Raw genomic sequence first — 121,896 nt, 5'->3', positions numbered from 1 at the left:
TAGAGCTGTAAAGGCACAAGAAATTTTCTAAGTTGCCCAACACGGCAAAGTGAGGGTGGCAGGGGGAGAACCTCGTTTGAATCTAGAGGACAATCAACTATGATGATGTCTCTTGACAACTTCAAGTGTAGGGCCTACTCAATCCCCTCCTAATATCACTCACAATGCCCACCAGTGTGCCAACTAGTGTGGGGACTGTATCTCCCAAAACTTGATTTAAAATGAAATGAATACAGTGTACCCTTCCCTGATGTTTCTCAGCTTTGAATAATAAAAAGCAGGCCCAATGGAATAGCACTGTGGGTTTGGTCATCGAAAAGTCCCATTTTGGAAATAAGGAAAGGTGACACAAAAGCCAAAGTCAGGTAAATGCTGCAGAACTAATGACAATTAACTTCAGAATCATAAAACCAGTGGGATGAATGTTACCAATCAAAAAGCAAAAAGGGTTGATGGGGCAGGCAGCCTGATGCTGAGTAGAGAAAGTACTCTCTACACACATTTAAAAAACTGAACAATGAGACAAAAAGGACTCCACTGAACTCTTCATCAGAATACGGAATGTGCTTCCCACCTTTCTCCTCCTCAAAAGAATAAAATTAAACTAGTATTTTGGCCTTCCCTGAATATAAATGAAATGCGCATGAAGATTAAGAGACGTGGCTTCTGGAGGAGAGGAGCACCATCATCTCCACTGGGCTGGGTTCTCGGTGGGCTCCCTAATGTGATAGAGGGGCCCTGCTTATGGCCTACATGGTAGGGCACAAACCCGGAAGACCTGACATCCCCTCGTTATGTTTTCTAATACTTTATACTGTCCTGAAATGAATTCACAGATAATGCGAATTGCATAGCAGAAGTAAAACAGTGTAATAACATAAAAAATAAATAAAAGTAACTTGAATAGGCATTAAAATAGATATTCAGGATCGACGCAGACGACAAAAACACTTCCCAAAAATTTCTAAAATGCCCCTAAATTACTGGTCTAGGATAAAACAGGGGGTATTTAAATGCACTTTCAGCAGAGGAATGAGAAGGACTTTGTAGACTGACAGCGAAGGCTCAGTGCAGTTTGAGAAAACAGCAGAGCTTAAATTGAACTTTGAATGAACGGCAGAGACAGGGAAATTTCCCAAAGAGGCATGTTTCCATTTAAATCACAGAAGTAGAAATGTAAAAATGTACCACAGAACTGATACTCAAGAGATCAACTAAGCCATAATGAGCAATATCCAACAAAAATCAGTAAGAAACTATTTCCTGTTTCCACCCCCTCCTAAAAAAAAAATCTCCAAGTTCTGTACATGGAAATATTACCAAAAATATTTTTTCATAAAATACATGTAACTAAAACTTTCTAATACAATTTCCAAAACCCTCAATCCCTTTCCCCACCTCACTCCCAAAGTTTACCAAATTCATGTAGGATGTAAGCTTTCAGTGCAGAAAACGTGAGGAAGGTGATACATACATGTCAAATGGAAGTAAGGAAAATAAGAGACCAACCTATCTTAAGGGGCTTTCATTTCAGTATCTCTTAATTATCAAAAAGTCATTGTGAATACACATTATTTTGTTTCACTATCTCCTCTGTTCTCTCTTTTCTCTCTTCTTACGTGAATATTAGGAGACAGGAAACAGAAATCATTTACATTCCTCCATCCCCTATCCCATCTCATGAGAAAGATAAACAGCTCCTCTTGCAAAGTACAAAGTAAAGACTATCCAACAACTAGTTCAGTAGACTTTTATTGCTCTTTCAACTTCAATAACATCTCCAAAAAATAGTTTTCTTCTAACAATTATAAAACAAATTTAAAAGGCAGGATCATTCACATTATAGACTTGGTAGAGACTTGTACTTCATATAAATGAAAAATATCAGTTCTACATTTTAAATGTTTAATTTACTTTGGATTTTATTACAAAAGAAAATATTATCATTGTAATTATAAAAGTCATAAAAATTAGAATTGTACTGTGAAATTATACCAAGCTATCAAATATTATATAAATGAACGATAAAATTCAATTTCTATTTATTTAAACATAGTAAACATTGGAAGATAACCCCCTATACAGAAAAAAAGAAAACAACTTTTATTATTAAAGCAACAAAAGCCACAACACACATACACACACACACACACAAAAATTAATCAATGCACAAAAATCTGATTTATAAAACAACTGGGGTTTAACAATTACTCTAAGTCAACTGTATAAGTCAATATGTACTGATTAAATTAAACTTCAAAAATGATCTTTAAATGATTCCATTTCCAAGTATATGTTTTCCTATTATTGATACTTATATTACCTTTTGAAAAGTTAAAAGAAACTTTACATTAAATTGCCAAATTTTTAATTCTCAACTATTTTAAATTTTGAATGTCCTTAAAGTCTTTAAGTTCACTTCCTAAAAAATAAATAATTGTTGGACTAATCCAAAAGACATTTCACATATTTGTACTGCACACAATAACAATGGTGTGATCTACATAAATAAATTCAACACATTAAATTAAACATTTTTGAATTACAATGTTATATCAATGGCAGATCTGAAATCTGAGCACTTTAAACAGGATTCACAAGTAGAACTCTTGAGTACATTTACAGAACTGATGTACATGATAGAACCCTTAAAAAAAAACAGCAAGCTCTGGTGTCATACCTCAGTTTCAGAAATCCCTTTTTTTTTTTTTTTTTACAGAATTTTGAGCCTGTCTTTGCAAAATGAAAAAGTTAGAAAGCTATTATATACATACATAAATTTTAAGTATGTGAAAGAAAAAGAAATGTTTTTGGATGAAAAAACCAAAGTTAATGTTAAGTGGTAAAGAAATCTCTTTATAAATACATGCATTAGGACATTAAAAAAAATTGTCCTACATGTGTTACAGAAGACTTGGCAAATGTGAACACTGATATGCCACAGCTCTTTTAAACACCTTAAGAGATTTATGATTTGATACATCATTTACACACACACCCCCATTAGAAAGACTGTGTGCTTCGTGTTGGCATATCTAATATTATTAGAGAATGTACAGAATCATCCCTTTATCATAAGGAAGCTAGTTCATTGTTTTCTCAAAAGCTATTTTAGAGTGAAATAGCATTAAAAAAAAGTAAATTTCAGATGGTCAACACCAGGATTCATTATAGTCTTTGTAAACAGACGTCTATAAATAAATAAAACAGGGTGGAGAGAAGGACATCCTGAGGTGGCTCTGGGGCCAGCGTATTCAGTAGCACTAAGCGCCATCCTGGAAACCAAGGCATCTAAGAAAGTGCAGGGCTGTTTATATGAATTTATTTTGTAAATGGAATATGTACAGGTTTAATTATTTTGCACCTTGAGGTAAATCAGTACACAGCAATTACTACTGCTCATTTCCACCCACGAGTATTTAAGGCAACATTTAAGAATCAATATATGTAGTAAATTACATTTTTTACTGTCTTGCAACGAATGCTCTCCATGATTATTTTTCAAAAATAGTGGAATAATATCACAACCATATAAAACAAGCAGTTAATTACTTAAACATGAGTTACCTTTGCTCTTCAATGGAGTAGTCATATGAAATCATTTTGTAAGTCAAGTAGTCAAAAGAAAACAGAAACCATTAAACAAATTAGAAACATACTACAAACATTTTGAGTGCAAACTATTTTGCAAGTCATGGTTTTTCTGGCACTGGACAATCACTATACATAATTAAATAAAATCACAGAAACACTATGATCCCAGGTAGTTTTCGGTTTAAATTTTAAAATCACTTTCTATAAAATAAGCAAATTTGTTAACCCTGTGATGTCCAGACATAAGGAAAACAAAGTGAGGAAATCCTCCTGTTCAGGTACATCAGGGGAGTTTACAAAATATAGCAGCAAAGGCTGGGGTCTTTGGAAATGATTATGCTGCTATGAATAAAAAGGAATCGCTTCAATGGAAGCTCAAAAACAATTACAAGCACCGTGGGTAATAAATACTCTATTATCAATTGCCAATAGAGTCTCATTTTTAGGCAGTACCAAATGATACCAGCTATATTTCCTCCTTAAAAGTGGCTACATTTGCAACCTCCCGTCTGAGACATAAGTTAAATCTGTTACTTAAACTAGAATCTGATAATATGGTCTCAGATGGGGAAACTACATTAATTATTAAGTATTTTAGAATGGATTAAAAACATTCAGAATTGCTACAATATCAGCTTTTGGCATTTCTCATGCTCCTCTGTAAGATCATTCTTCATACTTTTGTACTTTAATTACAAATGATTAGAGGGAGCATTTTAATTTTATTAATATTTTATGCTAATATTCATGTCACTATTTTCAATATTTCTGCAGCTTCTCAATACTCATTTCTTTTTTAGTAAACTAGCCTCTTGCCAAATTAGTTTCACAACCCCATTCATCCAGTCCTACAGGCTTAACAAGAACAACATTTATTTATTTAATGTGGAGCTAAGAGTATATAAAAGATGACTAAAAAGATTTGCTGGATAGAAGTTAAAGACAGCTCAGAAAAGCAAACACTAAATAACAAATACACAAAACAGAATGCCATCAATCTGAGCTATACATAAAATGTCTAAATTCCTTTTAAAATACAAATATGGCAGTGCTTTATTATAAAGATGTAAAATCTGTCAACTGTTTCAGATAATAAACTGTAAATGCAAATGAGCACCAACTATTTACATTAACAATTTACTCTATATTTGTTACCTTTTCAAATGTTTGTAAAATATTTAAGCATCATATCAATTAAAATAAATAAAATATTTTAAAATCAAATCACAGATAACAATCTATTAAATATTATCTATACAACAGAAAGAACATAAACAGAAAATGAAAGGTAATTCTTACTAGAATAAAGTAATACTGATCATAAACCCATTTAAGAGATTTCTGACTCCTGATTATTTAATCGTACTACTTATAATAGAAAAACAATCAAAACCTTGAACCTGATACAAACTAAACCATATTTTAAGTAAAAGACAGCTAAGGCAGAGAACAGAGTTTGCATTCTGGGCTCTAATAAAGTGTAGAATTCAGAAAAGTACTTCTACAAAGGCAACAAAATTTAACTATTTTAACTGGCATTGTATAGCTTCTAAAATTCATAAAATTATGACTGGTATGAGGGTTAAATGATAAGTCATCTGCAATTTTACTTATCTATCTGAATGGAAACCAAAATGTGGAGGTTTTAAGATTTAAAATAAATTTTTAATACAAATAACAAAACTTAGTTCCCAACTAGAAAGTTCCCACTATTCTAGCTCTAAAACTAAAATACTCCTATAGCTTGTGAAACATGATGGACAGCTACATAAATGAAACACACACACAAAGAGAAGCCATAACATGTTACTATTTGTCCCACAGCATGGGCATCAAGACTCCCTGTTCTTCCCAAAAAGCACTAACAGAAGTGAAGTAATACGTGAAAAACTTCAGTAACTCAAGTTAAAATTATAAATACATGGACAAAGTATGTATCACTTAAGGTTGTTATGAATTGTCACTGATAAGCAGATTTAAAGCACATTGAATCCATTTCCACCTATCTTTCTACTGCAGAAAAAATTTTTTCAACAAAATAAATAATTTGAATAGTAAGAACCATGTACCTCACTCTTAAAAGATCATTCCATTACATACAGTCTCCATGGTGCTCCTAACAAACTTCAGACACTACTTTAAAAAACCCAGTGGTCACGCATAAATAGCATGACATACAATGTTGTTACAGTGGCATGAAAGACACACATTATATATCTATGTATGTGTGTGTGTGTGGATATATATAATTCTTCTTGGTTCAATTCTATAATGAAGTTTCAGCATCCATATATTTCTTTGTTGGTTCATCTTCAATATCTATTTTCACACTCACTGGTTTTTCAGGGCTATTTAAAACAAAGAATGAGAATAAATTATTTTTGAAATGAACAGATACTACATTCTAAACATGGCCAACAGTAAGTATTCATAATAAGCCCGTCAGATGACTATTAATAATATAAATATGTCTTACTATTATTATTTTACTGCTTTGCTATCAGTAAATTTAATTGGAAAGGCAAATATTAAAATTCTTAGTTTTTTAGTGGATATTTTTCCCACTGAAATTCATGTTCTTATTACAACTGAAGACAATTTCCTTCAGATAGGTCAGTATATGATTATGTTTGATTTATTAGTTTTACTTTATATATGAATAGTTATAGCCCTGGACTCTTATTTCACTGGCAAATCCATTAAAAATTAATCTTTATTAATATAGGTAAGCATCAAACTTCCAAAATACGTAACAAATTTATAAACTTTCTCTCCCCAAATTTGGTCCACAAATATAAGGACAAAATACATACTATATTTTCAAAAGTTAATAGCAAATACAATAATTCCACGTATATAGATTTAATTAACTGACTTAACTGTTTTAAAAATTTTTCAAAAGTATAAAAACACTACGCTTTGCTGCCTTCTGCAAACAAAACTGAAGCAAGGTTCCCCCAAACATTTTTCTGTTAAACAACATAACCCAAACGTTCTCTTTCTTCCCATTTGATTTTGAATTAACGGACAACCTAAATGAGACGCAGAAGTATAAAAATACTGTAGTATTATTTTAAGATATATATCATAGCTATACCAACAATCTGGACCAGGAGGGCTAATAAGGTATAAAAAATTAAGAGTGAGAGTATTTAGTGAAATTCTGGCTACACGAAATAACCCAAAATGACAAAGACTTTAACTTCAAAACTTTTAGATCAAAGATAGAAGTGAATAAAGGAAACAGCTTAGAAATTAGAACTCAAGAAATGATAATATTTAAAAAATGATAGAGATTAAGTAGGAGCAAGTTTCTAAAAGGAGGCCAGGGAAAGAATGGAGGAAAACCTAATCAATTATTATCGAAAGATGGAGGCCAGAAAGACAGTAAGTAAGTAAACAGAGACAGCTATGTGACTGCTTGCCTGGAAGTTTTCACCTGATGCCCAAGCAGAGTATGTTGACGCTCAACAGTTTCAGGAACAAAGTATACACAAAACAAACATTTGTTAAAAATAAATGACTGAATACCCAACAAGATTATACCTCATTTCTTTGGAGACCTAAGGGATTAAAGTGCTAAAGACTATCACACTGGAATCCCTGAGGGTCAGGCCTTGACATAAAAAAAAAGAAAGGGTGACATTAAAAAAAAAAAAAAAAAAAAAAGGAAAGGGTTATATAACAAGAAATAGAAGAAAGGCATTATGAAATAGTTAGGTGATATATGGGACATTAAAAAACTGAGTGACCTTTATATGCATGGATTAAATTTCTTCCAAATACCTTCAAGAAAACGTTTACCTCAACTAAAGAAATCATAAGCTAAAACAAAACAAAACAGAAATCATGTTTCTTCTTGGACCCTCAGAGAACATGACTGAAGTAAGGTGTTCAGTTATAGAATTTACTTAATCTCCAGTAATTATATTTCTTTATATGGTTTCTGATCTTTTATATATGTTTTCCATACCACCATAGGTATATTCATCTTTATTTAAAAATAGCTCAAATTTTTTGAAATAGAAAACAATAAATTAAAAAGAAAGAAAACAATCAGCATCTCTATCTGATTCCAGTATCCAGAAAAATAATAGATAAGCAGATGAAAGAAAAAAGGAAGAAAAAGAAGATTGGTTTTAAGTAAGGAGAATATAAATTATATAAATTAAGTTAAATTTAGTGGTTTTATTGAACAGCTATCCATAAGCAAATTGAAAATTAGCTACCTCATGTTAGATCTGGTTACTTTGGCATTCTCAGTGTTCATGGAGAGTGCCTTCCACTGTGCAGTTTTGGCCATTTCATCTGATATGTTAACAACTGAGGGATCAACACTGAAGAACAAATATACTTTTTGGTTAGTATTCAGTACTTGCAAAAGCATTAATAATGTCATTTTTATTACCTATATAATATTTGCTTTCATCAACCTAAAACTGAGAAAACTCTTTGCCATGCACCTAAACCAAGGTCGAGCAAGACACCAGAATATTAGAGTTCTGTTTTAAGCTCTCATGAGGAAAAGCATCTTTCTTTATAATCACAACAAGGAGTAAGATTAATTAAATTGGTAACGATGCCCAAAGATGATCACCCAGATTGTAAGTATACTATTGAAATAACATAAAATAATATATTAACACGCTTTATAAAAATAATACTGCCAAGTCAAATAGAAAACTTTTGTAACTGGTACAAACTTCAATCTCATTAAGTAACTATCCAAAATAGAGAAGAAAAATTAAGATTATGGTTTAAAAAAAAAATACTTGTTTTTTAAAGCTCTTAAAAACATGAGGAAGAATTATGTGAAAGGTGACCCTTTAAAATTGAAAACAGAGCCCTGAAATATTTCAGCAGTTAATACAAAAACAGGCTTTTAAGTACTGATTTTGCTGGCATTCACATTTTTAGTATAAAGTTTTACATCAAATTAATCAAAAGAACAAAATACTATCTCATTATAAGGAACAAATGTCTATATATCTCTATGAAATACTGCAAAAATTACTTGAAGGCCCAAAATCTAGTAACAATGATATATACATAAATCATCATGGACTCAAGGTTGTCAGTCATGAGTAATGTGAAAGTACTACAAAGTTAATACAAACATATTTGCAAGCTCTTTTTCTTCAGGGAAAAAAAAAACACACTTCATGCAAAAAAGCAACAAATACAAATGTCAAGTTAGATGTTAACCTAACAATGTGATGGCAGCTAAGTACCAAATAGCAGCCATCTAGAAAGTGCTAGCTTTGTTGCATTCTTTAAATCCGAGTATCATTTAAAATTTAAGACCGAAAAGTGTGACACGATCATTGTAGAGTCTCTAGGAATGGCTGCTTCATTAGGTCAGTTTTTTAGAAGCGCATCGAACTTGCATGCCCAGAGTCACAATGGCACAGCCATACAACTTGAAATTCTGCCCAGTCTAGGTAATTGTTTTTTCTTGCCAACTTCAAATAACTCAAGAGAAAAATTCCTGAAGCACTTTTTAGCTTATAATGTCCTTGTTTAAGTAAGAACTTTCTCATTAGTAGACAATAAGATCTTTTTAAATAAAGTGTACATTTTGTTTTTCCCCAAAACTGAATGGGAAAAAGTTTGTGTTCAATAAATTATTTTCATTTTATTGGGCCTTACAGTTTCTAAATGCTGTCATATATTATCTCATTGATTTTCATGGCAAGTAATCCAAGGCTAATGAATGTTTAAAATTCTGGCAGATAAACAGGCAGCCAATTCCTAGCATTCTTGATGTTCAAATTTTAAGCAAAGCAGCATTATTCATGGTGCATGTCATCACTTAAAAAATAAAAGTAACTATACAGACAGCCTTTTTTTTTTTGTTAAGTATCAGACATTATAAGTAAAAACTCTACTTAGATTCATCAAGTATAATCACACTAAGAAAGTGCTAATGCAGGACCAATAGAAATTAAGTGATAAATAATCTCCACAAATTTGTGAGTGTCACTAATACCCACCATGGCAGTTCCCTAAATTCTTTTTAGAAGTACAGCGCAACCAACAAAGCTCCTATACTAATTCATTTAACAAACCTTTACAGAATCTAGCAAAGCAATGTAGTTGGATATAGTAAGATATCTATGTGATATTTAAAGCACACAAAGATTTGAGGGAAAATGATGAAAAGTGACATGGAATAATACCAATTTTAAAAATTAATAGTAAAAAACATAAAGGAAAATTACTTAATAAACTCATTTATCAAAACTCATCGACATGTACTAATCCAAATGTGACTTTTGTAAAAGCCATGAAGATTTGTTAAAAATAGAGAAAGGCTGAAACAAATTAATTAAATACCAACAAACACTTTTCATTAACTGGTCAGGAAAGAAACATATATACTCTTTAAAACTGATTTTTCTGCTATAATTAGCTAATCAGAAATGGAATAAATGTATAAAAATAGGAATCAAAAGTGTGCTTAAATAACGTAGGTTTTTAATCTGTTAAAATACAAAATATTTACATTTCCCAACCTCTAACTTTAGTTCTTAAATTTAAAAATAAACCACTGAAATCATACATGACAAGCACTATTAGAAACAATTATTTTTCCACAATATGAGCCTCCACTGACAGTGGTCAAATCACACCCTTGGAAACTTGGAGAGTTCCCAAGCCTTTGAACATAGTTGCATATTGGAAGGTTATTAGAAAATGGATAACAAATGTTTACTGCCTAGCCCCAGCTGTTCTACAGACAGAATGGGAATATTCAGAGACTTGTATATTGACCTTAAATTTCACTGAAACCAAAAGAGTGATGAAAGACAAGCAAATCTTGTCTGCTTCGCACAGAAATTTAAAGCTCTGGTTCAAGTCCAGCTTCCTCTTCATTCTTGCCTGTGACCTCGGAGGGGAGGGTGCAGACCTACCCGAAGCTCTCCTTTATCTGATATGCCAGAGGCAACTTTTGTTGCCTTTTAAAAAACACATATTACTATTTTAAAGAAGCATCGCATAGCTTTTTTATGGGGTCAACATGTATATAAAACACATTTTACAGGATAAAGTTATAACTCACCTATATTTTAGGGCCTTAACCGGAATTTGCAAGAGACTTCCCCCTTCAAATGGAAGGTGCACAGTTTCCTCATCAGCTCGAAGCATTCGTTCAGCCTCCTTCAGAGGACACACACACAGAGATTACTTTTCCCAAAATATTTCAAATCAACTTCTGTGTCACAAGTCAACATATAAAGACTACAGTTTTATTTTATTTTGTCAAAAGATGTTTACTTCAAAGTCGTTTTGTCACTATGTATGACAGATTACCAAATTGCTGTTAAAATTAAAGTATACCCTAAAATATAATTCTGTATTTAAGGTTGAATTAGATTGTACACTATGATGGAGAATTATTCTGTATTACTTACATTTTCATACTGCTTAAGGTCTTCTGAGCAGTGATTAAATACACACATGTTATGTAACTTTCAAAAAATATTTTTGTTTCAGGAGTATGGATGGGGAAAGTTGGTAAAATGAGTAAAACCCATGTCTGGGACAAGTTACCTGCTAAATTTTCTCTGCCTCAGTTTCCTTACTTGTAAATTGGGAATAAAAAAGTACTTAGATTTTATAATCATAAGGTTCTTAGGAGGTATTAAAGGAGTTGTTTCCCATAAAGTGACTGTTAATAGTGCCCGCTTCTTGGTATAAAATATTAAACAAGTGATTGGTGTAAGTTAAAATTCTTGTGTTTTTACCTCTTTCTCTTTTTTCTTTTTGTCATCTTCTTTCTTTTTCTTACTTTCTGGCATGAGATCATCAAGCCAACTAAGTTCTCTCTTTGTGAAACACAGATCCATGAGTTTACGTACAAAGACTAATGCAAGAACCTTAAAAAGTGGGGGAGAGAACACTGAGTAACATCTAAAAACATATAAATTATATCACCTAAGGACAGAAAAGTATCTATTAACCATAAATTACAAATACTTCATATAACTTATTTTAATATGATTTCATGCACCATCTTATTTCCAAGGAACTAAGTCGCCTATATGTTTCTGAACTCTCTGCTCAAAGAAAAGACACTTTTAACCTGTTCTTATATAAATCGCTTGCACCCTGCCTAAACTTATAAAGCAGTTTAAGCGCGGTGTCTTAACAGTAAGAAAAGATTAATTTTATTATGATTTTGCATTATATACATTAATTAAGTACAGACAGTAACAAAAAAAATCTTTAGAGCAATGCATTAGAGAATCCATTTTCCAGCATTAGGTTCCAATCATATTTGTGAGAAAGATATGTTTTTACTCAATCTGCTTTTCTTTAACTGTTAGTAAGATTAAGGATGTTTTCAAATGTTCATTGGCAATTTAGATTTCCTTTTTTGTTCTATTTCCTATCCTTTGCCTGTTTTGCCATTTGGTTTTTATGACTTGTTCATGAACTCATAAGAGTTCTGTGTAGTTTGGATAAAAACACATTATCTGCCTTACATCTCACAAATATTTTCTCCTAGGTTCCCAATCTGATTTTACCATGGACATTTAAATATTTAATTATTATGTGGTCAAATATCTCACTTTCTTTTATAGTTCGGTTTCCCTATCTTCTTTGAAAAGTTACCCTCAGAACTTCTGGTCAAGATGGAGGCGTCTGTAAACACGGCTTGCCTCCTCACATAATCACACCAAAAATTACAACTAAATAACAGAACAACTATCACCAAGAACTGTCAGAAAATCAAGCTGTATGAAAGTCACACAGCCAAGCAATTAAAGAAGTTGCATTCTTTCAGACAGGTCGTAGGGGCCAAGATGCAGAACGAGTGGTCCCACACACGTGTGGTGGATAAAAATTGGGAGGGCCATCTCAGGAGCAGAGAACCCACAGCACGCCAGGCCCCCCAGCCCAGGGGTCCAGTGCCAGGAACATAAGTCCCCTTAACGTCTGGCTGTAAACACCAGTGGCAGTTGGGGTGGTGGAAGAAACTGCGGGATTCTCAGGCGTCTCCTCTTAAAGGGTCTGCAATGGACTTAGGATTTAAGACTCACCCCCTCTGGGCTCCAGCACCAGGGCAGCAGCTTAGAGGGCACCAGGGGCATACGGGGAGAAAGAGGTGTCTGGCATCAGGGTAAATGCTGGGGGACAGCTCCCGCCCGGACAAAACTCCATAGGCCAGACGGTGGCCACTGCCCCTTTTCTAAGCCCTCCCTGACCCAGAGCCACAGAGCGGAGACATCGTATCTGAGACGCTAGCAACCTGGTTCACATTCACAGGGGTTGCCCTGTCCTGGCAATTACCTAAGGCTCCGCCCCATCCAACATACCAGTGTATTTTTCTACATTGGGCCACGCCAAGACACGGAGTCAAAGCAGCTCTACACGGAGGCAAAGCAGCTCTACCTAATATATAGAAGCAAACACAGCGAGGCTGCCAAATGAGATGACAAACAAATATGGCTCAAATGAAAGAACAGAACAAAATTCCAGAAAAAGAACTAAACAAAATGGAGGTAACCAACCTATCAGATGCAGAGTTCAAAACACTGGTTATTAGAGTGCTCAAGGAACTCATTGGGTACTTCAACATCATACAAAAGACCCAAGCAGAAATGAAGGTTACAGTAAGGAAAATAAAAATATACAGGGAATCAGTAGTGGAGTGGATGAAGAGGAGAATCAAATCAATGATTTGGAATACAGAAAAGGAAAACAATTCAATCAGAACAGCAGTAAGAAAAAAACAAATAAAAAAATAAAAAACCAAGAATAGGGTAAGGAACCTCTGGGACAACTTGAAACGTCCCAACATTTGAATCACAGGGGTGCCAAAAGAAGAGAAAGAGGAAGAAATTGAAAACTTATTTGAAAAAATAATGAAAGAAACCTTCCCTAACTTGGTGGAAGAAATAGACATGCAAATTCAGGAAACACGGAGAGTCCCAAACAAGTTGGACTCAAAGAGGACCACACCAAGACATGTCATAATTAAAATGCCAAAAGCTTAAAGATACAGGGAGAATCTTAAAAGCAGTTAGAGAAAGAGCAGAGTTACCTACATCGGAATTTCTGTAAGACTGTCAGCTGATTTCTCAAAAGAAACTTTGTAGACTAGAATGGACTGGCAAGAAGTATTCAAAGTGATGAAAAGCAAGGACCTACAACCTAAATTACTCTATCTAGCAAAGCTATCATTTAGAATGGAAGAGCAGATAAAGTGCTTCCCAGACAAAGTAAAGCTGAAGGAGTTCATTATCACCAATCCATTATCATACGAAAGGTTAAAGAGACTTAAGAAAAAGATTAACACCATAAACATTAAAATGGCAATAAATTCACAACTATCAAAAATTGAATCTAATAAGCAAATCGAGCAAACAAGCAAAACTGAAACAATCATAGAAATGGAGATCATTTGGATGGTTACCAATTAGGAGGTGGAAGGGAGAGAATGGGGGAAAAGGTGAAGGGATTAAGAAGTACAAATTTGGTAGGCACAGAACAGGCAGGGGGATATTAAAAACAGTATAGGAAATGGAGTAGCCAAAGAACTTACATGCATGACCCACAAACATGAACTAAGGGGGAGTGAACTAAGGGGGAGAGAATGGAGGCCACTGGATGGAGGAGGGTAAAGGGGGAAATACTGGGACAACTTTAATAGCATAATCAGTAATATATAGTTTTAAAAATCTACCCTCAATTACTGGATTATAACAAATGGTCTTCAAAAATTTCTACTAAAATTAACGTTCCTGAATTCATTTATGATTTCTTTCTGAATATAGTATCATATAGAGAAAGCAACCTTACTTAGCTCCCAGTGTATAGTCAACTCTTCTAATACCATAAATACTAAATTTCCCCACATAAATGAATCGCCACCTTTAATGAAATTATCTGTTTATGGCATGGTATTCAAGTGATAAATTCTCATATATTATGATAAACTTCTGAACTCATTAAGTATTCAGTTCAGAAATCGATTAGTCTATTTCTATGTCAATTCCATAGTATTTTAAGCGACACTGACTTCACAGCAATTTTAAAATATTTAGTTATCAAAATAGTATGCTGTCAACACAGAAACAGTCAAGTCCCTCAGCCCCAGAGTCAGCCAGCAATTCTTAATTATAATTATTTTGTTATTCTCTGGTATTTATTATAACTTTATTTTTAAATTAATATACAATCTACATACAGTAAAATAGAAGAACAGCATGTATACAGTCTGATGCTTTTGACAAATGTATATACTCTTGTAACCCACACCCAAACAAGATACAGCACATTTCTACCACCCATGTTGTTGTTTTTCTGGCATTTATTTTTCTCTATAAGCTTTGAAATTATTTAATTAACACTAACACCAAACCCCGCGCCAACACATACAAAACACACATGCAGATAAAACTCGAGTAGGTTTCATATTTGCAAGTGACATTTTTATAATACTAAGTCTGCAAAACAAAAAACATGGTATATCTTTGTATTAGCTCATATCTTAATTTTTTATCCTTCAACACTGTTACGGATTGAACTGTGTCCCACACACAAGATATATTTAAATCCTAACCCCTAGTCAGTCAGAATACTGCTCTATTTGGAGATAGGATTCCTCTGGTGTAAAATATGTCTGATGTCCTCATAAAATGGTCATGTGAAGACACAGTGACACACAGGGAGAACACCACGTGATGACGAACATAGACAGAAGTATGTGGTTGCTAGCTAAGGAATGCCAGAGTTTGTCAACAAACCACCACAAGCCAGGACCAGACAAAGAAGGACTCCCCCTAAGCATTTCAGAAGTAGCATGTCCACACCTTGATTTCTGACTTCTTGCCTCCAGAGCTGTGAGACAATGAATTTCTGTTGCTTTAAGCCAATGAGTCTGTGGCACTTCGTTACAGCAGAACTAAGAAACTAATACAAATTATTATGAAGTTTTTTCCTATAACTAGGTCTTTCCTTTTAAATTTCATCTTAAGTATTTTGTAGTTTTTGGTCACTATCGCAAATACAATTTTTTCAATTTTTTCCAATTCCCTTTTAAGCATTATTACTAAGATAGAGCTTATATATTAATTATGTGTTCCAATATCTACCCACCCTAAAAAAATTTTTAATAATTCTATAGGGGCTTTCAGTCTTTTATGTTTGAGTCATTTTGGATTAACATATACATAATCACATTGTTGAGAAATAATGCTACCTCCTTTTACAAGAAATATATTACCCTATATCACAGAAACTTCAATATAAAAAAAGCAACAGTAATAGTGGGTTATCTTGTATTAAAACACATTTATAGTATCTATACATAGATATTTATGAATATAAATAAATGGGTTTTTTCTTCTTCTTAAAGACATAAAACAGAGATATGGACAACAGTACGGTGATTACCAAAAGAAAAGGGGGTTTGGGGGAGGGAGAGGAAAATGGGGGGACAAACGGTGGTAAAGAGAGACTTGACTTGGGGTGGTGAGTATATGACATAATATGCCGATGATGTGTCACAGAGTCGTACACTTGAAACCTGTTTTTATTAACCAATGTCACCCCAATAAATTAAATTAAAACCTCATTTACAAATTTTATTTGCAATGACTGAACTTTATTTTTAAAAATCTTTTTATCTTTAATTATGTTGATAATTCTTGATGACGAGGCACCATTGTCTCTCTATTTAATGATACATAGAAACACTGTATATTCATTTCTATGTATATATTTTATTGTAAATTTTTTGCATTTATACTAGTGAGAAGGCAACATAGTTCTTCTATGCGTTACTAGGTTTTGCTATTAAAATTTTGCTAGTGTTTTGTTAGGAAAAAAATGAAGTTTCCATCTTTTCCTTTGGTCTAGAATAATTCAAGATGTACTGGAATTAACTGCCCTTTAAATTCAGCAGTCAATCAATCTGGGCCTGGTCTTCCAAGGGCAGATCTTTAACCTTTTCTCAAGTACTTTTTATGAAACTGAGTTACAGATCCAGATGTCTTATACTTCTCTTTGGGTCAATTCTGGAAATATAAGTATAGTATAGAAACTGATCCCTTTCCTCTGGATCAGGGACAGGCACACCACAGCCCGGGGTTAAATCAGGCCCACCGCCCATTTGACCTGTGTGCTGAGAACATCAGATCACTTGGAACTGATCTGATGATGAGGAGCACTAACCTGGAACCCCAATTAAGTGAAATATTATCCCAAAGTGGGGTGGAGAAACACTGTGCAATTATTTTTTTAATCTCATCAATAAGAAAATGGAAATTTCTTGTTATATAAGTGCCAAATAATATCCTTGTGGCCTACAAACACTAAAATACTTATTATCTAACATTTTACAGAAGAGTCTGCTGATCTCCACTTTAGATGATCAAATTTATTGCTATAGATTTTCATGTAATATTTCTTAAAATCCTTCCAATCTGTTCCACAGCTGTGGTTCTGTATCTTTTCTCTTTCTTATTCTTGTATATTGCACTCTCTCACTTTCTTCTTTACTTGGGCTTGGGAGGAGTTGACCCATTATTGATCTTTACAAATATTAAAACTTGGTTTCATTTTTAAATAATCTTGCATAATAAAGGCAATGAAGGGACTACGTTTTGCTATGAGTATATCATTAGCAGTATCCCAAAGAACTGTTTAGAAGTGCTCCATTTCAATACCTCGCAATGGTTTTATATTCAAGTTTTCCACCACGAGAGTATTTCAACATTTAATTTCTAAGTACTTCAGACTGCTTTAGTGGCTTTTCATTATTAATTTGTAATTTATTTTTGACAAGGAAATATTACCCTGAATAATCTTTACAGCTTTCTTATTTTAGTATTTTTATGGTTCCATACAAAACCAATTTTACATGGTATTTACAAAAGGATGAATATTCCCTATTTGCAAAATATTCTGCAATAACTTAATGAATAATATTAACTGACTTAATAATATCATTTATAATCTTCAGTATTTTTTATACTTCTAGATCTGTTAACTTCTGAAAAGGATGTATTATTCTATTAAAAGAACCAAGTTGTTCTGGTTATTTTGCTTTTTACACTTGGCTATCGTATTTATTCTATAAATATCCCAAACTCTAAAGTTGTTTAAGAATACAAAATGGTGCTCTATAGCTCAAAGATTAAAAAACAAAAAAACTAAAATGTAGAAAAGCAGCAAATTTATTTTTGAAAACAGTTTAATAGCTAGAAAGGACTAATTCATGTTTCAAAACACCAAAGGTGCTTAAAATGGGCTATTCCTTTTCTCAAAGTCTATTATAAATATTAATAATTACTATTAAAAAATACAAAAATGTTGTTAGTGACAAAGTCTGGAAAAAAACTTACCATCATGGGAAAAACTACTGCAGCAGCTGAGGCTTTTATTACCCATAGAAGAACCAGACAAGTAAGTTGAATGACAGTGAAAATATGGACCTTCCAGAGAGGCACATAACGGAGGTATATCAAATCGGGCTGATGCTTAGCAGGCATTCCAAATAATTTTATACGGTCAAAAAACTATGCAGAATGAAAAACAAAAGAAGAAAATATTTTCAACAAAAATATCATTTCTGCTACCTAGGAAAAGAAATTACATTCAACTTAGGGTTGTGTGATTGAAACTTTAACTTCCTTGATTTGTTCTAATAGTACAAGAGAATGTTTCAGTACAGAACATCTGGACCCAAGGAGGAAAAAAAAAAAAAGGCAATCATGTGAACTAATACAATTAATTAATCAGAAATGCTTCAATTTAGGGGATTAAAATACTTAGATAAATTTGACTTCTATATTCAAATGCTTGAGTTGTTTAATCTGTTAACTTGTTTTTAATATGTACAAAGAGTAACAATCTTAAAAGGTTCTTTCCAGCTAACAGTACCAATTCCATGAAAATAACCTCAGGTAACAACTACCAATTTTCACCCACTGAAAAGGAAACTGAGCAAATTCCTTGGTCTTTTTGAACTTTCATTTTCTCATTTATAAATTGGGAATGAGATCAACCCTACCTACCTCAGAAAATTATCATAAAAAAAGTGAACTAATTAGATCATTTCTTGACCAGTGGTGTCGAAAATATCAAGATGCTGCCTTTGAGAGGTCTTGTCAGACAAGAGCTGGCATCTTTAGACAACATGCTTTTCATTACAGGAGGGGGTCACATGGTACTAACCAGTGCTTTATGAGCTAAATATATCACCTAAGATTGGACATATACAAATCTTAAAAAATTTCATTAGGTTGTTTCCCAGGAAGTACTTGAAATTAGATAAAACACAGTCAAGAAATTACTGGGTTCCAGCAATGGCTCCATTGCTTACTTAGTTAAGAACCCTCAGTGAGTCTCTCAGTTTCTGCTTCCTGATTTGCAAAATTAGTATTTCTTCCTTTCCTGCTTCCCAATGTTGTTTTGAGGATCACAGAAAAAAATTTCTGTAGTAGCTTTATAAACTGGATTGCACCATGCAAATGTCAGATACTACCACTTTTATGGAAAAACCAATGTCTACCTTTTCTTTTTAAGCACTGAAATTGGTATTTGGCATGTCAGAAACAGCACTTATATCTCATTCCAGGACTTTTGATCTTCCCTCATACTATACTAGTCTTTAATGACAGCGGGCCTTTCAGTGACTTTAATTAAAACTAGGTGGGACCATGTCTGTTCATGGTTTCATTCGCAGGGGGAAAATGTGCTGCCAATAATCACACAGAAAATGGGGATTTGAAGTCACCAGTTAACCTGCCCTCAAATATTAGAGTTGAGACAAAATTACCACCATCATAAAAATAATATTTGCAAATTAGAAGATGTTTAAGTTTTTCTACAACATCATTAAACAGTTAAGATTTACCTGGATTCCTTTTAATGAAGAAACTCCCATATAAAGGAAAACACCATAGAGAACAGGCATTGGAATAAACTGTAAGTAAAATGACCACAGTCAGAACCCACGCTACTAAAACAATTTCACAGTAATAAATACACAAAAACATGGTCAATGAACACCTATTGGGACAAAATTAAATGACCTTTCAGTAATGAGATCTCTTTTCTATAAATAAGAGAAAGGCTAGTAAATAATAACTTGAAAAGTGTTTATCTTCTAAATATATGTTCCTTCCTTCAAGGCGAGGAGTCGGGGGCGGGGGGGGCATGTTCGGTGGTTAAGAGATTGAGCACAACAATGGCAGCACTCGTTTTAAAAACTGTTAGCCTCCTCTTTAGCCTTCACTTCTCAGTGCTTTCGTCTGCTATATTAGAATGCAATGAAAATTAAAGGGTTTCAAATACATAAAATACTATATCAATCACTCAAACAGCATTAGCCATTATTATTTACTATCATTGACCTACCGTGACTTTTACACAGTACCATTTATTGAATATAATAATTGAATTCCACTCCCAAAAGAACATTCTCATAACTTTGGCAATGGGGAGGACCCCAAACTGCCCACCGAGTCCATTCCTAGGCATCCTACAAGAAAGCTCAACAGACTCCATCCATTTACTCAAAAACCACAACTGGCACTCTCACCCAAGGGAGACAGCTACAGAGGAATCTCTATTCAACAATCTACTATGTCCTCCCTAAACAAATAACCAAGGAAGAAAAAAGAATGTTAACTCTAATCAATATACTTAGGAAATTTCAAGAAAATATTTTTATCCATAAAGTAACTTTAGAATGCTAAGAAAAGTGAATAAGCAAAATGAAAAAAGCCCCCAAGAAATATAAGATACTTATACATACACTGTACATATATAGCTATGTGCGAGATAGGTACTCACCATATTAGAAATTAAAAGAAAATTTTAAAGTTATTTTTAATTTGTTTTGCAATACAAAACCCATTACAAATTGACATTTTTATGGAAAACTTTAATTTCCAAAAAAATGAGTGATATTAAAATGCAAGAAAAGTAGCATTTGTTTTGTATTTCTGTAAATCTCTTTAGCGGGTAGCTCAACAGAGACAACCAAATTCTCCTACTGTATGTACATTCTGTCTGTTGCAGTGGGTTTTTTTGGCTGAAGTATATGAAGAAAATCCAGCCTCACAGAGTTGTCTGACTAGAAAAGGAAGGATCTGGCAGATCCCTGACTGGGTGTCAGGAACTCCCAAAGGTCCTTGGACTAGACTTTGAAAATCCCTGTTTTTGGTAAAGATATCCAGTCTAAAGATAATAAAGTACAAAATAAAATTATGAAAGTAAATATAATTGTTGTAACCGCCAACATTAACTTAAAAGACAAAAAAAGTAAAAAGAGTTTACCTCTGAAAAGTTGCTTTCAGAAAGCGAGGAAAAATAGGAAGACTAGCTTTTCATTTTAGAGCTTTCTTGATAGTCTCCTTGACTTTTCCTGCCTATATGCAGTCAATATATAAAAACATTTAAAACTTTAAAAACTTAAAGGGCACCCTTATTCCGTGGGGGACAGCGTCCTCCTAAGGCTGCACATTTTTCCTCCTATTCCAAGCACTTCTCCCGATCCGCTCACCACGGTGCAGTAACTGCCCATTCACCTATGCTTCACCGAGACCTCCAAGTTCTTAAAAGGAGACAGTAATGCATCCTATTTATTATTGTTTCTCCAGAGCCCAATAGAATACTAAGAACTCAACAAATATTTGGTGAATTAATTAGCTGCTAAAAAGTCTATGAAAGAGGCCAAAAAATTTTAGTATTTAACTATGATTTGTTTAGGTACTTCATAACATACATACACACACATACATATACTCTAAGCTTGTACCCTAATTTATAAATGGTATACAACTCTTTGCTTAGTAATTTTGTTAACAACAAAAACAATAAAGCACCAAGGGAAAAAATGCAGTTGAGCTCTTCCAGGATAAACAGAAAGTTTCAGATTAGATACTTGGCTGTGTTTGCTATGGTTATTGTTTTTTTTTTAATCACGAAATTCTTTAGGATGTGTATAGCAAAAAGCAAATGAGGATAAAAGATGTTAAAGTGTAATTTACTATGTCCTTCATTTATGACATTAGCTGTTTATGTTTTTCTACTGAGTGTTACTATTAGCAATATTATTTTTAAATTTTGGTCAAATAACTCGATTTCATCCACTTTTCAATATTTCTTTTTGTAATTATGCTTATAAAATCTGAATATATTCTTTTTTAGATCATAACTAAGTCATGGATTAATTCCTCCCAAAACTCTATAGTCCTTAATCGTATCCCTTTTAAAATTTTTTAAGTAGATACATCTAATATTGTACTTAAATGCCTACTATACCAAACACCATACCAAAATGATATCTTCCAAGTAAAGTCTAGGAAATAAAGCTAATTTTTGATATCCTAATGTTTCATTTTCATTCAACCAACTATAAATTTTATTGCAATAAAGGGATTTTACCTTTAGTACTGAAGTCATAAACACAGACAGGCCCATTAGAATAAAAATCATTAGCCCTGTGACCCGCTGTTCACGAATTCCCAAAAACTTGGGTTGTTCCCCTGGAGCTGAACATTCAGATTCAAGTTTTAAGCTGTTGACATGACTTATTGATAACACTGTCGCAGCCACAAACCATGGAAGTCCCATGACAGAGCAAACTCCCAACATAACACCAACCACAAACAAGTCAAGATGGTAGCCGGCTCCTTTCTGAAAAATAAAATGAATGTGAATATTGATTAGGTCTAAAGTGCTCTTTTTGGTTAAAATTCTAACTAGCTATAAAGAGAGAAGAAATTCATTTTCATCTTACATCTCTTTATTAAGTTTCAGTCATTATGAAAACACTCCAAACTCTTGAAGAAATTAAAGATACCTGAGATAAAATTTTAAAGTTACCTTCAATTTGTGCTCCTTTCTGTTTATGATTACCGCTGTAATTTGTTGATCCATAAAGATGAGAATGGTACAGAGGAGGGCCGGAACAGCAGCTATTAGTAAGGTCCACCAGGGATTTTCTCCCAATGGGCTTATGATCCAGCCCCTATTTGGATCAGTAGGCTGTTAAAAACAAAAAAACTTCAGTTTCTTTCATCTACTGCACAAAATGCCCACAGCACAGTCTGGATCTACTCCAGCAAATGCCAAGGGAGCAGAAAGAACCAGATTAAATGTCGGTATGTGTGGGGCATCGTTTGCAAAAATAGCCACAAGGATTTTTCTCAAATCTAGGTGCAGGTGTCATGTCCATGGGATCTAGCTACTCTTTCCATCTCGAGGTGGAGTTTATTTCCTCCTCTTGAGTCTGAGGATGTTATGGTTTGCTTTAACCAACAGCATAAGGCCAACATGGCCCTGTGTGATTTCCGAGTCTTGATCCGAAAGGACCTTCGTGGCTTCTTTCCTAACCTTCTTGGAGCCCTGAGATTAAGCTGTTGGGTGCGCCTGGGTAAGCTGTCCTGAGGATGAGACATGATGTAGTGAGAGAGAGACAGGAGGCAACCACCCCAGCTGTTTCAGTCATGTGAAGTCACAGGCATGTGAATGAGGTCACACGGCCCCCCATCAAGGCGACAGATTACTGTGGCCATATAAAATACCACAAACAAGAGACCGGAGCCCTACCCACCTAAGCATAGTCCCAATATCACAGATTTATGAACAAATAAAGGGTTGTTGTTTAAAGGCATTATGTTGTGGGAGGTTTACTATGCAGGGATAGATAAGTGAAGCTGAGTGTCATTTTAGACATGTTCCAACTTAGTTCATACAATGTAAAATCAATGGATCTACTAGATCAACTCCCAAACTAACCTGCTTTAGAGATCCTGCAGACTAGTGATCTTGGCACTGTCAGTACTAAGAACTGGCCTCAGGACAATATTTTTCCAAAGCACTGACTGACAAAAGTCTGGTATTTTATCAGATGCTAATACATTTCAATTTGTTTTACATCAAAAATATTTTAAAGATTGGGAGAGAGTTTAATATTCTTGGAGACTTTGGACATACTGAAATCTAAACATGTTTTCATTACCTACACTTCATATTTAAGCCTGTTTTTTTCTTCATGAAAACATTTGTCAATACAAAAGGGAAATTTAATATCTAATAATTCAGGTACTCCAATTTTTCCCTGATGATTATATGTTAACATGCTTTATATTCAGTACTGCACGTATATATACAAATATTTTATCTATACAATGCATACATTCTTAGGTGTTCCTTATTTTGTTCCCCCAAGTGTATTTTATGACCCTGGAAATCAGTCTGCTATTGAAAGCTGGATCAATAAATGAATAACAAGGCTATATTTAAAAACCAGAAATAGAATATGGGGCCATGACCACAGGGAGTTACATCAATATTTTGAACCAATATTGATTTATCGTTTCATATATTTGTGAGATTTGGTAAAAATAGAATGACTTTCATAGAGTCACCTTTTCATGCCTAAAATCTTTAGTAGCTCAAAATCTATGCTTTTAACAAAGATCTCTAAACACTTTTTATTATACACTCTTAGCAGAAAAAATGTTAAAAATTTCTTATACACAAAAAGGAGCACATATACCCCATGGCTCTACACTCATTTACTTGTTATGTTAATTAACAGTTATATAGTAAAAATTGTAACATTTAATTTTTCTTATTTTTAGATAAAAATATAAATAGACTTTCTCAATAATTCTGGTGGACTATTTTGCACCCATGCACTCTACTTTGGAGACCACTGCCTTTTTTTTTTCTTCTTTTTTTTTTTTTGTGGAGACCACTGCTTTTAAAAATGTTATTTTTATCCCAGTTAAAGATAAAACTGACTTAAAATTATCTTCATTATTTTCCTTAATTCTGATCACTTTAAATCTTCTGTTTCTAAAAGAAGTTATCTAATCTGCTAACTAAATATAAGCAGTGACACAGATACTTGAGTCTAAGAAGAAATTCTAGAAATTATTTAAAAGCTACCACCTCTATCTTAGAAGGGAAAATAATTACTGGATGCTATATTATGCATTTGGTATTTTGTACACAAAAGAAGTATAATTTGCTAATGAAAACAAAGGGTTCATGGATGATTAGGTTAAGTATCCTTTTTCTTATGGGAAAACATTTGAATCTCTCCTAGCTCTGCTGGAATATGTTACATGGAGCTTTCCAATTATTGTCAGATTCACTATCCTAGAAATGTATCTAGGATGTCCTTGCTACCCGTAAATTCAAGTTTGAGTTACTTCTTCATAAAGGAATAAAGAATGCTTCTCTGCCTGGAAAGTACATCATGAACTCCAGCTATGAGAGCAGGGTCAAATTTTTTAAACTTCTCCCAGCCCTTCATGGATGTTTTCATTCATTGTCCAGGTGGACTAGCTTTGATACCTCCTTATTTCCTAAATATATTCACTTGTAGCTCTGCATCTTGTCATTTTTTTTAGTATGTGTGGGAAATAACTTTTCCTTTCAAAGCATCAGCTTTTCAGAGAGGCTGCATATTTTAAAAATAACTACCTAGGAAGCTGATCTTAAAGTAGTTTGGTATGCCCTAGTAATAAATACCCAAGTGTTTTAATCCTTACCTCAAATTTTTCAGGAACATGAAGTTTAGGAGATGGAACTCCTACAAGGTAGTCAATTGCAACCATTATTACTATTGTGAGAAATACTGCAAAGTCACTGATTGTCGATCGCACCTATGTTAAAGGGATTATGTTAATACAAACAAAAAAATATTATGTATTCTTTCTAATTCATATCTTTCAGATCAAAATATGCCACTAGAAAGAGCAAATCAAGTTTTTAATTAGTGACAATGTGTCGGTGAAATACATTTATATCTAATATTTTTTCCAAAAGGTAGGAAGCACATTTCATAAGTAACCTACCATCTTTCAAGGCACCATTATTTTTTCCTACTATTAGCTCTGACATGTAATATACATTTTTCACTATGAGTCATTTCTTTGTAGCTATTTGACATAAAGTATTAACCTCAAACAATGTATTACTGTTTTGAAATAAACTACGGGGATGAAAACAAAAAATGTGGCTTTACAGGACTCCAAAAAGTACACCCCAATTACCTTAGTAGGAAAATAGCGCTTGGTCTTAAATTGCTTGAGGAATGAAGACAGAAAAAATGTTGTGAAAAACAAGATAACACACCAAAAGAGCACATCTGGAATATAAGGCCCATGATGACCACAAGCTGATCCTACAAATACACCATGAAAGGTTTTACATTCCTGGAGAAAAGGAGAGAGAAAAAAAGATTGATGGGGATTCTCAAATATCAATGAAATACTAATGGAATTTCACTGACTGTAAGATGCTACTGACTATAACACACACTATTATTTCATGTATCATTTAGAAAAAAAAATACTCCCAACTCAACTTAAACACACCATCAACTGTAACAACACATCCTGAGTTTTGAGATGTTATGGTTTGAAAAAATATGTGCATCTTAAATCACTGAACTGAAATATAGTACTTTGCCAAGCTACATCATAATCTCCTTTCTCTCAACTCTATTTCCTTTAGTGAAGGCTTATAGTGAGAATTAATTCCTACAAGTTTTGTCTGCATTCTTGCTGGTTCACAATTTTACTATCTTTACTTCTCAGCAAGTTCCTTATAACAAAAGGAACACAGAGAAAATTACTACCATACCTTTTCCTGATGCTAAATAAGAAATAGCTATAGTACTAAATTCAAATCAGCAATAAATACTACCATTGGCTTTTCTAACCTACCATAATTAAGACAGTGGGATTAAAGCATTGGACTATAAGCTGTAAATTAGATTGTTAAAATATTTCCATTAATAAAAATCAATAATATAATCAATAACATAGTATAATATAATTATAGAAATCTATTGGCTTGATTTTCCCTTTGGAGGTAAAAATAACTGAAAGGCAACCAGAGATTAACAAAGACACATGCTGCTAAGCGTTCTTCCCCTCACTTATAATCTGATCAGACTCATTTTACAAAACAACGCAGGTTTATCAAAAAAAAAAAAAAAAGTCAAAGTTCTATTATACTCAATTTTTATGTGCTGAGATTAGTTGACCTACAAATTTACAATATGGATCATGAAAATAAAAGCTACAACTACAAAGAAACCTAACATAGGCATTTTGGGTGTCAAGAAAACACACTGAAAAGATCTATAAAATATCGAGACATCCTATTCATCATAAAATGAGTGTTTTAAACAAATCACTTTGAGCACCTCCATTAACTCTGCCTCTTTCATACCAAAAATGGCTTTTTAACATGAAATGCAAAGTATTAATGTCAGCTGATTACTGACAGATAATGCTCTAAGCATCACTGTCCAACAGCCTCTTTTGTGATGAGAGAATTGTTACATATCCACACCATCCAGTACAGCAACCAGTAGTAACATGAGGTGATTAAGCACTTGATATGTGGCTAGCTAAAGCAACTGAGAAAACGAACTTTTAATTAGTTTTATCTAACTTAAATTTAAATAGACACATGTGGCTAATGACTGCTACAATGAATAATAACAGAGTTAAATTATCGATGGAATAAAATTTCAGATGATATCCTCTCAATTACATAGTTAAGAACTGTCACCTTTAGTGAGAAAAAAATAACCTAAAATTGCTTATGTGATATTAAAAGCACCAGAGAAGCTCAGGGGATCTTGGTGTTAATTGATACTACCACTATCACTTTACATCTTTATTCCTAAAGCCCAACCTGGGGCATGTCCAAAACAAATGTTCTAGGGCTAGGGCAACATTTCCCAACAGAATACAAGAATATGTAATAGTGTTCAGGAGACAGTAGGTGCTCATTCTGTGATCTGTCCTCCTTTCTCTTCCCTTAGTGCTTAGGTCAGGCTAGTTGCTACAAGTTAAACAAGCTTCAGCCTGACATTCAGGACATTAGCTGAGTATTCATGTCTTCTAAATAAGCTGTTCACAGAGCAGGTGAACCGATAAACAGAAGGCAGGACAAAGAGATATAGACTGTTGTAAATGTCAACTCCAGTATGTGCAACCAAAGACCTAGTATATACTTCCTCTGAATTCATGTAAGTGGAATAATAGGAAAAAAAGGATATTCACATCCTTTTAAAAATTATATCGTGGAACTCAAATATATTCCCTCTTTTTCTCCTATACCAGCTTGATTCTTTTCAGTCTACAATTTTTAGTGCATGATTCATAAAAATGTGGTTAACTCCTCCTTGGTCAACATAACACTATATTGTGAAAACATACTATATACATCAGTCAAGAAGAAAATGTAGATCTCCTCAGAATAAGCTAAAGCACTAGGTTAATATTTACAAAATCCTTTATTTAATAATATACTCACAGAAACAGTGAGATTCCTCCAGGGAATATCATGTGCTGTTACATTCTTTTCTTCCCATATGTTTAGAGTTTCATTGCTAGGGTTAGGAGGTTCAATACACACACATCTGAGAAATCAGAATAAGGTACAATTTTTAGGATCCTGTACTTTATATTTACATTTTATAAAACTGATCACACAAAGTGGAAGCTTTTAACTTCTTAACTTTTTCTATGTTGCAAAGCATGAAGACTAGGAAAGCAAAAGCACATCAGAAACAATGGAATGGAATAAAGTTTGGCTTATATAATAAATGAAACATAACTAATACAAATAATAGTAAGGTGTTTATTTAATGAAACTATTTAGATATATCCCTTGAAAGGAGAGGCTACTAAATCTTACCTACTTAATAACCACAGGAGCTGCTGCTGCCTTCCCAGCCACACATAAAACACGCACAGCTTCCCAACAGAAGTTATACACCCGCTCCCCCCCGTAGTTCCTTGTACTCTGGCAAGCCCTACATACTCCTTCTTTACTGATCTTAAGATTCATACTTAAAGAAATAACACCACAGTTTTTCATCAGGACAAGAGTAGGAAACTCATTAGGGGGAAAAGAATTTTAGTGCATATCCAGAACTAACTCAACCACTTGCTAGAAAAGCTAGAAACATACACATAAGCAAAAAAACCTCTAAATGTGGATTTAAAAATGGAAAACAAACAGGAATATTCCCAGTTACATTATAACTTGTTTAAGAAGAGGCAAGAGGCTGGACTTTGGATTCAATCCAGGTTCTATTATTTATAATTACTCAGCCAGAAGGAAGCATCTCTCTGGCTGGCACTAATATAAAAACTATGCTCCATAAAGGTCAAAGGAGCAGCAAAAAAAAAAAAAAAAATTAAATAGTGTTAAGAGCAAAGAAGATAGCACAAAACCGATTTCGCATCAAAGTGCCACTAATATTTTCAAACGGGTCAGTGCCTTAAAGGAGTTTCCATAGCCCTCCTCACCCTGTCCATCAAAGTTAGGAGTGCGCAGCGCAGGCAAGGGAAGGAGGGAAGAGGGCAAATAGAGAGAGAATGAGAAGAATACAGGGATTTGGACCTTTGGTGGGTAGGAGGAGGGAAGCAGTGCTCTCGTTTTTGTTGTTAACCACATTTTTCTGTGTAAGTCAGTCAAATGCAAAATCACAATTACATAATAAAAGTGATTGAATTTGTTTTTCCACTGGATTTATGTCCATTGAGTGCTTCGGTAAAACCTCATCCATAAGAAACAAGTCAACTTTCACATGGCTAGGTGGGTAATTTTAGCTAGCTATATAGAGCATCACATTGCAAAAGAAAAAAAGAAAGAAAGAAAAATCCATTCTTGGCCTCAGACATCTCTGCAAATATACATTTTAATAATAGAAAAGAAACACTTACGAGTAGCTGGTCAGTTCATTTAAATTGTTGTGCATATTAAATGCATATATTTCTCCTAAATGAAAGAGCTTCTCCAAAGCCTCGTAAATGAATATGATACAAATGAGAGCTGCAAAAGCCTCCTCTGTAAATCGAGTAATATAACACACAAGGCTGCTTGCATCTGTTGCAACCAAAACAATGCACAAGAAAGAAGTCCACAGACCAATACTGGTTCTTAAAGATAAATACGAAAGCTGATAATCTCTGTTTAGAAAGAAAAACATGAACACGATCAACATATACACATGGAACAGTATTTATACTTAAAATTTCCATAACAAGCAATAAGAACAGTGTAACATAAGATTCCTAGAGAGTAAATTAGAGAATAACAAAATAATGACTAAAGGAAGGTCTATGTGTTTTTCAGCCTCAAATGAAGAGTAGCTTCTTATTAATATACTTAATGATTATATTTTACTTACATAACAGGCTTACAGTGAAAATATACCAGGAAATAAGTATTTCAAAAACCACAGACCTCACTTCAGAAATCAGTTAGGAGGAGTAAATGACAGATAAGCAGTCTACTGAACAAGTGAATGCGACTCCCTCAGAAGACCCAGACGCTCTAGTGTCAGTACGGTAATCACACCACTGCCACACCTCACTGCCGCCACCACCACCTTCTCCTCTATCACCAGTATCTCCACAGAGAGTGACTTCATTTTTTAATTTCAAGTGAGAAGTTACTACCACAGCGTCTAAAACACTTCAACTCCTTGCATTCCCAATTAGTCTATGCAGCGTGCCAGGTCAGAATCAGAATCCGCTTGTTCAGTGGAAAGAGAATCAGAGTAAGAGGCGTTAGAGGCATCAAATACTGAATGGCATCAAGTTGTTTCAGGCTAAAACATTCTGTGGCATCTAAGTGACAAAAGGGGCAGTGCTGGCCCTGCTGAATCCCGAGTGCACTGGCCGCAGTGCCCCGCACCGGTGCCCGCACCGGCCGCCACCTGCGGGTGGGAAGCGACACCCCTCCCTGACTGCGTCAATCCCCCCGCTTAACAGGGCCAACTGATAAGGTCAGCTTGAGCCCTCAAGATCCACCATCCTAGACTTCTTTTATAAAGCCAACATACCATCTAATAAACAATTCAGACTAACCCTTTCTTACTGAGTTGAAATTTGCTAACACAACGAATTTTTATTGCCGCTCAAGTGATTTGCTTATCAGCACTCACTGATTTTATGTTATTCTCAAGGTGATTGGGAGAGAGATGATGATGGGGTCAGAGTCGGGCCAACCACACAGTGACACAAAAATATTAAAAATATATATACTGATCAGCTCTTTTTCAGCTATTAATAATATATAATGTACTTTTACCTAAAGTTAAAAAACAATATATAATTATACACATATATAAACACATGTGACAAGGAGATACTATTACGTACCTGCAAAATTTAAATAAAATTTTTTCAAACACTAAAACTGGACCTGTACTCCCCAATATTGTTAGAGGTTGCCCAGCAAACAACGAATAAGCAATCCCAGTTAATGATGCTCCAAAAAGAGACTCTATTGCACTCTGTTTAAGGAAAAAAGAAATGAATAAAAGCAATACATCATAAACACATCTCTAACCTATGATGAAACATGTAATAAACATCTGGAAAATAAAAAAGACTAATCATTAGTTAAAAATATAAAGCAAACAAAACTTTGAGTCACAAGTTTAAATTTTAAATACAGAAAATTAAAAATACATTTTAAATACACAAGTAAAATTGTTTTGTTTTTGCACATTAAAAGTGAACTTTTGCAATTAACCTTAATTCAAAACTCACTACCATGAAAGGCAAGAAGGGAGGAATAAGTGGAGGACAGACTAGAGGCTTCAATTCGATCTACAAACATTTTAAGCCTGTGCTGAGTACAAAGAGTCATATGTATTTTAAATATTGTTGTACCTCTGAAATAGTTCATTTAAAATATAGAAAACATATTGAAAACTCGATATCCTGCTAGAAAAAAGACTCCTTCAAACAGATATGAAATTAACATGCAATCCTATTGTTCTCAAGTTGATTTCTAAAGAATAATTTTCCATACACTTTAAAGAAATTAACCTGATAGACTTAACCAATAGATATGAAAAATAAAATGCTTAACATAAATAAAATAGATGGAAAAAATCTCTTTATAAAACTGACGGCAATCATAAATGAGGAAGTATCTTACTATTATTGAAGTGGTAACAGAAGATAAAATGAGACAATGAGAAGACTCAGAGATGTTAAATCAAAGCTAGTAGCCAACATTTTACCACTACCAACATTACATGCTATCTTTAGGTTATTAGAGAGTAAGGGTAGGTTAAGCTAGGCCACTAGACAAGAGGAGGGATCAGAAAGAAGAGTTTACCATTCACAGAGATCAAGGTCGATTGGAGTGCACTATCAAGAAAGGAAAAGCCCATCAGCGGTAAGTAAAAGCAAAGAGAAGCAGCTTGTGAGAGACAACCCCCCAGGAACTGGGAGGCAGCACGGCATCTGGCCAAGAGCAGGCCTTGAGAGCCAGATCTGAAGTGGAAGACTGGTTCCCACTACGTGGGAATCCACGGGCCCACCTAAACCTTTGGCCCACCTTCTCTCCTTTTTTTTAATGTGGGTGATGATAGCCAGGAGAACTTAACGGAGCAGTGTTTGTGAAACAAGCCTGGCACCTGGCATATGTCACGCGCTCGAAAAACGGTAGCGATCCTCATCATCAGCAATAAACAGCATCTTCCAAAATCAAATGGCAAAATAATAGTATGCAGTGCAGGTACTATTTAACTATTCGTGGAAAAACAGGATCAAACTGCCGTACAAAATGACTTTTGGCAAAATGAAAAAGTGTCTGTGTTAACAGTGTATTTGTTAACTGTATGAGGTAAGTTTTTTTGCCCACAGACGCTGTTTGTCCTGGAAGACATTGCTTAGCCATTATGAAATTCTTAGTTACAATAGAATATGCGTATTTCTGCATGAAATGGTATCTAGAAATAGAAAGCAAAAAAATGAAAAGCAAAGAGATGGCAAATAAAGAAATGCTAGCAGGGCAGACAGGCACAAAACTATGGTTCCCTCCCCAACGTGGTACAGAAAAAGCGTGAAGAGCCCCACGAAGACCTTCCTTTCACCACTCTTGACCCCTACCTACTGCCACATTAACTGGGTCCTTTACACAGACCTATTTTATTTTCTTATTTTTAAACTGTTTCTATATTCATTCCCAAACTGAAATCAGGTCTTTCCCTAAAGAAATCACAGGCCCACCACCTGCCACCCGGAACCCATGTTCAGAAGTTCCCGTTTTACCCATCAAAAGCCCCGCCCTTCTCTTCCCTGTGCACCTCTCCACTGCGTGGCACTGATGACTCTCTGCTAGTCTTTCCTCCTCAAAAATAATCTGCTTTGGTGTTTGCAAAATTACATCACTTTCTGTTTCTCCTTTTAGAGCTCTGATAGGGCCTGTGTCCGATCTGCTGGCCATTATCTTCTTCATTCTCATTCCATAAATGTGAGTAACTTCCCACTTTTTTCCTCACCTTCTCTCCCCATAAATTACCTCCCTGGTTCACCTCCTCTGTTCTTAGCTTCAAGGCCCACTTGCCTGTGAACCATTCCCGACCTACTCTTTTCTTCCTTACCACTAAAACCTCTGGAGCTCCACCTCCTAATGTCTCCATTTATACTTGAAATTCTAAGAAAGCATCTGGAAACAAACACATTTCCAGATCATTTTTCTCCAAAACACTCTTGAGTTCTCCATGTCTATTACTTCAACTCCGACGGCCCTACCTTTACCTCGCTCACGTGCGGCACAGCACTCCGTGACACAGTAACTACGTGATACTGTCTTTGTTTTCTTTAGGTTAGGATCCTAGGGGGCAGAAGACACAGGCTCATGTGACACTGGTCTGTGTTCCTCCAGGACCTAAACACTATCACATGCACACGGTCCTGAACAGCAGGATGAGATGAGCAGGCAGTGAGAGACAGTGAGAGGCCCAGAGCGAAGCGGCAGTCCCCTGGTGGCCACAGACAAGACACACTGCCACAGGGGCCGGCAGGGCCAGCACAGGCATCGTGACAGCGCGGGAAGCAGCTTACAAAACGAAAACGAAAACAAGAACAAATACAAAAACAAAACACCTGTAATTCAGTGGTTATAGAATAGGGTAAAAGAATCTAAATAAACTGAGTTGAAAGGATATTTCAATTGTCAGGTTTGTCTCATGTTCCGCTCATGAAATACTTTAAATAATTATCACTACTTAGCTTAGGCTATTTTTTAACCTTTATTTGTTTTTTTTTAAAAATTGATTTTTCTCCCAAGAGTAAATGTAATTGAGTAAAATACACTTAAGAATTACAGAGCATCTCATTTAAATGTCATTAAAATGTATATAAACAGAAAAGAGTCTTCGAGATATTACAAAGAACTATTCAGTTATGCCTCCCATAGCCCCTAATACAGTATTACCAAGAACAAAAAAATATTAAAACTTTCATTTTAGTCAAGAACAAAGAACATAAAAACTTTCAATTCAGTCATATTAAATAATGGACGCAGTTTTCAGTTATACTTTCCAATAAAAAGCTTTGACTACTTTCACACAACTTCAGTAACAGCAAAATTCATTTAACACCATTTTAAAAATCCATCATTTGTCCTCAACTATGTTCTCTTCTTCCAAATAGTCTAGTCAGGCCTCCCCGCCAGGGTTGATGAGTTAATGTTACTCACGCGGCTCTAACTAACCCTACGATGCCTTACAGGGTGTGAAGCAGCCCCAGCGACACATTCCCCCACCCACGGCCCACCCAGAATCAGTTCAAGTGGTCTCCCCCCACCAGCCCCTTCCCCACAAAGACAACACAAGCCTTTTACTCAATTTATGAAACCATTCATCCAGCAAACCAAGGTAAACTCTTTTTTCTTTTTCTTCTTCTTCTTCTTTTTGTGTGTGTTTTTTTTTAAACATCAACTGTGCATCTTCTCCTGTTCATATGGCTTCCCCATGTGTTCCACAGCAATTACCTTTGGGGGAAGTCTGCTTTTGGACAGGTTAATCATGCTGTGGGTAGACTCTTCAAATAAAAGTATGAGTAGTGAGACAAATGCACACAGACACTTGCCTCTGAAGAGCTAAGAGCCTGGCCACTACCAATCTTTGTACTCACTATTCTGCCTTCTGTAGCTTCTCCAAGCAGCCCTCCAAAAGTGATTACAGGAGACATACAGGCACAGTATAGGAAAAGAATCGAGGCCAGGCACTGCAGACTTAATGCATCCTTGAAGTCACTCAAGAAAAAAGGTGCTTTCCTTTTGATGTCAAGTATCAAACCACCAAAAAGCCTAAATAGGTGAGATGAAACTTGTCAAACTGTACACTAGAGGATTCTAGCTATTTCAAACTAAAACTATGGGCTACATAAAACTGCTGGTGTCTACTGTTTTGTCAACAAAGATTAATAACCTATTGAAATCATGGTATAAATAAATTACAGAAGATACACTCATTTAATCTAGCCCACTGGTAGAGGAAAGGTAGATCCTCATTAAGTTAAGAGACATAAACATCTGTACTTTACAGACTATATACCAAAAGGACTGCAGACAAATGATTTTATATAAGTAAATGTAATTTCAGACACAAATGCGCAAGCAAATGTACAATAAAAATAAAACCTAACAACTCATCCATGAAAATATGCATAAGCAATTCTATTAATTATTATCTACATTATAAATCTTAAAGGCAGGTGTCAGAAATACCAGGAAGGCAATTATAAATCATAAGCCCCAAAATACCCTTTAATATAAATAGGTTATGCTTTGCTTAGATACAATCAGTAGTAAATTAAATAATTTAATTACTTTTTAAATTAGTACTTTAATCGCATAAATATTTCTGGTCCGGGAAAAAAGCCTAGAAACTTCTGCAGTGTATTTTTCTTATATATAGTCAAACTACTGTGCATATTAATCATAAATTTTAATCAGTAAATTTAAAAATCTATATTTGCACATCAAAGCTGTGTCATTTCAGTGTTTGGTTTTTTTAACCAGACTTCAGAAGCAGCTAACTTGAAAGCATTTTACTAAAATACAAGCTCCGCGAGGGGCAGAGGCTTCTCCTGTTGGGAGCCATCACCTCTAGCGCCTAGAACACTGCCTGGGACATAGCAGGTACTCGATAAATGCTCGTGACAAATCAGTAACTCAAAAAGGTTTTGTGACTCAAAAGTATATAATCATTCAAATCCCTACTGTAAAAAACACACCAAAAAATTTATCTTATGTTTTAAATGCTTTGAGTATTTCAAGCTTTATCCTTCTAATTTTTTTAAAGTGAACAGTGAAATGGATCCTAATCACACACAAGTGGAGGAGGTTATTTTATAAATTATCTGACAGCAAAGGGAAGCAACTTGCAATTAAAAAGATGCCAATGATAACCTAGAAAATGAAACTACATCATCAAATCAATAATTGATTATTTAATAGCTTATATAAGGCTGTCAGAGGATCTGACCATAATGTCAATAGGGACCTTGGTACTTCTCAGTGACTAATCCTATCTCGATTTGCAGTTTGAGGAAATAATAACAATAGCTAGTATCAGATCAGTACCTTTTGCATGGGAACAATCTTATTCACTACTATATTCACAGAGACTAATATACTAGTCAATGAATTAATTGTTAGTTTAAACTGAAGTTTATCGTCAGTATGCCAGTCGTTATTTTTCTTCTATACAGCATATTTATGTGTGTCATTAATATCCCTAAGAGTGTTTGTCTGTGTAAGATATTCTGGTTTTTTAAACAAGTATTTAAGACTCAACATCTACTTCCACAGAAACCACCAGTGGACAAAAAGGTATCAATTTTCACACACTTTTCTACAGTATTAAAAATACCATTTCTCTACTTCTACAAAGTATTTTAAGGCAATGTTTATAACTGGCAATATTGCTATCCTTTATTTCAAAAATGAAAAACTTCAACAATTTTTCTAACTAGGTTTCCAGGGAGCAATACCATGGTTTAATTATGCTTGTCAGATTTTACATTATCTTATGATATAATGCTCTTTTAAGAGCTTTAAGTCTATGAACGCACAAAAATAAATTGGCGATAATTCCTCTCTGTTCCCATAATTTTCTAACTTCTTAAGGAGAATTATAAGACTACACACATTCTTCAAAAACCTTCTTATAAATTAATGTAAATTCACCATTATAATTGTACAACATTCTTAACATATGGTGCATAATAATTTCACTTTAAATTAAATCTTGTTATACATAACCGAAGTATACACTAGTAAAATAATTTTTAAATGCATATTACTTTCCCTTAACATCATATACCTATACAATAAAGCACATTTTTAAAATATGAAAAAAGGCTATATAAAGTTATGTTCAAATATTTGCAAAGAAAAACTACTTTTATGCCTTTTTCATCAAATCAACCCCAGCCTCACATCATTAGCAGTATGTGTACCCACCGTCCAGTCCTCTGTAGCTCAGGCCCGGCATGATGAGCGGCCTCTTTAGGAGTCTCACCCGAGCTGGGGGCAGATCCATTGGGAAATACAGGAATCTTTCTCTTTTCCTGCATTTCACACACACACACACACACACACACATACACACACACATACACAAAAAAACACACATTTTCAGAATTTTGTTTTAAGAAATCTGAGATGACATCTTCAATTAAAGGGGGCATGAGATCTTACTGGTTATCTATCTAATTAATGATCCTAGAAAAAAAATGCTTCCTAAAGGAAATTTCTTTAAATAAGCTGTACTTTAAAACAGAGGCTAATATTTGTGCATTAACATGTTAAGTTCATGCTTGGCTTGTTCCATTTTACACTCTAATATCAAATATACTATAAAACACATTCATATACACCATTCCAAATTATTATTCAGCAATAGGAACATAAATATCCAATAAAACATCTCTCCAACCACAATTTTTAAACTATTGCTCCTGCTAACTACTGAAAGTATACTTTATATTAGTAAAAATACAGTTCTTCTTTTACTAAAATACTTCCCTTATAAGTAGCACAAGAGTTGTTTGTTAAAAGCATTTCCATAAAAAAAAAAATCAATATCCCATTAAATTTTATTACAAATTCAAGAGTACTATTCTCATGATAAAGGAGGTTGTCCTGCTCATATAAAGAGAAAGGAGTGAGATTTTAATCTGTTACTTGAGCCTAAAAGAACGAGAGAGAGAGAGAGAGAGAGAGATGGGTGGGTCACCCCAGAAAGTCCCTGGGGTCAAAGGCTCTAGATGAACTCCTGACACTACCTGGTTTATATGTTCAATATTTATAAAGTATACAGACCTATTTATAATCATAAGATTACCACTTGAATATATCAAACATAAAAACTAAGTTACATCTTAGATCAAAAGAGAAAGAATACAAAATTATGGAATTCCTAGAAAATAAACATAACTATATTAAGAAGAATGAAAGAATAAAAATAAATGAATTAACCACCTAACTCAGGAAATGCTAAAATGAAAACAAAACAAAAAAGTCTTTCCTGAAGGAAAATGAAAGGAATAAAAACAACAAAAGCAGAAACTGAGTTACAAAAATATTACATTTTTTAAAAACTGAAATAAATTTTTAAAGTTACCATGTTGGAAATATATGATAAACCATTAGCTAACCACAACAAAAGATATGACAAGGAGGCAACTTCACAATCTGAGGGAAATTGTGTGTGTGTGTGTGTGTGTGTGTGTGTGTGTACACAGTACACACAAAAAGAGTGTACTGTATAACCCTATACAAAAAAAACTTAAAACCTTGATGAAATGGGTAATGTACTAGGAAAACAAACTTTCCCAACAGTGACACCAGAAAAGAGGGAACTCAGTACTATAATTTCTAAAACTGACGCCAGAAAAAATAGAAATCTTACTCAAACCAATTTCCACAGGCTAAGGAAGTTATTGAAGGCTAGCATGTAACAAAAGATTCAAGCTCAGAAAATTTTACAAAAGAATTCTTCCAACTTTTAGGACCTAATTATTCTAAGCCATTTAAAGTTTGAAGGTTATAGAAAAAGGAAAACTTAAAATGTATTTTTACAAACTAAGTATACTACTAGTAATATTCAAACATAAAAACTGCACAAAAATCTATTAGACCAATCTACTTAAGAGACGCAGACAACTTAAATAAAATACTAGACATACTAGACATAGACTGCCAGCACACTGGAACCCAAGCTGGATTTATCCTAACAGTGTGAGAGTGTTTTCATATTAAAGAATCTACTCATATGATTTATTATAATAAATGGTAAATAAAATTTGTATGATCATCTCGACAGATGCTAAAAAGTGCTTTAACAAAAGACATCTACTTACATTAAAATTTTCAATGAAGTAGAAGTTAATGTACTTTCTGAACATGATAGTGTGTATTTTGGTCCCAACATCAGCAACTTAATGAGAGAAACACTATGGACAGAGTTAGAAACTAAGAAATTTCTATATAAAGTCAACACTATTAGAGATTTTAGTACAATTAGACAACAGATAACATCAGAAGTATAAATTTTAAAAGGAGGGACTGAAATACAGCATATGATATGACTGAAAATCTATATACAATAAAAGAATTAAGAAAGGTAGCAGGATGAAAAAGAAATATACAGTAACAAACAGCCTTCGAATACATAAAAAGTAATAGACAATATAATTAAACAAAGTCCTCAGTTACAACAGGAAAAATAAAGATTAACATGCTAATGAATACACTTACCAAGAAATTTGTAAAGCATAGACAAGAACTTTATTTAACATTCCTTAAATTTAGGAAAACCACCAGTGAAAGATATACCATGTTCTTGAACGGATTCATTGCTATAAAGATGTCAATTTTCCCTTAGTTCATATAGAAATCTAACCACCAACACCTTTTTTATCAGATTTTTTTCCTGTAAATAATAAGCTGATTTTAAAGCTTACATGGAAAAATATGGAAGTATAATCAAGGAAATTTTGAAAGAGTAAGAGGAGTCAAAAATGAATCTAGACCTTTCATTTATTAAAATATACCAAAAAGCCTCAAAAATTCAAGTGTGGAATTGATCCATGAATAGAAAAGAAATTCCACCAAAAGGCCTGAATGCAAATGGAAATTTAGTAAATGGGAAAGACCGTATCACCAATTAGCGGGAGTAATAAAAAAAATTTTATTAACTTTTTAATAAATTGGGACAACAAAACAACAATTTAGAAAAAAGAAAGTTGGAGGCATACTTCACATAATACACCATGATGAGCTCCAAAGGCTCAACGAACAATTTAAATGTACAAAAGAAAAAGAAAAAGTGGTGGAGGACAATGAACAAAATATACTGAGCTATTCAACCTCGCTAGTTACAAAAATGCAAAGTAAAATCACATTAAAATACCCAATATAGTAAGATGAAAGTATCTCTCAGAATAACGAGCACTCAACACTTTGACAGCATAGTGTGTTGGTGAGACTGTAGGGGCATAGGCACCTTCATTCCTCACTGTGAGGGTCCAACACAGTTCACTCGGTAAAAAGAGATTCTGCTATCTATCTACTAAAATTATAAATTCCCATGTGAGCCAGCACAATTTATCCAATTTATCCTGTAGCTCCACCTGCACAAGACTAATATGGCATATGAATACTAGGTATGGTTTATAATAGCAAAAGGCTGCAAACAACCTGAGTCCAGGAATAGAATCAACTATGATATATTCAATAAGCAGAATACAACAAAACTGTGAGAAAAAAATAGACTATTTCTGTGATTTTTTAATGATCAGACTGCCAAGACATATTGTTATTTTAAAAAAGGCAAGGTTCATAACAGTACATATAGTATATATTAACTTATGGTAAGAAAGTAGTTAAGACTATATGTTTCTATTTCTTTGTACTGAATAAAAACTAAAAGGATAAACAAGAAACTTACAACAAACTTACCCACAGAAGGTAGGTAAAGGGGTAAGAATGTAAAGAGGACATACTAGTGTACAACTTCTCTGAGTGCTGTATATACTTTTGATTTTTAAAAATGTATAATGTATTCAAAATGTTTTTTTAATGTAACTCGAAGAACTGTGTGGATTCTTACCTGAGAAGGAACATTTTTTGGTGGCTCTATCCGTATAGAAGGATCCCACTCTCCGGGAGGTAGGACAGTTACTTGATCTAAAAATTCATCAATTCCTGATAAGAGGTCATTTCTGTCTTTAGCTTTATAAGCTACATCATGAAAAATCTAAAGAAAAAAAGCATTGAGCAAAAGAATTTTAATGGTGAAAAAAATTCTATATGTAGTAAATCCACTTCAGATATCATAAATAAATGTACAGTGAAGATAATTACCTAACCCCAAGCAGGTCTCCACCCCACCCTGGGTAACAACTATAAAAAAATAGCCCACTATTATATTATCACATGAACTAACAGTAACAAACAACAAAAGAAAATAATGATGTGTTAAAACAAAGCAATTTTTAACAGAAATTTTTACATGGGTAATACTCAGCAATTCATTACCAAATAAAACAATACTGTAGCATGTCTTTCCACTTGTACGATATTTTAATGTCATTTATCCTAAACCAATAATCATGGAAATACAGTTTTACTTAAATAAACAACATATTTGATCACTTATATTTATTGGGTGCCTACTATTTGCCCGGCACAATTCTAAGCACTTAGTGCGATGGACACCAGTATGGCAAGGTCCCTGTACTCAGGAACATGGGGGAACGACAGTGAAACTGGTTAATTCCATAAATACATAATTGCAGGTAAAAAATTAATGCTCTGATAAGAATAAAGCAGGGTCCAGAAGGGTCTTAGAGGAGGTGCACAGTAGAACTCTGAATGAAACGAGGGACAGCCCCGTGCAGAGGGTAGAGCTGGGTGGAGATGGCAGAAGAGAGCTCAGGCAAAGGGAAGAGCAGCTGTAAACGCCCAGAGGCAAGAGGAGCATGACCCCTCTAAGGACAGAAAGGAAGCTAATGCGGCCAGAGCAAAATGCGTGATAATATAAGTTTCAAGAAGTATGCAGAGGCTAGATCAGGCAGACCCTATTAAGACAACGGTAAAGATTTTAAGTTTAAACATAAATAACTAACAAGATGTCACTGACGCATCTGGAGCAAGAAAACGATATATTCAAGTCTGCATGTGATTGGTAACATAGAAGAAAATACAGTAAGATAAAGACTCAGAAAGTCCATATTAATCAACAAAGAGGAGAAGTTTAAGAGAGTGTAAACCAGAGAAGTCACAGTGGGGATGGCAGATTAAATGCAAAGCAGATTATGGAGGAAAAATCAATGGAATCTGGTGACTAATTCTTTGAGACAGGATAAGAGAACGGAGGTCAGGTTCAGACAGTTGGGACTTTAGTGACTTTAGGGGCACATGGCAGAGATGTCTGCAGCCTGATTACAAAGCTATCTCCCAAACAGAGAGAAAAGTCCTAATCGAGCTAGGTCATGGTCAAAGGTGAAGTCTGCAAACAGAAAAGAGAAATTACAGAAAAAAAAGAGGAAAAGGGAAAAAGACAAAAGTCCTGCGGAAACCCAAAAGAAATGATATCCTAAAAATCCAGAATGAAGAAAACGTCTAAAAAGTGATCAATAATTTCAAATGTGGGGGAGAAAATACAAAAAAATATCCACTGATCCTGACAGAAACATCTTGAAGACCTTTAGCAAAGGCAAAATAGTTGAAGAGTGAATATGAGGTACACCTGAAACTTATGTAGTTGGACTAATCAATGTCATCCCAATAAATTCAAATAAAAAGAGTGACTATAAGATGGAATAGTAAAGACATCAAGGACGATTTGTTAAGTTTCACTATAAAAGAGAATTGTAATTTAATATATTATATAATTCATAATCAGTGTCCACTTCCAAGGGTATTTTAATTACCTCATCCGTCATGAGAGTGGCTATTGATCTCCCAATTTCATGGTACTGCGGTGCCTTTCCTGCCGGACCCAGTAACAGAAACAAAAACCTAAGAAAACAAGAAAACACACAGATTTAAACATAAACAACGTACACACATCAATCTCGGCAATCATTTTAAAGAAATCCGTGAAGTATAAACACAGAAAACAACACTGAGACCACTGTACCGTCCTCCCACCCCAATCACTGTAAAAAGCTGGCATCTCCACTCAGACAAAAGCAGATCACAGCACTAAGAAAGGCATTCATGATTAACTGTCCGCTGAGTTACTACTCCGCATCTTCCTTAGGGTGAGACAGTCATTAAGAAACTGAGCGTTTCACATTAAAAGTTCCCATCTTCTATATCCTTTTGATTTTGAGTAAATAATTTTTTCTAGTCTGTTTGACCCCCAAAAATAAGTAAATTAGTGAATATCAATCCCACTGAAGTATTTAACAGTGAGGTTTACCTAATAAAAAAGTTGAAGAATATACACAAGAAAAATCCATAGTCCCTCAAAATGCAATCTGGATAAAGACTCTAATTGGCAAATAAGGAACTAATTTCTTCGGAAAGAAAAAGAATTTTTATCTACAACTCCAAATTCAACATCAAAGCTCATATTAGTTGATTTATTTATTTATTTATAGTGACTAAATAAAAATGTTTAATTTCCTACTTAAGTGTGTCCTTATTAACACAACAGGAAAATATTAATATTTACACTTATCCCAATTGGGAAGTATTCATCTTCCTGCTTTGAGGATTCAAGTATGAATCTACGGAATTGTTTTTTTCATTTATCTTAATACCACACCATCAATGCACCTCAGTAAAACATAATGAAAACAGGCATGTACATTTCAATCAAGTTGCAATTATTCTTCAGATTCACTATTACAAAAAAATTTTTTTAATTAAATTATTTTCATTTAGAATTAAGTTTAAACAGTCAACAGCTAAAGAACTGTTAATTATTCTTATGGCTATTACCGCTATTTTAATTTTTACACATAATGTATTTTGAACAGATTTTGGTCAGGTCAGAACACAGCATTTTGTTTATACTTTGCATTTTCATTATCACATTTAACCAACTATTAGCTATTATTACCCTCACTTTACAAATGAAAGTTAAAAGATTTAAGTCAGGTTTGACTCTCCCGCAAGTGGCAGAGCAACGATTCAGCTCCATTTTCTGACTCCAGCGCCTACACAGAGCACATATCTAAAATGATCAACTGCTTTTTAAACAAAGCTCCTGAAATGCTGGACTTCTTATACAGCTATCAATGCAATTATTTTTCAAAGGATGCTTGTGTTTTTCTTTTCAGAAAGAGACATCATTCTTTTATCCCCTATTAGTCAAAGCATCTGGCACGACAACATTAATAAAACGACCTTTTACTACCTAAAGGAACAAGTCCCTTCAGCAGAAAAAACCTTTTTAAACGTTAATGGGAACCACCTCCCTACCTGGTAGGAACAGGGACCTCAGTCAGTCCCGAGAGGAGGACAGCAGGAGCCAGTCTCACAAACGCGATGATGGGTCTTTCCAAAAAGTCCACTTCCCCCACCAGCACGTTGGATGCTTCGGCTCCGGAAGGAATTTTTCTCATGAAATTCATATCAACCTATTGACAAATAAACAATAATTTAAAATAAAATTTTCATGATATTTGTAACACTATTTGAAGGGAAACAGGAAAGAAAAGATGCTTTTAAGCCCAGCATTGGCTAATCAAAACTGGTGATCTAATGAATGAGTAAATGCCAAAATTCTTACAAAGAATGGAGTAGACAAATACAAAAAAGCAAGCAAAATACATCTATGAAACAATACTCCCAACTGTTTTAACTTTGATGATCTTTTTACTATTTCAGAAATCTAAATCATCAAACATAGGAAGCAGAGAAAATTTTCAATGAATATAACACTATTCATCAAAAACTGTTAAGGACAAAAATATACTTTACAAACTAACAATGGCTCGTGAAATTATACACAGTGCTAAAAAATTTTATTTCATGAGAATCTACTGTTTAATCTTAGAAATGAATTAGCCCCTTTGTATTTTTTGTAAGTCCTTTTAATTTTAAAGAAGTCTGGGCATTCCACCAGTATTTTCATTAAGTGGAAGAAATGTTTTTACTTTTATTTAAAACTAAAATAGCTAGCCATTACTGGCATAAATACATAGTAGTACCATATAATCAAATTTGGTTGTCTGTGTATAATTACAAAGAAAAGGTTACAAACACAGTATTAAAGCACGGCAACTTCATCATTTATACGGTCTCACACAAGTCACTAAACAACCACTTACAGGGCTAGCTATGAAAAAGAAAACCAGCACTTACAGCGGGCCTCTTGAGTCCCACACCCCGTGTGCCACAACTACAGTGCCAGGAGGCAGACTCCTGCCCAACAGGAGACAAGGAGGTGTACACAAGGATAGGCCAATTAAAAAAAATTAAAACTGTGACAGATGAACAAAAATAAAAAACGGCATCTGCCGTGTCTAGAGGAGATCTATAATGTAAGTTATATTATCTTAGTCATTTAACAAGAATATATTGCAGTTTAGTTCCTGAACACTTTTCACTCATCTGAAATAACAGGAGCACCAGTAAAAACATAATCGAATTAACACAGAAGTAAAACTACAACAGCCCTTCTGCACCATCACTGTGCCATACGCAGGGCTTTTTATAATCGTACAGCGGGAAACCCAGCAAAGTTACATAAATACAAATCATCATTTAAACTCGTTTCCTACAAAATATGATCTATACTTTGCATTATGAAAGGCTGAAGAGAAATAAATCTTACTTGAAATAATCACATTTAATTAAATGCCTGATGCTGGATACAAAAATATTAAAGTGCTACAAGTATCCTGTAGCAAATTAATAGCATTAAATTAAAACGGCCACACAGAACCAATTACGCAGAAGCAGTACTCACATAGTATGCCTTAGACTCAATTGTAATTTGAACTGGTAGTTTTTTGTTCCTTTTTTTGGAATGTTTCCTTTTCCCTATTTCACCTAAATACTCATCTACCAAAATAAAACAAATTATGGTTGAGATGGGTGAGTTTGCTTTTAAATCCGTGCCTTTATCTATTCATTGGGATGCACCTATATGCTTCCCAGTGACATTCCAGTAAGTAACAACACCAGAATCCCAGTAATTCTGGGATTGTGTTACAGCCCAGGAAAGGCGGAAGCTGTTACTACTGCTGTAATATCATTCCCAGAATTAATCTTTCTAGTGGTGGCAGCTCCAGAACAAATGACTGTAATTCAAAAGGTACTGAAGTTTCACAGTATCTCTGGGTAGGTATAGATGAAAATACTGTATTACTCACATATTCTTTTGACAGAATTTCTAAAACTACTACGATGTAGTTACATTCAAGTGCTCTGAGATTGTTACCTTTCTCACAATTTCTGACCTTAAATTAACCTATCAAAAGCAATACATGCATGTTTGTAAGCACCTATTAAAAAATTATTATAATCAATGCTAATAAAGGTACACTGCTAGCAATTTTCTCAGTAAGAATGATTAGTAAGATTTATAGTTAATGATAGAATTACCTTACTGAAGTCAACAGTACTATTTTCTCTGCTGCCTCCACTTCCATTACCTTTAATCTCTCCACTTTTATTACTGTCCAAGTTTCCAGGTGCAGATTGTGGAGAGGCCAAAATACCTGTATATAAGAATAAACAAATTCCAAGTTAGTAAGGAGAAAGTTCGCTTTGTAACCTAACTCTGCTTATATCCTGAAAGTGATGTTTTATGAAAAGCAAATGTGCAAGATAAAAAAAAAAAAAAAGAGTGCCACTTGTTAGTACCAAACCAGCAAGGCTAGAGTAACATTTTAAGCAATAATACAGCTATTCATTTTAATATTTAAAACAATATAATTGGAATTTACAGAAATGGTGGCCTTTGCAGAAAGAAAAAGAGTGAATTGGTGCAGAACCACAGAAGAGGGAAGACCTGAGACTGATTACCACTACAGCTGCTTAGAGATCACACTTCCAATGTACCTAACATATAGGTGAACTGTGGAGGTTACTGATGCCTAACTACATTTATCATGCCATTAACAACAACAATATAAATTTTCTGATATATCTTAAATGTAACTCAGGGAATTTAAGATCTGTATCAACTAAATGTAGGTTAAATTTACCAGAATATTCCACAATTATAATAGTTTCCTCAAGAATTTTCATTTCTGTTAGGTAACATTTACATGCTGTCTACTATCATTATTCCTAAAAAATACAACTTTATAATAATAATGTTTCTTATAAATACAAAGAGTAAGGGTTTTTTAATCAAACAGATCAATGTGGAAATAGGCACTTTCTGCCACTTTGTAAGCTACGTGACTCTAATTCACATACTTCTAAGATCCAGACAAACTTATAGAATTATATTGGGTTACAATTGATAGATGTTCTATAAAACTCGCTTGTTTGGATGAAAAATGATGTGTGCATTACTATATTCAATTCAAGTGACAGCAGCAACTACATTCCACAACAATAAAATAACCTAACAATACCCTGGCAGCATGTGACCAATTGCTATCACTATGAATTCTGCAAAAAGTTCAACTCTCAAAAATTTTAAAGTATATCACGGACTTCTACAGTTAAATGTATTTCATTTTTACAAAACACCCAAGATTTCTAATTCAAGAATGCAGAACATGAAGTATCACAGGAGAAAAGGGACTAGACAGAATCACAACAGACTGATTTTACTTTTAACTCTACCACTCACACAGCAATCAAGTGACCCACAGAAACTCAATTAAACTGCTTGTGGTTACATCTCATAAACCTGATGGTTAATATTGGTAAATAAATTCCAGAATTTTAAGGATATCGCATATAGTTGATACATCTAAGGAAGTTTTCATGTTTCTAGAATATAACATACTATAACTGAAACTAAGTCACTCAGACTCAGTGTTTAAACTCAATTAGAGAAGACCTTTGAGATATCCACATCTCTATTAAATACCTAAAGTAGGATGTCATTATGGCCCCAAATCTCAGTATAAAAGAGAATATCCAATCTATTTAGCCACCTGCTCATGCTCTGAAAGTGTTAAACACTTCTGAAATATTTCCTAAAACGTCTCTCATTTTTCAGCATTTTAGCTTAGAACACAGAAGTTATTAAGATTCCTCTTCTTTGACCTTTGTCCCTGAACTTTCAGAAGAGAATCCATTCCCTTAGTAAAATACATGCCCAAGTGGGATGGGGGAAGGCGGGAGTTAACTAGTATTTCTGGTGGTTTCCACCCACTCCTACACAAGAAAATGACAAGTACCGTTAAGGTCCTGGCAGCAAGTACAACAGAACATCGATACAAATATATTTGTAACTATTAAAAATATTCAATCTGTATATGTATAATCAAAGAATACATATGCATTGTTTCCCAGAATAGTCCCAGCAAACAGATTTTGGAGAGAAGAGTAGAATGAGAAGAAGGTTATAAGGGACAGTTAGGACAAAGTACAAATGGGAAGAAGAAAAGATGTGAAACTAGATCCTGTCAAAACTAGAAGACGTGACCTGAAGTCACTTAGCTAACTTAGTCATCTCGAACCTGTTGAAAATGTCATGCCAGGTAGGTATTAGTTTTCCCACCTCATCTTCTCTATGGAGACCTTCTTCTTCTCAACCTCAGCCAGGATAAAGCTGTTTCCGCAATCAGTAACAAAAGTCCCTTGGCTCCTACCAAAAATTCCTAGTGCTCAGGAATCAATGAGTAAATTTCCCAAAGTTAAAACTAGCATCAGCACAGATAACTCAGAAGGACAGTATTTCTTTGCTTTGTTTAAAAAAAGACATAAAATGTGAGTATGTGTATACATAAAAGCAATACTGAGATTCAAAAATCATACTAGAGAAAGATAAATCAAAGTTATGAGTTTTCTGTCATTAAAAGTTTAAAAAGCAGAAGTAGTTGGCACCATGGTTTGCAACCTGGAGAGATATTTGTCCCCCAAGAGACAACTGGCGATGTCTAGAGGCATTTTGGTAGTCACAACTGGGAAGTGCTGCTGGCAGCTAGTGAAGCTGCTAAATGTCCTTCAGTGCTTGGGGCAGGCCCCTACAACAAAGAAGGGTCCAGCCCCAAATGCTAACTGTGCCAAGGTAAGGAAACACTGAGTTAAAAGAGCAACTCTCAACCTTCCTCATCTCGTGGCACACATAAACTAATTATTAAAATTCTGCAGCACACCAAAAAATACATTTTTTGCCAATCTGACTGAAAGAAAAGGTATAATTTTGACTGATTTACCAAAAAAAAAAAATAGTAATTACCTACCCTTTTTACTCCAAAGTGACTTTTTAAAAAATATACTTTCTATGTAAGAATTTCTGGTACCAAGAATTAACCCATGAGATGCAACCGTATTATGCAACATGACCATGTTATACAACTCCGTTATATGAGCTACATACAAGTATTTATGGTTCAAGATAAGGCATTCACACCAACTATTGTTGTGTTGGCTGCTGTCATTTTTTTATTTGATAATCGAAGGGGAAAAAAGTCAGTGCCTCTGACTACATAGTCAGGTATTGCATGTTTTAAAAATTCTTGCAGCACATGAGTTAAAAATCTCTGAGTTAGAAGACAGTTACAAATACTAGAAATAGTTTACCTCTTTCACACATACTTATTCTCCAAAAAAAAAAAAAAAGACTAATGGGAAACACCACTTTCTTTTTCACTCGGGTATTCACAAATAATAAATAACCCATGACACAAATATCTCTGACACTAGCCTCTCCAAAGTTCTGCTGAGGCCACGTTCTTCCTCATTTAACATAACATCAGACCTCAAGGAAACTAAACAAGAGTTTCCAGGTGTTTTAAGGACCAAAGGCAGTTAAACAGGGAATAATATATAATTGCTCCTATTATTTTAATTACATATTTCTATAGCTGTCTTAAAGAATAATTGTGAGCTTTTTCTTGTCTTTAGAAACTCTCTTCTTTCCATTAAAATTTCTTTTCTTTAGAAAGGCTGATAAATCTCATGGCACACTTATGGCAGACTAGGGAAAAAACCTGTGTTCCTCAATTCTCAGTTAATTGGTCCTTTTATCCCTAACAACATGGCCTAACAAGACACTGAGATCCATATGTCCCTTCCTTCTTAAATAAAATGTCTAGTCCCTTATTATTAACAACATAGAAGCTGGTAAAACAAAAATACTCAATGTTACTGAGAGATATCAGTAAAAACAAATGCAAAGAAGTAACTTTATAATCACTTTTGTTCTTCATAATTAAGAGGGATGATTATTTCTCAGTAATTCTAGTTTTTTTTTCTCATTTTAGTTCAGTTCCCTCATTATTACACTCTATCTTTTTTACAAAGTAGTAAAATTTACAATGAGTTACTATACTATAGACTTTGTTATAGGTAGATCTCAGTTCAATTCCTTGCTCTGGTTGTTCACAGTATGATCTTAACATCTCTAAGTCTTAGCTTCCTTCATTTGTAAAATAGGGATAATACTGCAAAACTCATCAAACTATTAGAAGAATTAGAAATATGTGAAAAGCACATATACCTGTGAGTGGAACAAACTATAAAACAACAGTGGCTGTAACTACGGTCATAATTAGTGTAACAATGATTTATCCACAAAACTTCCATTTTTTAACTTCTAAAAGTGCTTATATCTACCTAACCTACACAAATTTTTATACCAGTTAAATAGGCTAATTTAATAACCATAAACTACCATTGAAATGTTAGATATTATCATTATAAAGAATTCTATGTGATTAAAAACACTAGTTCGTATTCAAATACATCACATTGATGCTTGACTATCAGTAAAATAGTCACTAAAGAATACTTTATATGAATTGGGCATAAATATATGTATAAATGTACAAATAAAATGAGAGGCAAAATTTTTTATAATATATAACCCTTAAAAAGGTTACAAAACTTTTATCCACTAAGAAATACTTTTTCTAATTCACATACAAAAATACACTCTTGTCACAACTAGGCATATGAACTCTGACCAGAGTATAGGAACTCTGGTATTGAGAAGTTCTAGATAAATTTCTATTAAAGACAGATATGACATGAATTAAATAAAGGACAACTAAAATCTATTTCTAAAATACAATACTAATCTTGAAATAATGACGATTCCAGGCAGTCATTGTTCCCCAATGTTTTAAAGAGACAAAATGACAAGAAACATTCCACCCTATTATTGTTAGGAAGGTCAAAATATACTGCATTCCTTGGACAAAAGCACCAAACAGAAGATAAAAGGCACCTCATCTCATTATAATTTATATACAGTGTGTTCATTCACCTTATGAATGCACAAGAAAAGCCACCATTTTCTAAAAATCATGGCAAATTAAAAGATTACGTATAAAAACGTCTACATTTTCCTGAACCACTCACATGCCTTGACAAATCTCAGCGAACATTTTTCAAAGGGCTTAAGTTATGTGGAGTCTTCTTTGTAGTCTTTTTATAACTTCAAATTTTTAATAATTACATTATTTTCTGTAATATATTATAAAGAAAAAAAAACATGCAAAGTCAAAATAAATAATAAGCATCATCTGCAAATGCTGCTAAAGCTAGGTGCTAAAAGGCATTCCAAGTGCAAGTGATCCAGAGGCAGAAAGCACCACACATGGAGGATTTTGAATAGTTGCCTGGAGTTATGTCAACATTTTCCTCATTCTTCTGCTCCTGGCCTTTCAGTGCTTCTAAGTCTTCCTCTGGTGGATGAATTACTACTGTGGGAATATCATCACTGGCAGGAGAAACCAGTAGCTCTGGGACCTGAGGCTGACTCTGTTGGGAGCTGCTGGAGGTCAGGCGACTGACGCTAGGGCTAGAAGGAGGGCTGCTCTGAGGGGTGGGTACTGGGGTGGTACACCTCGAGCCTGCAGGGGTTCCAGCTCTTGAAGAAGGAAGAAGATGACTGAGAAGAAGAGATAAAGGCGATTCTCCTCTCAATGAAAGGTTTGAGGCAGACAGACCTGTTCGCAAAGAGTGGCGGGAGGCTGAAAGGCCTTCCCCTGAGGTAAAACAAATAAATGAAAAATGATGAAGTTCACTGAAGATGGCAAATAGAAACACACACAAAAAAATCAATTTACACTGTAAACGACAAGCTTTAAAGACCCAACATTTCAAATTCATGCCATCAGGGTTAGCGTGACAATCATATTTAAATGTTAGAAAGTCACTGAAAAATTGCTTAAGCTGCAATTCCCTGAAGATGTATCCACCACCACCACCATCATCATCATCATCATCATCATCAAATGACGTTAATGCAGATTATAGGGGACAATATTGTTAATAATTACAATGCCCAATAGTGTGGCTTTTTAAAAAAAGAACAGTATCAATGCAAAGCTCGTGCTTAAATAAATGATAAATATCAAATAAGAACATAATACAAAAATCTAAGAAATAGAACCCAAAACAAAACTTACCAGCACTAACAGCTTATTTTAGTGTATTTGTCCTATACTGTACCAAACCACTACAGATAATTCTCTCTCACCAGAAAAGTCCATATTAACAATATTAGTAATTCCTAAAAAATCTAATCTTTAAAACATTAAGTCAACAGTACATCACCTACTCAGTTTTCCCAAAGTAAAATTTAAAAACATTACACAAGTTATAGTAATTTTTGTGAAGAAAAACATTGTCAATTTTAAAGAATACATATTCTTGAGCCCTCTAAACATATTAATAAATATCCTAAAATAGGCTTTCATTTGTAATACAGCAGATAAATTTAAGCAAACATGTACAATCTTTAATCTAGCTAGATAAGAATAAAGCATTTCTCACCAAAAGTAATAACAAAGTAAATCTAGCGTATTTCAAAAAGTAATATACACTCATACTTCAAACACCTATTCCATGAAGTGTACCTTAATGAAATTACATTGTTTTTAGGAAAATAAGATTTACAACAATCACTCCCATATGATCTAAGTAATCAAAGCTACATGCTCAAGATAGCCCAGAAATATTAAAAATAAAGATAAATCTTCAATCCATAAACAATCACCATTTAGTGGAGAAATAAGCTACATGCAGGAAAACTGTTAAATTACAATGCAATATAACAAAATAACACAATTCCCATGCTAAAATGGCATTTAAAAGAAAACAGTGATTGTCCTATGATTAAAAGGAACCAAATTAGAATTAGAGAATAATCTGGACACACTGCACATGAGATATAAATATTTAATAGGGTCTCTCTTGATAAACTCATTTCACAAAAGTAGAAAATATAGAGTACATAAAAGATGAAAATGAGAGACAAAATGTGGTAGAGATGGCTTTTAAATTGAACTTAGGATTCTAAGAGATTTCCTTTATTTTTAAGCTTCCTTAACTACACAAAGGCACAATTTAAAACAGATTTAAAATACTTTCACTTAGCGGTCAAATGTTCAGGAGAAAGTGGACTCAAGTATTTTACACTGAGCTGCAAACGATTACTGTCAACTTTAGAAACAGGATTAAACCCTATCACCTATGGCTGTTTGCCTGTAGAACACTTAAAATCCGGACTATTATGCCAGGGATAGAAGACATTGTGGCCCATGCTCTACCCCTCTTCACTGTAATCCTCATAAGCCCTGGGTAACAGTAGCAGCTAGAGGGAACAGTGACCCTCACAAGCAACTCTAACCCTTTGCACCTGGGTTTTCCAGAGTCGCTGTCATCAGCTCTCTTTGAGAGCCAAAATAGAACCCCAGTGATGTAATCCTCTGCTTTAAAAAGAGCAAAGGCAAGACCTCCAAATGCTCCAGCACTAAGATAGTGACAAAAGCAAATGGCTATGAAGAAAGTGCTGTCTCCCCACTTCCCATGTATAACCCACTGCTAGACTGTGAATGAGAATGGGAAGCGGGAGCACGTGGGTCTGTGCCCTGCGTCACTCCTAGAATAAGACAGGGGCAATCATAAAAACTTTTCACATATTGTATAAAGAAAGATCAGTGCAATCAGCAAACCAACGCAAAAACTCTTGTTTATGCCCATCAGAATATATTCAAGAGATCGAAAAAACAAACAAACAAAAAACCTCACTAGGAAAAAATCTAATACAGATAATAAGGTTCAAACCCAAGATTTGGAATTTTAAAAAGGTTAAACTAAATTTATAGATCATAATTTATGCCTCTTTAATCAATCACACAAGAATTCTTGAGGAGAAATAAAAAAGCATGAAGGAGAAATAATCCAGGGTTAGATATAGTAATAGAGTTTAAATATTACTGATACTTAAGTGTGCTATAATAACAGAGTGAATGCCTGAAGTTGTTTACTTAAATAATTTCTACAGATAACTCTGTCATGTTATGAAGAAAGACATTTTGAAATACACAAAGAATACTTTTTTAAAAAAATATAAAAAGATGATAAAATGACCTATGTAGTTATCTGGAAAAAATATCTTCCTTTCCCCAAATGCCAACTGTAACATACTGGAATGCTGTTAGAACAGAAGTGTTAGCAAAAACCGGATGCCACAACTTATCTCACCATTCCTCTCAAGCAAGTGAGGGTCAGAATGTTTCTTGCCTATATCTGCAAAAGATCGAACAAGGGGAATCCGACTGGTGAATCTCTTCTCATTCTGATGATGATGTCTCTTCAGAAGAGCTTCTCTGACATTCTCTCTAATGGACTCATCCAACTGGCCAGAGGCTATCATGTTGTCCAATACCATATCTAGCCAAAGAATAAATAAATAAAGTAAACAAACAAACAAACACACACACACACACACGGGTAACTATAACATGGAATAAACTGTAAGTGAAATCCTACTAGAAGAACAACATTCTTACGTAGTTCTGGAAAATACTGTTCTTTTCTGATACTGCATAATGTATGCATAAAGGTGAAGATGAACATTGGCCAACAAAAATGAACAAATTACACAGAGACCCTCATATTAATAAGTACTATTATTTATAAAAAGACTACTGCTCTACACTAATAGCCTCCCTATAGTTGAAAGTGCTTTCCCAATATGGATACAATCAATTCTATTAAACTGAATATTCAATAATATTGGCTTCCTAAGAAGTGAAGGAATTTCATTGCTTTACCTCATACTTTTCCCAAAAACTGTAGATGAATATCTGGACTCATTCATTTAATCATTTAACTATTTACTGCGTACCTATTATGTGCCGGGAATGGAGCAGTTAATTAAGCAGATCAAGCTTTTGTTCTCACCCTCCGAGAGGCAGAACCACCAAGGAGCAAAGAGTTAACATACCATCAAGTAATCAGTTCTAGGGAGATGCGGATGTGGGATGTGGGGGACAGCGAGATTGAAGGCGTTAACGTTTTATACAGTACTGTGGTGACTGGGCTATTTCTAATTTATGGGGTATACATAAATATTTTTAAGTAGTGCCACTAGAGATAAAAGCGTCAAGCTTTCAAACGTGTACGTGCCCAAAAGAAAACTGGAAGGGATCAACCTAGCAGGTTAACTATTACAATAACACAATGACTATAGGCTACCATACAAGTGACAGTGGATTATACAAAACATTTACTGAAATGTTACATTGTATTATGTGATAATTGCAAAGTATGTCCAAATTTCAATATTCCTAATTCAAGTTTTCTTCATAAAGACAGTATTTATGATAATTTTAAAGGTTTGCAGCATGTGGTCAAATCTAACAATCTGGTTATTAGAATTTAAGAATTTAAGAAATTTAAATAATTTATAGTTCTCTTGAAGATCAAATGCTATAGATTTTTTGTTTGTTTGTTTTTCCATGGGACCAATCTATAAAGGTAATCACACTATCAAATTCATTACCACTGAACTTAATGGTGGCTTTGAGCAATTAGAGTTAGTAATGAAATAGCTTTATCATAGCTGTCTTTTTCTGCTTTCTATCTCCACACTACCTTTCATTTCCATAAACTATTCCAATCGAACAATTGGCCTAACCTGCTTCTATCCGTTTCCTAATCAAAAGCTACCCTACATATTCTTGCCAGAATGATCTTCCTGACACACATTAGATCACATGCTACTCTCCAAATTAAAAGCCACTATAGAGCCAAAATGCCTACCAAAATAAATCCAATTTCTTAGCCCCATAATTCAAGGCTAGTCACAATCCTTCTGTAATTTATTTTCCAAAAATGTCTCCAATTACTATTCAAGAAATCTGTATACTCACACTAACTTTCCTGAAATCATACCTGTCTATACTTTCTAGACCTTTCTTCCTTCTCTTCATCCTCCTTAGAACACACTCTTTTCTCTTATACTAACTGCTGCTTATTCCCATGTGTTCAAACTTCTATAAATAAGTTGTACAGTTAATATAGTCTGCAGATATTCCCCAGAGATCTTGGTCCAGAAAACAAAGAAACAAAGAGCTCTTTCCCTTGCATTTCCAGAAAACTGACTGCTTATCTGGCTTATGGCTCTACTCACCCTCTTTCTGATACTAAAGTTATGGCTAATCTTCTAGACTCAAAACTCACCAGAGGCAAAAAGTGTCATTTATATGTCTATTCTTCATACTGCCCTGCACTGAACAGAAGCTCAACACAGTTGATAAATCAATGGCCTGAAATTCCACTTTATTTCCCTTACTGTAGTATCTCTAATTTCAGTATAACTTAAATATAAAAGTGTCACTTTGCTATAACCTGCTATTTCATCTAGAGTGCTTGCTCGCATATCCAGCATGACTGTTCCATTCAGGATGCAACTTCTTAGTTCAAAAAGACTGTGCAAAGAGAGAGTTGCCACATAGGGTTTACTCCACCGGTCACCACCATCTTCAACATCCTCTTCAAATTTCAGCCATCTGAAATGTGTAATGTATAAAAATATTTTATAAATAATGACATGTTCATTGGCTTATTTTAATTTCATGAACGTAAACTTGTTCTTTTAAAGAGAAACAAAGACCACCACCAAAACAAAATTTGGCTATAAACACATTTTTACAAATCAGGCAGGCTACGACCTATAATACCTATTAGTCACAAGTTACCTTTGCTTCCTCTTTCTGTTCTAAGCTATCACAATACGTCTACAAAAACAAACTGTGGCACTTCACAGTTTCCACTTCTAATCCTCTTTTAAACTTAAAATACACAAGATTTTGATTTGATTTTGATTTTCTGTAATTAAAGACTTGTGAAAATTTATAACAGAACTCCTTTTGCATTATGTTAAAGTAGTATGGAGTATTTAAGGAAACAAATTTTGAGAACAGAGAGAAAAACTAAAGATAATTTTCAGACATGAGGAAATTCTCTGCTCATTGTTTTAAAGCACCATACATCTATAATAATAATTTCAATTTCATATTCTCATTACAAAAAGAAATCATGCAAAGCCACTTAAATGCTAAGACTTAGCATTCATTACCTGGCAGTTTCTTTCCATTCATACTCCTCTCCATCTCTGTAACACAGTTCATCCATTTCCGTGAAGAGATCATGGGGAATGTGCTCTTCATCATCATCTTCAGTACCAAGGATGAACTGAACCCTCTGGGATGGTGTGTCTTGACAAAATAAGAATTTAAATATACTCACAATTTGCCTCAATTCATTCAAAGGTAAGTTCACAGTTTTGAACATGAAATCCTTTGGTTATAAATAAAGATATATCATCAAAACTCATTCATTATTAAAATACTATAATTCTGGAAGGAAACAGGAGCAGTCCCCCGGGGGGGGGAAAAAAGAGTATCACAGAAAGATCACATCCACAGAAGAAAAAGAAAGATTCCATGTTAAAAATAAACAAGACTAAATAATTTTGTAACTAACTGATGCAAAAACACATAAAAATAAGCATCATCCAAAAACATGGAATACTATGCTCAAAGACAGGACTTTCTCTTTACTAAAAATATGTCAAAATGTCAGAGAATAAAGAGCATAAAATAATACTTAATATGTAGCTAAGTTCAAGAGTGAAAAAAGAAAATCCCAAAAGATACGGGAAAACCCAAAGCTAGAAGTATACAGGACCTGACTTTTCCTACTATCATGGAGAAGCAAAACTTTTATCAGCTGACGTTAGGGAGGTAGGACAGTCACTGTAAGAAGCAAATATCCTACTCGTGGAATCCGAATTTAAACTATGTGGTAGGGGATTCCCAGAGACATTACCATAAATTCTAGTCCAAGACAGTGAAAACAAACTAGCAAACAACAATAAGCATCAATTAAAAACAAACTCAAATTCTGCTGAATATGAGAGGTTAGGTCAAACTCAAAATTGACAATGAAGTAAACAAACTTTCATGCACTTGTAGATGCAAAAAGAGTGATATTAAAACAGGTTATAGAGTAAATTAAAAGTAATCGTAACAGGAAAAGACAGCTCGGAGGAAATCAGACAGAATGCATCAATGACAAATAAGACAAAAAATACAAAAGGTTATGAAATTCAGAGAACAGAATGAGAAAGTTGAACAGGAAAAATTTCAGAAAGAGGACAATATAAAGAACAAGGAGAAAAAGGCAAGAGAAAAACATACAAGAATTTTCCAATATGTATATGGCATTGGTCTGCATATTGAAAGAATACCTTTAGAGTTATGCAGGAAGAAAGCATATTGTGACAGAGCTTCTTAATATTGTGAACCTTATTTATCCCCAAGTAAAATTTTGGTGCTACTGAAAGTGGTATTTCCAATTTTTAATTTCTAATTGTTCACTGCTACTATATATAAATATAATGGATTTTGTATCCTACAACCTTGCTAAACTCATTTAGTTCTGTAGTTCCATATTGCTTCGGATTTGCTACGTACATAACCCTGTGTCTGTGAATAAAAGCAATTTTATTCCTTCCTTTGCAATCTGTATGCCTTTAATTTCTTTCTTGTCCCACTACACTAGCTAGGTGCTCCAGTACCATGTAGAGAAGTGGCTAGACAGGACATTCTTGCCTTTTTCCAAATCGTAAGAAGAAACATCCATTTGTTGTCCCATTTTATTCATTCACTGGTTGATTCTTCTAGGTGCCCTGACCGGAGGTTCAACCTGCAGCCTTGACGTATCAGGACAATGTGCTAACCAGCTGAGCAACCCAGCCAGGGCCCCCCCTACCCCAACTTGTTTTCTTAAGTTAAAACTGAAATCACTGATTTAAGATCTTTCTTCTTTTCTAACATAAGGATTAAATGCTACAAATTCTTCTCTAAGCACTGCTTTAGCTGCATTTAACAAATTTCAATATGTAGGCAGCTTGCACAGTACCATGCTAAATAAAGCCTGTGCACATCAGAAGCAGGTCCTCATATCGCAAGGCTCTATCTCAGTTACTGACAACACTGTTTTTGTTTTCATGAGTTCCAAACATTTCCAAATTTCCATAATAATTGCTTCTTTAACTTACAAGTTATTGAGAAGCATCTTATTTAATTTCTAAATATTTAGGCATTTTTCTTGAGATCTTTCTAGTTTAATTTTATTGTGGTCAGAGAATATCCTTCAATTCTTTTAAATGTATTAAAACTTGTTTTATAGCCTAGAAAATTACCTATCTTGGTAAATGTTCCTTTAACCTTGTAAAGAATGTGTATTCTGCTATTGTTGGGGACTACTCTATACATGTGAACGTCAATCTAATAGTGTTACTCAGGTCTTTTATATCATTATTGGGTTGTTTTTTTTTTTTTGGTTTACTTATTCTATCCATTACTGAGAAAGAAGAGTTGAAATCTCCAACTGTAACTGAGAATTTATCTTTATCTTTTTTTCAATTTTATCAGTTTTAGATTTGGTATTTTGAGGCTGTTAATCCAATCATATACACTTAGGACTGTTACATCTCAGTTTCAGCCATTTGATTTTATGTGCCTTTGCATGATTCTTTCCATGTTTCTCCTCCTCGGGTTTTGTTGAGCTGGAATGCATATACACTCCTAGGACCCACTGTGTAAAGAGGGCCATGTGGGTCCACGTTGTGCCATAAAAAATCAGTGGCTCCCTATATGTCAACTAAGTGCAATGTCTGAGACTCCTCCGCAGGCTACACAGCTATTTTTTTTTCTGGTTCTCACCTTTCCCTCTTCTCAGCGCCAGTTAAATCAGGGTTACCAACATTTACCATCAGATACCTTCTCTTTTCTCTACAATGTGCCTTTTCCCCCCTGATTTCCTCTGTCTTTTGGCACTTCTGTATTTCTCTATTTTCAAACCAAAATTCTGTCCTTCTATAAATCATACTATCAAATCAGAGCACTCTTTTTTCATAGATAACTGAGTAATCCAGTATAGTGAATAAGAAGATCCTCTGACTACAGTGTTTAAAAATAAAACAAAACATTCAATCTCTTTCAGGAGTCTCGGGATTCCAGATATTTGTTTATTGCCTATGTGAATAATTATATAATGGAGAAAGGTAAATAAAACCCTACAAAATTGAAGCATAAGTGCCAAGACTCACCTTTTATAATTCCAAGGCTGGAATACAACAAAAACAAGGCCCCTTACGTTTGCCACTTATCCCAAGTATATCTTAACCTACAAACTAAATATTTTTCCTGTAGGAAAAAATATTCTCACTTCAATTGGAATTTTTCAATGCACATAATGTGTCTAAATTATTGAAGACATACATTTTTTAAAAGAAAATATTCAATTTTTTAAAAAAAGCTTTCCAGTAAAGAGCTTTAAACTATTAATGGAGAACTGTTCTCTTTTACCATAAGAAGGCGATTCCCTTCCATCTTCTTTATCTGATTCTTTATCTTTTCTTCTCCGGTGGTGATGCTTGTGTCCACGATGTCTATGACGCCGACGACTCTCTTTACTAAATGGGACGTGAACACCAATATATACAGCTCGATGACCTAGCAAAAGGTTCAAAAACATATTACTGGTTTTCCAAAAGGGAAAAAAAGTGATAAGCACAAAAAGCATACCACAATTTACTTCCATAAAAGAAAATTACATATAAATGCACATAATTAAAAAAGCTAGTCTCCTATTACTTCTCTTATTTTATAGAGCACTACACAAAATATTACACCAAGGGCTAATACCACTGACTGATATATACACTAGATACACAGGCTACTTGTGTAAGCATTAGTTTGCAAGTCTAAAATGATATTTTGAAAAGCAGAGCTTGGCCCTCCTAAAATCATACTATGTAGACAAAAATTTATTCCATCTACATTTATGGCCAGTCCTAGTCAGTAGAGGTTCTTAAGAGATGTGCTTTAATGATAATTAAATACTTTATATTTGGGTATTTATAAATTTTTACTAATCGCTTGAAGTTTTGAATATCTCAAATAATCAAGGTCCAAATTACTGAGGGCTACAATAAATGTAAATGTTCCAAATACTCCAATTAAAAGGTGGAAGTTCTCAGGCTGGGAAAACAAAGCAATACAGTAAGATTATCATATAATTTGAGAATGGAAAAAGCTAAAATTTCCATTCTGCTGATGGTGCATTATCCTGAGTTTGTACTCTGACTTAAAAAAAAAAAAAAAAAAAAAAAAAAAAAAAGGTTATAAAAGACAATCTCTGCTCTTGCCCACTAAAGAAAACTGCATCAGGGAGCAAGACAGTTAGCAGCCCTGTGTCAAATACTAAGAAGCATGAAACTGATTTCTTAAATAACTTTAATGATGTTCCTATTTAAACTGTGTTAAGTGATAGGGGTCATGGACTACAAGTTTAACTAATTTGCCACTAGGAAAAAACCATCTGGCATAGAACTGCTTTTTTGCCTTTATGTACAAAAAGCAATGTAAAAAAATAATATGCTGAAATATGAACAGTAATGTCATTCCTTTCCTAACAAATTCCATAAGATGGTCAGATAATAACTACCTCAAGAAAGTTAAGATCTTCATCTTTAGATAAGATTTACAGGTACAGTCAATCCTGATTATTCATCGGTTCTCTGTCTTTGCAAATTTGCCACTCAATAAAATCTATTTGTAACTCCAAACTCATGGAGATTTTGCAATCATTTACCAGCATGCACAGAGCTGCATACAGATATTAGACCTATAAAAACTTATTAAACTAAACTAAAATCATTTAAACTAAAATCATTTAAACATCTGCCACTATCCACTATTCTACCTATGTCATGGTAAGCACTAGATTAAGCACTGTAAAAATTAAATACCAATTATCTGACAATATTTTACCAGAAAAGTCCCAAATTTAAAAACCAATTATAAAGGGTTTCTTTATGGAATGATGGAAAAGTTCTGGAATTAGAGAGTAATTATGCACAGCACAGTAAATATACTAAAAAATAACGAATTATGTGCTTGAAACTGGTGAATTTTGTTATGTAAATTACATCTCAAGAAAAGTGAAAAAAATAACAAAATTCAGTGAGCTTACAATTTCATTTTAGTGACACTATTTTCTTGTGAACACCAAAGAAAAGTAGAAATTAAAGAGTAAAGTTCTCATCACTGTGCACTGGAAATTACAGAGTTGTTACCCCAATTAGTACTAATGGGTTCTGGCACGCAAGCCCCAGTGCACCAACACAAAAATGAATTTTAAGAGTTAGCAATTTAGAATTAAATAAATAATTTTTCATGAGTTTGCAATTTAGATAAAATAAACAAAAATGTTAGAATCCAAAGACTGAAAGATTGGGCCACATGGGGTTTTTTTCCTGTTTTTCTTATTGCCCCCTAAGTATTCTCCCATAATTTTTCTTTCATTTTTCTTTCACCTTTACTTTATATCATCAAAGGCCTATTTAGTCACACTCTGAAATAAACTTAACCTCGTCCTCAAACTTGATACTGAAATTAAGATATGTACAAAGTATACAAAGTTAAGGGGCTTTAGGATAATCTAGGGAAGCCAAGAAATATAGTTAAGTCCCTCTCTGCATGGTCTAGGTCGCATATACCTGAGAGATGACATTAAATGGTATGTGATGGACTAAATATTATCACCATACATTTGAATTAATAAAATTATTGCTAAAATTTTAACTTCCATAGTCTCTGCAATTCACAGAATCTAACCACAAACTTCTAGGTAACTGAGGTTCTTTCTAGAAGCCTTAGTAAGTGTAGACTTTAAAAGTCAAATTTATGTTTCTTTTTTTATCTCAGAAAGTAAATGTGGAGAACACTCGTGTCTCTTTCCATCTCCTTTTTACAAGCAACAGATTAATGGCCCCATGATACCAGTTTCCCCAGAAGAGTTTAATTTAACAATGTATGCTCAAAAAGACCCCAAAGTAAGTCTATCGAGACATGTACCACGAACATCCCCTTAACCAAATGTTCAAGGTTAACATCACCAACAGTAAGTCACCGTGATATCGTATGTCCACAAATGTGATACGCTGAGAATAGCCAGTCACTTCAGTGGTATGTTCCCCAAACATCCATACTCTTGGTCTATTAGTATGATAACATTACACAAACCCAAACTTCAAGACATTCTACAAAGTATCTAACCACTACTCCCCAAAAAATCAAGGTCATGAAAAACAAGGAGTGATGGAGAAACTGTTAGAAATTACATGACACTAAGGAAACATGACAACAAAATGTACTATTGGCTCCTAAACCGTTCAACTGGATCCCGGAACAGAAAGAGCATATCAGTGGAAAACCTGAATAAATCCGCAGTTTAGTTAATAAGATCGTTACAAATTAATTCCTTCATTTTCATAAACTGTATGCTGATTACATAAAATGTTAACAGAAAAAGTTGGCCAGAGGGTATACAGGGAACACTCTGTACTATCTTTGCAATATATTTCAAAAGAAAATAAAGAAAAGAAACCACTTTCTTCTGCTTAAGGAAGAAAGACTGGCAAATAATTCATTTGCTCCACAATTCCATGCTGAGGTTATTTTAGCCTTTTAAAAGGCTGATGTAACAGACCTATAAAATGAGTATTTAGATGACAACTAGTGATAACTGTGGCTTTTATTAGTCTGGTACTCTAGTTTGCTCATAATACAAATGTCCCAACCTGCTTGAAATGGAAAAAATAAAAGTACTAACTGATTTGTAACTGTGGCATTTCAATTTTCCAAGTTAACTAATGGTAACCATAGCGAAGTTTGTGTTATATAATCTGTGTTATGCCTGCTTTCAACAAAGAGTAAATCATCAGGGAACATTCCATTTGCAGATATAGGTAGTGGTTACATGAGTGCTTGCTATATTAATCTTTAAATTACATTTAGAAAGTACAATTGAACACCCCTCTCAATGTATGCTCTACTTCACAACAACAAAAAAATACTTCAGCAAATAGTAGGTAAATCTTAAAGGACACTAATAGTAAATTACCCTGCTAAGCAAAGTGATTGTAAATAAACTTACTTTCTAGTTCTTCTTTTTCAAACTTGGTGTTCACAGTTGAACTGGTTTTACCAAGATCCACAACAGCTTCTTCATCAGGACCCTATAAAGAAATTATTTACATTGGCTCATGAATCAATGTATAGTAAAGACCTACTACTAGGTGTATTATCTGAGATAGCCAAAAAATATATAATTGCCCTCCTATTAAAGAACTAAATTCTTATTACAGCTAACTGCATTCTGTTTAAAGTATGCTTATACATTTTTTTTAAACCCACAAAAGACCATTCCTCATAGTAAACCTTCAAAACCTCGTAGTAAAAACTGAGATGACAAAGATTTTTAATTGTTGTTCTATGGAAGTTACTAAATAACAGGTACATATATTCACATCCAACAGAAAGACCCTTCAGATCAGAAATTAAAGAACATCTGGGGTGAGGGGGCAAAAAGAGAGTAAACGGTAAAATTCAGATCAGAAATTAAAGAACATCTGGGGTGAGGGGGACCTTAGATAGCAATACAGAATGCCTTACTTCTTGCTCTTTGCTTTGTGGTCCTCTAATTAAAAGGAAACACTTGACTGAGCTGTCACAGACTGGATTACGGTTGAACATAAAATTGTCAAAAGTAAGTCTATAGACTTAACAGGCAGTACCACTTTTCAGTGACAAATTAACCAAGAGCCAAAATTTTAAGAACTTTTTGTTTATACAAAGGAACAGCCATGCCAAAAAGTTAACCCGTAAAGAGAGCCTGGCTTTAAGCTGTAAATCTACCTTCATAATTTTGTTCCCTTCTTCTGCTCAACAAAGACTAAAATATATTTATTGTAAAATATGGCATAGATTATTTCTAAGAGAATAAAACTTCCCTTCTCAATTTCTAACTTAACTTTCAAAGGAGCATTATAATCACCATTAACTATTATGTAATTACAATGCACAAGATTCTGTGCCATAGATAGAGACAGATGAACAAATTCCCCTCCCTCAAATACTCCTGCACTCTGGACCCTTGCCCAGCATGGGTCTGCTGGAGCCGGACAGGGGAATGTCCCACCTCGCCGACCTTCAACCTGGCAGGGCAGCATGAAGCCTAGAACCTCACAAGGTGTCCTAGCAGATGCGCCCAGACTGGGTGGGCAAGGGTAACCAGGTGGACACCACCATCACTTCAACCTGCCCTGGAAAGTCTATTTCATTTCCTGTGACAAAGACTAGAGGGCAGTATACCAGGAGCAGGAAGCAGTGGAAAAGGCTGCTTCAGCCAAGCCCAGGACTCGGAGACATACGGGAGGAGGACATCCAAGCTTTTAAAAGATATACAAAGGCTCTGAGGAAGAGCTGGCTGAAATTAAACAGGCCTTTCTGAACTTCACGGGTAGCAAGAATCAGCTCACAGAGTCTGTATTGTATGTGCAGTACACAGGGCAACCTAGAGTACAGAACTTCATTCAGCAAGCCATTCCCACCAGAGAGGTCCCATCCTATAATGCCTCTGTCAAAGAATCAAAGCAAAAGATGACTGCAGGGAAAGGAATGCCCAGAAAGAGGCTGAAGAACCAAAAATGAGCAGAAAGAGGCTGGGGCTTTGTGAAGGGGTAGATGACCTTCAGAGCAGGCAAAAGGATGGGCAAAAAGGAAATGGACAACGTTCTGGCTCAGATGGAAGCAAAGTACTCCAAACCTCCCAAAGCAGGAGGAAAAAAAGAGCTTTCAAGAAGGAAAAAAAATAATCTAATTTGTTCTCTTAGAAGATCCTGATGCTTTAATTGGTAGCTTTGCAGGCAACAGAGTCAAAAGGAGAGGAAAGAATTAAATAATACTAACATCAATTACAACATGGTTAATATTCCACTCAACATCATTCTTCTCGAATGACATTACTTTTTTTACCCTTCCAATTATAGTCTTTTTTGAAGACAAGCTCTCAACCATTCCCATTTTCTCTGTGGTCCCTCCTACTTCCCAGCATCTCCTCCAGCATGGAGCACAGACCAAGCTGACCCACAATGCAGTCAGCCTTTTACCGCTCGCAATGTCCGCAAACTCAAGAACCCGATGTTTTAGAAAGGATCGAAGAGGAGGCTGGGTAAAATGATCTTTTAAAGTCTCTTCCAATCTTTGGTCTAAAGTTTTGTACTTTTGTATATTGCTTTTCTCAGTGTATACAAACTAGATTCATATACAATTGTTCCTTGCTACTCAAAAATCTAAGTATCCAAATTCTCTTATCTTTAAACTCAGGAACTGAAACAATTTGATTACATTTTAAATGAATTCCCTGCTATCCAAGCCACCATTTGCTAACCAAAACTCAGAACCAGGCTCCATATATTAGCGAATGCCAATCTCTTGATGTACAAACTTACTTTTTGAAGGTTACATATCCAAGCTATAGAATCAAATACATTTGGATATCAAGTGGTAGTTGTATATGACTCTAAAGGATTGGTGCTCAACTTAATATAGGAAATTCAGGGGAGGGAAAATGATTTGCCATATTTAAAGTAGGAAGCAGGCTATAGAGACCAGGTGACATTTTCATATCATGATTAAGAAAGAAGACAGACAATAGTATCTGGGTTAATCAAACTGCTTATGACAATGATACATCCTTAAAAATGAGGAAAGGCTTCAAATAGGAAACAAACAGCCCTGACTGGTGTGGCTCAGTTGGTTGGGCAAAGTGAAAGGTCACCGGTTCGATTCCCGGTCAGGGCACATGCCTGGGTTGCAGGTTTGGTCCCCCGTCCAGGTACATGAGAGACGCAACTGATGGATGTTGCTCTCTCACATCAATATTTCTCTCCATCGTCTTCTCCCTCCCTTCCCCCTATCCAAAAATCAATCTTTTTTAAAAAATGGGAAACAAAAAACCCACAAAAATTGTAAGAATGGATAATTAATGATTACCATCCACTAAGAGTATAATAGTTTAAAACCTTTATTCAATTTTCCTCCAGTGACTTAATACCGTTTAGTCCCTAAACATGTACAGGTACAAAAGACAAGCTGTCTCCTAAATTAAGAAGGCAGAAGTTGTGTTATCCCAAGAGGCAGCATACTGTGTATTTTCAAAGGGATTAACTGCTCCCATTCTAAACTTTCACATAGCAAGGACAGTTGCCAAGATAGGAAGCAAGACAATGCACTTATCTCTCACCCCTAAACAACAACAAAGCCTTTTATTTCTATGCAGATATACACTCATGCTTAGATGTACTAACAACATTAATCAGTTAACAATCAAAAATCGCTTAAAGTGGGCAATCTCACAATATTTGCTTATTTAAAACAAACACTCTGACCTCTAAACATCTATCATAAAAAAAGAAATACTTCCAATATGAATAAAAAGAGGAGTATTAAAATAAAAAGGCTGCCCATCAGCACATCCTCTTATGGTCCATCGAGCTTCTCCAGTAAGACACTATCTGTGAAGCCTTAAGTCACTTCACTTAAAGCCAAATGAGAACATTACTATATTGTTATTAGTCTTCAATGAGAATGTTTCCATGTATAACTTACAGAACAAACAAAAGTTAAAATTTTAAAGTCTAAAATTTTTACAATAGAACTGTTAAAAAAAAGGGAGGGTGGGGAGAATCATCTTCATTTCTCTCTTCTCTTAAAAACTTAGCTTTTCAATGGCTGTGAAACATAAACCAGAAAGGCAGTCTGCGACAAATGCAAGTATTACGTGGGCCACGTAAATTGGCCGTCTTGACATTCTACAAGTAATTCAACCAAGTATGCAGGTGTATATCACTATATATTAAAAATCTCTTAGAACAAAGCCACTGATGTTTCAGGGGGGCAAAACATTTCTGAAACAAGTACACTATACTTTAAATCCTATCATTTTTGTAAAATGCTTTAAGCCCTATTTCTAAATATAAATACAAAGTATATTTTTGTTTTTTAAAAGCACCATAAGAAAAAGTACTATGTACAAAAATATATGTAACACTAAACATTCTGAAGGCTAAATATCAAACTGTTAACACTGGTGCTATGATGACTGGGAAAATAGTAAGAAATAAGAGATGGACAATTATGTAGTGTTCCATTTTGTGTTACAACAAATGTTTTAATATTTTTTAAAAGAATAAATTCGAATTTAATCTACTAATAGGTCAGTTATTTTTAAGTCTGCATCTAGGAAACGAACTCTACCTCATTTTTAACTCCAAGAATATAGTGGAAAACTAATAATAGCAACAGCACAGAGCAACTCTTGACATCAAAATGTTTTCGTTCTCAACCTCAGATAAGTGAGTGATCCAAGCCAGTGTTTATAAAATGTACCTAAAATGAAATAAAGCTGAGGCACTGGGAAAACTCACACACACAAAAGAATGAAAATGCACCTGAAGTATATAAATCCAAGACTGATCGTCTAATCTTAACCAAATTATTTTATCCTTGGTTTCAAGTTTCTACTTCTCAGGTAGCTGCCCTGGCCTGGTGGCAAAGTTGGTTGAAGCATCATCCCCATACGCCAAGAGGCTGCAGGTTCAATCCCAGGTCAGAGAATGTAACAGAGGCAACTGATCAATGTTTCTCTCTTATATCAATGTTTCTTTCTTTCTCTCTCTCTCTCCTCCCCTTCCCTTCTTCTCTCTCTAAAGTCAATAAACATATCCTTGGGTGAAGAGTAAGAAGTAATAAAAAACTAAAAAATTTTAAAAATATTATGAAATAAGGTAACCATTCAGACTGTACCTGTTCTATAACAAAGAAGACAACAGATTTAAGAATTATCCATATATGATCATAAAGGAAGTTTAAAATCTCTGTATATGAAACAGCATATGTGCAAGATTATTTATTGCAGCTTGTACAAGGAAAAGACTAGAAACAATCCAAGGACCCCTTACCAGAGGAATGACTATAGCAGGGAACACCAAACCACCAAAGCAAGCAAGAACATGCTCCATGCACTGTCACAGAAAACATCCACTACCTATTACAAATGAAGCACAAACAAGGTTGAGAACCGCATCTACAGTATGCTACTTTTTATATAAAAAAGTCCCCAGAATAGGAATATTTAAATTTGCACAATGAAACACTGGAAAAACATACAAAAAATAGAAAAACCGGACCTGCAGCAGTAGAGGCGGACTCCTGGATTTGTTATTTTATACTGCTTTTATTTTAACCATGTAAATACAGAGGTAGACTTAAGAATGCCATCTTTTGAAAGCCACGTCCCCCATTTACCTTGGTTTCAAACACAAATGAGAGCACAGCACCACCTGAAAGGACTGAGGGGTGAGACACTGCGTGAGAGGACCAAGTGCTAGTACATAAGCCACAGAGGATGCTCACATTTTTACTGACTCTGAAAAAGGAAATTATTCCATTTTTCTATAAAAAAATGCTTTCTCATCTACTATATAACTTTGAAACAAGATCAGCAAAGTCTTACAAGTGCAGAAACAAATACCTATGAATTTAAAACCTATGTGAAGATTTGAAATGTATCCTAAAACAGCACGATGGTTGTATAAGAGAGTGATACTGGAAATGCATACGTAACTATCTAGGATGGAATGCCATGATCTTGCAACTAACTTTCATAAGGAATGAACAGTGTATTAAGAGATTTTGACATACTCAATTCAGACACACCTACAGAGCTTGTTAAAACTCAGCTTCTCTGGCCCTTCGCTAGAGATGCTGGTTCAGTAGTGCAAGTGGCACCCAAGCATCCCTATTTTTAATAACCTTTGTATGTGATTTTGGTGCACACCAAAGTTTGAACTATCTTTGGATTACCGTGAACACTTAAGTCCCACATACTTAAATTTCTCTTTGAGGCTGCTTCATGCCCTTAATCATTTTATAATACTTAGGTCTTCTTGGGACCGCTCCCACTTAATTTATATTGTTTTAACCCTTCAGAAAAAACATACATTCCAATTGACAACAAAGTACTGAAAGGTACTACACACTTTCAGTACCACAAACAACCCCAAATCTATAAATAGTGTTCTAAAAGTTGATATATCAGAATATTCAACCCAAGGTGCCTAGAGCAATCTATCAAAGTATATACAAATAACAATGTTGTCCCTCCAAAATTTAAGTTTCCTCCAAATAGTCCCAATTCCCAACTCCATTCCCACCTCCCACTAAAAGTTGCATAAAACTTCATCAGAAAGCATAAATTTATCAGCAAAAAGCTTAAGAGTAAGACAAATAATCCTTTCTGATCCAATGAGAGGGAGAAATCATCAACTACTGTTTCCAACAATGAAAAGCTAAAGAATATTCATAGTTTCTAAAGACCTCAGTTGGCATTTCTGGACCCACATATTAACTCTAAAGTAAGCTGAAGAAATGTAAAGGGTATATGGAAAATTACTCCAAATTGTAAATTTAGGCAATCATGCAATTCCCACAGAAAAAATTTAAAAGCCTTGTGAAAAACACTTTATCACCAGACACAGTGGGAACTGGATCAATTCAGACACTGCAACAAAAAGCTTCAGAATTTTTTCTTTTAAATACCCTCTGATCTCATTTGTAACACGAATCTAACGAACAAAACTTAATGGGCAAAAGAGGACCAGAGGCACCGAATCACGGAATGGACTGAAGCTGTAGGAGGGGTGGGCGGAGGCAGGGACTGACAGGAGGTGAAGGGTTCAGTCGAAGGACATACATGAAGGACCCAGGGACACAGACAACGGTGAGGGGACTGATTATGGAAGTGGGGGGCAGAGGGAGAAGGGGGCGCAGGGGGAGGGGGCAGAGGGGGAAAAATTAGGGCAACGGTAATAACATAAACAATAAAATATTTTTTTAACAAATATCATGGTTGAAACAAGAGACAACTTAAAGTGTTAAGAAAGTTTCAAAAGTGAGAAAATCAAAGAATGGAAGAGCAGAGGACTCAGAGAAGTATGAGGTATAAAAATGGGCAAGTAATAGCCAGGATTGTTAGTGACACACTTTATTGTCAGATACTTTGTCACCAGGCACAGGAGTCATGGACAATGGAAAGCCTCATCAAGGTTCTACCAGAAATTAAAAATCACAAATATTATTAATTCTCTGAGGAGAGGCATTCACTCCTAGTTCTAATTCAATATACACCCACTGCAAAGAAAAAAACAAAAAAACAAAAAAAACAAAAAAAAAAACCCATACAGGAATCACTTATTTTAGGATTATCAAGCATGTAAGTTTATTAATAGAAATGAAAACAAAACCTATTTCCAAAATGGGCTTTCTTTAAAAAAAAAAAACAAAACTCTACATTTGTATACATTTTAGTATAGAAAAGCATGGGTATTCCACACAAAAGGAAAAAAAGCAGACAAAAACCCAGTAGATGTTTTTCAGAAAAAGAAGTCTCAGTAATTGTCCTGTCAAGATCCCCATTATCAGCCAGCATGGGGTTACCATTAGCTTGGTTTCTTTAAGGTTCTGTTGCGTGTTTCTAATGAAAATCAACAGCAGAGAGCCAGGAAATCGCTCGGCAATATGGTCCGTTTGCCTATTCTTCCCCTGGATAATAACCATATTCCCTATGAATTCAATGGGCCACGAAAAAAGTCTCATTTCCTTAAAAACTAGTCATTAAGGAAGTCATCCATTCATTCCAGAAATATTTACTGAGTACATACTATGTACCAAGCAGCATTCCCGGTAGTGGATGAAAAACTGTAACATAATCAAATGTCCAATTTATCATTTAATTTACAGGTAAATATGGCTCTCCATGATAAGAAATCCAGATATAAATGAATTCTCCTTTCCACCCCTAATGGATAAATGCGACCTCACAAAGTCATAGGTGTAAACAAACATCTTTTACTTTTCCCATTCGGTTTTCTCATTTTATACAGTATACATAGGTAGGTAGGTAGACACACTTTCATAACACAAGCATGCCCAAGCACACACACACACACATACAAGTGACTTGCTTAAGACTTACACTGTTGGTTGACGAAAGAACTAAAATTAAAACCCAGGTCTCCCAGGCTGGTGTGGCTCAGTGGATTGAGTGCCAGCCTGTGAACTGAAGGGCCACTGGTTCGATTCCCAGTCAGGGCACATGCCTGGGTTGCAGGCCAGGTCCCCAGTAGGGGGACACTTGAGAAGCAACCACAGATTAATGTTTCTCTCCCTCTCTTTCTCCCTCCCTTCACCTTCCCTAAAAATAAATAAATTATATTTTTTAAAAAGCCAGGTCTCTAAAGTCTCAGTTACATGAGTTCTTTAACACTAGACAATAAACCAAGGCCACCGTAATACATGCTGAGAATACACAGTAATTTTTTTTTCAGTGTTTATTAAAACTTGTAATTACCTATTTATGTAAGTACTTCCTTAACTGTCTCCCCGTCTGAACAGTAAGTTCCAGGAAAGGAATTATGCCGGTTTTGTTCACCACTGTATCTTCAGCATCAAGACTGGCCCTTGGTAAGTTCTCTAATAAATACTCGTTGAATGTTATGTTTCAAAAGACAAGACATTCAGCTAAAAATTTATATTAGGTCCACTCAAGGGCTCCTTATGAAGACAATTAAACCTCAAACACAGAAAAGCATTCCGTATTTTTAAATTTAACAACTCAGTTTATAAACAAAAAAAAGCCCAACACAATACATAATAAAATCAAAATTCACTTCATAAGCAAGAATTTTCAGCAAAATAAAACAGCTTCTATGCCTGAAACAGATTTTATAACCACATGCTGTATTTTACTATTTCTTCTCATTTATCCTTCATGAAAAGCAAAACCAATTTGTATTTTCTTGGTAAAATGATCAAAATGATACTTTAACATTCCAAAGGAATAATATTAGGGGGTAAAAAGTGTTAAAAGACTTACACTATATTCATTAACTTAGTTTAATATCCTTTTTGACACATGAGGTTTAAAAAAGCCCCACTATTAAAACAGAAGAAGACTCCTGTCACAAATTTCATTATGTAATTTAATATAGCTATATAAATTTCATATAGCTATAGCTCAAAAGTAACACCTCCCATAGATTATTAACGTGTAGAGTAATTTTAGTTATAGAATACTTCGCCTTACAACACATTTAGCCATTAAGAGACTGTGATTTCTTTCCTAGTATCTTAGCCAAATAGAATTCTTAAAAGCCTCAGTCAAATAATATTAACTAATCAAAAACCTAATTTTATACAGTAATAAAGATGCTACAAACATTGCTAACTTTATACAAGGATTTACTCTTTTCAGCAGATGACTTCCACAGCCAAGGACACAGAGGATGATACTATTCTAAGCCAGTGCTAATAAGCCTGACATTTCTTCAAGCTTCACTATTAAACTCTGAAAGAGTCAACCTTCTTTGTAAATAAAACACAAGATCATAACTAGGTACATACAAGTAACTTCTTCTCCAGGTGAAATCTTTCCATAGCAATATATAAATGCCTTGTTTTTGATAATGTAATTCAGTACGTCCTTTGAAGATTCCACGGACAGTGAGTACGTATCTGATTTAGGTCACTGTGCTTTGCACAGATGAACTCTTCTAAGTTGCTTTTATGGTACAGCCAATCGCTGTCTTCTAAGTTGCCTAATCTCCCAAGCTAATAAATACAATTTATACCAGGGATATAGCACAAAAGAACTGGAAAGTAACATACACATAAACCTTTCTGTAACATCAGTTCAATAGATAGCACACCCTAAGGATATGTGGATGAATACTGTATATGCATGTATCTTCAGAGTATACATTTTCAACAATGCATTAGGCTAAATCTAGCCCTTTCACTTAATTTCAGGAAGGATCCAAAGATGTTTTCATCTGAAGAGTTTTGCCTTTTTATCATTACTATATTTATACCAACTTAACCATATTAGTAACAATATTAATAAATCATATTACGGTTTATAATCATTTCAACCAAAAATTAAGTACTCATATGGGTAACACCTAAAAGGGAAAAAGGAAATGAGCAGCACCCCCCCCCCCCGCCACTTTCAAACTCAAAATCTCTTTACAGGCTTTTAAAAAATCATTAAAGACTCTCCAAAGGGCTTTGTTTATATCAGTTTAACAACTATATTTACCCTATGGAAAGTAAAACTGAGAAACTTTAAAATATTTAATTCATTTTTAAAAATAATAAAGCCATTAAATAGCAACATTTTACTGAAAATAACCATTTTCAAAAACAAAAAAATCGAGTGAGAAAAATGGCTTTTATATTTTGCCAAATCTGTAGTATCTCACTTAATAGACGACAACTGGATTCTCATTATCTACTTCTGTAACCAATCTGAAATGATTTGGTATTTGGTTGAATTACATGAAAAAAACGCAGATTCACACAAATATTCTGTTGGAAAAGGGAGGAGTGTTTTAATACTCTTTAGGGGTAACTCTGATTATTCCTCTTTGATACTTCACCAAATTCAACAAGTAGTCATTTCTTAAAGGTTAGTTTGGAAGAAGGAATCTGAAACCATTTCAAATGAATATTTTGTGTACTGTTATACTGAAACTCAATGGTCTAAAACTATTTCAACTATGTGTAATAAAATTTTAAAAAAAAAATTTCCAACTATAGTTAATTAAAACAAAATTCTAACTCAATATGAATTAATAAAATTAAAAGTCTACCAATTCATATAAATGTATTCTAAATTAAACTAAACTGTATCTTTGAATATACAAATTTGCTTCCTGGTACCATCAAAGTCTGTATTTTAACAAAGCAAATGATACTTCAACAGAAGTATCTATATCCCAAAAGTGAAGTCCTGCTAACCAACTAATTCTATAGGATTCACTGATGACATGCAACAGATAAAAAATAAAATGAAAAATTAAAACTGAAATAATGTATTAAACAGAAAGAACTGCTTTGTTTTAACTTTCCACTACTCGATATGAGACAGTAACTACCAGGCCAAAGACATGCCATAGCCTTCAAATCCAACTAACGCCTCCAGTTCATTACACTTAAGAATTAGAAACCCCAATGGCATCAACAGTTACAATAAAAGCACGTAATTAATCGTATTTTTTTAAATCTTCAGACTTTCTATGATTTATACTTCACAAATGAACATAAATATGAAGAAACACAGGAAAGACACATCATTTACTGATTTTAAAAATTCTCAATACATCAAGCCCGGAAAAGAGTATCTGCAAATAATCAAGTTCAGTGCCAATTTCTACAATGACCTCTTGAAATTTACCTCCTCTAGAAAATCTTGGCCTTCCCCACTAATATTTAAGACATGGTCATGCATATGTCTCATTCCCACTGGATTATAAAAACCCTGAGCATAGGGATTTAGGTAGAAAAGGGAGAAAGGAAGAGACTGAAAAAAAGAAGAGTCCCAAGGAGGAAAAAAAAGGAATTAGGTGTATACAAATTTTTAATTTCCCAAATTGTAAATCGAAATGTAATTCTTCATCAAAACATCCATTTCTCCAAAATGTTACTTGTTGTGACATTACTCTGGGCACTACTAAGCTAATATTCAAATAAAATTTTAAAAACCAACTTTTAAGGTTTAGATATAAACTCAACACATAAGCTCAGGAATTTTAATCTTGCTAGTCCTTTTACTGAATAGTAATACTTATTTTTTAAACAAACCGACTGAAGTATGACTGATGTGTAAAGACCTGTGTGTATTTAATATCTAAAACTCAATGAGTTTGGGGAGATAGATACCCCTGTGACACCATCACCACCATCAAGGCCACAGACATACCATGTCACCTGCTTATGTTTCTTCCCAATCCCTTTATTTTAAAAAAAAATTTAATTAGCATTTAAAACTGGTCAAGATAGGACAATACAAATATTCTTATACTTTCTAGAGAGAATGAAAGTTGCTCAGAACGTTTTGGAGAGTAAGCTAGCGAGAATGTGTATTTTTAATTTTCAAGGATACCCTTTGCGCGCTGGCTGGCATGGGTCAATGGGATGGGATTCCTGGTCAGCGTACCTGCCTGGGTTGCCCACCTGTCCCTGGTTGGGGGCACTTTTGAGAGGCAGCCAATCGAAGTTTTTTCCTCTCTCACATCAATGTTTCTTTCCTTCTCTTTCTCCCTACCTTCCTCTCTCTAAACAAGTAAATAAAATCTTTTTAAAAAATTAAAAAAAGGATATCCTTTTTGCAACAATACACCTTTGGGTGTCTACTCCACAAAAATAAAAGCACCAAAATGTAAAGATACAGTCAAGCATGTTTACTGTTCAAACTAGCAAAAACAAAAACAACTTGTAGGTAAATAAGCAGAATGCCTGATTACCATGAAATATTTTGAAAATATAAAGAATTAGAACTACAACATCCCTCTCAATAGATATCAGTACATTGTTAAGAAAAACACAAGTTGTAACCCCTGGCTGGTGTGGCTCAGTGAACTGAGCACCCGCCTGCAAACCCAAGGGTCGCCAGTTCAGTTCCCAGCCATGGCACATGCCTGGGTTGTGGCCAGGCCACTGACTGGGGGCGTACAAGAGGCAACCACACACTGATGTTTCTCTCCTTCACTTTCTCCCTCTCTCCTCCTTTCTCTAAAAATAAGTAAATGAAATCTTTTTTAAAAAAGAAAAACACAATTTGTAGAGTTACATGTTTTATGATTTATTGTTTTACAAAGGATAAAACATTATCTGTGAGTATATGTTTATATAAACATAAACAAAGTACAGAAGAATATATGGGTTGGTCTACATTTCAATAAAGATCATGTTTCTCTAAAGATGTTAAGGATCTATTAATTCAATATACAGTATAAGATTTTGTTGTTGTTGGAACGAGTCAGTAAAATAAATTTCCATTTTCTTGTTCAACAACATTGCTTCATACATACATCAAACAGGCCTAAATAAACAGCAATTTCATAGGCAAAAAAAAAAAGGGAAAACAGAAACCTTTTATCTTTGGTCTTTTTAACCATCTCATACAAACCAACTACTTAGAGTACAGCTAAGTACATAGACAAAAAAAGTTACTGGAATGCTCGGAGTAATATTGTTTCAGTGTTGTTGTTAATACTTCTTTTTTAATGACTTTCTTTCTTGAGATTAAAATGAGTATGTTCACATGACAATGCCAGATGTTGGACAGAGAGCACCCCAAAGACTGGCCTGGTAACCCCGTGATCATTAACAATGGCTGACCGCTAACGATATGTACAAAAATATAAAACGTACATAAAAAGTATAACTTCTCTGTTTTTAAGTACTTTTAAGAAAAAAAGCAGGGCCTTGGAAGTTTTGCTTCTTTTTCCTCTCCTGTTGCAAATTCGCATTGCGGTTTGATTGGCTGGTGGAGAGCGCATTTCATCTCGGGGGTTCCTGCTGGCAACGGGCGGAACTTTCAGCTCCAAGGTGACCAAGGTGACCCCCGCAGATTGTGCGACACTGCGAGTGCAGGGTGAACAGGCCACAGCCGCTTTTTTTTTGTTTGTTTAACTTTCCCTTTTTACTCTCTAGTCATCCTCATCGGTCTTCTGCTCCTTGGTGTAAATGTTGTCACCCTCGTCATCTTCAGTTGCCCTCTGCCCGTCTCTGCCTCCTCACCTTCTTCTCCATCCTCTCCCTCAACATCACCTTCCTCCCCTCCTTTTCCTCCTCTGCATCTGCCACGTTGTCCCCCTGCTGCTGACCATTCTCCGCATTCACGTTCCTATGAGCAGGTGCCTCTCTTCCATTCTCTGCCTCCTCCACAACTTCCTCCTTCTCCTGGAAGTCCTCGGTGGTGATCTCGGAGCAGCTGCCCATGCCACGGCGGACCTGGTGGGGGCGCCAGCGATTCCAGCAGCGGGTTAAAGAGAAAATTGAGTTTCCTAACTCCAGCCAAAACGCCTCAGCAGTCCGCTGCAGACGAACAGGTGGGTGGTGGGCCTACCACAAGAATGAGGCAAAGGTGGCTTTTCAGAGCAGCCAGTGGGAAATATCATATAAGATTTAATACCAAACATAATCATTAAGAAGCCCCTAAAGCTGAAAAATTATTATTTTAGTCAAGTCTTCAAAAACTATGATCAATTCATGTTTTGAATACAACTCCGATTACAAGGCAAGTAACATTTTTGAAATCACATTTCGCATGGTTTGAAGATAGTCCAAAGTATTCCTCAACACTTCCCCATTTTCTAAAAATGAATTAGCACACACCCTGAAAAAAACTAACATTTTTCAGCTTCACAGTCAGCCAGTTATATAATCACACTTATTTTTTAAATCTTAAATTCAGTTAAAAGGATAAGAAGCTTAGAATTCTAATTGTGCATTTCAATCAGCAAAAGAGAAAAACATCTAGAAACCATTAAGTTAGATGGGGAATTGCACACCAGTTAAAACAATTAAGAATGCGTATGGATGGACCTTGAAAATATCATACTAAGTGAAATAAGTCAGAAAAATTTAAAAACCTATGATTTTACTTATATGTGGGATATAAAACTGAAAGCAACAAATGAATAAACAAAAACTCAGAGACACAGACAATATTGTGGTTACCAGAGGGAAGGGGGGTGGGGAAGTGGTTAATAAATGGTAAAGAGGGTCAAATGTATGGTAACAGAAAATGATTTGACTTTTGCAGTGGACACACAATGGAATATACAATACAGATCATGTGTCACAGAAAAATGTACACTTGAAACCTATATAATCTTACTAGCCATGTCATCCCAATAAATGTAACATAAAGGTCTAATTCAAAGTAAATATGAAAAAAAAGAAAGCATATGTAGCATCCATTTAAGTTCCCTTTACAAATGTGAAGCCACATTTTTAGTACATGAACATGATAGAAAATATAACTGCTAGTGATGTAGATGCTGCTGCTGACGTAAGGCACTGGACCCATAAACATTTCTCTTAATTTAACCAAAGTAAGTCAGGTGTATTTTCTTAATTAAGAGAAAACATGTTTTAAATTCTTTAATTTAAAACTGTTACTTTTCTCATATTTTCCTAAACTCTTCACAAAATAAAGTGTGAGAAGAACAATCTCCTTTAATAATGATGAGTAAGGAAGGTAGCTCTATTTCTTACTACACGCAGACAGACATTGCTTAATTTGGGCAACCTATTCAAAATCCACCACTACTAGTCTTCGACAATGTTTAAGATCGCCATCTGGCGGCTGGCATTAAACATGTGGAACTGATCTCTCCTGCTGTACTGGTGGCTGAATGGGATGACCCTAAACACTTATTCCAGCCCGTCCACCAAAAAAAATTCAGGGTTTGAAAAACTTGCCTGGCAGCTGCTTTATGAAACGTGGACATTTAATTATATTCAGAAACACTTAAAGAGTAAGAAGATAAATATTAAATACACATCCCATTTATATGTTAGGATATCTAGGATGTGGTAGAGCTATGGTTTTCTTATCAGCATTTTATACGTACCACAGAATAATCAGCCCTGGCTGGTGTGGCTCAGTGGACTGAGTGCTGCCCTGTGAACCAAAAGGTCACCAGTTTGATTCCCAGTCAGGGCACATGCCTGGGTTGCCAGATGCGTCCCCAGTTGGGGGCCCACAAGAGGTAACCAATCCATGTTTCTTTCCCTCTCTTTCTCTCTCCCTTCCCCTCTCTCTAAATGTAAATAAATGAAACCTAAAAATAATAATAATCAGTATATTACAGTGAAGTAGATTAAAGTCATTTTTTAAAAGTTGTTTCAAGTGCCCATGGCATTTCAGGAATTTTGTTTTTAAACATATTTTGAGGCACAGGTATAATTTCATGAAAATTAAATATATATATTCATTTAAATAAAAATATATATATATATAGTTCACAATAGGGTAAAATTGTCTTTTTTTGTGAAAAACATGCCAGTTAAACACATCATTACAAGAAGTAGCTGTAGTCAACAAAGTATATCTTATATTTCTTAAGACTACTCCACATTTAAATGCTTGAGACAAAGCAGAAATAAGATTAATTTATATTTGCACTGAGAATATATTCATTTAGTTATAATAATACTACATATTAATCACAAAGAATTTTTCATTCTTGTGGTCTCACCTTGGGTTACAGTTAACTAGGAAATGTTACTTAAGAAATAACAAATAACTCACGGTGGCAAATGCGCAATACAATAGATGGGTGATGTATTATAGGATTGCACAGCTGCATGATCGCTGAGACTTTATAATGGATTAAGTTTTCTAACATTTTATAATGTACCTTGACATTTAAAAATAAATAAATAAAATCAATCTGCATTTTAAAAAGAAAGAAAAAAGGAACTCCTACGTTTTGTGACAACATAGATAGAACTGGAAAATATTATGCTAAGTGAAATAAGCCAGTAGATGAAAAATAAATACCATATGATCTCACCTATAAGCGAAATCTATTCAACAAAATAAACTAACAAACAAAATAAACCACAGGCAAGGAAACATGGAGCAGACTGAAAGTGACCAGAGGGGATGGGGAAGGAGGACAATGGTGTAAAGAAGGAGAAGGAACTAAACAAAGAACATGTATGAATGACCCATGGACATGGACAACAGAGTGGGGATTGACTGTGGGAGAGGGGGGTGGGGTGGGTGGGTGGAGGAGGGCAAAGGGGGAAAAATTGAGACAACTAAGAGAATAAACATGATTTTTAAATAAATAAGTATAAGCTGGTAGAACTTTCAAGTAAAGGACAAAATAGATACATTTCAGAGAAAGATTATGAAACCTACATAATTCAGTTAACCAGTGTCACCCCAATAAATTCAATAAAAAATAAAATAGGTAAAAGAAATTTAAAAATAACCTGACTGAACTCCTCCCTCTTCCTCAAAGGCATACAAACCAGTAAAGAGTGACTTCTGCATGTCCATAACCTTAGTCTTCTCTATTTTGAATCTTTTGATCTTTTTGCTTTATGATCCTTGATTGTACAGGACAGGGCTTTTCAACCTGGCACCGATGACATTTAGGACTAGACATTTCTTTTTGTAAGGGGACGTCCTGTGTATTGTAGGATGTTCAAGAGCATATCTGGCCTTTACCTACTCGATGCCAATAGCACACATATCCTCTCTCCCTGGTATAACAAAAGAAATGTCTCCAAGAATTGCCAAATGTCTCTGAACAGGCAAAAAACACACCCCAACACACAAACTCATTGAGAACCACCGCCTTAGAAATAACTGGGAGCTACTACTGATTTCCAGTGCTTTTAGATCTTGTAAAACAAAAAAATAAATCTACCAGGTTCTTCCTCAAAAGTCAGCATAAACAGGCACACAGGCAAACTCTAAAGCCTTAATCTTTTTATAAAAGCTGCATTTAGCAATGAACTCCACAGGCAGAGATGCATCTTAAACTTGAATTTACAATAAAAGTTTTATTGAAGGCTACCTGCTCTCAGTGTATAGGAACCTCAATGACATCATATGGGTAATTTTACTCTACAAAATATTCCTACTAGAGTTTAATATAAAACTTTTTAGATAAATAAAAGCAAGATGGAAATCTTTTTATCTACACATACTTTTAAACATTGTAAAACAAGCCCTCAGGCCTTAAGCCTAAACCTTCACATTTCAGAGAGGCTTACGAAATGCAGAGCACCTCTGCACTAACTCAGCTGAGCCTAACTGAGGACACCACAAAATCACTGTATCTTGTCCCTGTGCGCATTTCACCACATGGCAGTTATTTGGTTAATCTACTTAATTAAAATTCATAGACCAGCCTTGCTTAGAGAAATCCAGACTGTAGACCCTGTCAGATTGACAGCAAAAAAAAAAAGTAAAAAATCGAAGCAGAGGCTGATAGAAAATATGAGTGATGCCAAGTGGCACCTGACAAAGAAGCCATATGTCAAGAAATGAGGAAGATGAAGATTATAGAGAGTTGTTTGTTCTCTGAAGTTATCTTTCCTCTTTCTGAAGCTTTGGTGCTGCTCTTCCAGGACTCCAGCAAAAAAAAAAAAAAAAAAAAAAAAAAAACCCTCGAATGGTTACAATGTATCTCTTAACTCTAGTGAGTTTAAATATATTTCTGACTCCAGGTAACCAAAAGAAGCCTGCTTGGAACACTCATACAACTTATTCTACCTGTTTGTACTTACTGAAGTAAAAGCTGTCAATTATGAAATAGAAATAGTTTAAGGATTTAAAAGTAAAATATTGCCAAATTTAACCATTGTGCAAGTAAACTGGCAGGTCTTTATCGATTACAACAAATGGTGTTGCCATTTACTCTTTGATACTAGTTCTTTTTTTTTAAAGTTTCAAGACAATATTTATTTTTCAAATTACCCAAATTCAAATGAAAATCAATTTGTCAGACAATTATCCTCATGCTCAATAGCATATAACCTAACTTTAAGTACTTTTAGTAACTAATTCAAATGAATTCAAAGGAACACTACAGCCAAACATTTTATTTTACCTTCTCTCAGTATTTTCTATATTTGCTCTCTAACAGGAGAAACATTTTTAGGTGAATAAGAAGAAAACTTCCTAGGCCCTAGCCAGGTAGCTCATTCGGTTAGAGACTGGTCTGGATACATACTCCAAGGCTGTGGGTTTCATCCCCAGTCAGAGCACATGCAAGAATCAACCAGAGAATGCATCAATAAGTGGAACAACGGATCAACGTTTCCCTCTCTAAAATCAATCAGTAAATAAATAAATAAATAATTTTTAAAAATAAAATAAAGCTTCCTAACAATAGTAACTCACTTTATGCTTACACAGTGTGAGGGGCAGAGGAGTAAAGAAAAACGACTGGGAGGTCATTAAAGAACATGAGAGATCAAAGATTTGCTTTTGGGTTTATGTGTTCTTTTCCCCAATATTCACTAACATCATAGTAATTTTTTAAAGGATGGCAAAGAGAGTAGACAAAACTATAATGAGTAAGAGATATCATAAAATCTTTGGAATAGAAAGTGGATGAAGGAATGGTTATTTCATTTAGAAAATAAACAGCAACCTTAAAACAGATGGCTATGGAAGAAACAGAGTAGACTCAGAAAACAAATCATGTTTAAATAAGGAAACAGTGCACAAAATTTTATTAAGTGTTAAGAAAATTTACATATATTCGAGAAACAGCTTTTACTTAATTACCTTATCCAATAAATTAGCATAAAATTAAGACTAGATATTACTGAAAACTGTATCTATTCATATACAATGCAATTTGTCAACCAGTTTATTTTGGCTGAAGCTAAAACATAAGATTAGGTGCTAGAGTCAAATAGCCTGAATTCAAACAAGATTAAACTAGGAAAGTGAAGATAATAACAGTGCTTATAACTGATACATTGTAATAAGCATAAAAAAATTCATAGCACAAAATATACACTCAATTAAATATTAGGTATTAGTACCACCTTACTGCATGATCATCTTTGCTGATCAGGCTATGTTAAGTTTACATTTTGTATTTAAATGAAATTAAATTTATTCTGTACATATTTACTACCATCTCCCAACTCATTTCAAGCTCCTTGGAGATAAATTTTCCTTATGTGAAATTTTATTAACTATGTATGTATTCCACAGATTCTTAGTGATAAAAACAAAATACAACGTTTCATGCTAGAGACAGGTTCAAAGCAAGTCACATATAGCTTTTATTTGCTTTTAAAATACTGACATTTTGAAAGGTAAAAAGAAAAAGAAAAAACTTAGTCCTAGCATGGGTAAGTCATACAATCACTTGCCTTTCCAGTTCTGATAATGGTTTCATATTCATTTAAGTCACTTCCTCATGAATTCTAGATGACAGAGTAAATAATAAAGAATGTGCTCATGAAACAACATGAAGACCTAAGGGGGTTTAGCACCAAACTTTATATCAAAGGCTTCTTCAATGCAAATGATTCTTCCATTCATTTTATACGAATAGTATCTTACTGAAAATATAGTATCCACTGTTCTAAGTTGCTCTTTGCATTATCAACTAATTCTTCAATGGAATAAAAAAATTTAGGTGTCTTTTTTCACTAACTGAATTATTTGGATATCTCTATATAATTCAGAGATGTTTATACCTATCCTTCTACTACAGGCACTTTTATTTGTTTACTTTATCATCGAACAGCTATTAACCAAGTTTCTACCATGTGCCAGGCACTGTGCTAGGAGCAGAGATATAATGCCCAAAAGTCTAGTATATTCAAACACCTAAAATGAGCTGACTATAGTTGAAATGTAGAACAGGAGGGGAGAGCAGTAAAGACAGAAAAAGATGGAAAAAGGGAAATGAGCCAGACCCTCCAGGGCCTAAGTTTCAGACTCATCCAGAGAGCGAGGGGAGTAAAACCAGTGGCACAAAATCCCTCCAGCAAGGCCACCTTGTGAAGAATTACATGCAGCAAGTGGTGACAAAGACTCTCCTTTGACCAAACTTTAACGAGGAACAAAGGTGACCTTTGGCTTCCCTCCCTCTCCTTGTAGAATACAGTTTGAGCAAGAATCCTGTTAAGTCAGTTTAAGGAAAACCCCTAATCCTTGGTATGCATCTGAGCCAGCCTGGATATCCATCGCCCTGTCTACCTTTGGCAACGCTGCTGAATGGGTCTCACTAGAAGAATCCTCCTCACCTCTGCTGTCCCCTCAGCAACTTCCCATCTGCTGACCCCCCACCCCCACCCCTTGTCCTTCTTGTCCTTCCCCACCACAGTGGTCCCTACACCCACCAGACTGTCCTCCCTTACATAAAGTCTGCTTTATCGTTCCTGAACAAATGTCACTGAATAGCTTTTTCTTTCACAGAATACTATTTTTTTCTGTAACTCTGGAAGTGCACTGCATTATTTCCAGCAAAAGAAGACAGAAGCCTGAACCATGTTCAACGAAGTAGGGAGAGAAGTCAACTGATTCGAGGTAAGAATACTGAATCCACTGGATTTGGGTGTCGGGTATAGGGAAAGAAAATTCATGGAAAATGCTCACACAGATTTGGGCCAGACGGTGGTGTCACTCACTGAGATAAGAAATTCAGAAAGAGGAGGCTTGAGGAGATCTACTTAGACATGTCAAGTTTCAGCTGAGCTATCCAAGTGGAAAGAGTAACCGATAGAGCTCCCTTCGGGTATCTTCTGCTGACTCTGTGAAAAAAAAGTAGCAATATTTGCTGGGGTCCAGGGGTGTAAGGATACAGTCTGAAGACGGCACAGAAATGTTGAATGCACCCACTGGAGAGAACAGGAAATAATAAGAAATATACAAGAGTGTTTTCTGTATATGAAGAACCAGAGAGAAACATGAATGTAGAGGGGTACCAATCTATAAGGCTACGTTACGATTTTTCCAGCAGTTCTGGGCACCCCCAGCAGTTAAACTGATCAGAACTGGGGATTTACTAACATATTTAATACCATTAAATATGATAATAAATGTCCTCAAACAAAAAGAGAGACTGAAGAGATGGGCCATGGATTCTAAACTGCATAGGGAGGTGGAGGAAGCAGACCGAAAAAAGGGAAATGAGAGCTTCAAAGTTCAAAGAATAAGGACTATGGGAGTGTGCTGGTTACCAGTCACAGGAATGACACTGTAAAACATAAAGAGGCATAAATTCCTATAATCATTCCACTGAGGACCTCTCCAACAGTCATCAGAAGTTCAAACACTGATTATGCTTAAAAATCCTCTAAAAGGGACTCCGTTCTAGAATTGCAGGAACTTAGAGGACTTCTGGTAAGATGATACCCGTGTCTAAACACACACTCAACAAGAGCCTAAACCTCAATCATGTGGAAATAATTTTCAGTGCACCCATCTTTACCGTTAAAAACTAAACATGCAGGGCAACAATTAAAGCCATTGCTAAAGTGCTAAAATGGTGATCCAATAGAGTCTCAAAAAGAAAAATAACCGTTTTGTCCAATTCCTGCAAAATAATTTAACTCTTTTAGAGATAATCATTCTACTGACCTACGGGGAAAGCGGCTCTGAAGGAGTAACTTCAGATACTTAAAAGTATCTTTATTATAAAAGTAATGCATGTTCCTTGTGAAAATTTTGAAAACTACAATATAATCATCTATTTACCCTTAAAGTCCACCTCCAAGAGATATTCAGTATAAATCTTTGCTCTGGTTCACTATTTAATATTAAATTTCCATCCACTAAATACACAAAATGAAAAAAAAAAATGGAATCATACAGGAATACAGACTGCTTTTTTTCACTTTCAGACACTTAATCTGCAAATATATCTTCAAATTTATAGCTTACCAAATAGAACTCATTCCTTCCTATATCATAAACTGTTTAACCAAAAGGAATCTCCTTCAGATCTCTCTCCAAAATAAACCTAAGTCTCGGGGATTATCCTACAAAATAAACAATACTGTCTTCTTTCAAGTCTGCTCTCTTTTTTATGCACACATAAGACATACGAAATTACAGTTCTACGTCATCAAGCATTCCATGCTTATCATCTTGCTTCTTAGCAAAATGATAAAATCTCAAAGCAGTTTATGTACAGTAATAAGAGTAGATTCAGTTGCTACATTCCTAAAGATTTTTATCAAGTTTTCCATAAATCCTTTCCAAATGAAATCATTCCAAATATTATAGTATTTCAGGTACTTCTGGGCCAAACTGACTAAACAAAATCTAATTGTAGATATTCCCATTTTTGTTTTTGCCCATGAGCCTAACGGCTGAAACAGTTTAAGAGTTTGAAATTGAACAGAGGAAAATCCACTAGTAGTTCTTCCTTCTCATTACACCTCACTAGTTATATATGCAATCAGAAAGCTCTTGTTAACAAAATATGAAGTTAAATTCTCCAATATAAAAACTTTTTGATGTAGTACTGATTTAGGTATGTTTAATCAAAATACTTACTTGGATATGTTAAAATTCTAATTAAAAATTGCATATATGTATATTATCCCCAAAAGAATGTAATCAAATGAATCTATAGAAATGGATTTCCTTTTCCTTTTTTAATAGCAACCCCTGGAAATACAGCACACACATACCTGTTTACATATCTGTGTATGTATACATAAGACAAACAAGCTTCACAAAACAGTGTTTGTCCTTAGTACCTGCAACATGTGTTATTGTCTACTCTGTAACCTTTCTTTTATTTTTGAAATACTTGTGATAATCCTATAAATTGTTTCTGTAAATTACTGGTAAATCACAACCAGGAGTTGGGAACAACAGTGGAGAAGATTCAGAAAATGAGGATTTGGGATAACCCTTCCTAAATTTTATCTAACAAATACTTTAAAAGTTGAACAAGCAGAGGTTAGGTAGGGTTTTAGCTCCATAGCTACTCCGAATAATGGAGGACAAGGGGGAAAAGAGCAGAGTTAAAACTTTTAATTCAGTCAACACAGTGAGTACACAGTTCTGATTAAAAGCCCTAGACCTGCACTCTTATCAACCACAGGTCAAGTTCACTTGTATCAGATGACAAACTAAAGGAAAAGCTCTGACTCCAAAGTGACTTAAGGCACTAAACAGTAAACAACCCCTACCCAACAGACCCCAAAATTAGTCTCCTGATGCTCACTTACTGTATGTGTCATTCTCTAGAGGCAGTTTGAAAAATAAAGCTGAAATGTTATCACTTTGGCTTTCTACAAAAATTTCCTCAATGAACATGTTTTTCTCCTATCAGATTCCTCCACCTATTGTAGATGCAGGAAGATACAGCAATCCCCAAAGACCTGAAATTCACTGCCACCAAACTAATCTAAACTGCCCCTAACTATTTGAAGTTCACAACTATAACTGAGGAAGCACAGGCACTGTAAGTATAAAGCAATACCCCATGGCTAATACACTCAATATTCATCATTCAACCTTTACTTTTTGTTAAAATCAAAAATTTATTATTATTTGCATATAACAAAACGTGGTCCTTTTCAGTGTACCTATTTAGAGTTTTGACAAACGTAAATATCTGTGTAACCATGACCACAGTTCAGACAGAGAACATTTGTATCACTTAACCCTTCTATCCCAATTATTACTAAACCAATGCAATTAGGAGATAATAGTAAAGTAAGTTAACATAAAAATTGAGTAAATGTAATTATGTAAAACATGCAATTGGCATTTTTCAACTGTGCTCTGAAATGATAAAATTTAATCAAAGTTCCTTCCCTCACCCCCTTGATGATCGTATCTCCCACCTCCCCCCATCACACTTCCAATATGAATTCTAGTTCTGCGAGGCCCATACTTTGCTATAAGATCATTTTTGTGTGATAGTGGCGTAACAGAAGACCCCTCCCCCACCCCATTTAATGACGCCGTGAGTTTGTTATCTACAACAAATCTATAACAGATTAAAAAATTCAATGACAAAAGAAAATAATTAAAACAAGATTAAGAACACCCACAGCAATCTAAAGCTAGTTAGTGATCAGTACTCTACTTTTAAAAGAACGTATTTCACATTTTAAATGTTTTGTTAAATGGCTAAAATTTAATAAAAATATTATGTTTTACACTTCTAAACATTTTGTCAAATTATCATTATATTCTTTTAAATTGAATGCTAAGGCCTTAATTAAATTTCATGCCTGGCAAGGATGTGGAGAAAGGGGAACCCTTATGCACTGTTGGTGGGATGCAGATTGGTGCAGCCATTGTGAAAAGCAGTGTGGAGTTACCTCAAAAAATTAAAAATGGATCTGCCTTTCTACCCAGCTATCCTACTTCTGGGAATACATCCGAAGGAACCGAAACACTCATTCAAAAGCACAGAAGCTCCTCTATGTTCACTGCAGCACTATTTACAATCGCCAAGATAGGGAAGCAGCCTAAGTGTCTATCAGTAGATGAGTGGATAAAACAGCTATGAGGACACTTACACAATGGAATACTACTCAGCCATAAAAAAAGAATAAAGTTTTACCCTTTGTGACAGTACGGATGAACTTGGAGAACATTATGATAAGTGAAATAATCCAATCAGAAAAAGACAAATACTGTATGATTTCACTCGTATGTGGACTCTAATGAACAAACTGAACAAGGAAAATGAGGGCAGACTCACAGATGGGACAGCAGGGTCACAGCGAGGGGACGGGGTAGAGGAACTGAGGAAACAGGACTCACGGACGACAGTGTGGTGATTGCTGGGGGGAAGGGGTATAAGGGGACTAAGTGGTAATGGGAAAAAAATATAATAAAAAAATGTTTTTAAATGCTAAGGCAATAAACCACTACCTAACCTGTGAGATAATAAAATAAATAAATACTGGTTTCTGTCCCTGGCTCCAAGCAGAGCTCCTAAATCCCTTGGAATTCCCAAGTGACAGCAGTGTCTTTTGTCCTAATGAGGTGACCCTCAGTGGGCTCCTGGATGGGGGCTCTCACCGGAAAGATCAAACCACGATTAATCAGAGCTCGCAATGTGCAGCCCTGCCTTTCATTCTCCGGACAGGGAGAGGGGCTTGGAAAGGGAGTTCATGACTGTCATGCCTACAGATGAAGCCTCCATGAAAATTCCAAAACTACAGGGTTCGAAGAGCTCCCAGGGTGGTGAGGACGGGGAGGTGCCGGGAGAGTAGCCCACGTGGGGAACACATGGAAGCTCTGCGCCCATTCCCACATACCTTTCCCGGCCCATCTCTTCCACCACCTGGATGTTCGCCTGTTTCCTTCATCATATCCTTTTAGAAAAAACTGGTAAACTGTTTTCCCGAGGTCTGTATGTTGCTAGCAAATCAACCCCATCTAAGGACGAGGTGGGAGGACCCTGCAATTTACAGCTGATCATGAGAAACACAGGTGACAACGTGGACTTGCAACTGGCATCTGAAGGGCGGGTAGGGTAGTCCTGGGCGACTGAGCCTTAACCTTTGGGACGAATACCATCCCCTCGTAGATGGTGTCCGAAACGAGCTGAATTGGAGGACACCCAGTTGGTGTCCAGAATAGCCTAGCGTGGGGAAGCCACCCCGACCTCTGGAGTCAGGAACGCTGTGAGTGCTGTGGCAGGGCGGAAGGAGAGACACCGGAGAAGACTGAGCTCTTCCCGATGCCCGCAAGAGCTATCCGGGGTTCCTCAGTGCCAAGGGTTAGGGATAATCAAGACTTTTTATTTTCTATCTATTTCTTCAATAAATATGCACAGTAACTCTTAGAATTTTGTTACATTAGCTATTTCCTAAGAACACAGGATTATTAACAACAAGTGTCCAAGGAGACATTTAGCTTATTATACAGTATATCCTTTTCCCTCATCCTGAGGAAGCCCTATAATTTCAATTATAATTTCAATTTTAAGTATTATAATTTCAATCTTATTGATGAGGGAAAAAAAAAACAGGCTACCTGGTGGCAGATTAGGAAAAGGGAACTCAGGGGTGCCTAGAACCCAAACATGCACAGTACTTGTTACACCATGGCTAAGGTTGAGTTACCTCTGAATTTTATCTCGTTCTTAAAATAAGGATTGGGACTTGTGGTTATTTAGTGAATTTCCTATTACCCAATAAAAACAGTTCAATACAATAAAATAAGAGACCAATCAAAGGCTAATTTTAGTCTGAATGAATCCCTTATCCCTAGCAAAAAGGAGACCAACTTACCCAGATATAAACAAGCTCATAACAGAACACTATTCTGATCATACTGCTAATGGCCTGTGCAAAATGGATGAGGAAGGTCTTCCTGAACATATTAGGAGGTCCTCTGGGAGCAATTATAAGCAAAACAAAAATAAGTACAGAATATTACTGAAAGGACTCTACTGAGTCAGTGCACCGGCGAGCGACAACACCTGTACAAACACTGATGCATGGACTAGGAAGTAAGGGATACAGGGACCAGGAAGGGAGCCTACGAAGCTCAAAAATCGTAAAATTAAAAGACAATGAACAGGGAAAAAACTCAACTATGTAAGTAAGAATTCTAAGGCATTAATAAAATAGCACAATTTCAAACCAATATACATAATAGCTGGCACAGTATCTGGCATTTGAAATCCATTTCTCTGCCATGGTCCTTGACAGATACATACATTAGAAGTTAGAGATTTTCATAAAGCAAATATAACACCAGTATTAATATGCAAGTAAAATACCCACTGCTCTCCAACAATCATTTGAAATGTATTTATAACTTGTGAAAATATCTTAAGGATCATAAATCTTTCATTTTAATGTGCTTATTACTCATTTGGCTTAAAATTCTATCGGGTTTAAAAAAAAATGTCAAGTACTCTTACTTCAGAATCCATCCAAACTGTATTCCATCCAGTGCCCCCCACCCCCAATAGAACCAAGGCAAGAAACGTTCTCTTCTACTGGCAGTTACATTAGGCAAATACTCGTAATGGTAACCACAAAGAAAAGCGATAAAGTTTATTAACTGACTGATTAAACAACTAACTAGAAGCATATTGAACTTCATTCTTATGAATTCATGGTATTATGCTAACATTCATTCACGGAACGCTTTCTATGTGCTAGAACCTAGAGCCCACCTAGCTGAGGATTTAACAATGATCCAAAAAAGTTCTATCCCAGCCCTCACGCCATCCAGAGGCAGAGGGAAATTGCAGTGAAATATTTAACTGCTATAATATTAGCAACAAATTGACAAAGGATAAAGTAATAAAAGCTCTCAGAGAAGTAAACGGCAGTTAACTCAATTATCTCAGACAAACCAAGCTTTCACATATCATTAAGTAAAATTACCTGATATGTTTAATCTTGAATGGTATTGACAAACAGGGATCTTTGACTGATGGCTCCAGACTAAGGACAATGGGGCGAGCTGTGACTAGGTGTCCACCACGGATTCAACTCTCAGCTTAGCCTCTTACTAACTGTACGGCCTGGGAACTTTTAGAAAACCTCTCTGCCCATCGGTTCACATCTGCAGGAGGGATTTAAGTGATGAACAGATGCCTAGTGAAATGCACGGCTCAAAGCAGGCTTTCTCTGAAAAAATGAATTACCTATTTTTCACTCACCTACCTCACAGCAAAGGACAAAACCGTAAATCCTAGACTAGTGATGGGCATCCATGTGGGAAACATGACAAACCTCCTCCTGTGCAGGTCAGAGGAGTCCCCCAGAACCTTCGGTGGACTTTCATTATTTCATCCGAGGTGCTGTCAAGTCTCAGAACATCACTGCAGTTTACACCCAAATAAAAATACAAAAATATTTTCAAGGGAAAAAAAAAAAGGTTATCCACCTTTTCCGAACATTGGCTTCTAAAGACAATGGCTTCATAAAGAAATGAAGGAAATCATTTCTTCAGTCCTATTTTTAACTAACTTTTTTTAAATGCAAGGACAGAGATTTCGCATGGAGTGCGTGTTAACAACATGAGGAATCCATAGTGACAACAATGTCTCCTCGCAGCACTGCCACGGCGCACAGCCACGGAGTCACCAGCTACACCGCACTCAAGGTAAATGGCGCCTCCTGGGGCAAAACCAGAAACACGTCACCAATACCGAGCAGCCCCTGCAACGATGGCACCGTAATCTCAACTACTGCAATTAATCTGGATAATTTTTAAAATATTTATTATCCTCAATCAATGGTAAGTATAAAAATCACAAAATAAAATTCTAAGTTTACACACACACACACACACACACACACACACGACCAAGCATAAGCCTACAGCGCTTCATTTATAACAGCACCCTCAGCCTCTTCCGACATCCTGCCTTCCATTCACTCCTCACTAGCCTAAACCCCAGGTTAGAAAGGAACTGAAAGTGAGAGAAGAATCGGGACCTCCACATGCAATCTCAAAACTTCCAAAGGACTCGTGCATTCAACATCATAATCAGGAACCAGTATGTGATTTTACTGATAAATATGTATTAACAATGTTGCTATGTATGTGGTACCTTTGTAACATGAAAAATTAAGTAGTTCACAGTATATCAGAATATATCAACAGTCATCTCTCATGAAATACTGGGTATGTTAAACTTTAATATAAAGCAATGCAATAAACCATCCCATTTTACTGGATATGTTTTCATGGTTCAAAAACTGAAAATGTACAGAGAGGGATACACTGAAGTTTTACTCCCATTCCCGTCTCAATTCCTATTCCTTCACACCCTCTACGGCAACCATTTCAATTAGTTCTTTACCTTTCCAGTACACTTATACAAATACTAGTAAATATAAATACACTTTCTTATTCCCCCACCCCTGGATAAAAAGAACAACATCCTCTATCCCACACCTTGCCTTTTTAAATCAATTTGTCCTCGAGATCTTTCTACTTCAGCACAAAGAGATCTTCCTCATTCTTTTTTTACACTGTAGTATCCCACTGTGTGGATATCGCATAATTTATTCAACTAGTGCCCTATCAGGTTGCTTCCAAAGCATCTTCTTAAATGATACATTCTCCAAATATCTCCTTTTACTGTGGCAAGTGAATTAGCAATATCACAGGATTTGCTTTCTTAAACTTATAATACAAACATATTAGGGGGTCTACTGCTCATATTTTGTAAGAACCATCAGAAATTCCCACCTCACATGGCTGCATTCTCTCCCCATCAAAGTTTAATGTATTTATTATAGGATTTTTCATACACCACCATTCATTGTAATAAACCATTATTTTCAATACATTGTAAATCTCCGAAAAGTATAGTTTGTAACAGTTCCCAAATTTACTCGGCTACAGAATGATCGATGCTTCAGCAAAACCTTCTACAGATACTGTATTCTGCAAAACAAACTTAAGCAAATACTGGAGTGGATGTAACAATTATTATCATCTATTTAAGGAAAATGTAAGGATTTGAACTTTTTAAGGAAGGCAGAAAACCAAGCTGAGCTAATTTTTGTACTAGGCATTCCTTAGCTGTTTTTTTAATTATAAACCCCTTTGAGACCTGAATGTAAAGTTATTTGACCCTTTTCTGGAAAGAACGCAGGCAAGCATAAATTTTTTTAGTTTCTGGGGATTTGTGGACCCTTGAGACCCACCCATAGTCACCACAGTCCTACCTATTTTAAAAGCAATTTTAAATAGACAGTGCTATATTATCTATGGCACCATTAATACTCCAAATACTAAGAGGAAACCCAGGGCACTTTTCATGCAAAGCTAATGAAAAAACAGCAGAGAATTCAACATGAAGTGTATGTTGGTATATTCATAGGGATCATGTTTAACAATTAATGACATCATGCAGAGTAAATTCTGTTAAATAACTATTGGAACTGTTTCAAGGGGTTGTAGTCGGATTTTTACACAGGTGCTTCTCGTTCCAAAGAAATTAGATTCCTATGGGATTAAGAAAGTTGGTCTCTTACTCGTTTTGTTCAATACAAAATCTTAACACCCAGGATTTTTAGAACACAATGTATTTGACACTAGACAGCAGTATCTACTAGAAATACAATTCTGTCGCAAATCTGAATAGGAAAATGTGAATGCAGAGGAGAAAGGGAAAAAAGTTCTGGGACTTTTCAATGTAGATTAAAAAAATCCCCAAGCATGGTTACAGTCTCATAGGAAAAACGATTAGGCAAGGAGGGATATTAGGGTGAGAGGCGCTGCGTGAAGGGCCACCACACTTGTTTTGGGGAGGTAGTGCTCTCCCTACAGAAGGATATTCAGAGAAGAGGGCCCGTGGGGGCTGAAGCCTGCTCTCATCAAGCCTTGTGGTAAAGTTTACATCTGCCAAAGGGGGTGCCTACTTTAATCCAGACAAATGCAGCCCTTCCCTAAAACTTCCTCTCCCCAAAAGCCCACCCACCCACGGCAAAGCGTCGAAGCGCTAAAATTATGAAAAAGATGTTTTCTACATCAAGATAATACCCCAGTGGCCAAAGTACAACAGAATGGAAATTTCTCATTTACACAGTCTTATAAAAAATTTTCTTAAGGGGACTTTTTTGTCAGAAACCCCTCTCCAACACTAGCATGGAACTCAATGGGAGGTGAGTTCACTATACATGAATTTGCTTTATTCCTATTTTTTGTTGGAAACATCAATTCCTAAGATTAAGTTGTGTGTAAGTATTTTCAGTGTATTTTCCAGGATAGAGAATGGTATTGATGAAAACACTCTGTACATAAAACATGCACCAAACACAAAAGCACCAAGTGACCCTTGAACATGGGTTTGGCCTGGGCACGTCCACTTAAATGGAGGTATTTTTCAATAAATACGTACCGTATTGGAAACGTATTTTCTCTTCCTTGTGATTCTTAGTAGCATTTTCTTTTCCCCAGCTTACTTTATTGTACGAATACAGTATATAATACATACACAAAATATCTGTTAATGGATTAAGTTATCGGGAAGGCTTCCAGTTAACAGTAGGCTATTAGTAGGTAAGTTTTGGGAGAGTCAAAGTTATACACAAATTTTCAACCACGCAGGCGTTGGCACCCCTAACCACTGTACTGTTCAAGAGCCAAGAGTATGTTACAGCAAATTAAGAGAAAAAAATTTTAAGTAACTTTTTTCCTTCTCATGCTCTTTTGAGAAACCATTCCACATTCCTTTCTGTAGTATAGCATCTTGTGCATGAGAATCCATTTTGAAAGGTAAATCCACTTGCAAGTTCCTAACCAGAGATGAGATATAACTTAACAGCTTCTCCAGATCAGGTGATCTGACCCCCCCACACACCCTCTCCCCCCATACAGTCCTGGAATCCAGGGAGAGGACCATTCTATGCTGCTTGACATGTGAACAGAATGAGAACCAAATGACACTAATTCACATAGCATTTTCTATAAAAGGAAAAAGATATTTAATATAGTAAAGCATCTTTTCTATTATGAAATATGAATTGTGCTTTACCAGACTTAAATACCATCCAGAAAAAAAGAAAAAAACTGGTTAAATAAATTCAATAAAATCCAAACTATAGCTTAAGAAAAATTATTGAAAAATCTCCTTTTTAAAGGAAATTTTAAAATCTGCTTTAAATAGCCATATTAGAACCTTTCTGTACTGGCATATCAGCTCCAGATGAAAATGCAAATCTGTGCCATTATCATATTATCTTAGGCAGCACTGAAAAATGTGTTTGGCCACTCCCGTCCTATAGCATTTATTTTAAAAATGCCAGGCCCATGGGAGCAGAGCCACTGATTTAGAAAGCCAGCGCTACTCCAGCCTGGAGCCGTCTGCCCTCAGGAAGACGAGTAACAGTAGCACTGGCCATCACTATCATAGAAGACGCCAACCACAGGCCCCTTCCCGGTCTATTACCATTCGCGTTCAAATGATCCTCAATTTCCCCAAGCTGTAAAATGCAACGGGTATCACTCAACAAAACACACAATGCTGTTGGCTAAACAAAAACAGAGGCAAATTCCAGTGTAAACTAGAATATTGGAATAGCTACCTGCTTTATACAGGAATCAAAAATTTCTCTCATTCAAGATGCGGGCTAAGGAAAGCGGGGGCAGCTAACTGCACTTTCGTATGTGAACATGGGTCTTTATTACTGGTACATGCTTACTGCAAAATTGAAAACACTGTACACACAGAAACTGGTGTCTATAGAAGACTCCATAACCAATAAAAGCTATAATACAGTAAATTAAAAGCCATACTGACTAATCTATAACATTAACCCCATGAAATCACCTGTATGCTTTTTTTTTAATATAAATGGCCCATTTTGTCAACTGCAGTTGCTAAGATCATATCTGTGGTAAAATACAGTAAGACAGAAGGAAAAAGAAAGAGGAAGAAAAACCACCCACTACAGGATGTTGACAAGTGCTACCTACCAAGGTTTAGAATGCATTGGTTAGCACACCACATGCCACTAAAATAATGTACCAGGTTCCTCCAGCACCAGGTTACTTTGGCTTTCAATTTTAACCTACTCAAGTAACAAGAGTCTAGTGTTACAAAATACTCATACCCTAAGCCCTCTTAGAAGAAAACCTGTGTACTTCCTAGTCTCAATTACCAAACAAAACAATTCTTTAATCCAATTCCATTGTTCTACAGTTTCATCTGCGCAGATAACAGATTTGCTGTCTCTCCTTTTATTACAACTTCATGGACTGCGGCCCAGAGATACTAACTATAAGGCAGAAAGTTAAGTAAAGTCCTGATATTAAGTCTGGAACTATCAACAGCTTACCACATAGCCTCAGAGATGCTTAAATTTACAGACCTACCAAAAGCCTACTTGCCAATCACCACTGAACTCAGACTGGGTTGTTAGTGTCTTTCATTTATTCCAATGACTACTTTTTAAAAAAGTATTTCTAACAGACTCATGAAAATATTTTAACTGGTGCTCACAAATGGAATTAGTAAGAATGCAAATGCTATCTCAGTGTCCACCACACATGCCAAAATAAATTCAGTAAGGTTAGGCAGGCTTCTGTCTACCTTGTTTGCCTAGGTTATAACCCCAGTGCCTGGCATCTAGTAGTAGATACTTAATACTCATAAAATGAATGAAATCTTATAACAAAATTCATGGAACAGCCCCAAAATTCAGTAGTAAGAGAACTGTGTTAAATCAAGAACTGCTTAAAAGAAAGAACATTTGCTAAGATTTATGAATCTTAACAGTGTTATTTGTTGTAACAAGATTTAACCTATACCAGAAAATAAGACTGACAGTTAAAATCAATTCTAAGGGAGGTCTACAACGGTAAGTTTCTGTAACAAGGCCAAAAGAAGTTGCATTTTTAAAAGATAAATAACTACTCTCTACCCCAAAACTATAATCAATGAAAATTACAGAATTTGGAGGAAAAAAAAATCTTTGAGCCTAAATTATGAAACATGTGAACTCCAATTTCAGAATATAAGCTGCCACAAATTTATTCCAAAAATTTTGCATAATTATATACCAAAGGAATTTTATGCTTTTTTTTTTTCTGGCTATGCTAAGCAGTTGGCTTGAGTTAGAGAAGTTATAACTGATGAATATCATTATCTTCCATTTTTATGACTTTCATGGGGGGGCAGGGGAGTTATTGAATACATGAAGATTTAACTTTTGTCAATTTAAATAGTCCCTCTTTTCCCAGTTCTCAGTGTTCTCTACTACTTAAACCAAGTTTTCCTGTGTTTTCCATCCTATTTTTTTTACTGTATAATAGCTTTTTGTATTTGATCTTCATTATGGATCAGTATGTTTACTCTAGCCAAGTCTTATTTCCCAAAGGTTTAGAAAGTAAACCCTTCTAAAGTGCTCCCTTGCCATGCCATTAATACAGTGTTTGATAACTCCTGTGTCATTTGTCTCCATCATTTAATGTAAGTTTTGTTACAGTAGAGTTGGATCTACGTTGTTGGATACTACAGAACAGGTTCTAAGTGTTATTACAATGAATGATTTGGAAGGCTGTATGAAAACTCAGATGCTCTTTACAGCTCTAAACTGAAAACTTGCAAATAATAAATTTAAGAGCAAACAACACTATTTGAGATACACACTTAGAGAAGGTGCTAAAACATACATCCAAAACAGTTTATTCGAAGGGCATACAATTACAGAAGATTCCTTAGAATGAGTTTCCAATATTCCATTACCATCACCGTGAATGATCTCAAAAACCACAGCTAAATTACTTCGCTTCCTGGAGATTCAGTTTTTCTCCGAGTTCTGAGAATTTAGAAATTAGCATACTGAAATAATGAATGACTACTCTCCAAGGGCCTGAACAATAATCTTTAAAAAGGTGGAGGCGGAGGAGAGGTGCTGTTAAGGAAAACTCTTTAATACAAACACGTGAAAAGCAATTTTCCTGTTAGTTGTGAAAGACTGGAAAATTTTCCCTGCGACCTCCCTCATCTGCTGGTCATAAAGTAAGAACTGGAAATCGGAAAATTTATTAACACCTCTATGGGCTTTGCGACAGGAACTACGAAGAAGAGAATCACAACTGTGGGGACACATGTATTCCACATGAAAGCAGGAAGTCCGTTTCTTGAGCATGGGCTGCCTGCCGATCCAGCATCTCAAAGGGGAACACCAACCTCTGAAAGCCCACCCCCCAACTCCTCTCTGACTCTAACCCTGAAGCCAAAGCCAGCCTCTCCTGAAAACCCGATTTTGCTAGGCTGATGAAAGAAGCAGCGGCAAGAAGGCTCAGGCCACCTTCCTCTTTCTACTTGGCCTGCGGCAGAAGTATACTCCTCCGGTTTTAGCCAAAAGAGGAGGAGGCGGGCCAGACAGAGTCAGCCACGACAAGAAGCCTTGGCCGAGAAGGAAGGCGGCTTGTCCACGCGGCCGCAGGACTCACCGAACAAAGCACAACGCGGACCGGGTGGAGAGACGGGAAAGAAGGAAAAAGATTCACCCCAGCTCCTCACCACTGCCTGGAGCTAGGGACAGGTGGAGTCGAGCTCCTCCTTAAAGGAAGAAGAAGATGGGCTTTCGGGGGCTATTCTGAATTCCAGGGCCAAGGCAACCGGAACTGAGACCCCGGCCAGGGGAGAACGCACGGGAATTAAGGGACGAGAGCTGCAGAGAGAAAGGAAGAGATGGTCGGGATTACGGGAGGGAGGATGGGCCCTGCTGGGGTGCCGGGGTCTCGCCCCAGCTGTGCCGAGGATACGGGTAGAGAGGATGCGCGTGGCGCGCTGCCGGCCGCCCCCACTCGGGCCTCCTCGGCTGGCCGCCGCCCGCCCCCTCGCACCCGCGCCCTGGGAGGCCACACAAAGGGGATGGCGAGGCGCGCCGGCAGCGGAGTAGTGGACTGGCGCTGGGGCTCGGACGAGGTGGCTGGACCCCGACACCCGCCGCGCCCCCCGCCTTTGTCTCCCTCGCTCCGCGCCCCTCCCGCCGAGGAGCCCCGCCGCCCTCGGCGCCCTCACCCTGCTCGTTACCCGGGTGAGTAGCGGTCTCATCTGCTCGCCGGCCCCATCTGCCTCCATGGCCGGCCGGCCAACCCGCGACGGCCGCTACGGTGTTGCCCCGTGCGGTTCGCCCGCCGCCGCCGCCGAGACCCCAAGACGCAAGGGGAAACGAACGTGTGTCCGTGCGCCCGGTGCGCACGCGTGGGGAGAGCCTAATGCGCGAGATGCGGAGCGCGCGTGTGCACGCAGCGGCCGCAGGGCTGCCTCTCGCAGGACAGCGAGGCCACGGCGTGGAACGAGGAGTGGGAACTAAGCGAGCTGCCGGACGAGGCGGAGAAGGAGGAGGGAGCCGCGTAGGAGCCCAAGGGGCGGTACCCCGGCCCGTGACGTGCACAGAGCCCGGTCCGCCCCGGCACGCCCACCACCCCGCCTCTCTCGTCACGCCCCCTGCCAGTTTGGCACCGCCAGCCTCCTCCGCGCATCCGCAGGCCCAGCCGTGAGGCCACTCGGGGTGGGGCGGGAGAGAGTGGGACGAGCGTTTGTCCCAGCCAATCGGCGGCTCGCGAGGTCCTCTTGAGTCTCCCCCCCCACACGCACAAACACCCCCTGCCACCTCCTTTGGAGGCCCCGCCTCTATTTGAAAAATCCTAAATGACCGTAACTAAATGTCTAACTTGTTTTTCCGGTCGGAAGTTACCCGAAGTTTGGAAGTGGGCTCAGGGTCGCCACCTCCCCTAGCTCCTAACCAATTTCTTTAAAGAAAGGCAAGAGGGAAGAAGGATGGGAACCCCAAAGAACTAACGGGTCTGCAGGACTCTTGCAAGTGTTTTCACCCAGTTCAGTAGGCACGAACCCCAACTCTGGGCCTGTGAAAGAGGGAGTACTCATGATCAGGTGTGCTCGTGTGCTTACCCCTTGATCAGGCACCACGCGGCTTCCAAACAATGCGCCTCAAAAACAGCTCTCACGGGAGATGATGATGGTACCCGCCACACAGGAACATTGAAGAATTAAGTGAATTTCAATCCATAAATGTGCCTGACACACAGCATGCTTGTTTAAAGTATTATTTTTAACAGAGTGAAGCGCTAAATCAGTACGTTGGGCGGAAACTGTATTACAGCAGCTCTGGATCTCATACCCTATTTATCTGCAATAGGATATTAATAAAGCCTTTGTCAGAAATAGTTAAGGATGCTAGTGTGAGTCCTCGTCCCCTTTCGTTCTAATTTCCCAGAGTTACTTAAAGGCTGGCACACATTATTCTCTTACTTGTGAAAGAGCAATGTGCTTTTATTATAATAGCTACCGTTTAAAGACTAACATTTGGCAAACATGCTTCATCTCTAATCCTCACAATACTCGAAAATGTGTTATTACCTCCCCTTTATAGATGAGGAAATGGAGGCTCACAGAGATGACTGGTTTTAGATCCTAGGTAGTGGAACTGCTCTTTCGAATGCGACACCAAAGAAAGTTGAACAACAATAAAGAAAAGGGAAGAAAACATTAAAAAAAATGAAAAGGAAAGACTATGGAGTAAGAGGGGAACTGAAAAAATTTTAAATAGCCTTCTAAATTTCAGGTGCCAATCACTTGTGCTCCTATCATCACTCTCTAACGTGAGTATGACTTACCTTGAAGACTTGAGTTGTCTTACAATGCAGATCCTCTACCATAAAACTATAATTAGTATATACAGAACACCCTATATTGTGTTTTTTTGCTTTATATTTCTATATAGCATTTATCCTCTTGTAACAGTCTATATATGTTATGTTTTATTATGCTTACTGTCTGTATACGTACACATACCTACTAATGTAAGCTCCATGCAAGCAGCAATTCTTGTGTGTTTGCTGTTATATTCCTAGTAATCCTGGAAGAGTGCTTCGCCCTAGTAAGCTCTCAGTTAAATGTTAAATGAATGTTTTGGGGGTAGGGGGTGTCGGGAGGAGACTAACATCCTCTAGACCTAAGAGCATCCTAGGTGACAGCTAAGGATATGGCCAAAGTAATGACAGGAACAACATAGGAGACAAGACCTTTGGAGTCAGAGTTGAAAAAGCTGAGTAGTCAATTTCAAGGACTTAAAAATACATGCCTGTGAGACCATGCTAGAAAATAAGTTTCATCTATCCATCTTGTGAAAAGAAAAGAGCCGTTGGTTTACTTAGTCCACAGTTTTGGGAGTTTTGGGGGTTTTTTTGACTCCTGTGTTGTCATGCACTTTTTCCATTCCTCACTTATTCCCAGCAGCTCGAAAAATAATGTAATAAAGGTCTGAATTATAAAATTTATAACTCTCAATTTCCCACTTAATTCAAGCTCATCCTGAGTTCATACTGAGGTAATAGTTGTGAGTAAACAAGGTAATGTGTTAAAATTGCTTTCATGCAAATGGAGGTGGCTATAAAATGTTCTAAGGTGCTAAAAGACAAATTGTTCTCATAAGTATTTTAAGTATTCATCCAAAATATGGTACAGTGAAACATTTGCTCAACAAAGGAGAATATGAACCTAAGTTTATCACTAACAATGAACTTGTACTACTTAAGGTTAATGACATTTAGCTGTATCCCAAATTCAGGATACTTCCTGGGTTTCTGGAACAGCAGGTAATACTGGCACGGACTTGGATACAGCCTCTTGGCAAGATCTTTATCCTGGGAAACAATAATCTTCCCCCAGCAGCTCTCCTGAGCCAGGTCATATTTTGCAAAGAAAAATAGCAGCTTGTCATTTTGAGAAGCCATCTTTAACCTCTAGCAGAGGATCCTTTGACAGTTGTGTATCTCTTCCGTGCTTCTTCTGGGTCATAGCTGAAATTTAAATGTTCCCAATTACCTGACCCTATAAGAAAAACTAAAATCTTTGGAATGGTGTTTACAAGAGCAGTAGGACAGCTTCAATGGGAAAGACAAAAGAAAACAGGAAAAAAAAAATGTTCTTCTTTATGTCTGTAGGCTAGGCCTACAGAAAAGCTTGGAAAAAAATAAATAAATAAAACAGACTCATGAAGTTTTATGTATATCAATATGTATATATACAAATATATATACATATTTATATATACACAAATGCCAGAAGTGGAATGTGTACAGCTGTAACACAAGTGAGGTAAGCTCAATGAAAGAGAATGAGATGGCCTTTGCTGGAGGTAGAAGGGGATAGGAGCTGCCACCCGTCAGAAAAGGATTTACAGGAAGGTGTTTGAAAAATCTACAGAGAAATATAGTAGATTTAAACAGAGTCATGAGTGATAATGATCCAATTTCATCAAAGCAGGGCAGGAAGAAGGGCATGACTGGCAGAGGTAATCGCAAAATCAGCAGCATAAATCTGAAGAAGCAGGGCCGTTCCATGGTAAAGCATTCCTTCTCCCAATCCAGTCTGAAGGCAAACTGCCTGGGGATGATTGCTTTTGTGCTAGCTGTGTCTTTAGGCAAGTTACCCCACCTTGCCACCCCCCTTTTGGAAACTGTAGATTGAGGATAGCGGTACTCTCCTTATGGATTTGCAAATGAAGATTAAATAAAGCGTTTAGCATACAACGTAACATAAAAGAAATATTCATTGTATGTTTATCATTATTATCTGTATATTAGGTTGGGACCATGAGATGGGAGAAGGGTAGGCTCAGGTTCGCGTTAGGAAGGGCATGATACACCAGGTTCCTAAGGAGCTTACATTCCCAATAGAATGAAAACACAGGTGCAAGGACCATACCTGCCCCATCACTGGGAGCATCCTGGAGTCTCTGGTCCATGATAGCCATTTAAAAAAAGACACTGAATGAGTGAGTGAACAGTAGGGAAATTGGGCTTTTTCCTACATGCTACGGTAAACCCACCATCAGATGGTATTAAGGAGGGAAGTGATATGACTGTACTATAGACACAACCATGTGAAAGATGGGATGGAAAGGAGAAAAGCCAAGAGCAAGGAGCTATGTTCAAACTGCCCCGCACGATGTGGTTACTTTTGAGTATATACTTGAAATATGGCTAATTTTATTTGAGATTACTCCAAGTTTAAAAGTTTTGGCACACACAAGAAGAACGTAATCTTGTTCATCTTATGCTGACATGGTGAAGTGATAAAAATTTCGATACATTGGGTTAAAGAAACATTAAAAATTAATTTAACATTTCTTTGTACCTTTTTTAACATATTTTTTAAAGATTTTTATTTATTTATTTATTTATTTATTTAAGACAGAGGGGAAGAAAGGGAGAGAAACATCAATGAGTGGTTGCCTCTCGCACATTCCCTACTGGGGACCCGGCCTGCAACCCAGGCATGTGCCCTGACTGGGAATCAAACCGGCAACACTTTGGTTCACAGGCTGGCACTCACTCAATCCACTGAGCCACACCAGCCAGGGTGCTTTGTAACTTTTTTTAATGTGAAATTTTAAAACTACATATATAGCTCACATGGTATTACTATTGGATGGCCCTGGGCTACAAAACATGGACTAAGGCAATGCAAAGAAATAGAAAATATCAGTTAGGTATAAGAGGTAGTTTGGAAGTAAAATGGATAGAACATAGTGATTCCTTAGATACAGAAGCTTCAGGAAAAATAATCAAAGATGGAAAGGTTGAATTTGATGTCCTGAAGAGGAACAATCAAAGATGACCCGTGTCATAAGCAGACGGAATTTGACATCCAGCTGGAGATGGAGAAATATGTGTGGTACTGAAAACTGAGCTCTGAGCTGGAGGTACAAAGTCCAAGAAACTTTCTTGTCTTCACAGAAGCAATAAAATTCCTAGGCAAGTATCCTCCCAGATACTGAGAGGCTATTACTACTCAAAGAATCATCCAGAGAGAGAAGAAAAGAAGTATATAGATTACTAAGATTAAGCTAAATACGACAGTAAATCTATGTGTATATAGTCAGATCATCTACAATGTAACACCACCACCACCGCTATTCCTCTGGGTACCTCTTCTTTGATAAGGACACGTCCCCTTTAAGACTTAACAAGTATTTTATGGGAGAAAATATTTGCAGATAACGCATCTGATAAAGGACAGTTATCCCAAATATATAAAGAACTCTTAAAACTCAACAATAAAAAAACTTTTTAAATGGGACAAAGACCTTAACCAAAGAAGATATACAGGTGTGGTTAAACATATGAAAAAAACACTTCACATCATATGTCATCAGAGAAATGCAAATTAAAACAACAATGAGATACCGCAACACATCTGTTAGAATGGCCAAAATCTGAAACACTGACCCAAATGCTCACAAGTATGTGAACAACAGGAAATCTCATTTACTGCTTGTGGGAATGCACGATGATACAGACACTTGAAAACACAGTTTGGGCCCTGGCTGAGTAGCTCAGCTGGTTACAGCCTCGTCCCAATGCACCAAGGTTGTAGGTGATGGCCCGGTCAGGGCGCACACAAGAGGCAGCCAATGAATGCATAAATGAGTGGAACAACAAGTCAATGTTTCTCTCTCTCTCTAAAAATCAATAAAAAATAAATAAATGAGAATATTTTCCCTAAAATACAGTTTGGCAGTTTCTTATAAAAATAAGCACAGTTCTACCATATAGTCCAGCAATTATTCTCCTTGGTAATTACCCAAAGGAGCTAATGCCTTACATCCACACACAAACCTGCACGCAGGTGTTGATAGCAGCTTTGTAACTGTCAAAACTTGGAAACAGCCAAGACTTCCTTGAGTAGGTGTTCAGATAAACTGTGATACATCTAGACAATGGAATATTACTCAGCATTAAAAAGACATGAGCTATCAAGCCATTAGAAGACATGGAAAAACCTTAAATGCATATTATTACGTGAAAGAAGCCAATCTGAAAAGGCAACATACTGTATAATTACAATCCTATGACATTCGAGAAAAAACAAAACTATGAAGAAAGTAAAAGATCCGTGGTTGCCAGGGATTGGGTGGGAGGAGGGAATGAGTAGATGGAGCACAAAGGATTTTTAGGGCAGTGAAAATACTCTGTGTACCATAATGCTGAATACCTCCATTATACATTTGTCTAAGCCCATAGTATGTACAATACCAAGAGTGAAGCATAAAATAAACTATGGACTTTGGGGAGTTATGTCATTATAGGTTCACCAACTATAACAGTGGGCCACTCGGGTAAGGGATATTGATAGTTGGAGAGGCTATGCATTGTATGGACACTTTCCCCTCAATTTTGCTGTAATCTAAAGCTACTTTTAAAAACTAAAGTCTTAAATTAAAAAAAGAAGCCAAAGGAATAAAGCTTAAGTTGGTGGTACACGGAAAAATCAAAAACATTTTAACCTACTTTCACTAGTAAAAGTGGGTGGGTAGAGTATGTATTTAGATATAGTCACTAAAACATTTGTGCCAGGACGAAAAAAATCTGGCAGTAATCACACTTAGGTAAATAGTTTTTGTTATTCCAATAATATAAAAGAACACCTTAACCTGAAATATCATTATAATTTAGGCAAAGTACTTTTTTGTATGTTTAAGTTTCACAGACAGTTGTATAAGTCCTTCTCCATCACTTTATGTGTATAGATATATCATTAAATTTGATCAATTAATTGAGTGATGTTAAAGAAAGAAACATAGTCCCACTCCTGAGTACCCAAGAGAAATGATGCTATGTTCACAAGAAAAAAAAAACTATACAAAAACGTTTATAGTAACTTTATCCATATGGCTGAACTGGAAACAATGGTAATGTCCTTTAATGAGAAATACGGATAAATTAGAGTGAATGGATAAGCAAATTGTTATAAATCCATATAACAGAATACCAATCCAAAAAGAAAAAAATTACCGACACATACAATGATTATTGATGAATCCAAAAATGAATTTTGCTAAAGTAAAAGAAGCAGGCCTCCAAAAGACTACCTTCTGTCTGACTCCATTTAGATGACATTCTTGAGGAAAGCCAGAGATAGAAAACAAATCAATTCTTACCAGGGTTTAGAATGAGGATTAGGTATTGAATACAAAAGGGGTATGTGGGAACTTCTGGGTGCGATGGAACTTTTCGATTTCTTGATCATGATGGTGGTTATACAACTCTATGTATGCATTTGTCAAAACTCATAGTACTGCACACTAAAAAGGATGAATTTTATGTAATATGTATATAAATATCTCAATAAACCTGACATAAAACAAAAAGAAATGTACTGTATCAACAACCACACACACATAAACACACACACACACACATATTTTACAACCTGGGATTAGTGGATTGTTTCTTCGTCAACCTTATTTTACATATTTATGATTACACAATAAGTCTATGTTGTGCTTTAAATTGTATATCACAGCATCCTTAATAAAATACTATTTTTAGAGATGCAATGGACCCTTTTCAATTAATTTTGTTTCTTGCTACTACCTGCAAGACTATTTGCATGTCTATTTCTGAATTCTTGTATGCACATATATTCAGAAGGAACTACAAATTACTGAAACTAAAGATAGTCAGCACTTTCATGGTCAAGTAACACAGCAAGTTAGGAAGGGTCCTGGCACTGAATGCAAACTGGCTAACACTCAGCTCACTGTTACTTTAACAATGCTGATTTTTTCCAAGTCAGTTCAAAGTCGTTGGTCACCACCTACATGGTTTGCTCAAGCATTGGCTGGAATACTGTAATCTACCTTTGAGTTAACAGGTGCAACGTGAGTACAGAATAGTGTACATTGGCACTTCAAGATGTACTGGTAAACTTATTTTAAAGATTATTACATGTTTTGATTTAGGCAGTGCTCTTTAGAAGTCAGAGTCCATATTGGTCACACCTAGGTACACGTGGGTAGTAGCTTACATGTTGGTTGCTTTTGGAAGGCTCTTCTTCTTAGTCCCTGGGCTAGGGAAACATTTCCTTCTTGATCTTTTTTTCTTCTCAGGAAATAGTTAAATTTCAATAAACACTTGCTCCTTTTATGAAAGTGATTCTTACAATCAGGTCTATGACTAAAACTACAGTGAATTTTGGGTAACCAAAAGGGAAATCTAATATCCCAAAGTTCCATTTTGAGAAACATAGATAAAGATGTAATAGAATTTTAGGGAGATAGAGAGGGAAGAAAACATATCTTGACATGGAATCAAAATTCTCAAAACAAAGTATTACCATGCATAAATATTAAACTATGTAACAGGATTAGTTTACATCATCTCAGGATATTATTAATTATTTCATTTTAAGATAATCTAAAACTGACAGGAAAAAAGGAGACTTAGATTCTGCATGATATTGGACATGTCACTTAACGCTGATGGACTTCTGTTTCCTCATCTATAAAATTCAGATAATCAAAGTCATAATCCCTTATTCACAATTGCAAACTTCATAAATTTCTGGAAAATTAATGGCTTTTCATAACACTTTGGGCTGCAAAAACCTAACCTAAATTGACAGGAGGCTGTTTATAGCCTTGATCTCCTCATTGTGACTATCCATATGCCTCATCACCAAAATATTAATGTGTCTGATAACAGGATGTTGTCTTAGACCCTGCTGCGGGTATTTCACACATACATAACATATATTATATCACTTGCCTAAATTCTGAAAAATTCTGAAATCTAAACTATCTTGCCTTAAGGTTTTCAAATACAGGATCACAGACCTATACTACTTATTTTGCTTATTTCAAAGATGCCATATGTTATGCAATAATGTAATGGATAAGAAACCGTTTGACAAAGTGGGTGCTCTGTCTACTTTAACCATATGCAGCCCTGGAGATTCTACTTACTAGAATTCCTGCAGTGTGGAAGCTTTCTTCTCCTGTGCCAGAAGAAGCTTTCAGCTTCTACCTGTGTCACGGCATCTTTTCCTGCCCCACACCCATGCTACCCCTATCCTTAACAGTTTCTTTTAAAGACAGCTCCCTGTGGTTAGGGGTTTGCTCCCACCCAGGACCAGTATGGCTATCTCTTGTTCTGTAGCTTTTTTCAACTCAGACTGGTAGTGAATTGCCAAGAGAGAGTAGGAAGATATCAGATCAAATGAAAACTTAAGCCCTTGGGGTGCTTGCAAATGCTCTATATGTATTCTGGAAACTTTTGTAACCCTCTATGCATGAAGCCAGAACCCACAGATACAGTACAACCTGTACCTGTCTGTGAAACAGTGTGCCTACCTCTCTCTCTCTCTCTCTCTCTCTCTCTCTCTCACGCACACGCACACGCACATGCACACACACACGCACACACACAGATTCATTTGATGGGAATAGTAAATTCATCACATGTCACAGTGCACATTGACCCATGTGACAACTCCACTTAAATATAATGTATATCCTTGTAACTTGGGGTCAACTAGGACTGAGAAGTGATAAACTTCTCTTTTACTTGTCTTTTCTAGCTAAGGTCCATTGAGACATTATGCTCAATTGAAACTTTAAAGTGGGGAGGGGAAAATGAAACAGATATTTTATGAGCACCAGGATTTCATCTTTCCTTAAAGACAATGAACTAGAAAAAGCACTGTGAATTTAGAAATGTTTCCATTTGAGAACTGAGAATATATCCCCTGCAATTGGGAATACTAGCATTATTATTTGCCAATGACTCACTAACTGTTCTCCCCTTTAAATGCCAATTAACAATAATGCTTATAATATGAGTGGAGAAACAGACCATGGTTCCAGTCATACGCTGCCCTTTGTATATACAGCTGGCATGACTACTCACCATCAGTAACACGTGACCTTAAAGACTTTGATAAAATAGCAAGGATAGGTTGATATGGCTCTTTCAATGTCCTACCTATGACATTCAGTTTTGAAAATATATTGTCAGAGTTAGGAATTTAAGTCTGGGACCATAAGGAGGCTAACTGGTGCATCTATAAATCACATCCATTTTCTAGTGATTGTTGGTCCCAGTGGGTCCATCTTGTCAATGATAATTTCTAGCCTCTCCCTCCAAAGGCACTCTCTGGGTCTAAATTGGTACAGTCTTGCTAAAAAGCAATTTGGAAACATGTATTAACAACATTAAAAAAGAACATGGCCTTCAACCCAGTGATTTTATGACTAGGACTAATCTATCTGTAGATCAATTGAAAGAAATATATTAAAAATTAACAATAAAATGATTAAAAGGAAATAGACTAAAATTCTAACAGTTATTTCTGAGCTGTAGGATTACAGTTTATTTTTATATTTCATTCTTTATATTGGCTACAAATATCTACAATGAATAAATTACTTTTGTATTGAGAAGAAAAGCTATACACATCATTTTTTAAGGCAAAATAGCCTAAAATACTAATGGAAATTTTTGCAATGTTTTACATTAGTAATATTTCAAAGTTAAATACTACTTTAAAAAAACCAAACACATGAATAGTAACTAAAACTAAACAGTGTAATTACAGTAAAGGGACATTCATAAGTTGTTAAGAGATACCACTTGCCTCATTGAGGCCAAGTCAAACATTGAATGGGTTAAACTAAAGCTGCAGTGACATCTGCTGAGCATGCTGGGGGGTCCAAAAGGAGAGGAATGTTAAGTTGTTGATAAATATTCTCAATGGCATCTTTTCTGGGTTAGAAAAATATGTCATACTTTAATATGTTTTTATATATTGTGTATTTTTAAAGATATAAAATGTGTATTTTACATTTTTTAAAGTATATATAATTTTTTTTAACAAAGAAAGAAAACTACAGGAGTTTCTGAATGTCTCACGTCTAGGAAATTAAACGCCGTTGGTAGAGCAGCCCATTGCCTGGAAACCTAATGAGGGCTCCATAAAGGTGGCATTGAAGTCCATAGGTCATCAGCATCAGCAAATACAAATTTGAATTGGAAGGTTTCTGCCAATTATTACAACAGATCTTCAAAGACCTGCCAAGTAACACCCCTTTAAAATAAAAGCTTCTAAGACTACGGCCTGGTTGGATGCTACAGTTTTGGTCTTTGTTTTAAGTTCTGTTAGATCAGGGTTTCCCAAATGTGCTTGTTCCTATAAATCATCTGGGTTACTCTTGAAATATATGGATTTCTCTACAGATTATGATTCAGCAGGTCTGGATGGGGCCAGGGAATCCGTAATTGAAAAGAGGGCCCTAGCTTGATTTTTATGGCCCGCAAGTTTGAGAAACATTGTTATTAACTTCCATTTCCTTTCTAGCACTTCTTGCTGGTTCTAATTACACACTGTCTTTACCAGTTTGATGACTTGTTTTAACATCTGCTTCTCCCACCAAACAATCAGTCCCACGAGAGCGGAGATGGAGTTTATTCATTTCTCTACCTCCAAGGACCAGTATGGTGTCTGGGACATAACGTAAGAAGCTGAGTAAATGTTCCTTGAATCAATCAATCAGTGAATGAAAATTTGTTTTGTTGTATCTATTAAGAGCCCAGTTTAAATCTGGATCGTCCTTGGGATTTTAGGAAAAGCCCCACCTCTGGAAAGCACAGTGTGAATGTATTTTGGCAGGGCCGTTTTATCACATTAAGGAGAGTGCTCATGCGAACCAGGAAGGTTGTTGCAAAAGAGGACATGCTGACTGCCAGGCACATTAAGACATCAAATTCACAGAGAAAGGAAACATCCTGTTCATATCTACTAATCTAGCTAGATAATATCTCTTACTCAGGCAAGCATATTGCATGCTGACCTGGTATGAAACAAACAAAAAAAAAAAGCAAAAAAAAAGAAAAACCAACTTCCTGGCTCCTTCGAGGTCACTCCAGGGGAAATTGATTGCCAAGCAAGTGAAGGGCCAGTATAAATAACTGAATAGGGTCCCACTTTCCTGAATATTTAGGCTCACAACAAGACTATAAAGGCAAAGAATATTATAGAAATCTGGGGCCTGCAAACCCACCCCACCCAAATAAACTTTTCTCTAGTTTTTAAAAGATTAAATTAGAGATGGCTACTGAATATTAACTGGTTGAAATAAGGCACTTGTGGAAGCACATAGACCACACAATGTGGAAGTTCAGTAAACCTTTGCACACACAGGCACTGAGCAGGTGTTTATAAAAGGCCCCTGGGTCCGTTCGTCAGGACAAAACTGATTCTGCAGAGTGGAACACGTGGACTTCTCCAGCTGTAGCCTGTCTGCTCTGCTGCCTCCCCCAGCCCAGGGGCGCTGACCAAGGGGATGTCGCCGCAGCCCTCACCGGGCTATCCTATCTACAGAAGCCTGTTACTACTGTGACCTGAGCTTCAGATGAACTGAGGTAGCTGTTGCTCCCGACTCTTGACCCTGGGCTAAGCCTTCACTAGCCATTCACACGTAACCCCCTAAAGGGGGTCAGCAAATAAATGTACTGCCCATGAGCCAAATCTGACCAGCCACCTGTTTCAGTTAATAAAGTTTCATTGAAACCAGTCATGCCCATTCATTTGTAAATTGTCTAAAGCTTATTTCGGCATTACAACAGGCTTCAATAATTATAACAGAGATCATCTGACCCAAAATGTCTTAAATATCTACTGTCAGGCCCATTAGAGAAAACATTTGCCTACCCCTGACCTAGATGCATAGGGACAGATAATGATAATTACTGTAATAAAATTCTGTGCCATTTACCATATGCTAGGTTGTGTTCTGAGGTCTTTATGTGACTTCACTTAGTCCTTACTATAGTACTCTGAGAAAACTAAGGCACGTAGATATTAAGATGATGCAGCTAAAAGGGCTAGCCTAGATAAGAAAGGTATTGTAAACAAGTAACTGTAGAAGTATCAATAATGGAGGTATTATAAAACAAACAGGTTACCACAGCATCCCAAAAATGAGGAACAAAATCATAATTTGGAAGCTCTAATTGAGCAGCAAACACATCATGGTGGGGATTATAAAAACAATGTAGTTATGGAAGCAGGTTATTACTAATAACCACATTCTGATCAGCTGCAGGTTCCTTTTGGTATGAAATTTATGATGAAAAACACAATGCTTAAGTAAAACAAAAAAGAAAATTGAAATGACAAGAAACTACTCTCTTAAAAAAATCTATTTACTCTTGAGCTCCTACCTTTGAATTGTATTTCTTTGGGATACTCTTCATTTATTAAAAGTAATTCAAAATGTTTTTGAACTTACATTTGGAAATTATCTTCAAACTAGCATAAGGAATCTAATGTTTTTCATTTCTGGCTCCATAGTTATAAAGTTTATTTTATTCCTAAGTGGCATTATCGAGATTATTTTGATGTATGGTCCACTTATTCACCAGATGTGGCCCACAGAGAGTTTTGGCTTCTTTAAGAATGTAAATCCACTCCAAAGCAATTCTAAGGATACTTTCCAGTCTTAATATGACTAGTTCCCTGATCTACACCAGAGCCTGGCACATAGTAAGTGCTCAAAAAATATTTGTTGGACAAGTGAGGGATTTTTGTCAATAAAAAGTTCCAAAACTATTTTAGAAAATGACAACACTCTCTAGGTGACTGCTTTGAAGAAACATACATTTCATTAATTAAATTTCTTTAATTCATCTATTTAACAAATATCCATTGAGAGCCAGGGGGAGCTACACCATTTGTGGGGTCCAGGGCAAAATGAAAATGCAGGGTCCGTTGTTCAAAAAGTAGGAAAAGAGTGTATTCCTTTCTTCTGTGGTTTCTTCAACCTGTCATCGCATTATTTGCTGCTCAGCATTGCGTTCCCTTAGGCTGCGGGTACTGGAAGAGAGTCCATACCCTCACAGGCACTATGGACTGTGCAGAACTCCACAGGTGGGCAGGAGAACCCGACCCATCCCATCCGTCCCTGCAGGGCCAGCCCTTCCCCGCTCCAGCTCCAGCAGGGGGCGGGTGGTGGGGGTGGTGACGGCGGAATGTGGGAGGAAGTGCAGCAATGGTCCCTTGGTGGGGGTGAGGAGCATCCCAGGGAGGCGAGGCTCCACGCCCCGCCTGCAAGCTCTGTTGTTTCATTGAAACTCACAAGACCATCATCCAAAGACAAATGAAGAAGTTCATGTCAGCAACTGACAAGCATTAAACCCGGAATGCACGGCTTCTTCCCAAGCGCTCACGAAGCTGACCTTACTGAGAACCTACTATATGCCAGCGCTGGGTCTACTGGGTGAACAAAGACAGGTGGTGTCCGGAAGGCAGACAAGAAAAAAGGAAATCACCCTGCAGTGTTCATGAATGTCAATGTGAACAGACAGAGCCCCGGTGGCTTCAGTCCTGGTGTCAAGGAGAAGTCCCGAACGCAGCGGCTTCTAAGTGAGACATGCTAATGTATAGGAGGAATAAAACCAGAGTTGAGTGTGGACAGAGGAAACAGCACTTGAAGAACTGGGGGTGGAGAGCATGGGCCACTCCACGACCTAAAGGGGCTGGCTAGAGTGAGGACACACATTCCAGGCTGGCAAGTGGCGAGTGGGGAGTAGGGACTTTCCATGACAGGGAGTTCCAACATTTTCTGAGAACAACGGGGCGCCATCGAGAGGGATTTAAGACCAAGTGACTTGATCAGACCTGTGTTATGTAAAATCACGCAAGTTGCAATGGAAAGAAGAAAAGTTTCAAAATGTGGAGATTTGGCAGGGGGAGCAGTCAGGGTTAGAGAGGAAGCAGAGGGTGCTTTGGGGATATTTAGCAGTTGGTGGGGGTGGCTAGATAACTAGAGGGCCTCACACTGGGACAACAAAGGCCTAGGATATCAAAGACGGAGGTGTATCGAATTCATTTCAATATGCATCTGGTAGAAAGGGACCAGAAGTAACAAACAGAGCAGGCTGAAGCCTGCACAGAGTGAGCGTCTTTGGCAGGCCTCAATTAGCAGCAGTCTCTTACCACTCATTGTTCTAAAATTGTTACACAGCACTGAAGCCTGAGAGATGTTCTGGAGCTTATGATCACAACTCAGTTCCACACCCTGCCTTGCAAAAGAACTTACTCTGCAAAGTAAATATAATAACACTGAGGAAATGTTATGTGAGCAATTTCATGGCTAGGCCAGAGGGAAGGTATGAAGGCTCATTTTTCAGCCCCTTTAAAAAGCACAGGATATGTGGCTGTAGTCTCTGGGCCTGTGCACGTAGAGTAGCATCATGGGCGGGGAGGTGTTGGGGAGGTAATATCCTCACACATTAAATTTGCCCGACAACTTCTTGAGTACAGGAAGTGTCAGCCGTATTTTAAGAATCCCTAGCTTGCTTGTCAGGTGTAGTAAAAGTGATTGATAGTTTCAAAAGTAATTTTGCAATCATGAATCTGATTTTGCTGAGCAGTGTGAGACCTGCTATAGAGGATACAAGAGCTGCTCAGAGGAGTTTGTTGGACATACAGAGTCCTAGGCACAATTAAAGCTTAGGAAACACAGTTCTTAAGATCTCCTTCCTGACTTTAAGAAGGATATCATTTGAGTTAGGAAAGCCATAGAAAACCAGTGAGGGCAGAATTTTTATAAACTGCTGAACAATGGGTCATGAAATATAAGGACTATAAGGTTCAATGAGAGAAGAGCTATTGGCACCATTACTGTTCTCATATATCAGAGCACTATTTCATTTCACATTAGATTACAATCAATTGCTTTCCTGCCTTCTGTGTTGAAATACCAGTAATTTCCTCAAAAACTAGGGACACCGCCTACTGTTGCGGCCTCCCTCTCAGTGCTTTGGACATTGTACATAAAATACACAAAGACTTGTTAAGTAAATGAATTTGTTCAACATCTTCCTCTCTGGTAATATGATCCTGGCTGGTATTTTTCCAGATTAATTTTTAGGGGATTTTTCTCAGTCAAAACATTTGAGGACATTCAGGGCCAGGACATTCCTTGTTCTGGTCTTTACTGCAACGTATTGGGAGTCGTTTGTTCTCCAGCTCACTGTGGGAGGAGAGAGGAAAGCTGCCCGTGGTCACTCAGCTGTAATCTGAGTCAAGGACAAGAAACGAGCCCTTCAGGAAGTGAGCCAATTAAATGTTATTTCCTTGGAAATGAGGTTAATAAACAAAATTTACTTAAAGAGTCGAACCACTTTGGATTCTTACATTCCCTAAAGTGCTAGAAATAATGGATGTCCTGAGATAAAAATAAAAAAAGGACCATGGGAAAATTTTCTCCTTCTTCCCCACCATGCTGGCTCATCTTTCATGTCTTACATGCAATGTGACGTGAAAACCAGCAGAGAACGTATCTCTTTTTCTTTCCCCTTGTGTTGGGTGGTAAATACCATCTGGAGCTTTGTGAGCAATGAGTAATACACCTGGCACAGGACCAAGGTAACTGCCACCTGAAAACTTTCCACTCTGCTATTATTCTCCAGCCCAAGAGTCTTATGGTCCAAATGCATGAATGGAGGAAGCTGCCCATGTTGTCTTCCACAGGACTTTTCCTATAACAGTAAGTGCCTGGTTAAGCTACTGCCAACCATTTATTTCGCTCCAGTGTGCCTAGCCCACACCCAAACGTTTAATTTCAGAATGGTTTTCTCTTGTTTCCAGCACATATCTGAGTTGTCTCTCTCCTGGCCACAACTATATTCATCCTTCCTTTTTTAAATTTTTTTTAATCTTCACCTGAGAATATGTTTATTGATCTTAGAGAGAGAAAGGGAGGGGGGAAGAGAGAAAGAGAAAAATATATATCAATTTCTTGCCTTCCATACATGCCCCAACGAGGGATCAAACGCGCAACCTAGGTGTATACCCTGACCGGGAACCAGACCTGCAACATTTTGGTGTATGGGACGACGCTCCAACCAACTGAGTCCTACTAGCCAAGGCTCAGCTAGGTTTATTCTCTTGAAGATGAAAACCAACTTGAGAACTGTCAGAAGAAAAATATATTTAGGACTGTCCGATAGCAGAGGCCACACTGCCAGGCTTTATTTTCAGGCTTCCAGGGGTCTGTATCTGCCTCTCTGTCCCCAAGGCCGCTTCCTTAGGCCAGGGAGGCTGCTCCACCTGTGTACAGAGCAGGCCCGAAGCTGAGAGGCAGCCACTACCAAAGACCAAGAAGCATTGGTGATTCATACCCCAGCTTCCTTGCCCCTCAGTTAAGATCCTTCTAAAGTGTCTGTTTTCTGTTTCACAGAGGGGTCAAGCCCCTAACATACCTTTATTAGCTGCATTCTCAGTCCCTGTATCCTGCTACTATATTAACATTCCCTGCAACCTTAAATGAACTGCCAGTCCTTGAATCTTCGTCACAGGATCAGCTTCTGGGGAAACCCAAACCAAGATGGTCAGCAGGCTCCTCCCAAAATTCCTATCATGGATTCCAAAGCCAAATACACATAACTTTTGAAAGCACCCAGAAGATGATTAAAAGTTGACAATTTGTAGATAAGCCAAGCCTCAAATTTGCTAAATTTTAAGTTTCTTCACTCACAGCATCACACATGCTTCTTCATGCTCTGAAAGTGTTCTTCCGACTGAATGTCCTCTGCTGGTACGTAGTTTAACAGAAGGCATTCCCAATCACTTTAATGCGCTTTGAAGGTTATGGCACAAGCCTCTGAATCATGATTCACAGGTGTTTTCCACCTGTGATGTACCAAGTGACCTTGGCCTTTTTGATGCGTATATTCAACTGGAATGTGGTGTGTTGTGAAATCATAGTCAAATGGCTGGTCCACACAGGTTATGTATGTTTTTTTTAATGTATTTGATTATTTTTCACTGCTCTTTGTTTCCCTGTTTACCCCAAATACTGGTTTATTTTTCTTTCTCTTTTAACTCCTATTTCTCACTCTGTTTATATCTATCTTGTCATTGTTTTTAGTGGCAAAATGACACAATCCCATATAATATGCATACAGTGGTTGCTACATGCCCAGCGGATCCCTCTTGGACCAAGGAACTCACTCCCACAGCTGAGGGAGAGTGGCTGCTGATAGCTCACAACTCATTTCCTCTTTAGGAATTGTTCTCAGCTGAGGGAAGCTACCTTGGCCAAGGTTACACCCCTCCACAGCAGCCGCCAGCACCCAAAAAGGCTCAGACCCTAGCCCTGGACAGGTGGCTCAGTTGGTTGGAGTGTTGTCCCATACACAAAAAGGTTGCGGGTTCGATCTCTGGTCAGAGCACATACACCTGGGTTGCAGGTTTGATCCCTAGTTGGGGCACGTATGGGAGGTAACCAATTAATGTTTCTTTCTCACATTGATGTTTCTCTCTCTCTAAAAAATCAATAAACATATCCTCAGGTGAGGATAAAAAAAAAAAAAAGGCTCAGACTCTTTGTCTCAATGTGGAACAACTCTGAAGGTGCGCCCCAGCTCCAAAGCTGCATGTAGGCTCAGTTTAGTGACTGCACCGTGGCTCACCTTCTCCCTTTGCCCCATCCTGCTTTCTTTACTCTCCGCAAGTACGGCTCCTGAGAGCACCTCTAATTAAACATCTGCGCGCAAATCCCAGAATCTTAGTCTGTTTCCCAGGAACCTGACCTCTGACTCTTTCAGATAAAATTAGAAAATCAAGTGAGATAAAAATGTGTTCATTTAAATTTACTATCATCTGGGCACTCTGCTTAGTATATATAAACTGAAGTCGTAAAAACCTGGCAGGTGCCAGTATATATCTGTATATTTTACTGCTAAAAATGTGTGAGAAAATAAAGTGCATACATTTAGCTGAATCATAGAAAATGAGTGTAACTGCACATGATATATGGAAGGAGCTCAACAAATATTTCCCAAATCTTCAACTCAGCTCTTTTACAATAAGATGATTTGCACTTGTCTCATAATTCAGTGCTTCAAAGATTATGTATTTTAATTGTAAATTATTGTATGGTTTTGATAAAAATGTTCATTTGTTAATCTAAATCCAGGCAAATACAACAACTTAAAATAAGTTATTTCTTTAACTGCCAAAATTATCGTATCAATTTCATCAAGTAGGCACTCTGGATCAGTTTCTTTACCTAATCCCTCACTAAGTTACCATCATCACCATGGAATCAAAATTCCCCCAAATTGTTCAGAACAAAAAAAAAAAAGACTATAAATAAGATGGCTCATGCTATCTCGCTGCTATTCAAGCTATACCCTCCATCTACTTTTCAACAATTTTAAGGATAGGTGGAATGTAAACAAGGTTTATTTCCTTGAATGAAAATTTCAAAATTTAGCGTAACTGAAAATAATCCATTGTCCCAAACGGGCACAATGTTTCTTTATCACGATCTTCGTGATGGAAACAATTCCAATGCCCTCCCATCCATCACCACACATCTTCTCCTAGGCTCTTGTCCCTCCTGTTTTCTCCCATTGGAGAATTTATGAAAGTCTTTCCTGGTAACTTTTCCCAAACTCAGTCATATTTGGTGTGGGGGGTGGGGAACAAGTTTTAAAGAAGAGATAATCACTACAAATTAATGAACAAATTAAAACATAAAAATAGAAAGTGAGCCAATGCTAAATTGAAGATAAGAAACAAAAGGAAGAGAAGGGAAAAGGATTATGTTTTTGAAATAATGTTTCCCACGCGTGTGGCGAAGGCACATCTGTTGGCACTGCTTCCTTTCATTGTGGCCCTTCCGTTGCCAGCTACTCAAATGCCTTATTAGTTTGGGCCATGCCAGCAACTGTAATAAGTAGACACCAAAATGTTTAATACCCTAGCCTAATAAAAGTTTATTTCTTATGCACATAAGTTATTTCTGGGTGGTGGATGGCTCTCCAGCATGCTCAGACCCCTTCCTATTATGTTTTATCAAGTAGCTCCCCCTTCCCTGAGGCCTCACTTTCATCAGCATCCAACCAGTAAAGAAAGAAATAGAGCAAGGATAAGACATACCTATTTCGTAAAAGGCTTGGCTCAGAAATGGCATAAATCACTTCCTCACATGCCCCATGGGTTAGAATCCAGTCTTGCGGCCACAAGTAACTACAAGGGAGACTGGGAAATGTAGTCTAGCTGTATGCCCAAGAAGTGGAAACTCATTTTTGTTGAAGAGCTAGGATGCCTAGACACAGAGCCATTGTGCAGTTTAAGGAAACAAGCAAATACCAAGCTTCTCAGACCACACTTAGGGGGATCTTCCAGGCGACAGAGAGCTGGAGCAGTCAAGTGGGAATCCACCTTCTTCAATCTAATCAGCGTGCCTGAAACTTAATATCTAAAAGTAATTCTAATCTTTCAGCAATAGTTGTACCAAGACACCAAAGGAGGCTCCACAGTAAAGCACTTTGTCTCTGCAAGGCAGGCTAGATGGCCTCTTAGCAACTGACTGAAGATTAAGTTGGTCTTTTTCTTCTTCCCCCTTCCAATGAAACAGTCACATTGTTTGCAAAGGTTTCTGAGATCATTATCTGGATGCCTCCTCCCTCTGACACCACTAGTCTGGGCACTAGAATTTCAATCACAAAGTTCTGTGGAACTTAACCAGCTCATTTTCGTTAACATTTTGTCAACCAATGGAATAAACTCTTTGTATAAAATGACAGTTAAGAAAAAAAAAAATCACTTCTCTGACCAGTTCATACAAGAAAACAGTGAACCTTTCATTTTAACCTTCAAGCCAGGGATCAGAATTTTATTTGAAGATGACAGCTTTGTGGTTAATGGTTTTTTTGTTTGTTTGTTTGTTTTGTTTGTTTGTGTTTGTTTTTGCACTTACTCTTCCAGATGAACCACAGAGTAATTGGTCATTCTGAAGATGGCTTCTTACAACAGAAGAGCTTGCAACCCATACTGTTTTGTTTTTTATTTGTTGTGGGTTTTTTTTTTCTTTTCTTTTTTTCTTAGTTCAAAAAGGGCATTGCTGAGAGCAATTATGTTTAGGTTTACATGAGTCAAACGAAACTGTCTGTGTAGGAGGCTTCTGCTTTGCAACCTAAATGGTTAACTCAGGTGTTTCTACACACAGAAGAGCCAACAATAATTAAGAGCTGTCTGTGAACACCACCACACTAGATATTATCAGTGTTTACCAATAGAGTCTACTCATATTTACAAATCACTTTATAATGTTCATGAGAGTATCTTACCTCAATTATTTATTTGTAACTAGTCATATAGCATGGGTGGGTAATCCTTTTTTTAAAAATTGTTGGTTCTTCCCTAAAGCAAAGCCAACCTTGTAATTAATTTAGAGCTGTTTTCCTGAAAGATATATTAAGCATTAAAATTACTTCCTTTTTCATCTAATCAAAGAAAGCAAAGTAGTGCATAATGCTTACAAAAATACTTTAAAGTATACTTTGTTTCCCCATTGTGGCCAGTTAAGAGAGAAAAGAGCAAATAGGAAGAGAGGGAAGGAGAGGTGGGAACAAGGGGTGGGAAACAGAGACAGAATGGTGAACAGACACGAAAAGGGAAAGGAAATCATAAATGACAAAGGAAGGACATGAGGCAAAAAGCAGGGGAGAGAATGAGAATGAAAATGAAAAGTGGAGGGAAAAAAGAGTAGCAGATGGTTTCTTGAGAGGAATAGGGAACATTTGGACAAACTGAAGAACAGAACCTACCTAACAGGGAAGGGAACTGGGGAAAAGGTTTCCCCCTGTATTGCAATGCTAAGGTCGAATGAGGTCAAGTCCCAGGTAGCTCTAGGTGTGGGTGGAGGTTTCCTATCTTTCTGTAAACTCTGTGAAGAGTCATGTCTCTCCAGTCAGAAAGATATTCTCATTTAAGTGATTTCTCACAACTCACTTCTTTGTGAATTTCATAGGTTCTTTTTTTTTTTTTTAAATTGACTTGGAATTTACATACCATCAAATTTATTTTTTTTAAATGTACAGTTCATGGCTTTTGTTAAATTCAGACATGCAATCATTGCCACTACTTAAGAATATTTTTATCACCCCTAAAAGAAAATGTATATACATTAGCAGTAACTCCCCATTCCCTCCTCCTACCAGCCTCTGGAAATCAAAAATCTCGTTTATGTTTCTATTGATTTGCATATTCTGAAAATTTCATATGGATGGAAACATACCATGCATGGCCTTTAGTGTACGCCTGCATTCGCTTGGCAGGCTTTAAGGTTCATCCATGTCATAGCACATAGAGCATCTCAATTCTTTCTGTAGTTCGATAATATTCGATTGTATGGACATGTCACATTTCTTTATCCATTTAGCAATTGGTGGACAATTGAACTGTTTCCTGGCTATAATGAATAATGTTGCTTTGAACATTCCTGTACATATTTTTCTGGGAATATATGTTTCCGTTTCTCTTGAGTGTATGTATGTCTCAGAGTGAAATTGCTGGGTGATATGGTAACTCTGTTTTTAACCTTTCGAGGAATTTCCAGACTGTTTTCCCAAGTGGCTTCACCATTTTATTCACACCAGCAATCTATGAATGTTCCACATTCTCCAGAACCTCAACAGCTCTTCTTATTGTTTAACTTTTTGATTATAGCCATCCTAGTGGGT

The 121,896-nt window shown here is 36.1% G+C and overlaps 1 protein-coding gene across 11 annotated transcripts; it reads right to left on the bottom strand.

Moving 5' to 3' along the window:
* Positions 1 to 2,726: 2,726 nt before the first annotated feature.
* On the bottom strand, positions 2,727 to 99,871 carry SLC4A7 (solute carrier family 4 member 7). 11 transcript variants are annotated; one of them, XM_054595153.1, is made up of 26 exons: positions 99,569 to 99,871; positions 63,826 to 63,907; positions 60,192 to 60,338; positions 56,894 to 57,032; positions 56,164 to 56,324; positions 54,013 to 54,201; positions 51,141 to 51,509; positions 45,991 to 46,106; positions 43,861 to 44,018; positions 42,360 to 42,447; positions 40,535 to 40,681; positions 36,883 to 36,989; positions 34,548 to 34,722; positions 30,771 to 30,904; positions 29,328 to 29,573; positions 27,910 to 28,015; positions 25,629 to 25,790; positions 25,125 to 25,238; positions 22,444 to 22,605; positions 22,003 to 22,254; positions 19,466 to 19,534; positions 17,952 to 18,125; positions 11,343 to 11,474; positions 10,658 to 10,755; positions 7,824 to 7,931; positions 2,727 to 5,942 (listed from the first exon to the last, which is right to left on the bottom strand). In XM_054595153.1, exons 1-26 carry the CDS (start codon positions 99,626 to 99,628, stop codon positions 5,861 to 5,863), a joined length of 3,777 nt encoding a protein of 1,258 aa, XP_054451128.1. In that variant the 5' UTR covers positions 99,629 to 99,871; the 3' UTR covers positions 2,727 to 5,860. The 11 variants fall into 11 exon arrangements, with proteins under 11 accessions (XP_054451128.1, XP_054451119.1, XP_054451120.1 ...); XM_054595144.1 differs by having other exon boundaries at positions 54,052 to 54,201; XM_054595145.1 differs by having other exon boundaries at positions 54,052 to 54,201; positions 99,581 to 99,871.
* Positions 99,872 to 121,896: the final 22,025 nt, after the last annotated feature.

The sequence above is a fragment of the Pteronotus mesoamericanus genome, unplaced genomic scaffold (assembly GCF_021234165.1).
Source record: "Pteronotus mesoamericanus isolate MK-2021 breed Mesoamerican mustached bat unplaced genomic scaffold, CSHL_Meso_final scaffold_54, whole genome shotgun sequence".
Classification (NCBI taxonomy): domain Eukaryota; kingdom Metazoa; phylum Chordata; class Mammalia; order Chiroptera; family Mormoopidae; genus Pteronotus; species Pteronotus mesoamericanus.
Note: the sequence above shows the minus strand (reverse complement) of the source record. Positions and strands in the feature narration are given on the sequence as shown.

Bases quoted from the DNA above. Each gene is read 5' to 3' on its own strand.
- SLC4A7 (XM_054595153.1), bottom strand. From the start codon at position 99,628: ATGGAGGCAGATGGGGCCGGCGAGCAGATGAGACCGCTACTCACCCGG. The intron at 63,908-99,568 runs GTGAGGGCGCCG...ATTTCTTTATAG, and splicing joins TCACCCGGGTAACGAGCAGG to GGTCCTGATGAAGAAGCTGT. The intron at 7,932-10,657 runs GTGAGTTATAAC...TTTGTTCTTCAG, and splicing joins GTTAAGGCCCTAAAATATAG to TGTTGATCCCTCAGTTGTTA.